The 143,681-nt window shown below is 46.9% G+C and overlaps 1 protein-coding gene and 3 long non-coding RNA genes across 4 annotated transcripts; 2 read left to right on the top strand and 2 right to left on the bottom strand.

Moving 5' to 3' along the window:
• Positions 1 to 24,374: 24,374 nt before the first annotated feature.
• On the top strand, positions 24,375 to 73,877 carry TBX5 (T-box transcription factor 5). Its single transcript, XM_070475326.1, has 8 exons — positions 24,375 to 25,301; positions 27,014 to 27,108; positions 29,222 to 29,341; positions 30,192 to 30,339; positions 34,175 to 34,327; positions 42,544 to 42,635; positions 60,454 to 60,680; positions 71,693 to 73,877. The coding sequence occupies exons 1-8, from the start codon at positions 25,155 to 25,157 to the stop codon at positions 72,268 to 72,270; spliced, it is 1,560 nt and encodes a 519-aa protein (XP_070331427.1). The 5' UTR covers positions 24,375 to 25,154; the 3' UTR covers positions 72,271 to 73,877.
• A 12,189-nt stretch (positions 73,878 to 86,066) lies between these two features.
• LOC110148154 (uncharacterized) lies at positions 86,067 to 94,588 on the bottom strand. The gene is made up of 3 exons (XR_002317075.2): positions 94,328 to 94,588; positions 92,328 to 92,470; positions 86,067 to 86,268 (listed from the first exon to the last, which is right to left on the bottom strand). It is a non-coding gene; the product is annotated as an uncharacterized lncRNA (long non-coding RNA).
• Positions 94,589 to 119,913: 25,325 nt separating this feature from the next.
• Positions 119,914 to 131,277, bottom strand: LOC110148153 (uncharacterized). The gene is made up of 3 exons (XR_002317074.2): positions 131,131 to 131,277; positions 120,736 to 120,828; positions 119,914 to 120,217 (listed from the first exon to the last, which is right to left on the bottom strand). It is a non-coding gene; the product is annotated as an uncharacterized lncRNA (long non-coding RNA).
• A 120-nt stretch (positions 131,278 to 131,397) lies between these two features.
• LOC139037717 (uncharacterized) lies at positions 131,398 to 137,002 on the top strand. The gene is made up of 3 exons (XR_011490556.1): positions 131,398 to 133,172; positions 134,396 to 134,514; positions 136,656 to 137,002. It is a non-coding gene; the product is annotated as an uncharacterized lncRNA (long non-coding RNA).
• Positions 137,003 to 143,681: the final 6,679 nt, after the last annotated feature.

Here is a 143,681-nt window from a genome sequence, read left to right on the forward strand (position 1 = left end):
AGAACCTTAAAATATAGAATTGGGACACTCTGAGCCAGTTGGTGACTGCTGTGTGACCCTAGGCGGATGACTCGACCTTTCTGGGTGTCTAGTTCTCCTTTTTTTTTTTTTTTTTAACCCTTTTTACCCTTGCAACATAAGCCTGCTATGAAGAAACAAAGGTGGGTGAAGGGGATTTCTTTATGAATTATTGAAAATAAAAGATCTGAGGTTTATTTCAAGGTATTGTTTTCTGTACCTTTAGATTTGGCTGGACATCTAGAAACAATTTTTTTTTTTTTTCTGTTGCCTACCTATCCAAAAATTTTTTAGAAAAAAGTGTAACTTAACTTTTGAAATTGGTTTTCTATAGGAGTTAAGGGAACACATTCTAATGGTGTGCTAGGGAATTTTTCTAATTACTGTGCCAACTTCAGGTTCGTGAAAATGCAAAGACATTGTTTTTCTACATGAACTATTTTAGGTAGTAAAAAGATGAGAGGGAGAGGAAAATACAGAGATAGAACTGTATCCAACCATTGTTTTACAAACAATTGGTTACTTGATGGGGAGTTTAATTAGTTGTTTGCAAAACATCTTGCCTGACCAAATTCATTGTCTTGCCTTTGTCTCTCTGCCACTGCTGCCAAGATGTTATAACCCCAACCAGTTGTGTTTGAAATTTCTTCAATCAGTTATCGGCTAAATTCAGCTTCTTTTTATGTCAAAAATAGCTCACTAGTAGCCAACTGGCTTCTCTTCAAACTGGTTTGTCTGAGGCTGGAGCCTACCGGAAATGCTCCAGCCCGCTCCTAGCCGAGACCCTACTGATGTCAGTTGGACTCGGGCCATTTTCATTTGCTAATAAAGCCCCAGAATCCATAGTGAAAGAACTGATGAAAGATGCTGATTGCTGCTGGTTGCCAGGAAACAATGCAACATCTCCTCTGGGAAAGGGAGAAAATCAGAAAGAAGCTGAACCAGGGTCCAAAAGTACCCTTTCAGCCACGTCCTAAAGGTACACTGGCTTCCGTGACGGCTCAGGTGGTAAAGAATCTGCCTGCAATGAGGAGACACAGGTTCGATCCTTGGGTCGGGAGGATCCCCTGGACAAGGAGATGGCAACCCACTCCAGTATTCTGGCCTGGGAAATCCCCTGGATGGAGGAACCCGGCGGGCTACAGCCCATGGGGTGTCAAGAGTTGGACACAGCTTAGCAACTAAACCACCATCACCACTGGCTGGCTTGGTTTTCCAAAGATGGTATGGAAAGAACTGGGTTGGAGAGAGAAAGAGAGAGAGAGGAGGATGAAAGAAAGAGAGAGATTGGAAGCAAGTCAATGAAGAAATAGATGTTTTTTATTTGTGTAAATCAGCTAGGGGAAGAATGGAGACTGGGCATTCCTTAAAGAAAGAAAAGGGGGTTTGTACCCTCAATTAAGATAAGGAAATGGCAATACACTCCGGTGTTCTTACCTAGAGAATGTCATGGACAGAGGAGCCTGGCAGGCTACAGTCCATTGGGTTGCACAGAGTTGAACATGACAGAAGTGACTTAGCACGCACGCACACATGCATGCATCCTTGGATGGGGTAAGAGGGAGCCTGCTATCTGCAGTGCGTAGGGTAGTTGTATCATGTCAGGCAGAAGTACTGCTTTGTTGATGTCATTATTTGGAGATTAAGTGCAGTTTAAGGAGTTGTGTATGGGTGTCAAGCTGACAAGGCATGCTGTGGGGACTTGGTCCTGAGTTTGTGTGCATTTATATCTTATGAAAATCATTCCTTCCTTAGATTTAGTGCTTATCAAACTCACTTCATGATTTTTTCTGTATCTAAGCTCTCTCAATTCTATTTTTTAAAAAATAGTTATTTCTTTACTTATGTATTTGGCGGCACTGGATCTTAGCTGTTGCATGCAAACTCTTAATTATGACATGGGGGTTCTAGTTCCCTGACTAGGGATTGAACCTGAGCCCCCTGCACTGGGAGTGCAGAGTCTTAACCACTGGACCACCAGGGAAGTCCCTATTTTCTTTTTTATTCACTTTTCTAGACCTGAATATCCACTCTGGGCTCATTCTAAGCAACATGAGTTTAGTAGGTTAGTCTTTTTAAAAAATAATGCTCATGAAAATGACTGTAGAAATATTAACCTGTTTTCCTAAAGTTTATCTGCTTACACTTAAAAGCACCACAGGAATGGCCAGAGGGTGATGGTTGAAAACATAGGATTTGGTGTCAGTCAGACCTAAATGAAATCCTGGCTTTAACATTTAGCAGCTGTGTGAGTTTCTCCAAGTTACATTTTGAGCCTCAGTTTTCCCCATCAGTAAAATGGGAATAATTATGTCATCTCTATGGGGTTATTGTGAGAATTAAATAAGACGAGGCATGTTAAGTGTTTGCTGAACAAGTGCCTGGCACATCCTACTGTCCTCAACAGGTAAGTAGAAGTATGTTATAGGCTGAATTGTGTCCTTTAAAACCTCATAAGTTGAATTTCTAACCTCTGGTCCCTCAGCATGTAACTGTATCTGGAGGCAAGTCTTTTAAAGAGGTAATTAAGGCAAAATGAGGTCATACAGGCGAGCTCTAGTCCATTCTGACTGGTGTCCCCATAGAAGCAGAGATTAGGACACACACAGAACACAGAGGAAAGACCATGAGAAGACCCGGGGAGAAAGTGGCAATCTAAAAGCCAAAGAAAGCACTCAGAAGAAACCCAGATCTTGGACTTCCAGCCTCCAGAACTGTGATTTTCATGTCAATTTCTGCTGTTTAAGCACCCCACACCCACACCAGTCTGAGGTACTTTGCTATGGCAAGCTGAGCAGACTAATATAAAGCATATAGACTGTCTGTTCATGGCAGTCTCCATTTTATGGTCCTGGTGATTAGCCATATACAGGCATGGATTTAGGCTTTATTTAGATCCAAGATGATGACACACAAACCACAAAAAATAATAGTGGAAAGTGGGTTGAAGCACTGCCTTCTTGTTGCCTTCTTGGCAAATTCACAGAAGTGTTGTCATCTACACATGTGGTTATCACACAAGAAGGGTGACTAATCCCCAATGAGTGTAACTCATCATAATTTTTAGGTAAAGATTTTAGGATTTGGTGAAATGCAGTCATTTTTAATCAGGCTAAACTGTTCTAAATAGCTTCTGGCTCAGATTCATGCTTCAAGATGCCTTTAATGTTGTCAGATGTTTCTAATGGTTTCTTAGGCCTGAGAAATTCATGGTCATCTGAAAATCTTTTATCAGCTACTCTCTCTTGGCAAATGCCATTAACCCCCTACCCTCATTATCACATGCCCTTCCAATCACCAACTAGACTACTTACATGATTTAATGAATTCCAAAACATTTCTTAATTATGATTACCAATCAGTGTCTATACATTTTACCCACATGAGCTGTGAACGAAGTTGGTAGGATAGGGTGTATGCAGTGTCAAATACCAGGGATGTTTCATGGTTTGATCCTTCTGGAATCAGTGGTCAATGAAGACTCATGAAGGAGTGTGAACTTGGGCTGGCCCCTCTAAGCCAGAATGAGATGAGAATTTGGATAGGTAGGTGGAAAGAAAGAGAGGCTATTTCAAGCAAGGAGGAGAGGTTGAGGAAAAATCAGAAGGCCTTGTATTGTAAATGTTTTATGTCCATCTTCTTATTAGGCTGTGGTGAAACCATTGAGAGTAGGAACTGGATCATATTTATTTTCATACACCTGTTGCTAACCGGAGTGCCTGAACCTAGGGGTCATAGAACATGGCAGTAATTGTCAGGACCCATGCAGTTCTCAACTTAGTCCACTCAGATGACTGAAGCATAACTCAGAGTGGCTTAAGTGAGAAAAAAATTAGAAGGAGAGGACTTTATTGGCTCATTGCATTGGAAGGTCTAAGGGTGTGTCGGCCTCAGGCACATGTGCATCAAGGACCTCAATGATGTCTCTTCGGGTTTTGGCTCTGTTTCCTTCTCTGTTGGACTCATTATTAGACCAGGTCTTTCCAGAGAGTAGTTACTGGATGCTCTGGGTTTATAGCTAACCGGTGCTCACTTTCTCCCTCTCTCTATCTGTATATGTTCCATATATATGTTCTTATCCATAAACAGGAGACCGTAACAGTATCCATTTCATAGGTTGTTGTGAGGATTAAATTTTAGTTAAGTGGCACATTTAGTAAAATGCCTGCTACAATGGCCATACTCAAATCCTTTTCTGTATCTTGAGCTTTGTGTTTATGAGTCGGTATCTCTATTTACCTCTCCATGTGGACAGATTCTATCTGGTGATTCAGACGGTAAAGAATCTGCCTGAAATGCAGGAGACCTGAGTTCAATCCCTGGGTTGGGAAGATCCCCTAGAGAAGGGAAGGGCAACCCACTCCAGTATTCTTGCCTGGAGAATTCCATGGACAGAGGAGCCTGACAGGTTACAGTCCCTAGGGTCGCAAAGAGTTGAACATGACTGAGTGACTAACATGGTCCTGATAATAATGGTAATAAATAGATTCCACCCTTTATTTGCAAGTAAAGACCCACATGATCCTCTCCAGATCAACACTGGAGAGAAAACCAGGGAGGATGCAACTGATACCGAGTTGTCCAAGCCCCTTTTTCATTTGTGGTTGAGCAGCCTAACATTAGAATTTGCGCTTCTTGAGGGCAGAGATGTTTACTGATTTTGGTCACTATTTCAGCTTCAGCATGAAGAATAGTTCTGGGCACACAATAGACACTCTGCCAATATCTATTGAGATCACAAGCCCCTGCTTGATAGCCCTGGAGGTTGGAATAAGATGGGGTTCGAGTATTACATGAATTTCAGGTATAGCTCAAATCTCTTCCAGCTGGTCCAGAGAAGTGGATGGAAAAGATAGTCTCAGCTTTAGACCCACGGGGCATTAACTAAGTGCCAACATTTGAGCTGAAGCGGGGTGTAAAGGGAACAGCAGTGACTAAAGCTTAGCAAATGTCGTCTCATGAGTCCCTCGATCTGATTCGCTACTTAGGCTTGAAATTACACTCAATTTCCTGCCTTTGTGCTTTTCTCCACGTGGTGTGCCAGGCACTCCTCAAGCCTTACTTATAATCTTCGAAATCTCCCTACAAGGTGGGTGTTCAAGTCTCATCACTTAAGAACTAATCTACTGAGGGCTGGCTTTTTTTTGTTTTTGCTTTCCATTAAAAGGCCTGAACGCTTTGTTGTGGGTTAAAGGGAACAAGCTTTCTCAGTTCTACACATGGACCACAGAGAGGAAGAAGGATGATTCTCGACACATCTGCTGGCCCTCTGTCGGTGGTGTGCTAAGTGATAAATATGAATATCTTACTTAATCCTCTCAGCAGTCCTAGAAGGGAGGTAAGAGTTGGTCCATTTCGCAGAAGAGGAAAATGAGGCTCAGAGAAGTTTAGTAACTCACCCACGGTCACCCAAGTCCACTAACGCCTTTCACAGGGCATTCAGCTGCGTCACAGGAGCCACGGTTGGCACAAGAACGAAAGCAAGCGCCCGGGGCTGCTGAGATGTGAGAACTGGACTGTGGCTGGTGTGAGCGACCACTTGCTTGACCCTCTGCCCACCCAGATCCAAACAGATGGTAATGACTTTCGGCCAGAATGTGGCCAGAGAGATGAAAGGGCTTAGTTCAGATTTCCCAACCTGTAAGTCAGCCACCTTGACTTTTGGACCATTTTTACGAATATAATTTTGTTTATTTATTTAGGTTGTGCTGGGTCTTCATTGCTGCGCGGGCTTTTCTCTAGCTGTGGTGCGTGGGGGCCATTCTGTGTTGCGGTCTGCAGGTTTCTCAGAGCAGAGGCTCCAGGGCACCCGTCTTCAGGAGTTGGGGCACGTGGGCTCAGTGCTTGTGGCTCCCGGGCCCTGCAGCAGAGGCTCAGTATGTGGCATGTGGATTCTAGTTTTCCAACCAGAGATCGAACCTGGGCCTCCTGTATTGAGAGTATGGAGTCTTAGCCACTGGACGACCAGGGAAGTTCCTGGACCATTCTTTGAGTCATCTTCAAGATCCAGTGGGAGAGAACCTATGGGTCAACTCTGAGCAAGATCATCCCCTAGCTTAAAAACTTCCTGGGGGCCTCTTGGTATATTACAGCCCCCAAATGGTTTGCTTTTCCTTTTTAGGGGTGTGGAAGGGGGAATAAGGCTTTTGATATAAATAAATGGAGACTAACATTCTTGTGAAAAGAGGATGTTGTCCTCATGATCCATACAGGCTGTGCAAACATCTTCCTTTATTGAAATGCGAGTTGCTCCAGGTCCATTACAGAGATCTAGGAGATGGGTCAACACATTCACTCCATTATGTAAATCGAGACAGGGCTACCTGATGAGCTATGGGGGCGGGGGTGAGTGGGCAGTGGGAAAACTGAACCCTGACAGCCTGCAGCTGTGTTGTCCTAAAAACGATCCCCAGATCTCTCCAGGTGTTTGAACCAACAACACCTTTTCTTTTGGGTGTTGAGCTGCTGGAGACATTTTGCCATCTTAGCTTCATTCACTGCCACGGAGCAGACACTTCCTTGGGAACACAGCACGAGCTGATGTCTCATCTGGAAGCTTCCTCTTTCCAAAGAGACATGCCCCTCCTTTCCCTAGAGGCTTGAGTCGAGTGATCCAAGGCAGAAATTTAGGCTGATGTTTCTTGCTTGACAAGTGACATCTCCTAGACTGGCTCCAGGACTCTGACATAACACATTTCTGTTGTATAAGCCACTCAGTCTAGGGTACTTTGTTATAGCCTCCCTCGAAATAAACACAGCCCTGGAGGAGAGGGAGACACTGAGGATGACCCTGTGAATAAACCTAACCCAAACTCAACTGACCCTCTGCAGACGGTCCTTTCTGCAGTGGCCGCATCTGTGCCTCTGGTGACCAAGGGGAGTTCAGGCTGGCTCATTTCAAACCTCTCCTTCACTAGAGCAAGTCAAAGGACATGCCTGATTAAAAGTTAGGATTCCCTTTGCTTGGAAAGACCAGGTTGGAATTGTACTAGCTCATCTGGAAGTAGATGCCATACAATATGTTTACTGGCATCCATGTACAGATGGAAAGCATCATTATATAGATCTGTTTATTTTTAGTTACAAGTTAAATATCAGATACAGATTTAGGCCAATGGTTACACCAAATTCATCACAATAGCTAACATTTACAGATCACCCTACAGATCACTCGCCCTGTAGCTTTTCATGTATTATCTCATTCAGACTCTCCTAGTAATTCTAAGAGGGGACACGATTATTATCTCTTTTTACATGTGGGAACACTGAGTCTTAGCAATGTCAGAAGCTTGTCATTTTGGGCAGGCTTTCCCCTGGTGAAGCAAGATGGTTATCAGCAGTGCTAGGCATTCCATCCTTAAAATTCTAAGTCCAGTAAACAGAGACCTTCTTTTTTTTAATTGAAGTGTAGTTGATTTGCAGTGTTTTAGGTGTCCAGAATATTGGTTCAGTTTTATACACATATGGGCCCACTCTAGTATTCTTGCCTGGAGCATCCCAGGGACAGAGGAGCCTGGCGGGCTACAGTCCATGGGGTCTCGAAGAGTCAGACATGAGTGAGCAACTAATATATATAAATTATCTTCCATATTCCTTTCCATTATAGGTTATTGCAAGACATTGAATATAGTTCCTTGTGCTATATAGCCAGAGACCTTCTTTTCTCAGTATTTCTGGCCAAAGTTCCACAGTAATCTCTGATTGGATAGAATTTGGACACATGCTCATTGTTGAACCAATCACTGTAGCTGGGGGATGGAATATGCTAATTAGTGATGTCTTGGGTAATTGAAGCAGGGGTGGTTTCCTCTGGGGTATCAGAGGATGCTGTATACAGAGGAGCGAATGAATGCTGTCTACTCTGGCCTGATCATCTGGGCTGTGGAATAACCTGCCTTAGTGTTTCTCAGAAGAAGCTCACTCACCTTGCCTCATTAAATCCAGATCTGTGTGTTCCACATTAACTAGGAAATTGCTTTGATGTAGACCTGACTTAACAAAAGTTCTCCCTTACTCCTTGTCTGCTCTAGTTCCATGGTTTGAAGCCAGAAGCACCAATCTATTTCTCATGCTTTAAATAATCAAACCTTGAAATTAAAGCCCAAGCCTGAGAATTTGTAATTGAAAATTTAAAATGAATGCCATTTCTTTCTAAAAAAATTTTTTTTAAAAAATTTATTTTATTTATTTGACAGTCCCAGGTCTTAGTTTCAGTAAAACACCTTTTCTTAAAAACTGGAATGTGGGAATAGTCAGGGGTGGATTTGGCACAAGACCTTGTATCAGCTACCTACTGCCATGATAGGGCTATGTAACAAAGAACTATTAACACCCGTGGCTTACAACAAGAATGCTTATTGCTTACAAAATTTTAATTAACAAATTAATTTAAATTAATTTAATCTAAAATTGAATTAAAAATTTAAATTTAGTTAATTGATTAAAATTAATTAACTGCTTGATTATTTTGGCTGCACTGGGTCTTAGTTGCAGCATATGGGATGTAGTTCCCTGACCAGGGATTGAACCCAAGCTCCCTGCATTGGGAATGCAACATCTTAGCCACTGAACCACCTGGGAAGTCCCTCCATTTAGTCTTTTAGCCATTCACTCCATGAGCATTTCTTGATGGCCTGGGAGCTGGGGGGACAACAATTATACATTTCCTTTCCCAGAATGGATGTATCATCTTATGGGAATTGGACCTGGAAGTCAATGGTTACAACTTCAGTTCTTAAGCACCAGCAGCCCAGGGAGGACCCCTGTCCGATGCTAACGAAATTGCAAAGGAGAGTCACTCCTTTCTCCTCAAGCAGGAGCTAGGGCCAGTGGTCTCTGGGCCCTTCAGACCGGGTCATGAATAGCTCCTGCCTTGTTCTTCTGTCCTTTCCCTGCCTCCCATGCCCCCCAAACCTTAATCATCAGAGGCCCAGCTCCTCTCTGCAGACATTGTAAGTTAGTACTAATGCTTTCCAGCAGAGTAGCTACACATATGGCTCTTGAGTCTGGTGCGCAGCCTTTTCTCCCTCTTCCTCTTCCCATCCCAGGCTGCACCTTCACTGACGCCTGCCTCGTCTCTTCTAGAAAGGACTGGCCTTCTTCAGAACAGTGCATTCATCAAGCCCTCCTCGAAGCCTCTGCCAGATAATTGACATACACTAAATCATATCTTCTTCTCTCAGAGGGGCTATCTGAGGCTGGTATTCTTATGAGTCCCATTGTACAGATCAAGAAACTAAGGCTGAGCGGGGTGAAGAGACTTGCGTGGTTGGTCCACAACCAGGAAGTGACAAGGTCAGCGTTTGAACCTACGGTGAAGCCTGGGAGCTGAGCTACCCACACACCCAGCTTCCTCTCCAGGCCTTTTCTACCCCAGGTATCTGCACTCTCCTCAGTTCCCGGTCACAGTTTGGGTCTAGATTTGCTCTGAATATAATTGAATACAAGAATAAAAATATAATACAAGTGTCCTTCTCCATGAACCTAAAAGAGAGAAGTGGAGAGACTAGCCTAGAAAATTTGGATTGAAAAAGGCCCAGCAAATGTGCCTTATAAGTTGATTTTTCTCTCAGCTCTCTGAATCTCCCCATCTCACTAGGAGCCCAGTTCTCCTCCTCTGGCTCCTGGGAGCCTCTACCCAGGGCAAAACACGAGGTCAGGTAGTGGGCAATGGGCCAGCAAGATCAGCTAGAAACAGCTCTTTTTTTTTTTTTTCCTGCCAGTGACGGGTCCACACCCAGGGCGCATAAATCCTTTCTTTTATTTTTATTATTATTACAGCTCAGGGTCTAGCATGGGCCATAAACGGATTTAAGAGGCTGCAAGAATATAGAATTTAATATAGTTGGCACCATTAAATAGTGGCACAGCAAACCCACTTGGAGAAGTGTGACCCCCTCCCTCAGCACCACCCCCTCCCCCATGTCTTCTCACCTCCCTCCAGATCCCAAAAGTCCTTCTGGCAAAGGTTTTCCCCTCCCCTCCCCCAGTAGAGGGGGGAAGGGCAGAGGGGGATGGGGCAGAGGCAAGAGAGGAGAGTGCCTGCAGCCCCAATGGAGAGGGCATTGGGCAAATGGCCAATTAGGGACACTTGGGGAGATGGGACAGAGCTTTCTAGATAAGCATGGTTTTTTATCAGCCTATAAAAATACCACTTTCACTTATCTGCTGGCTCCTTGTCCAGGCTCCTGGGAACAGATGGAAGGGGGCACTGAAGAAAGGCCCAGAGGACAAGGCAGGGACAGTCCGGGGTGGGGGCACTGGGAGCAGGGAGAGAGGAAGCGGCCCTGAAAGCCAAAAATATGCTGCGGGGAGGTTGTCTTCCCTCTCGACTTCCCACCCTTCAGACTTCTATTCTTATTTTATTGCAAGGAGCAGGGATCCTATAGTCCTGTGCATCTTGTACATTGTATTGGTTTCTTATATATGCTTTGTCTATGTCTTGGGTCTGAATGCATGTGCTATGATATCTTCAATCGATATTTATCTAGCACTATGTAAAAAGGGATGGATGCTGTGCTGAATAAGGCAATCAGGATCTCTGTCCTTGGTAGTTTAGAGCCTGTGGTGGACATAGATGATAAACAAGTATGTGACAAAGATGATGGGAGGAGACAGTCATGAGGAGAGCTGGGAGCACAGGCAATGGCACATGCAAAGGTCCTGGGGCGGGAACAAAGGCTGGTGAGAATGAAGAACTGAGAAGGAGGTGGATAGAATGTGGTGTCAGAAAGGGGGCAGATGAGGCAGGAGGGGCAGAGAAGGGACTTGCCTTAAACATACAGAAATGAATTTTTTTTTTTTTCTTTTTTGGTTGCACTGAGAGGCTTGTGGGATCTTAGACCCCAGAACAGGGATCGAACCTGGGCCCTTGACAGTGAGAGCATGGAGTCCTAACCACTGGACTGCCAGGGAATTCTCAAAGAACCATTGACTTTTTTTCTTTTAAGCTATGTGGCATGGCTTGCAGGATCTTTGTTCCCTGATCAGGGATGAAACCCATGTCCCCTACAGTGGAAGCACAGAATCTTAATCACTGGACCACGAGGAAAGTCCAGGAGTTGGAATTTTATCACAAACTCTTTGAGCTGCCTTTGTTATTATTTGTTTATTTTTGAGAGTTAGCAGCAGGAATGGGACGTGATCTGATGCCTCATTTTTACCTACGGGCAGGTCGCTCAGGCATCCTTGGGGGCTGGATCAGACCAGTAGGTAGAAGGGTGGTGATGGCATTCATGGTGGTTGGTGGTGGTGGTATGGTGTCCAATAATCTTGCAGTGTGGTTTCTACAAGGAGCAGAAGATGGGGGTCCCAGTCCTAGCTCCACTTCAAAATCTTTAGGGAATTTGTCAGTTTCCTTCCTGATCTTTGTGCCTCTAGACCTCATTTTCCCCATATATAAAATCAGAGAGATGGACTAGTTGTTACTGAGGGCTCCCTTGGGTCCCACCCTCTTGATGTGTCTTATGTCACAGTTCTGGGTTTTCGGAGGGGGGTTGACAGGCAGCTTGGGCGGAAAGGGCTGCAGTGCTGAGGGTGGAACTGGAGGAGGCTCCCCCCCCCCCCCCCCCCCGCATCCTCTTCCTGATCTAGTGATTCCCTGCCTGGGGAGGGATGCTGAATCAAGAGCTTCTTCTGCCAGGCTGGGCAGGGGCAGCCTACCCTGATGGCACCGTGTGCAGGCTACAGGAAAGGAGACGTGGGGTCCAGGGTGGGTATGGACACAGTGATGGAGTGCAAATCATGGGTGAATGGATGTGAAGGTGACAGTGTGAAAGCGTGCGTGTGTGTGTGTGTGTGCATGTATGCACACATATGGACTGGTGTGAGACTCAGGGTGAAAGATTGTAATTGTGTGACTTTCTGTCCACGACAGTGACCGCTTGTGACTGAGTTAAGGTGCACACACGTGCAAGTGTCGACCTGCTGTGTGCACAGCCATGATTGTGTGTCTGTGTGTGTCTGATTCCATGTAAATGTGTGTCTTTGTGTGACAGTGAGCATGAGAGTGGGCGTGTGACTGAACAGATGTGTGTGTGCCTGGGGGAGCTGGTGTGAGACTGAGGATGGGCGTGTGCCTGTGTATTTGTGTGACAGAATCAGTGTGTCTGTGTGTGTGTGTGTGAATGTGTAATGGTGGGTATGGCCACTGTGGTGTGCAGGAAAATAAAAAAGCAAAATGCTGCACCAAGACGTGCAGGGGGTGACTCTGCCTGACGCGAGTGTGTGTGTGTGTGTGTGACATAGCTGCTGCTCATATACATGCAGTGGGTGGTCGCGTGTGGCTGTGTGTGCTCCAAGTGACTCCCAAGTGGCTGGGTCTGGGGCATTTTGTTGCTTGACCCCTCAGGGTCAGAGGGCCAGGACAGTGGCATCAGCCAGGGGCCAGGACACCGGGCACAGGCAGGTCAGCTCCCTCCAGCACCGTGGGGCAGAAGTGGCCAGAACCCTGCTCTCCAGGCAGCGCTGGCAGAAGTGGGCGCTCACTAGCCCTGGGAAGGGCTGTGCCCCCACCTGGACTCCAGGCGGATCAGCTGCGAGTGGCTGTGACCCTGGGCGGACTGGGACCCACCCTGGAGCGAGCCCCCCGGGACCACGGCCTTGGTCGTTGTTCAGCCTCTCAGTCGTGTCTGAGTCTTTGTGGCCCCATGGGCTGCAGCACGCTAGGCTTCTCTGTCCTTCATTCAGTTCAGTTCAGTTGCTCAGTCGTGTCCAACTCTGTTTGAACCCATGGACTGCAGCACACCAGGCTCCCCTGTCCTTCACCATCTCCGGAGTTTGCTCAAACTCAGGTCCACTGAGTCAGTGATGCCATCCAACCAACCATCTCGTCCTCTGTCATCCCCTTCTGCACAGCCTTGGGGGACAAGGTAAAGGCCACTTGGTGCGGGGGGAACACCTGGGAGTTGGCAACCAGATGGAAACACCTGATTTCTTAGAACCAACTTCTGAGAACCAACACTTCCTCTTCCTTCTGGGGCTGGGGCAGAACCCGGAGGTGTGTGCAGGGCGCATGTGCACACGGTGGGGGGCGGGCAGGGTGTGCGTGTGTGTGTGTGTGTGTGTGTGTGTGTGTGTGTGTGTGTGTGTGTGTGCTGTGGGCCAGTGGGTGGGGCATGCTTATGAATCCACTCCCCACCTCCTGAACTCTGCCTGCAGAAGAAGTGACCGCCCCGCCTACCGTCCAGGTGTGCGTCCAGCACATTATTACACTTGACATTTCCAACCTGCCAGGAGTCGGGGGGGTGGGGGGGGGGCTTCCCTGGAGCCCCCGGGTGGGGGTAGGGTTGGGAGGGGACTTCATTTGCCACACTGTTCCCTCCACTCCCCTCCACTTCCGCCCAGTTCCCAGGAAGTGACTGTGGAATTTGTTTCCAAATATAGACTCCGGTGGCCCAGGCTGCCTGGACACGGCCCCTTTGGCCTCCCGGCTGAACGGCCGAGTTGTGACTGCCTTCCAGGCGGCCCAGGCGCACAGACCTCCACTTGGAGCCGTTGGTAAAAATAATAATCATAAAAGTGGCCCATAAAAAAAGGAGGGTAGCTGAACACTGGGTTATGAGCCCAGGACACCAGTTGCCCCACGATGATGTTTGGGTGGTGGCTGCCCTGCAGGCTACACACACACACACACACACACACACACACACACAGGGCATTCTGCAAGGACACACGGACTCACACCAGCCTGCGCCACACACACTCAGGACCCCAGCGCTGGATACTCGAGGGTGTTTTCACATAAGGAGGTGCACAAAAATATGTGTGTGTGTATTCTCAGTGCTTCCTACAGGAAGGCCACACAACGACACACACACACACAAACACAACAGCAGAGAGACACACACAGTCCCTCCTCAAGTAACACACTGCCATTTAGAGAGATTTAAAGATACTGTCCTCTTCAGCCCCACGCAAGGAGACAGACAGCCCACCTCTCCAGGTGGGGAGGGGCAACTCCAGCTTTGTTACAAGATGGAAACTTGGGGAGGAGGTTGGGGGATGAGCTAGGATCAGCCCTTGCCTGTGCACAGATTCAGGTGTTGTGGGATCAGGCACCCACTCCTGGATCCTGGGCATCCCTCAGGTGCACCAGGAGCTGGTAACTCTCCTCCTTGGGGCAGCTGTTGTCGGAGAACTGGCATGGCAGAGGTCTGGGAGAAAACACAAACAACCCAGCTGGTGTCTGGTCCACCACGGTCCTGGAAGTTGGGGGTGCATGGGAGTTATCGGGGATCCTAGAGACAGGGCAACCCAACAGAATGGGCATTTTGCATGGAGGTGGGAGGCATCGGCCAAGGCGGCCGGACATGGCAGCTGGCAGGTCCAGAGAGGAATCTGGAAACTGAAGACCACTTGTGCCTCCCTTGGAGTAGTCGTGGGGCTTGGATCTCATTGGATCTCAGAGTTGCCGCATTTCTAGAGAAGTCCTTCCCTTCCTAACTGGGATTCGTGGCAGCCAGCGCTGCCCCCAGAGCCAGCTTGGGAGAGGTATGCTTTTGGGCAGACAGGCAGCAGGAAGAAGGGTCTAGAAGTGGGAAGGTGACGCAGGCACGACTGGGGTGGCTGTAGGATCAATGCCAGGCGCAGGCTCCTCTGGATCCCAGGTCCGGGGCCCCTAAGACATCCAGGGCTTCCCTGAGACCCACCACTGGCACACTGGCTCCATCCTGAGAGAGCTGGAGCGTCCGGGGCACCCCAGGCTGGCTCCAACTTCAGTCAGCTGAGCCTGTACTTCCAAGCACCACCTCGCTCTTCCCTGGAGAAGTGGCTGAGATCCCTTCTTGGGCTGTACCTAAACGTGGGAAGCCTAGGGATGAGCAGGTAGCTGGGTGAATTTCCAGCACAGGCTGTGTGACTCTCCCTACCCTCTCGGAGCTTCATCATGTGTTTCCAAAAATGGAGCCAGGCATGTCTCCTCTCCTTCTCCATCCCACCCACCCTGTTTCTCTCCCTCCAGGGGACGGAGTGTCCTGGCTTGAAACTGTGAGGAATATGGGCCAGGGAACAGGACGCTGAGGTTTGGAGAGGAGGCGGCAATGGATTCCCATCCTCCTCCCCCCGCTCTCCCCATCCTGCAAAATGCTCGGGGGACCTGGGGCTGTGTGCCCAAAAGCCCTCTTCTGAGTCCCTCTGCCTCCTCCCTGAGAGTGGGGGAGAGGAGAGAGCCACAAAAAGAGATCTAAGCCTTCTCCCACAAGTGAGGGAGCAACCGCCTGACTCTTCCTTTGGATGCTTACAAAGTGCTCTTTGCACCCTGCCTCCCACCATCCTGTTCCTTCCCTTTCCCTGACTTGTCTCGTAAAAGAGGAGCTCCTGGCTTCTGGAGTCTGAATGCCTGGGTTCAGGTCCCCACAGGAGTGCCACTGGCCAGGAGCCACCGTCTCATGGAGCTATTTAGAAGGAGCTGAACTAGTGAGACCATGTTACAAGAGCCCCTGGCCTGCCATGAACGTTAGCTATGATGGCACCTCCGGTACTAATGACTTGAATGGCTATTTGAGCCTCTCTCCTGGTGACTGTGTGGACGTGAGCAGGACTCTTCTGAAAATATGAATGGAAAATGCTGGGGAGGAAAGAAGATGGGGTTTCGGGTGTGCTAAGGGAAACATTGCAGGCTGTATTCCAGACTCAGAGAGGGGAAAAGTGGATAGGGGCCCTGCAAGGCCAGCCAAGAGCTTTTGGGGACAATCGTTGCCCCCCTGGAAATGGAAAGGAGTTTTGGCTTTCCTGGACAGCTAGGAGATGAATGAGGTCCACAGCAGAGTGAAACAAGGGAAGGCCAGACAGACCCAGGGCAGGAACTGATCTCCTCCAGAGGCCAACCCTTTTCTGGCTCCCTCCATCCCACCAAACCTGGCTGCCCAAGCTGGTCAGCACCTCAGTTCTTTCTGAGAGCTTGCTGCCTCAGAAAGGAGAACAGAAAAGCCGCCCTGTTATTGTCCATCATTGTCCATCCGCAGCCCCACCAACAAGGAGGGGCATTTCCCTTGCCAGCAGTTTTGAGAAAGCACTGCCTGCAATCTCCAAATATTATTTAATGCTCTTTATAGTACATCCACAATCGAATATTTTTCTCCTTTAAAAAGGAGTATAGTTTATTTTTTTTCCCTCAAGATCTTGCAAACATTAATGCTGCCCCATGTCTCTCCTCCTTCTTAGGAGACCTTATTCCAGGCAGGAGAAGGGGTTGCCTGGAAAGGACTTGGGGACCCTCCGGTGCTGATGGGGGAGACCAATGAATGTTAAGAGACCCCAGATTCCTCAAAGCCCAGCCACCCCCCCTCCCCCGTTCCACCCCCTCCCCCCAGGTTCAGGATGCGGGCTTGGATGAATGCATCCAACTCCCTGTGTGGGCGTGCATCTCGTGGAAGTCATTGCTCTCAGTTCAAAAATGGGGAGCTTTTGCCGGAGACCCCTGAACCGACCCGGCAGAGATTCTACGAAATCCTAGATTTTCTCCCCCGTTTAAAAAAAGGGAGGACTTTTTCAATCCCTGCCGTGTTGAATCCACAGGAGAGCCTCCGGAAAGCCCAAAGCAAAGGGCGGAAGCGCCTTGCAGGCCTCAGAGCGCGCCCGGCGTTTGTCCTCCGGGCGCCCGGTGGTCGAGAGCGTTGGAGGGGGGACTCCGGGGTTGCCATGGCGACCAGGAAACCCAGGACCCTTGCGGAAACAATTGCCGGGAACTTTTCCACTAAGAACCTGTCAGTCGCACCCCACGGCCAGCCTCTGTCGGTTTCACCCCAGTGTTTTCCGGATGTGACTGTGGGTGTGATGGGGGAGTGAGATGTTCGGGGTCCCTACTTCCGGACCCTTCTGTCGGGGCTGCCCCCAGAAGCCAGATACCCAGCACCAGGAGGCCAGAGGAGACCCGCGGCGGCACTCGCGGCCCTAGCTGAAAGGGAAGAAAAATTAGAGGTCTCGACCAAGCAATCCTTTCGGTGACGGATCCTTCCAGTTTGGGGTTTGGCCGCCCTCGTCACCCGCACCCCCCACCCGCCTCCCTTCACCTCCTCAAGGTCATTACTACAGTTTTCACTCGCAGCTCCAGGCGGGGTGGCCTCCTTCATTCTCCACCCCCTTCTACCCCTGCACAGTTCCCTTTTCCGGAAGTTTCTCCCCGAAAGAGAAGAGGCGGCTTAGCTCCGCAAATGAACTTGGCTATTCCCGCTGCGTAAAACAGCCTTTAAGTTTCTCTTAAAACAGGTAGGCCCAAGGCTTGATAAGAATTTATTGATCTCCCATAGCACTGGCCTAACTCCCTTTGGCCATAGGGTGATGATGACCTGAATCACTGGGTTGATTGGGAGACAGCAAGCTGGGCTTTCTTTAACGAGTTCATTATTCTCACGACCGGCCATCTCTCTTTTTTTCTGCTACATGTCTGCCTCTCTGCCGGTAGACAGACAGAAACCATGTCCCTTCCCCCTTAAATAAAATGCTTTATGAAACATAGGATCGAATTCTTTCTGGTGGGGACGCTGGGCTCCAGGAGGCCGGGGCTGGCTGGAAAGAGGCCCCTCGGGCTGCCCGCACTGGAGGACTCCAGAGTTTTGTCTCTGGTTTTGAATTTGGCCCTTTGAGCAAGCTTAACACGTGTGGATTTAATTTCCCTTTCTTTCTTGCTTTCTTTTCTGCCCCCTCCCTCCTTGTGAGGAAACAAGAAAAATAGTCTGCCGTGTCGACAGCGCGACACCGTTCCTTTTGCCAAAGAAAATTTGTCTTTCCAGAGCCCCGGAGAGCAGCGAGCTCCCAAGTTTCCATTGCACCCTCCAGATGAGGGAGGGGGGTATCCAGACAGCCCCCCTACCCCACTGCCTGCATCCCAGACCTGGAGGTATTACCCTAAATCTCTATCTTTACAGAGCCAGAGCCCTGGAATGTAGTCTGTCCCCCCCCCTTCTTCTGGGGACTGTGGGGACATTCTGACTACAGACCTGGTGGCTAAATGCAGAGGCCTTTCTGCACGTTTTGGGCTGCATATACAGTTGAAGTTTTCAGGCTCAGAGCAGCCTACGGGATAGGGCTGGGGAGTGGGGGTTGTTCCAGGCTTTCTCAGCTCAAGACCTCACCTTTCTCTTCCACTGTGGACTTGCCAAATCAGAAGGGGGCAAGATCTGGGGCTCCTTTGCATCCTAGTAATGCTGCCTTCTCCGATCTTCTGGAGCTTGGGAATCTCCAGCACTGATAGCTTTGCTGAGTCTCTAGAACAATGTTCCCACAGCCATTTCTTATTTCATTAACCTGATGGGGGGTGGTGGTCGTCGTGGGGAGGAGTCTCATCCCCCAAATTTGAGGGAGTGGGGACGGACATTTCCAAAGCACAAGAAACAACATCAACATGCTTAATTGGTAAAGTAAGTAGCAGTGCTAATTCTTGGTGGAAATATTGGAGAATACTGGATATTCTGAAATAATAATAACCGCCAGTATTTGCGAATTCTTCTGGTCAAAAGGCAGGAAACCGAGAACTGAAGAAGACATTGGGAAGGATGATACTAAAGTCCTGGAAAAAAACATAATAAAGCCAGATTTAAGTAGGCAGCAGGCAAAATGACCCCCTGAGAAAGGAGAGATTTTCCCACCCTCAGTCTGACCTTTTTTTTTTTTTTTTTGCAAAACGAGTTGGTTAAAGTTAACTTTTGCCATCATTTCCACTGTTGTTACAATTCTTACTAATTTTCCCAGCCCTATCCGCACTTCTACCTACTTTCTGCTTTCCATGGAGATCTGAGTCAGGCGGGGACACGTCGGGGGAGAAACGGAAACGGAGTGAATTCTTAGGCGAGTTCTCTTCGGGGAGGAAAGAAGTATGGTGGTTTGGGATGCGGCTTTCTTAAAAGTAGAAGGCAAGAGTGAAAGGAAAAGATTCACAGAGGACGCCCTGGTTTTATTGTTTTCGATTTTTAAACTGGGAAGCTCTGTTCTCCTAGGTATGGTAATATTAAAATCTGGGCAGGAATTTTGCAAAATGAGGAAAACACATTTCGGGAGAAAACCGAGCTGGGGGTGGTTCGGGAAAAGCCTCAGTCCTCCGGAAGAAGGGAGGACGGTTGTATCTCCAAGTCTCTCTTTCCCGTTAACTGTCCAGTCATTGGGGAAAGAATGGAGCTTCTCAACACTAGTTGAGGTCTCTGGTTTATTCTATCCGTGGTGCGGCCTCCGGACTCTCTGGGACAGCGGGTTCGGAAGGTGAGCCTGCGGAATCTTTTGTGAGTCGGCCGGGGTGATTGCGGGGCCCGCGCTGGGGATGCGAGAGAAAGGAACTAAACGGAGAAGAGCTCGCTCCGCTCGGAGTTTCGCTTTCCCCTTCGGGGCCCAGGCCTCCGTTTCCGGCTCACCTCGGCTCAGAGGTCAAATGGGAACCCGTCTCCAGGTTTTGGGCGAAGGATTTCGGGTTGCGCTCTTGGGCATCCGCGGGAGCAAAGGCTGCACCCAAAGGGCCTTGCACTGGGTAAAAGATAATTATTAATGATTTGGGAAATGAAAGCGATGCTCAGGAAAGTTTTTGCGGCCTGACGGAGAGAAGGCACGCGGGTTCTGTTTGCTGGAAGCAGCAGAGTCTGCGGCGCGCCCGCGTCCGGCGCTGGAAACCACTGCTCGGTTTCCCTGCGGGCCTGACCTTAGCTCCTGAGGCTGCTCGGTCGACTGCCTTCCTGCACAATTTGCTGCCGCTCCAGCCCCAGATGGACGGGGCCTGGAGCCAGGCCACGCTTCGGAAAGCCCTGGGGGCTGGGCGCGCGCGGAAACCCGGGCTCGAACCCCGAAGGTGGGGGGAGAGTCCAGATTCCGAAGTTCGGGCTCCCTTGGAGCCCCTCGGCGGGGAACTTACCCTTTCCGGAAGGTCGGACGCTCGATCGCTCCGAGTCGGGTAGGCCTACCTCTCCTCTCGGCACCGCCGGGGGCGTCTACGGGGTACGTTTCGCCCCTGAACCCAGTGCATTTCCAGCTGCGCGCAAAGGCTTATGCACATCCGCCATGGGGGTGCTTAGAAGCTATGTCCACTGATGAGACCAATAATAATAATGATCGTTATTACCAAACAAAATAGAGCGCCTCGTACTTCTACAGGATCCGGCTCTGCAATTTTTCTCTGCAGAAATCACCCTTCTCCACCCCTGTCCTCCACCACCCAATCGCACCCCGCCCCCGCCGGGCCACTCTGGGTCTAGCTGCATCCCCAGACCCAGCTAAAGAAGGATTTGCAGAATGCGGCTTTTTCTCAGGCAGAAACACTGGGGACGACTCTTCGTCCTAACGTCTCGGTCTCTTTTCCTCTTTGCGATAACCCAGTAATTGCTTCTATGCACGTCTGCAAAACGGCACTGAGTTATCGCGTCCCAGACTTAACCAGCTATAGAGGCGCCTCAATACGCCAATGCTGAGAGCTCCTCCTGGGAAAATTAGAAAAAAGAAAAAAAAGATTCCCTCAACCTCCTTCAGGAGACCTCGATTCCTGGCCCCCCTCCCCCCCCCAACTCGATTTCTTTCTAATCCTTGGGCTGAGGTGGGATTCTCAACTCCCTTCGCCCAAAGCTCCCCTCCTCCCTCCCTAAGAAAATCGATCTTGGCTCTATTTGGGGATGGTGTCCGCCACCCCCATTTCCCCAGAGAGCATTGGATTTGTTTATTTCTTTATTTTTCCCCTGGCCCAGGCGTCTGGGACTTGTGGTTGCGCAGACCCCTGGCGGGAGTCGTAGGGGAAGTCGGGGATTCGAGAAATCAACATCCCGCCGCTGCCCCCCAATCGAGCGTGACAGCGCGCGGGCCGGTTGCGTGACTCGTGACGTCTCCACGTCCTATAGGTGCAGCGGCTGGTGAGATAGTCCGTATCGCCTGGTCGCCTCTTTATTTTATTGGGGTATGCCTGGTAATAAACAGTAATATTTAATTTGTCGAGGACCACAAACCAACTTCGAGCTGGGAGGTACCTTACTACCCTTGACAGACGCTGGAAGAAGGCTTGGCTTAGAAGGGGTCTCTCTTGGGGGGGGGGTCCTTTCCAAACTCTCCACCTGAACACACCCTTTCCAAAGAGGCGTCACTCCCTGCTTTTGCGCTGGAAAGAAGAGGCAGGATTTTTGAAGGTGAGTGTTGCTCTGGGGGTGAGGGACATAGGATTGCCTTAGCACTGGCCTGCCTACCTTCCCCTGGGCTTACCGCCCCGACTTGGCCTCGCCGAATGTCTCCTCTCCCAGCCTCCCGATTTTTCGCTATCTAGATAAGAATGCACTCATTTTGCCTTCCAGTGTCACCTGGCACAAATGGATTCTCCCTTGAGTTTTCAAATCCCAATTTCGCTCAGTGGCCCGCAGGATCGACACTTCACAAACTAAGCGAATCTGGCCAGGCAATTACTCCGGAGAGTACAGATTCTCCCTCTTGGGAGGGGCCTGCAGATTATTTATGGGAATTTCTTTTATCCGCAAATCTCTAAGAATTTAAAGGGATTGGAGAGCTCTTTCTGGATTTCCCCTTCGTTTCTGCCAGAGATGCTTAGATGCCGGCTCCTCCTAAAACCATGTTTGTTTTCCATCTTTGACCAAGGGTCGCCCCCTGAGAGAGCCCAAAGTTCTCTGAGCTGACATTTTGAAAGGGTGAGGGTGTTTTCACAAATAAATAAACTGTCTCAGGGAAAGGCTGTTTGAAAGCAAACCTGGAAGGTGGAGTGAGAACTCGAGTGACTGCTGGGGTTGGTTTGCTCGCTGGTTGCCCCAGTTTTAGGGTTGGACAGTCCTCCACTCTGGAATTCTGCAGTGATACGTCAGGCCTGCCCTGGGATTGTAGCTCCCAGGGGCCACAGAAGATCACACTTCTGTGGTCTTCTGAGGTGGCCTCCGATCTCCAGGGTGGTTCTCCTCCCTCAATCCTTCTCCCCAGACCTTGGCCTGCAGGCCTGAATCTCTAGATGGAGCCTGAGTTAAGATCAGGGTGATGGAGATACGGAGGAGAAATAAAAACGGGAACCCTGACATTTGTTCCAAGCACTAATTCTTGATTTTCCAAGCTGGGTCTGCTCAGGCTAAGACCTACTGACTGTGTTTACGCTTCTATTGACCTCTTCAACTCGACCCTCCAAATAATACATTTCAGACAAGGGGAGGGCAGAGAGAGGAGCCGAGTGGAGATGAAAACTCCAGCCAGCCCCTAGTGACTGTTTGATTATTTTAATAAAACTGGGCACTTGCCTGTGTACACCTCCAGCCAGGGAGGTCTGGTGGCTCTGGGAGTGGAGGGGGGGGGAGCCCAGGGTAATTTTTGGGCATCTTTGATCTCGGCCCCCATCCGAACGCACCTTCACCCTGCCTTCAACCCGGAGTCGCTGAGAGTCGGGGTGATGAGTGGGGAGGGGGGAGATGTCAGGGCGGCTAGCGAAGGCAGGCTGGGCCAGGCGAGGTCAGGCAGCTCTCCTGTCTTGAGGTCAGCGGCAGAGAGAGAACGTGGGCCAGGCTGCAGAGGAGGCTCTCGGCGGGTGTGTGCACGCCTGGTGCGTTCAGGCTCCTGTTCTCCGCACCGCCCGCGACACCGAGATTATTTCTCCGGGCAGAAGGCGAGCGGGTTTGCGATGATTTGTGCAGGATTTTTCGCAGCCACCGAGCCGCGCTCAGAGAAGCCGAGATGGATGGAGGTTGGGAAGGGGGTGGAGAGGAGGGGGGTGCTCTCGAGGTCTGGGTTTGAGACTCGTGTTGTGATTTGAGTGTTCGGGAAATCTAATGGAAAAGGTGGTTGGGGGAGGGAGTGGGATGGGAGAGGGAGGGGGGAGGAAGAGAGGGAGGGAGGGAGAGAGAGACAGAGGCAGGCGGCGTGCAGTGGAAGCTTGTTGGATAGGCAATTTCAGTACTCTGTAAGCATCGAGGCAGCCCAACGTCACTGAGCTCCGCTGAGTCGGCTTGTATTTCTGAGAGGGAGAGAGAGGGAGAGGGGGAGAGAGAGAGAGACTTACCCCGGATTCCGGAACTTTAACCCTGAAAGCCGAGCTCGGCAAGGACTTCAGCCATTCCCAGGCTCCCTCCTGTCTCCCAGCTTTCCCTCCCTGGGGGTGCAAGGGAGAACCGGGCATCGAGGTGATACTACTGGGGGTGCTCCGGGAGGCTGCTGTTCTGGCTTTCTTGAGAGCCCTGCTGGCGCCCGACAACTTGGAAGCCTGTAGGGAGAGCGAGCGCACGGCGCAGGAGGTGTGTGTTGGATTGTGGGCAGTCGCTGCGGCGAGGCTCCCGCGGTGGGTGCTCCCTTTGTAGGCAGCGGTTGCCGCCGGTCCGGGGAAGCAGTCTCCCCCGTAGACCCCGGAGCCACCATGCCCGCGCCCCCGCCTCGCCGCCGGCTTCCCTGCTAGGAGTCAGAAGGAATGCGGTGAATGCACCGGCTTCACCGAGAGAGGTAACCGTTCCGCCGATGGCCCGGGAGGCCGGGGAGGGAGCCCGCCGGCCGAGGCGGCTCGGGGAGGCGCGCAAGGCGGCTCTCGAGCCTGGCCCCGGGATTCTGCAGGGCCTGGCTCGCAGCGATTTTCCGCGGCCCGGAGCTGCCCGGCGCGTGGAGCCGAGGAGGGAGCCAGGGCTGGGGGAGAGGCGTGGAGGCTTGCAGGACGCGCGGCCTGCTTCTGTCAAACCGCATCTCGTTCGGGCCCGCCAGCCCCCCAGCTCTCCGGGACCTCGGCCAGGGCTCGGGGTGGAATTGTCCCCGCGGCCGGCGGTTGCAGGGGCGCGCACGTGGGGACGCCAGCACTGCTTTCTTTTGTTGTGAGCCGGCTTCGGGGCTCCCATCACTGCCTCCCCCGAACCCCAAGGGCGTGGTGAAGGAGGCGGCTTGGGAATCTTGCTTAGAAGCCGATCTCCTCCGCACCATTTCTGGGTCTCCGGCCACGGCAAATCGGGGGAGTGGGATCCAGCCTTTCGCTGGAGCGGCTGCTAAAATTGGGGGAGGCATTTCTTGAGCCTCCTTCCCAGCGTTCCCGGGTTTTGAGGGAGGAAATCCCTACTTGGGAACGTAGAAGAGATTGGAAGACGATCAGAGCATGGGGCAGGCTCCTCCGGGCTTGAACCGTTCTGCAGCTGTTATTTTGCGTGTTCCGACCTCACATGCCTGTAAAACCCGGGCCATCCGGCGCCTCGCGTCGGATCTCAGTGGCGGGTTCAACGCCGGAAGCTCAGGACTTATTCGGGAGCCGCTTTGGCGTCGCCAGCCCCAAGCTTAGGCCTGCAGTTCCAGCGAACCAGGCCCGGCTGAAGCTCGGAGAAACTCCCCTTAGCCAGGCTGCTCGACAAAACGCCCGGCTGGGGCTGGAGAGCCGAGAAAAACGAGGGGAACGCGCTCCGGAGGCCGGCGGCCCAGCGCTGGCTTCGGGCACCCGGCCTTGCGCGTCCTTCGAACTGCAGCGCGACCGCTTTCTCGACCTTTCTGTTTGACTCCTTTTTTGTTTTTCACATTGCTTACGAATGGGGGAAAAGGGAGGACTCTTAATGTTAAAGGACTTGTAAGTTTAAGGCCCGGAACTGATAAAAGATGAACGTGAATGTTCAGGACCTGGCCTCTCCATCTGCGGATCTTTCCCCTCCTGTGTTTTTGGATTTTTTTTGCCAGAGGCGGGTTATTTCAGGCATTTCGGCTCCTGCAGGGAATATTCCTGTTGCCAATTTTCATCAATAGGTCTCTGCTGACCTCCTGTAATTTGACGAAGAGAAAAAATTCTCAGAAGGGCAGTAGGTTTGTGTTTTGTTTTGTTTTGGGTTCGTACCCAATGGCTTCCAAAAATACCCAGGCCTTATCTTTATTGGCTCTTCCAGGAGTCCAGACAAATTTGACGGGCAGCTCGCTTATCGTGGGGGAGCCTGCGCAGCGGAGATGCGGGCCTCGCCTCCTCCCGCTGTGACGCGGGGGCTTTCGCAAGAGGTTGTGCGTGGTCATAAAGTAATAGTAATGCTAAGAATAACGGGACCTTCTGCAGCCTCCTTCAGCGGGGGAAGGAGGTGCTGGGAGCTGGAAACCTCGAGTAGCAGCCTAGGAACTGGCCCCTCCTGTCACCAGAATTGTGCTTCCAACCTTCTCTGTTTCTCTCTCTGCGCCCCCCTCTCATCTGCCTGTCGCTGGCCTTCCCGTCCTCAGAGCAGGACCCCGAGAGGTCGCAGGGCCCCGGGATCACCATGGCCGACGCAGACGAGGGCTTTGGCCTGGCTCACACACCCCTGGAACCAGACGCCAAGGATCTACCCTGCGACTCCAAACCCGAGAGTGCGCTAGGGGCCCCCAGCAAGTCCCCGTCGTCCCCGCAGGCGGCTTTCACCCAGCAGGTAAGGAGGGCCTGGGGCCCTTGGCAGAAGCCAAAGCCCCTCTATTCAGGGGTTGAGGCGGAGGAGGAAGTGGGGGGGGGGTGCCCATAATTACTCTTTTTCTTTTTATCCCCATTCAATTCCACCCTTCTCTGCCATGCCTCCCCAAATGCCAGTGTATTTCTACCCGCTGTATTGTGACGATTATCTTTATGGCCATAGGATTTTTGAATTCGTGGAAATGGTTAGGGGAGTCATAAAGATCCGGCTCTTTGGGGCCAGCGAACAAGGGTCCAGATCCTTCCTTTCCTGCTGCATGAGGTGTAAACTCGGTCTGAACGCCTCATTAAGGGCCAGGTCAGCGGCCGCTTCAGGCCGGCATGACCGATGGCTTGACCCCTCTTCAGATCTGCCGTAGCCTTCGCCTCCGCCCGCCTTCTCCGCGTCGCCGCCCCAGCCCCGCGCGCCGCATCGTTTGTCTGGCGTCCGGGGCTTGGAGAACTGGCGCGGCCCGGGCCGGCGGCGGGGAGCGCGCAGGGCTGGGCCGGGAGGACGCGGGGAGCCGCGGGCTCGCCTGGCTGAAAGCTGGGTGGCAGCCGATTGTGAAGCCTCTGCGCCCTTCACCCGGGCGCCCTGGGCGCTCAAGGCGTCCTCTGTAGACCCCGATAATTTTTAAACAGGGTGTCAGAGGGCTGGAAGTGGTTGTCTTGACCTGTAGAGATGCTTGCATGTAGCTGAAACCCTTCTTTGGGATTTCGATGGCCTTCCTGGCTTTTCCATCGCCTCTCCCTCTGCCCTTCCCATCTCAGGAATATGCCCCTATATTGTAGCGCAGCAGTGGGCACGCATTTTCAGAAACTTAAGAGGTTTTCTTCCAGGAGAAAACCAATCTACCTATTAGACATTTCCAAGTTATTGCAAAATGAAGACATATACATATATATATATATATATATATATATATCAGTTTTGTAAAACTTGTAGTTGATATCAGGAATGTTAGATTGCTGTGCCCATAATCGAAACAGCTTGAAGTGAATGAAGCTGGATGGAAGGAGGGCCTAGGAGGCATATTCATAGAGATATTTGAGATTTGATAATTAAATTTTGTTTGGGACTGTGGCAACCTATTATATAAACATCTAAAAATTTTAAATTTCACCTATATCTATATATGCACCGCCACGGGGAGATTAAACACGCACATATAGTGTTCACACATCTGTGTGTTTTTATGTGGACACCTGGATGCCTACATTGGAATATCCTGAGTTTTTCGAGATTGAGGCTTTTTTTTTTTGGTCTCTCTCTTTTCTCTTTTAGCTGCCTCTTGCCTAAGTGTGATTGGTCCTTTTTTTTTTTTTTTCCTTAGCCCCTTCCTCCCCATGCACATTCTGGAATATGGTGATGGCTGGGGGGTTTTCCTCTAGCCTTATGTTGGTGGCATTAGAAGGAGACGGATCTGTACCATGGGGTTAAGACCTTCCCAGAAAGAGCGCGCGCGGGCGCGTGCAAACACACACACACACACACACACACACACACACACTCAAATTCCTGGGCAGGGGCTGCTCCAGAGCCCAGACAGTGATAGGGGTTGGGGGCAGTGGTTCAGCCTATGAGCCCACTCTCTTGAGGGGAAAGGAGAAGAAAACTCTGTTTTCAGGGAGTGTGGGGAGCGAAGGCTCATTGTCTCCAGGCCTTCTCTGTGTGACTTTTCTCTCCTCCTATAGGGCATGGAAGGGATCAAGGTGTTTCTCCATGAAAGAGAACTGTGGCTGAAATTCCACGAAGTGGGCACAGAAATGATCATAACCAAGGCTGGCAGGTGAGATGGGTCTCCTCTGTGGAGGAGGCACAGGGAACTTGTGGTAGAGATGAAGGAAGGTGTGGGCTATCAGAAAAAGGAGAGAATAGAAACAGGAGAATAGAGAGATGGGACATGAATATATTTTGTTTAACTCTATTGTGGTTAAAGAGGCAGGCGAATTCCTCCAGGGATTGCCATCAGTGTTAGGGAAATAAAGTACCTAAAAGATTTGATTCTTGAAACTGGGCATTTCTTCTCCGTCCTGTATAAGAAGCTTGGGAGTCCATGCTCTCTAAATGGATCAGTAATGAGAGAACGAGAGATGAGATGGGAGAGCCCACGGGAGAACGGAGAGGTGCTGAGACACACAAAGATGAGAGGGGAGCTTTGGGTTTCATGGGATCTCAGACTTGATTCCTCGCCCAGACCCTCCTTCCCATTCTCCCTGACCTTGGAGCGGTTCCAGGGTCGCACCCGATCGCCAAACCTCGGAATCGTTGAGTGTGTTCGCTACCTCTTTCATTGTTTATAGAAAGGAGGCGAAGCCTTTGAAACTGAACCGGGGCTCGGCCGGGCTCTATATACAGACACCGATAAACACGGCAGTTTCGTCAAGACACTCACCCCCAGAGTTCCTTTTAAAAGCTCGCAGAGTTTTAGCTAGAAATGCGAGACTTCTGGGGGAGGGGGTAGGAGGGTCGTGCTGCTCGGTGTCCCAGCGTCGGGGTGCGCGCTGGCGTGCGCCAGGGCGCGGGGATCACCCCGCCACGGCCTTAGCAACGCTGGGCTGGCCCTCCGCGTCCCTAAGAGGCAGAAAGCCCCGGGCCTGCGCGGAGCAGGCGTGTGAAGCCGAGGAGCCGGTAGGCCCGAGCCACCGAGTGTGTGAAAGGGGCGGACGGAGCCGCCTCTCCAGACGCCCACCGCTTCTCCAGCCCAAGCCCCCCGCAATAAACTGCCAACAGTGACATTTATTATTATTTGAAATTAAACAATGTCTGCTCCCCCGCTCGGCCCCAGTGAACGAGGAGGCGCGTTCTGTTTATACCAAAGAACTCAAGTCCTCTTCCCATTCCGCCGCCGAGGAAGGAGAGCGGCCGGGGCCTCCTTTCCCCCTCCCCAGCCTGAGCCGACGGGATTTAACTATAAAAGGCCTGCGAAGCCTTCTGCGCCTCCGCCTCCAGGCGCGCTCCCTCGGGCAGATAAACACCGCGAGGCGCGGCTCCAAGGCCCGAGCGAGAGGTCTCCCTCACCCCTTCCCGCCATCCCTGGGCGAGCCGGGCTCCAGCCACTGGTTCTTGCGTCCCAATCGGCTTTCGGGGCGGCCTCCATCAGAGGCGGGATGGAGACCAGGGAGTGCGCCTGGGCGCGGAGAGGGAGCGGGCACGGCGCATGCGGGGCTGCGGAACCTCCTTCCAAGCACCCGATCTCGCGCAGGGATCGTCTTCTTCCAAAACCAAATTTTCTTCGCGGAGGGCCAAAACGTTTAGACTCTCCACGTCAGAGTGCCAGCGCCTTGGAGAAGCGGTGAAGCATTTATGAATGAATTCCTGGCCGAGATTCGTGTCAGAGGTCACGCGCCGCGCCATACCCTGAGGGCAGAGGACTGGAGCCAGGACGCACCTTGTGTGGGCACCCACGCGCGGGCAGTCCCAGGGCGCACCCACCTGGGTGCTCACGTGATGCGCAGCTTTGCGCAGAATGGCCGAAACACCTGGCTGGGCGAAGCAGGCCACTTTTTCCCGCCCTTAAACCTAATAAGCATTTTCCTGCCCCCGAATAAAAAAGTAGGTGTCTTGTTCTGAAAGGAGCATTTAGCAAGAATCGAAATGCGGGGTCCCTTTCTGGCCCTCTTTGAAACCAGTCTCTAGAAGCGCTATCCTCCTGGTTTCTGTTTGCTCCGGTAGATAGGTGTAGTCCCTGCCTGCTTGCTCAGCTCTGGACCTTTCTCTTCCCATAACTTGGAGGGAAACCTGGGCTGGATCTTGGCAAGTGCGGAGCAGGGGCCACCGTATCTCCTCCACGTTTCTTAAAAGATACGTATTCTTTTCATAAAAATTTGTAGATGCGATCTTCATAATATTTGCATTAATTCCCTGCCACTGTCTCTCCGCCTCCGCCCCTTCTCTTCTAGGCGGATGTTTCCCAGTTACAAAGTGAAGGTGACCGGCCTGAATCCCAAAACGAAGTACATTCTTCTCATGGACATCGTTCCCGCGGATGACCACAGATACAAGTTCGCAGATAATAAATGGTAGGCAACACAGTGGCCGGGTGGGGAGGGTGGGGTGGACCGTGCAAACCCAACTTCCCTTTCCCCACAGAACCAATAAACATTGTTTTGAGCTCCTACTGTGTGCTAGAGGTTTTTGCTGCCCACTGCTCCGCATCCTCCTGACCTCGCCCTGAGAAAAAGAAAGAGCAGCCAGTAGCTCCCATTTTATAGATGGGAAAACTGAGACTCAGAGGAAGTAAAGTGCCGATGTCTGTTGCTGGACTGGAGGGTTTGTGGATCTTTACACAGGGTATTGTTCTAAGCGTTGGAGCTATTTCTGGGGGGCATAAACCATTAACAGTTATTTTTTTTATGAGTTACCTGCTTTGAACATGCCTGTTTTATGAAATTGCAAAATCCGTCCGGGGTATTTGAGTTAAACAGGCAGGAGAGGAGAGGTTCATTCTCTGGGTACTTTGCTCCCCTGACTGCCAAGAGTGCAGAGGCTTGAGGACGAAGCCCCTTTGGAAAGCCCTCAAGGATTTTTTTTTTCCCCGAGACTTTTTTGCACATCCAAGCTTTCCAGAATGCACCAGTTGTTCGTGGGCAGACGCTGCGAGATGGAGCCCTTGGTGTTGGGGAAGGAATTAGGTGGAATTAGGTGGAAGGCGAAAGAGCAAGTCAGTTGGTCAAGTGTGGGGTGGGGGGAATTCTCACCTGGACACCGGTTCTAGGCTTTCTGGGCACCTGGCATTGTAGGTGCCCGAGCAAGACCTGAGGGTCAGGCCATTTCCAGATCTGTCTCCTATTCCGCCGCCGTCGCTGGTTCCCGAGGCAGCCGGCTGCGCAGTGCGCTAAGTCTAGCGGACGGCGCCTCTCCTTGGTCTAGGTCTGTGACGGGCAAAGCGGAACCCGCCATGCCCGGCCGCCTCTACGTGCACCCGGACTCACCGGCCACGGGGGCGCATTGGATGCGACAGCTTGTCTCCTTCCAGAAACTCAAGCTCACCAACAACCACCTGGACCCGTTTGGGCATGTGAGTACCTCCCGCGGTCCCTTCTTGTATCAGCAGGTCCACACCTCTCTTTCTCACCTTTCCCCTCCCCTTGCTCTTCTCCAGAACTTTCTTTTCCTGGCTCCTTGTGCCCACCCACGCTTCTTTCTTTGCTCCATTTCAGCCGCCTTGGCCTCTTTCTCTGTCTACCTTTTTGACCCGGCCTACTTTCTCTTCCCTTTCCTTGCCTTTTTTTCATCTCTCTTTCCTTTTCTCTTATTTCTCACACCTTCTAATTCTTCCTGGCTTTCTCCACCTCTCTGCTGCTCAGACGTCTGCCCCTGGCGGTCCTTCCTGTTGTCCATTAATCCACGCTCTGGAGTGTGTCTTTCCCGGCTGGCTGGTGATCGAGCCCCCGGTTCTCCTGGCCCAGGGCTCACCCTGCATCTCTGATGCCAGCATCCAACCCATCTGCTTTTGCTGAGGGACGGGGGATGTGGGGGTGACTAAAGCTGTTCATTCCGGGCCTGGAATTCCTGTTTGTTCAGCCCCATCTGTGATCAGGGACTGGGGCGGTCCTGCAGAAAACATGGGCCCTCTAGCTTGGTGAGTACTCGGCACAGATCACAAAGGCTGGACCACAGTGGAAGCCTTATATCTTACCTTTTGTTGTTGTTGTTCAGCTCTTTGCTGTTGTGTCCAGCTCTTTGTGAGCCCACAGACTGTAGCCCGCCAGGCTCCTCTATCCATGGGATTTCCCAGGCAAGAATACTGGAGTGGGTTGCCATTTCCTTCTCCAGGGGATATTCCCAGCCCAGGGATGGAATCAACATCTCCTGAATTGGCTGGTGGATTCTTTACCACTGAGCCACCAGGGAAGCCAATGCCTTACCTACTGCCTTCCAAATCCTCTTATCATCGGGATGTTCTAGCTGAAAGGGAGACCCTAGACTCTCTGCTTCCTCTTTTACAGATGGGGAGACCAACCCCCCAGAGGCAGACTCTGGTACTCAAGCCCCTTTGAGCTTGACACTCTCGGGTTTATCTGTTTGTTCCAGTTTCCAGCTTTTCCCTCTCCTCCCACCATGCCCAGAGTGGGCAAGCCCAGATCAGGCTCTTACACCTGGAGTCTGGATTGACCCTAAGAGACAGGGGCTGGGGGAACCCCCTGAAACTGCAAGATATTGCGGGTGTGGTCTCCTGCCTTCCAAGAGAATGTGTAGCTCCTAGCAAGCAGATTCTCTATAGGGTATCATTCTTTCTTCCCCCAAAGAAAAACCAACAGAACATAGATTTGGGGGGAAACATCCCTAAATCTCTTCATTGGACATGATCACCAGGACAGAACGCAGTCTCTGAATTCAGAGTTCAGAACCTTTAGTTTGCTGATTCCACCAAACAAGTGGGCTGATCCGTCTCAGGGCATTTGACCCTCAGAGCAGCTTAGAGAGGAGGATGGAAATAACAGCATTTGTAACTGGGAGCTCACGGAAGGGAAGATGACCTGCCCGAGGTCACACAGCTTGTATTTAGGAAGGAGGATGTGAGGCTAGGTCTAATTCCAGAAGCGATTGGGGTCCTGCCACTCCATCTGTTTAGAGAGAAGATCAACACATGGTCCCCAGTTTGGGGACATGAGGGACCTGGGTGCAGATGCATTTGGTCAGGAGGGAGGAGGGTTTGTGAAGGTTCACATGAGAAATCAGGTTCCTGAGGCCTTAGGGCTGATGCCCTGAGCCCACGGGGTCCAGTGGTGGAAGGGGACCACAGGTTCTTCACTGATGCCTTCAGTGCCGCTCTACACGTGGTTGGTGTGAGGCCGGACTGGCCGCTAGGGCAGAGCAGAGAAGGAAGAAGGTTCAATACCTTTCTACGCTGTAGGAAGCGGTTGCAAAGGGGCAGAGGCGGGTGTTTTCTGGGCCAAATGCTGGGGCCTCCTTTTCATTTAAACCGGGCATTTTGCCGGCAGGGTCCAGCTAGTGGTGCAGCCAAGCCAGGTGTAATCTCCAGCTTGCGTGCGTGTTGGCGGGCGCCGGCAGTTAGGTTCAGGAAAGCATGCTGAGGGAGGCTTTAGGTTAAGCGACGGAGAGAGAGGGGACCATTTTGTAAAGGACCTGCCTGCATCTTCCTGGGAAGGCATCCTTCTAGAGGCTAGGAGCCCTTGGTGGGGGCCTCCGTGGATCCTTGGTCTGGGCTTCGTAGCTTTCCCTCTGCGGCCCTGCGTGTGCCTTTGGGGTCGCGCTGGGGTAGACCCCTAGGGAGGGCGCGCGCACAGCCCCGCGCCCGAGCCCCGCGCGCCCGTGCGAGTTGCAGGTCTTTCCGAGCCCGCGGAGGAGCTGCCACGCATTCCCATCCTAAACTCTCCGGACTCGGAATCCAAAGCCGCCCTAATGAAATTAAGGGCCATTAGATCGCCCTCGCGCTGATGTCTCCACACTGTCCCTGGCCGTCAAAGCAATTTGGCTAAGCCGGGACGATGGCCGCGCCGGCCGGGGGCTGCGGCGGCCCGTGGGGCCCCGCTGCGTCTCTCTGTCGCCAAGCCGCCCGGGCCGGCGTCGCTATCGGCCGGGGAGGCGGCCGGGCCGCGGCGGCCGGAGATTAGAGCCGCGCGGCCCGGGGGTCGGGGAGCCGCGGGGTCCCGAGTATTTTTTCGCCCCTCCCCCGATCGGGTCGGGCCGCGCTCCCCTCCCCCTCCTCCAGGCGGGTCTCAAGGGTTGGCCCAGGCACCCTGCCCCAGGGTCATCCATGCAAATAATCAAGACACTGAGACTCTCTCTGCCGCTCAGTGTCGCGATCCTGGGGAAAAACCAGGCCAGATTTTTCAGCTCAGGAAACGCGGCGGTTAGCCCATTCGGTGGGTATAGCTCTAGAACGTTTTGACCAACATTAGCGTTACCAGCCTCTCGGCAGCTGCAAAACTGCAAGGTATCAATCAGACAACAAACTCGGTTTTATTAGTAAGGATGCTCTTCTTCTCTTGTTGGTCCTGCTCCAGAGAGAGTGGTGCCTGCAGACCCCTCTTGGTCTTCACTGTGGTGGTTATAATCATAGTACAGCGACAGCAGGGAGACCCCACTGGTCCCCGAGACCCCCTCCCCAAACATGGAGAAGGTAGAAAGGAAGGAGAAAAATATTGCCCACGAAGTAGGATGTCCCAGTTCTGTTTGGGGCCAAGTCTGGAGATAATTCCAGTGGTGGATCCTGAAATGTTGTGAAATTGGAGAAAGGGACTCTTGAGGGCACCCAGGCCCCTGTTTGATGTTAGGGGGGGCTCTTTCTCCCCCCATCTCACACCCCCTCCCACCACTTTCCTCTCTTCTTCATAGACTCCCCTTTGCACATTTTCCAAACAAAAGACCAAACCGGTGATTTTTCTTTCCTCCAGTTCTGCAAATGCTTGGTCTCTTCTTTTGCATCTCTTTGAACTTTCTTTTTGGAGGGGGAGGGCGGCGAAGGGGTGGTTATTTGTATGTATATTTGTTTCTGTGCTCCTTTCATTCCACAATTGCTGCCCAGACTTCCTTGGTGGCACCAATTCCCCAAACTTGCTTCACTCGCATGGAGGGGGGCGGGAAGTGCCCTATGCAGAGAGTTAATTTATTAAGCAAACTTTATTAAGAATTCTGATTTACTACCCCGTGTGCTTTCGGTAGATTCCAGGAATATTACCGTGGCTTTTTCAGATGGAAATTGTCATTTTTGAAATGTTTCTTTTTAATGAAATCACTGGCTTCTTTTCAAAAACAGGAGGGAAAAAAATCAGACCTGTTTTTGAGAGTCTATATAAGGAACGTAATTTTGGGGTGGAGAGTGGGGTTTTATGGAAACAAAGGGGGTTTGATTTTTCTTACCATCTCATTTTCTTTATTATTTTTAGATTATTCTAAATTCCATGCATAAATACCAGCCAAGATTACACATCGTGAAAGCGGACGAAAATAATGGATTTGGCTCAAAAAACACCGCGTTCTGTACCCACGTCTTTCCTGAGACTGCGTTTATTGCGGTGACTTCCTACCAGAACCACAAGGTAAGCTCAGGACCCAGGAACCAGCAGGCCTGGGGTCACCTACTTGTTTGCTTGAATCCGCAGGGGGCTTCTGCTAAAACCTTAAGCCTCTGGGCACCTTTATTCCACCCTACAGTGGGCACCAACTTCTGTCCAGGGGCCTGGGGCAGGAACAGAGCTGCAGCCTAAGGATCACAGCTGTTTGTAGTGTATTCACAGGCGTGGCATGAAAGTCATACTCCCACACACTAGATGGAAATTGTCAAACCGTAGCTGACCACCTGGTATCCGTACTTATCCTCACATGCAACAAGAAGTCATCCCCCTGTAGTGGTGAAAGATCAGTGAAAAGTAAGGTCCCCGCACTGACGCGCTCGGTGCTCTTGGGTGGGGAACCTGGTGCCACCCTGCCTGGGGCCACCTTTTCTGTGGGGGGCCGGTCTCCTTTCCTCCTCTACTTTTGCGTTTTGGATGCATTTCAGCTCCCATCAGGGGAGGTGGCTGAGTTGCTGGAAACCTTGAGTTTGGACCTTCCCAGATGCTTTCTTAATTGTTTCAGTAATGACTGACCCCAAAGTACATACTCAAGCAAGACTGGCATTGCTAAAACAAAAGCAAAAGCTGAGAAACTTGTGTCACCAGCTGCCTGAATCGAAGCTCTGGGGACTTAAATAAGATCCGGCCAAGACACAACCTGGTGAGGGGAGACGTGCACAAGGCCAGCTCATTGTTTGGTGGCTGCAGTGTTGTGTAGAGGTGGGATGTCGCAGATGGGTTGTGTCACCGTCAGACCCCCACGCTGTTTGAAATTCAGGCCCCAGTTTGCCCTTCAAAGCTTGACAGTGATGCTAGAGTAAGATGCCTTCCTAACTGCAGATTGGGGGGTAGATGTCTTCTTGCTCGGGAGAAAGGGCTCATCTTGACGTGTCATGGTTCATGTCTGTTCTTTAGAAACCCAAGTGCCCATGGATTCATTTTATTGGCATGGGGAGGGCAGGACTGAATGATTCCTAAACCTCTTTATGGAAAGAGGGAAAGGCAAGATATAGGGGCTGGGGAGGCATCACTGCCCCCTTCTGGGGTGGTAGACTCTTGGAATATTGTGAAGTGATTTGGGGTTAGGGGCTGTGGGAGGGGAAAGTGGTGGGGGGAGTCCACATGAGATCCATGAGGGTGGGTCATGTGGACGATTTACGGAGGTGGACAGGGGGCTAGGGTGCCCTCCCCCTCTACAGCTCTCATCCCTCCCCCATGGGCAAAAGAAAAGTGGGGTGGGAGGAGGCTGCAGAGGCTGGGGGGCCAGGCTGGAGAGGCCAGGTTAGAGTGAGAGATGGGCTTAGCACCCTAAAGCCTCCAGCCACCCCTTGAAGGTCATTTCGTGCAGACTGTGTGTCGGCTAATCCCCACCCCCAATGAAGCCAGGGCAGTTATGAAATGCTGTGGGTAATCTCCAAATTCAGATTGTCAGTGACCAAGCCAAGCTGTGATGGATGGTCCCTTGCAGGCCACACGGCCTGTTTGGGATCCCAGGCCTTGGGCAAGCTTCCTTTCAGCAGAAAACACACTCCCTCCTGCCCCCTAAATGTGATTACTTTTTAAAGGAAAAGAAGGGCTTTTTATTTTTTTATTTTTTTAAAATTTCTTCCCACTTTAACCAATAAGAGAAAAAAAGGTAGGGTCAAGTGCCCTGAAAGTTGCTACGCTCTTTCAGGCTAATTTGAGTCTGGCTTCTAGAAACCTGTTTCCTCTATGGTTGCTGTAAACCTATGTTTAACTTTGTGGTGACGGCTACAGGGGGGAAAAAATGGAAAAAATAGCCACCGGAATGCTCAGTTCCCCATATGTGTGTGTGTGTGTGTGTGTGTGTGTGTGTGTGTATATGTGCTTAGAGCTTCCTAGTCTTGACACAGGCTCCAAAAATATGTTGAATCTTTTTTTTTTCCTGCCAGGAAAACCCAGGTTCACCCAGAGAGAGAGGACAGGAAGTGATAGACATATGAAAGTGGCCTGGTAAAGAAACACATGAGTGTTCAGTTCCTTTGGGGGAAATCCCCAAGCTTTATATATTAATAATAAAGACCTTAGGGGTTCCTCAGGAGTGGGTAGATTTGGGGGACCACACAGTCTTTCTCTGTTTATAGCTTTGTTGAGGCATAACTGTCATATGATAAACCACACTATTTGAAGTATTCAGTTAGCTGTTTGACATATGTGCATATCCATGAAACTATCACTGTAGTTACTTGTGAACACACTCAACACCCCCTAGATTTTATTTTATTTAAAGGTCTTCTTCAATGCATGTATTTGGTCATCTATGTGTGTGGAGTGCCTGTCCAGTGGGGTGTGTACGTGTAAGTTTTGAACACAGTCTAGGAGATTGTGTATCTAAATGCTCATGGGTTCCAAAACATGAGTTTCCAAAGATGCATTTGAATATGTGTGGTTTTTTATTTTGCTTGTTTTTTCCTTCCAGTTTTATTGGGATATAACTGACACACGCACTGTATGAGTTTCAGATATACAGCATCACACTTTGATGTAACGTCATGAAATAAGGACCATGATCAGCTGAGTGATGAATATAGGTGTATTTGAGGATCACACAGGAATTACTGATTTTCTTAATTGGTTGAACCAAGGAGCCAGGCTGAGCTGTACATGCAGATTTTTTTTTTTTAAGCCAAACTGGCATCCATATGGATTTCAAGCACTCGAGGAGATGACTTTCAAGCATTCTCTCCCGCATGAGGTTTTCCCCACTTTTTAGTTATCAAGTAACCAAAAACACCTATTTTCTTTGTCAGGAGGAAGTCTAAAGCAGTGTATTTTTCCAGTCGCATTCAGGCCCCTGCAGACATTCCCCACGTGGATATATGATGTGTGACTTAAATAAGCAGGGCAGTTGGGTTGACTGTGATTTGTGGACTCTGCTTTGTTACTTTATTGTCCCACCTGGATGGGGTGTTGAGACTCTTGGCTTTGTGGCTAAAAGCCACCTGGGCTGTTCCTTGTCCTTGTGTATGTGTTAGCGTCACAATCTGGCGGTAGATGCTGGGTTCAAATCTATCTGACTTGGGCAAATTATTTAACTCAGTTTTCCCCCTCTGTAAAATGGGACTAAGAAGAGAATTTTTTTTTTTTTTTTTTTTGGTTATTATCATGGTGGGGATTAAAATCAACTAATCCGTGGAACGGGTAATCATGCAGAGCCTGGGTACAGAGTCAGCACAGGTTGTTAGTGATGAGTCATGATGGACTTCATCACTGATCAGTTAACAGGAACGGGGCAACTCCATCCAAAATGCAGGTTCTGGAAAACTCTTTGCCTATCCTATTTTAGAATCTGAAAAGCTGAGATTTTTAAATAAGCTCTTATTACTGTGGTTGAAACACAGCTACCACTACTTTGTGGACTAACTGGTTCATGCCCTGATTGTTCTGTCAGTCCAAGGACAGTTTGCCTGGCATTGTGCTTTGGAAAGAAAAGCAGTCTATGTGATTGAATTGCCAGGACAATTTGGAAAAATGTGGTTGTTCAATTGCAAAGTCCTGTCTGACTCTTTGCGACCCCATGGACCGCAGCACGCCAGGCTCCTCTGTGCTTCACTAGCCCCTGGAGTTTGCTCAAATTCACCCCCATCGAGTCTGTTGGAAATATGCAAGCCACCAAGTTCTGGCCCAGAGGGCTTATGCCTCCAGACCCATCTTTGCCTGTAGGTACCGGGTGGAGGCAGGTACGTGGCCAGGCTTCGTTTCCTACACTGCCATCACACACCTGTCTACCGTGGGGCTCCTAATGATACGACGTATTTCCTGAGCCCAGCTGTGATCCCAAGCTGGATTTGGGGGTTATTTCCCCAGATGGTTGACAGCTTGAGAAAGATATTTAAACACTCGAATCTTCCCCAGCGACGCTCACTCTGTGAAACAGGTTTTTGTAAGGTTTGCGCCGCAGTTGTCAGCAGCTCCCAGGGCAATCCCTAGAAATATTTAGGTGTTAAAAAAAAGGTCACATGGGCATTTCATTTCCCTGCTTAGGCAACAATGGCTTTGTATGCAAGCGTGTCTCTCCCTTCAATATTAACTTACTTTGCCATTAAAAGGCATTTTCCTCCTGTTTAAATCATTGTGTATGGAGCCTGTATTTATGAGGTATGAGCTCTCTGGTTGGGACCAGGAAATGAACCCCTAATAGAAAGACATAATTAAGATTTTTGGCCCTCGCGAGGGTTTTTTTTTTTTTCTTCCCAAAAGCGAGAATTCACAACAATTATTCTCATTAATTTTTACAACCTCTGTCTCAGTGGTTGGAGCTGGCATTTATATTTGTTTTTCTCCCGCTCAGTCCCTCCCCCGGATATCCGGCTTTATGCTGATTTTGGAGGGAGTACATTTGTATGACGCATGGAAGTCAGTTTCAGTGGAGCCTTTAGGTAGAACGCAGACATCCAGGTGTATGGGTTTGTGTGCCCGTGCGTGACTAGCTCCACGTTCAGAAGGGAATTTCATAGAAAGGATTATGGTAAATGAGGGGCCTAGTATGAAATAAGATAGACATTTTCACCGGCCCCTAAGCTTACATGTTAAGATTTCTCAGGGGTAATTCTTACGACCATAGCCATCTATCCTCAAATCTACCGAGCGAGGTAGGTAGGTGAGATCCACACATCTCAGTGTATGTCTCACCAGGTCTGCGCATCCTCTGACATATTTTTGGGAGGTATGGTATAAGAACAAGAATTAGGCAGTAGTTATTCTGTTTGAGGTGCAAGAGATTTCATAGACAGGGTTATGGTAAATGAGAGGACTAGTATGAAATAAGATAGGCATTTTTTTTTCACCTGCATCTAAGCTTACTTCGAGCAGAAGTTTTTTTAAGCAAAAGATTTTTGCTGATAAAGTACCAAAACCCACCCTTTTCTTTTTTGGCTCTGGGTAATTTTGTGTGTGTTTCTGTGGAATAGCGATGTCATGGAATAGGCATTAATTCAGCCCAGTTGCCCCACCCCTATTGTCGTCTTATCCTCAGTATTTTCAGGGGCTGGCTTCTGTCTCTGGATGGGTGGGTGAGGGGCATAGGAATCAGAATAAGGATTCCCTCCACCCTTTTTAAAAATGATCTAATTTTTACTCAACTTTTGAAAATCTCTCCCTCCCACCCCTCACCATTAAAAATGCTTTATGGTTTTATGGTTGCATTTTGCTGTCATAAAACTGGTGTGAGAAAGAAAGCCCCGCTAGGTAATGGGGCTGAGTTGAGGAATGCACATGTTCAAGATTGTTATCCAAAGAGATTTTGTATTAAAAAAAAATTTTTTTTATTGAGGTAAAGTTGATTTACAGTGTTGTGCCAGTCTCTTCTGTTTTCCAGAGAGGTTTTACAGATGTTTTTACATACTCTGAAGAGTCGATTTGAGGTCAGAAAGTTACAGGAATGGGTTACCAGGTTAAAAAAAAAAAAAAGGAAGGAGAAGGGAATGTGTATACATAGACATGCCCATGCGTTGTTTAAAAGTTTTAAAGTTGATTTTATATTTTTGGAACAGTTTCAGGTTCATAGTAAAATTGAGTGGGAAGCAGAGTCTTCTATAACCTCTGTCCGCTTACCCCCACCATGTACAACCTCCCCTACTAACAGCATCACCCCCACCCCCACCCCCAGAGTGGGACATATGATACCACTGATGAACCTGCATTGACATATCATCACCCAGAGTCTGTAGTTTGCCTTAGAGTTCACTCTTGGTGTTGTAGACTGTGTGGTTTTTTGGTTTTTTTTTTTCGGTTGTGCCATGCAGCTCATGGGATCTTACTTCGCTGACCAGGGATCAAACCTGTGTCCCCTGCAGTAGAAGCTCCAAGTCCTAACCACTGGACCACCAAGGAATTCTCTAGATTCTGTGGGTTTAGACAAATGTGAAATGGCACGTCTTCACCATGATGTATCCCACAGAAATTGTTTTATTGCCCTAAAAATCCTCTATGCTTCTCTTGTTCATTTTCCCCTTCCTCCTAACCCCTGGCAACTGATACTCTTTTTGCTGTTTCCCTAGTTTTGCCTTTTCCAAAATGTCATACGGTTGGAATCACATAACATTTAAAAAATGTTAAGTGTATATATATTTTATTGTGAGCACACAGACTCACATATAGTAATTTTATATTCATGACAGAGTCCTGGGGTTAGAAGGAAATGCTATAAGACCATGTCTAGCAGAAAACAGAACGTTCTTGCCCCCAAATGGACAGATCTGTACATTCCTTAATTATGCCTAGTTTCTCAAAGCAACTTCTTGGTTTCTTGAAGTCTGTAAAGATGCTACTGGGGGTAGAAAAGATGGCTCTGTGTGGATCTGAAGATGATGGAACTGTAGGAAAATAATCTGTTCTTGTTCTAACTATCTTTCTATTCATCTACTAGAGAAAGTGGAGACTTACTTTGGTACCAGTTTATGTTAAATATGTCTGTAAAAGTGTCGAATTTTCTCTTGCAACAAAGGGAAGGTTGGCCTTCAAGTTTGGAACTTTCTAGGGGTACCAGTAGAGAGAATTTGATAACACTTGTTATCTTTTTATTGACTTGCAAGTATTTCCAGTTTGACATATAGAAAAGTGATATAGTATATTTATAAAATAGATTTAAATAAAAAGTGGTTTGATTTTGGGCATGTACACACTGGTCTATTTAAAATGGATAGCCAGCAAGGACCTACTGTACAGCGCAGGGAACTCTGCTCAATGTTATATGGCAGCCTGGATGGAAGGGGAGCTTGGGGGAGAGTGAATACATGTATATTGTATGGCTGAGTCCCTTCTCTGGTCACCTGAAGCTATCACAACATTGTTAATTGGCTACACTCAATACAAAATAAAAAGTTTTAAAAGAAGAGAATCATTAAGAAGCCAGTAGAGGAAGAAGAATGAAATAATACAAATACATACAATCAATCCAAGTAAGACCAAAAATATGAAAGAATAAATAAAAAAATAGTAAAAACAGAACATAATTATAACTATCTTAAATTTTAATCAGTAATTATAATTCAGTAGTTAAACTGAAAATAAACAAAATACTGGGCTTCCCTGGTGGCTCAGTGGTAAAGAATCCGCTTGTCAATGCAAGAGATGTGGGTTTGATCTCTGGAGAAGGAAATAACAACCCACTCCAGTATTCTTGCCTGGGAAAATCCCATGGACAGAGGAGCCTGGTGGGCTACAGTCCTTGGGCTTGCAAAAGAGTCGGACACAACTTAGTGACTAAACAACAACAAACAAAATACTAAGAAGTAAAAAAAAAAGTGGTTTGATTTAATAAAAATATTAAACAGATTAGTAGACCAAGGCTATATAGGTATAATGATGATGAAGTGATTTTTGAATGACCTCTGATGAACACTGCCTTGGTGTCTATAAAGTGATCTGATACATAAAAATTCAATTCACACACAGTTTTTGGGACATACTTCTGGCAAACTTCATAGGGATGTACTCTTTTACCTAGATCTGCTCCTGTACATTCAACGCTAACAGAATATGTTGATGGTTTCAAGAATATGTGTTGATGGACCTTGAACTGAAAGACCCCGTTCTGTCACTGAGTTTTATACATTGCAACGAAAATTTCCCAGAAGAGGATTCTTTCTTCCTTATATAATTAAAGAGGTTTGGGGCTGTTAGGTAGCTCTCATGTATATTATAATTCTATATGTTAGTCTTTATTTAATTAGACGCCCTCCTTTTCACTGGAGCTAGCAAACTCTGTGAAAACTATGAAATGAATGTGAAATGAGGCATAGTAGGATTTCGAGAGCAATAATCAAGTCCTTCCCAATGGAGATTGCCACGCTGCAGGAAACTGACATCGTGTCAACATGGTACAATTTTCCAAGGGGGTGGAGGACCAAGTGTTGAGGCCTGCATTGTGTTTGAAACACAAAATGCTATGATTGAGACAAAAACGCCAATCTGGCTGGAATGATGCAGAGTATGACTCCAATTAACGGACAAGCTGAAACCAGGTTTTTTTTCCTCCCCTTTTAAAGACAGTCTGATCTAGGACATTTTTCAGAGCCTCCTTTTGAATGCAGTGGTGGGTCCCGTTGACGTGACAGGCTTAATTTGCTTCTTTGAGTTGCCAGAGACTGTGTTTCCATGACACTTATCATTAACCGGGTCCCCAGGTGGTTTTATAGCAACCAAGTGAACATGGAACTCTCTCTCTCTGCCTCCTACAGATCACCCAATTAAAGATTGAGAATAATCCGTTCGCCAAAGGATTCCGGGGCAGCGATGACATGGAGCTACACAGAATGTCAAGAATGCAAAGGTAAGAAGTGGGATCCTCAGCTCCCCGCTCTCTGCATCCCTTGCCCTTCAATAGCCCAGGTGAGCCAGCAGCCCCGCAAGACCAGGCACAGAGAAATGGGGCCCCGTTGTCATCGAGAAACGAGAAAGATCCTCTGGAATCCCACTTTCTGATAACCCTTCATGTGCACAAGTGCATGCTAAGTCATTTCACTGTCGCCCACCGGGCTTCTCTGTCCATGGCACTCTCCAGGCAAGAGTACTGGAGTGGGTTGCCGTGTCCTCCTCCCAGGGATCTTCCTGACCCAGGGGTTGAACCTGTGTCTCCTGCAGCTTCTGCATTGCAGGTGGGATTTTTACGGCGTAAACCAAACCCTCGATGTGGTTTCCTCTATCAGACACTCTGGAGCGTGTAGATTTGGGGAAGACTGTGTATGAGAGAACTTGACTGTCTCCATCTGCCCAGGGAGCAAAAGCTACAATTTTCTCCTCTTTCTCTGCTGTCTTTCTCTCTAGTGAAGTCTTCTCTCTCTTTCTTCCCATAAGTCACAGCTGATGAATGATTTTCTTTTGGCAACAGCTCTTGGTAAATGAAAGGAGAGTTAATGGCTTGATTTCCGTGGGGTGATATACAAGCTTGATACCACATGGTCTCCCTGGCATGGGGTGGGGGTGGTGGATTAGAAGCTGGTGATAAAAATTGCTTGGTCTTTTTACATATCCTGTGGTCTTGGTCGCTGATATGATGAATAGAAGGGGCTGTGGCAAATGGACATAGTGGGAATTTGGTCTGATTTGAAAGGATTGTACAAGCGTTGCCAATTTTGTCAAATATTCTCTTGGTAGGGATCCAAAATAACTTACCATATGGCAAGAGAATTTGAAATACATCTCGATCATTTTGACCAAGAAATGTTATTTTTTTCTTCCCATTTTGGTGGGTTTAGCATTTCAAAATAAAATGAGGTCATTTAGGAAGCTTATCCTTATCCTTTCTGGAAAACCTGAAAAGGGAGGGTTGGGTGGATGGACACGTGTACTCATTCAAAGGAGGACAAGAGACCCAAGAAGAAGAAGGAGAGAAAGGTCCCACAGCTTTGTGGTTTAAACGTTGGGTTTGGAAATAACATGCTGTAGAAATCTTTTTCAGATAGCAGGTTTAGCAGATCTAATTTTGCATGCTTTTAAAAAATAAATATGCGATTAACTTCAGGTGGAACAGGTACACTAGACTCATGAATTCCTGCATTCATAACTGGTTTCTTTCATGATGGTGGACTTGTAAGATGCTTTATGTGGTGAAAATAACCAAGTCCTTAAATTATTATTTAGAAACATTTTTGGCTTTATGTGTCTTCCCTTGGAAGTTGGAGTTGAATTTAGCCTGTGGTGGGTGGAAAAGTTGATAACAAACATCACTTGAAGGTGAAAGAGGCCAAACTATTTTCAGCTGTAGGCTCAGGGAGCCACGTGTTTGTTTATACAGTGTCTAAACCCCAACCTGTCCTGATGGTCATCTTGTCATCATGGCAGCTTAGCCACTGATGGACAGTCTCATCTTGGTCATCCTGCAGGTGGGGGTCCAGGCTGTGCAGCTGGGGACAGAAGGGCTTTTTCCGTCCACTACTTCTTCCCTCCTTTCCACCAGGTCCAGGGCAGGTGGGATTATGGGTTTAAGGTATTGCAAGTAGCCCTCTCAGTCTTACCCAGTCACCTGGTGTCGGAGATGCTACCACCTTATCATGTCTCACAGTTCACCTCCTTTTTCCATCCAGGCTGCCTTTCCACCAGCAGCCTCACCTGCCCCAGCCTCCTAGCCTCCTTAGGCCTGACATCAGCTCTGTTCCCCTCCCAGACATGTCCCAGGCAGCTGCCAAAGACATCTTGTCCCTGTGCTTAGCCGCTCAGTCGTGTCCAGCTCTTTGTGACCCCATGGACTCTAGCCTGCCAGGCTCCTCTGTCCATGGAATTTTCCAGGCAAGAACACCGGAGTGGGTTGCCATTTCCTTCTCCAAGGGATCTTCCCGACCCAGGAATGGAACTGGGGTCTCCTGCATTGCAGGCGGATTCTTTACCAGCTGAGCTACCCAGGGAAGCCCAGAGACACCTTTGTACAGCACAAACAAAACACATTTCTTCACAGCCTCACACACTCCTATTGCCCTCTGTGTCAGGTGCAGACGCCTTGCTGTGTTTGACCACGCCCTTCCCATCAGCCTGGCCACGCCCCCTAGCTTTGCTCCTCACTGGAGTCCCCTCCCTTTCATTCAAGCTGAAGGGGTGGCTCCAAATCTGTCTTCTATCCATTGTTTTTGGCCCCATGAACACCATGGTTGGTCTAACTAAGCTCCATCTTTTTCCCCTCCCCTTCCATCTCCTGCCCATCATCACTAAAGCCTCCTTGTAACTATTTCCCCTTGTAGCTGTTCCTTGCTCCAGGGAGCTGCTTCTGGCCACAGACTGCCTGGTTGGGTGTGTCTCTTCCTAGGATCCCTCACTGCTTTTCTGTGTCAGGCCGGGGCCCCACACTTTGGAAGCTGGTTGGACAGATGATAGGCCTGGAAGCAGAGACAGTGGGGGACGGACGAGTGTTTGAGAGCCCTCATGTCAGCAATCCTGGAGTCTCTTCCTACAGCTCTGAACCACGTGCCTGGTGAGCTATTTAGGCAGAGGACTCTGCTTAGGTCTGAACTGTCTGCCCTCACTAGTCCCCAGGGTTATTGCACATTGGCTGTGGGCTTCTTCCCACCTAGGCACCTGGAGATGGAAGGAAGGATAGGCAATTGGTCCTCAGTAGGGGTCAGCGATTGACATGTTGGATTGAAACTCTCAGCCTCCCAGCCACGTGTGTCTTTGTGGCCACGTGAGGAGTTGCATTGGGAAACAGAGGGTTGGACTGACCACTCTCCAGGCTGGGAGAGTGGACAGGGTCATCCACCCAGTTCTCTGGAGCTGTCCCCTAGTGGGGAGAAGGAACAAAACAGAGAGGCTCCAATAGGAGCCTGACTTTGGAGTCAGACAAACCTGGGTTTCGTCCGTCCTCTGTGTGTATGCAGGTGACCTCAGGCAAGTGATGTTACTGCAGGGAGTCTCAGTATCCTCATCTGTAAAATGGGCATAAATAAAGATAGCTTCCCCTTTTGGGGGTTCTTGTAAGGACTATGTGAGAGAATGCCTGAAGGGTGCTTGGTTCTTAGTCCATGCTCCAAAATATGATCCGAGCTGGGGAGAACTCCTCATTACTCCTGGTTTTGCCCTTGTTCAGAATTGAGTCTGGGCTGTGGTCCCAACTCCCAGGTCACAGTTGGTAGTGACAAGTGGGGAAGATGGCTCTCCGGAGACGGCTCTGATAACGGCCTGGCTGGAACGGCGGGCTCACTGTTGATCTTGTAATCCTGTTTCCTGTCCCCCACACACCCGGTGACAGCTGGCTCAGGCAGCAAAGCGGGAGGAATGAAATTTCCTCTAATTCCAACAATCGGAACGGAGGGAGGGAGGGCGTGGGGTGATGGAGGGTTGAACCTTAACTCTGCCGTGATCCCACGTAAATAACTTTTGGATTAGCTTGGCAAATGTCTGGGCATGTACCCTCCTCCCCTCTCCTCACCCAGCAATCTGTGTTTGGAACATGCGGAGGGTATCTTAGTTATTTTCCGACGTTTATGTATAGTTTCTAGTTACAGAAGCGATAACTGCTTATTCTGAAAATGGGAGAGTGAAGGGAAAGCAGGAAGAAGAAAATAAAATCATTTTGCAAATCCTGTCTCTAGCTGACTGATTAAAATATGTGCCAAGGTTATTTGGAAAGGTTAATCTGTGGCTTAAAAAACATCTTATCCTAAAAAACCAATATTTCCCAAATTGCAGTGCCCCCTCCCCTGGTGGCGAATGAGATGACTTTAGAGCGTGCCCACAGATACCAGGTACATCAGGCTGATTTCATAGACAGTATTGTTTAGAAGAAGACTAAGTTCTCTTTTATTTACTTATTTCTTTGGCTGCGCTGCACTGCATTTGGGATCTTAGTTTCATGACCAGGGATCGAACTCATGCCCACAAAACACAGAATCATAACCACTGGACTACCTGGGAAGTCCCCAAGACTAAGTTTGAAGGAAAGAAGGGAAGAAGGAAAAGAAAGAAGGAGGTAGGGAGAAGGGAAGGCAAGCTAAGGCTGGTCATTTAGGGAAAATACTCTTTGCGACCCCATGGACTGTAGCCCACCAGGCTTATCTGCCCATGGAACTGTCCAGGCAAGAATACTGGAGTGGGTTGCCATTTCCATCTCCAGGGGATCTTCCCACTAACTAAATAGGAGAAGAGCTAGTATGAAGATTTGGCCAACATCGTCAAGGTGATATGCAAACCACTGAAATTTGGGAGATGCACCTAAATGCTCACCCTAATGAGAAAGCGCTTGCCTGGAGAATCCCAGGGACGGGGGAGCCTGGTGGGCTTCCGTCTGTGGGATTGCACAGAGTCAGACACAACTGAAGTGACTTAGCAGCAGCAGCAGTGAGAAAGCGTGGGCACTTCACTGTCAAGCTGAATGGGAACTTCCTGGAAGCCAAAGGTCCCATGGGGCCAAGGACGGCCACTGAGTGTGGGGAGGTGCTTTTATCGAGAGGATGGGAGTCAGGTTTTGTGGGATGCATGGGATTTTTCCTTTTAACTTACTCTTGTTTTTTAATTTTGTAACTCTATTTTATTTTCAGCTGTGTCAGGTCCTAGTTGCTGCAGGATTTCCACTGAAGCATTCAGGCTTCCCTCTGGTTGAGGTGCTCAGGCTTAGCTGCTCTGAGGTTTGTGGGGATCTTAGTTCCCATCTCAGGAATCGAACCCATGTCTCCTGCATCGGAAGGTGGATTTTTAACCACTGGACCACCAGGGGATTCCCTAAGGTTTTTTTTGTTTTTTTTTTGGCTGAGTTGAGTGGCTTGTGGGATCTTAGTTCCCCTACCAGGGGTTGAACCCCACATCTCCTGCATTGGAAGGTGGATTCTTAACCAGTGGACCACCAGAGAAGTCCTGTGAATGGGATTTGAATCTGTTGAGAGGAAGAGCTTTCTGGGTTGGATCGGAGGAGTGTGCAGGGATTCACCCGTTTTGGGCTCTGGAGAAGGTGTCAGACTCTAAAGATCTCTGAAAGCCAGCTGCCATGGTACTGTGACAGGGAACACTATCCCTAGAAGCACGGGGTTCTAGCGGTAGAAGGGACCCTGGGGGGCGGCATCTGGTATAACCTCCCCGCTTTTGCAGAAAAGAAAACTGCAGCCCGGAGACTCATTTTTATTTTTTAAAATTAGTTTATTTTAATTGGAGGCTAATTGCAATACTGTAGTGGTTTTTGCCATACACTGACATGAATCAGCCACAGGTATACTTCTGTCCCCCGTCCTGAAGCCCCCTCCCAGAGACTCATTTATTTATTCAGTTTTGGATCTGTTGCTTTCTTCTTCAGTGGACACCCATTCTTTCAGGGCTTACTCTGTGCCAGGTCCTGAGGATGCAAAGGTGAATCCATGCACTGAGGGGCAGGGTTCACGGATGCTAAAGCAGGCTCTGGAGCTGGGGTCTTGGCTAGCACACCAGTGAGCCCTGGGGTTTCCCCAGCTCTATCTGCTCATCTGTAAAAGGAAGATAATTATAGCACCTACCTCTGGGGCTGTTGCGTGGATGAGGTGAGGTAATATGGGTGTCCTAATTACTATTGCTATGCAATGAATGACTCCATTCCTAAATTTCCCGTCTACCGGCTGTGAAACCCTGGACTCTGAGCTGGCTCATCATTGCTGCATGCGATTCTGAATCCAGAACAGCCAGAGCCCCAGCCCTTCACTTCTGACACCTCTGCACCCACCCAAGGGGGAGGACGTACAAACAGCCTTGGTTCTCCCATGAGGAGGTCAGAGACCCTCACAGTGCTCCAGATTTTGTCCACTTAACAACCTACTCCCCCTCAGTAATGCTCCCTAGATGCTGCTTAGAGTGGAAAAGCCGGGCATCGCTCGCTGTCACTGTGCACAAGGGGAAGCCAGAAATCCCCAGGGAAGCACTTGGGTTTAGCTCAGGGTCTGGGGGTTGGGAAGGATGCCTCTGGGCAGGTGTTGATTGCCATCAGGTTTTAGTGGGGATGGCTGCAGGTATCTGACAGCCAGACAAGGCTGGGTGTCCAAGATGGCGCACCCGCATGACCGCAGTTGACGCTGGCTTTTGGCTGGGAGCCTGGCTGGGTGGTCCCCTGGAGCGTGTGCATGTGGCCCATCCAGCATGGACTCCCTCCATGGTGACAGGCTGTCCTTGGAGAACCTTGGGAGGGCCTTTGCTCACTAGACCTTGGGAGCCCGTAGCATCTCTTCTGCTACTTTCTGTGGGTTGAACAAGACTCACTAATGGGCTCAGATTCCGGGAGAGCCAGGGGTCCTCCCTCTAGACATAAGGAAGTCGGAAAGTGTGCCTGGGTGATTTAACACTGCTCCAGCTTGTCTAGGAGCAGCTGGCACTGTCCCTGGGCTGGAGTGACCCTGGATCATGTCAGGAGGAGATGGGATCCATTCCCTCTTGAAGTCTGAGGCCAGGTCAACACCCAGTTGAGGTGCAGATGCCTGGCGGTGAGCATCTTCAGGATAGAAGGAATCGCCTGTCTGCCCCGGCAGGTTACCCCTGGTCTTTCTGGAAAGACAAACCCCAGAATAGGGACAGGCAGCAGCAAAGTGCTTCCTTGGGTGCTTCTTGCTTTAATTCACACAGTGCGGCTGTGAGTCATGCCTGGCCTTTCCGGCATACAAGCATTTGTGGCACACGATGGGGAGGCTGGCAGAGCCCAGTGGTAGCGGCTTCAGAGCTCTTCATGGGAGAATTAAGGTTGCCTCTTCTTCCTCAGTCTTCTCGTGGCCTGTCGATGTCTTGGCAGGAAGTGATCTCCAGAGCTGGGGTCCCTGGAGTCTCCGGTTGGCCTGGAAGGACTGATGGCAAAGTTCCAATATTTTGGCCCCTTCACATCAGGTGAAGAGCCAACTCATTGGAAAAGACCATGATACTGGGAAAGATTGAGGGCAGGAGGAGAAGGGGGCGACAAAGGATGAGATTGGATGGCATCATCAACTCAATGGACATGAGTTTGAGCAAACTCTGGGAAATAGTGAAGGACAGGGAAGCCTGGTGTGCTGCAGTCCATGAGACTGTGACGAATTGGACACGACTGAGCGGCTGAAAAAGAACAGCAACCAGAGAGCAGATAGGAGAGCCAGGAGCCCAGGTTGTCCCAGGTGGAGCAAGTAGGTTTTATCAGCCCCAGGCTGGGGACATCTCTGCCCACCCACGTGAGAAACAGATCATTGTCCCCTGCCTCTGTAGGGCAGGTCGCCGCCTCCTCTTCTTCCTCCTTGAGGGTTAGGCTTCTTAATCAGTATATAGGATCCCTTTGGAAAATCCAGTTAAAGCAAGGAACTCTGAAAAACTCACACTATATAAATAGAAGAAAAAAATGTCAAGCAATTTTGAGGAATTTGTAGGGTCTGGGATCCTTAAAAGGTTAAAACCCAGGACTTTCCTGGTGGTCCAGGGGCTAAGATTCTGTGATCCCAGTGCAGGGGGCCTGAGTTTGATCCCTGGCCGGGAAACTAGATCCTGAGTACTGCAACTAAGACCCGGCACAGCCAAATAAATAAATAAGTATTAAAAAAAAAATTTTAGAACCTTTTTAAAAAAAGGTTAAAATCCTTCCACTAGAGCCATCCCTTCTTCTCCAGCAACCCCCCCTGCCCCTGCCTTCCTAATTTTAAATGACTATTCAGCTCCTAACTTCAAATGGTCATTTTTCAAAAAGAAGGCTCAGCGCTCTTGTATTCTCAAGCTGATGTGCTTAGTCGCTCAGTCGTGTCCGACTCTTTGCGACCCCATGGTCTGTAGCCCACCAGGCTCCTCTGTCCATGGGGATTCTCTAGGCAGGAATACTGGAGTGGGTTGCCATGCCCTCCTCCAGGGGATCTTAACGACTCAGGGATCGAACTCGTGTCTCTTATGTCTCCTGCATTGGCAGGCGGGTTCTTTGTTGTCTGAGGCACCAGGGCTGGACATCCCATGGGGATGTTCAGTTAATGAGATGTGATCTCCAGGACAGCGAACATCCTGGAGATGACATTAACTCCCCACTCCTTGCTGTACTTATGGCTGTGCCTGTGGCTTCCCCCAGGAAAGTGTGAATTTATGTAAAACAAGAAGGCTCTTTATGTTTGGGAGGCCAAGCCAGCCTAAGTTGTCAATGGAAGTTTGTCCTGAGAGGTCTCATCTTGGTCCTGATTGTCCATCATTCACCTTCAACACCGTACCCACCCCTCTGCTCCCTCATTGAACCTGCTCTTCAAGGACAGTGTCTGAGGGCAAATCCCCCGTAAGCATTGTTTCTCAAGCTTTTGTCAGACATCACAGTTAGCTGGGGGTGGGGAGGCTGGTGAAAAAAGCAGATTTCTGGGTCTCACCCTTAGAGGTTCTGAATCAGTGGCTCTCGGGATAGGGTCCAAAACTGTGCTTTTTCAAGTTATTTGATGGAGGGGTCCCCTGGTCACCCCTGGATAATTTCTTGGCCCTACAAAATGAGCAAAGACTTGTAGAAAATAATGTGTGACCTTACCTTCTGGAAATGGAGCTCATGGACTGAGCTGTTTTATAAAAAGGAACCCATTTCTGTACTTGGTGGCCAACTTTGGCTGAACATTAGAAGTCCCGAGAATGTGTCCCAGTATTGTATTATGAAAAATGTGAGATATATAGAAAACATGGAAGAATTGCATGGTGATCACCCATATACCCACTGATTAGGTTCTACAATTAATCTGGCTATATATTTGCTCTATCACATATCCATCCACTGATCTATCTATTCACCCATCCACCAACCCATCTGTTTATCTATTCATCCATCAATGCATACATACATTTAACTATCCACCAGTCTACCCATTCACCAATCCACCCATCCATCTACCATCTTATTTTTTTTAATTTACTTTTTAATTGGAATAAAATTGCTTTACATTGTTTGTATTGGTTTCTGCCATATGACAATGCAAATCAGCTATAATTATACATATATCACCTCCCTCTTGGAGCATCCCTCCCCTCCCCCATTTTTTTGGGGGGGTGTATTTCACACTTGGTTGCATTTGTGAGGACTTTCATCCTTGTATTCTTTAGCAGGCGTGCCATTAATGCAGATTCAGTCTCTGTTCATGATTCTCTATTTCAGGTAAAGTCTACATACTGTGAAATGCAAAGACATTAAGTGCACCATTCACTTCTTGACAAATGTATATACCTGTGCAACCCAAGTCCTTTTCATAATATAAAGCATTCCTCCACCCAGAGAGTTCCCTCATGTCCCTTCCCATTTATTCCTCTTCTACCTCCCCACCACAAACAATCAATATTCTGATTAAAAAAAAAAAACTGTCGGTTAGGTTTGTCTGTTACAGAATTTTATATAAAGGAAACCATACACTGTTTACCCTTTTGCATGAGGCTTTTTCCTCCTGGGGAGAACTAGAGATCCTGGGACCCCTTTTGAGTAGCAGATGCGAGTATGGATTTCTCCCTAGAGGAACTGACAAGCTCTAATGATCTGGTATTTGGGATGGCATGGGGAATGAAATTCATAAATCAGGTGAAGCCCTTGCAAGGTAAGAATGTCTGCTTCAAAATCATGTGGTTTCTAAGCTGGGGTTTGTGGAGCAATGTGTCAAAATATATGCCAAGCCTTTCCAAGCATTGTATTGTTTGACCACCAAGAAGGGGATAAGTCTGACTATTCCCATTTTACAGAGAAGAGACGGAGGTTCAGAGAAGGGAAGAACTTAGCCAGCCCCGCAGTGGCCAAATTGGTGGCTGTGTACCATCAAAGACAGGCACATCCACACAACCTGACTTCAGAGTCACAACTGGAAATGAGTACCCTGATATGAAGTTACATAGAGATTTAATGAGGGAACCCCAAGGTCGCCCACCAAAGTTGTCATGAATGCTGGGTGCTCTTGGCCAGTGAGGGCATTGTCTTTGAGTTTCTTCCTCTTTTTTTGGTCACAGCATATAGCATGTGGGATCTTAGTTCCCTGACCAGGGATTGAACCCGTGCCCCCTGCTGTGGAAGAGCAGAGTCTTAACTACTGGACCGCCAGGGAAGCCCCAACATTTGAGATTCTTGGTGCTGCTCACAGCAGACGGCCCTGTTAGAATCAATGGTGGGAATTCATGTCACTTCTTTGTGTCCCCCTGGCCTGACCAGCAAGATGGAGCAGCTGGAATTCAGTGCTTTTCTCCACCTTGTTGGTGGGGTGAGACCTGAGTCATAAAATGGCCGTCAAGCACTTTGTAGATGAGGATGATGGGAGCGATTATTATTTGCTGAGCTAAAATCCCGCTTGGGGTGAACTGCCCGCATCCCTTGAGGGTCCACACATGTTAGATTAGAATCATTTCCCCAAGCTTATCAGAAAGTTAATAAATTGGGAAGGCTCTCGTGGGATGGGGGGAGTGTCCTCTTTTCATTCTGATCGCAGATTAAAGTGCTAGCGAGAGGAGGAACTTGCTTGCGAGAACAGATTTTACAGGCCCCAGCCTTGCCCCAGTGCACTGCCTTAGTCGTTGGAGAAAGGCTGCCAGAAACTGAGTAAGCATCGCCAGGGGAAAACAACAACAGAAACTCACCCCCTCCTCAGCACCCCAGCGCCCCTGCCACCTGCTCCCGTGAAAAGGCCAATTCAGTCGGCTGCAGTGGAAAACATTCTCAGGGCTCTTCGTTAGCTGGCGGCCGGCTGCGATGCCGTTTGGCTGTGGATTTCAATATTCCCTTGTAATGTTTTACAACCCAGACCCGGCGACAATGGCGTCATTCATTGCATCCGCTCACGTGGAATAGAATGTGAGAGAGTGGTGGAGCCGGGGGAAGCTGGTTGGTGGCCCTGATACCCAGGGTAAACTGGGGTACTCGGGTCCCTGGTTGGTGTCCAGACTGGGCAGATTGTGTCTGTGTCAGCCGAGTGCAGTGGGATTTGACTTTTGGTAAAGCAGGAATGATGGACAGTTGGATCGGTAGAGGTTGATGTTACCTGATAAAACCAATACCTAACTCTGGTAGCCTCAAAGATGCTCTGTGCGACAGAAGTGTCATGTTGCCCTAGCAGCGATGGGAAAGCAACAATTGCCTATTATCAAGTGTAAGTTGGGAAAAGCTTTGGAATAGCACTGACCCCGGGTGCAGCTCAGCTTTACCTCTTCTTAGCTGGGTGATCTGGGGCAAGTTGTTCAACCTCTCTGCGTCTCATTTCTTTTTTCTGTCTCTAAAGTAAATGTCATCATATGGATGAAACGGGGTTCTTGCCAGGATCAAATGAGGGAAAGCGTGTAAGTCAACCAGTGCAGTGGCTGGAGAGCTGTCCCTGTGACCCGGTGGTAAAGAATCCACCTGCACAGCAGGAGATGCGGGTTCGATCCCTGGGTTGGGAAGAGCCCCTGGAGAAGAGAATGGCAACCCACTCCAGTGTTCTTGCTTGGAGAATCCCCATGGACAGAGGAGCCTGGTGGGCTACAGTCCATAGGGTTGCAAAAGAGTCGGACGTGACTGAGTGATTAAAAAAGAGCAACAGTGGCTGGAACAATAGGATGCACACACACAAAAAAACAAACAATGTAAATGATAAGGAGCAAGATGAGGATGAGGAACATGGTGATGGTGAGAATGGTCATGCTGATAATGATGATATTGGTGAAAACAATAGCCCCCAGTTGCTGCTGTCTTCCCAGACCCATGAGGGCTTTTCAGCTGTCCCTTTAATTCTCTGCTGCCTGTATTCTTGAATGATGCTGCCTGTATACTTGAATGATGTAGAGGAAAATAGGTCATCTTCTCCTCACGGGGACTTTAGAGGCCTTTGCTGTGTTGCTGCTCACAAGTTCCTTTGACTCGTGCGTTGATGAGCCCAGGAAGAATGATCCTGGGAATTTCCTGGTGGTCCAGTGGTTAGTACTCTGTGCTTTCACTGTTGAGGACCCAGTTCAATCCGTGGTTGGGGAACTAAGATCCCACAAGCCACGTGGCATGGTCAGAAAAAGAGAAATGACCCCAAATGGTGTTTATTGGGACCATTTTCTCCTCTTTGTCTCTGTAACCCCATCCTGACTGAGAGGTCACTCTGCTCTTCCCTGTGTCGATTCTGACACCTGCCAGGTGGATTTGGGGATGTTGTATTGCAGACAGCAGGGGAGACATGCGTGGTTGCTGTTGGGGCTGATGTTTCAAGCTCCTCAGAGAGAAACATACTGAGAGGGACAAGTGGTTATTGACATAATATGCCTTTCCCACTTCTGTGAGTGTTAGTAATCAAAAGCAGGATTTGGCTTTTCCAGAGGGTAGTTTTGCAATCTGGCAGTGCCGAAAGGGAGAATTCCACGGAGTCCATTGATACATTCTCTTGTAAATTCCCTCAGCCAACATTTTTTAAGAGTTATTTTCTTTAATTAAAAAAGTAACCATCCCCATTAAGAATATCAAAATAAAAAGAGACTTCCCCTTCCCTGTTGGATCTCTGACAGCCCAGTACTCGAACTAAGCAAGATCTAAATTGAATTGCCAGTGAGATTTGACATTTTTGTTTTATTATTATAATGATTTTTCTTCTTCTTCTTCTTCTTTTTTTTTTTTTTTTCCATTACGTAGCTTCAGCCGCCAAGCGAGAACTATAAAGCTAATTTCATTCCTTTCAGCCTCCTGGCCCCAGGGGGAGAGTCTGAGCAGTGGAGCTGCTCAGTATGGCTCCAGCTTTGGTTCTGAAATGACACAGTCCACAGGAAAGCTGGGCTAGGAGACCCCAGGGTGTCATGAGGGTGTCTGTAACCTCATGGAAACTTGGCAGACACTCTGTTGTCCCCTGTCTGGTTCCTCTGACATGCTTTGTGATGACAAACAAAGGCAGGGGCCCAGAGTGAGAGACTGTCACACCCCTGAGAGGTGGGTGAAATGAGAGGGGAGTCTGAGGCTCCAAACCCCTGCACCCCTAAAAGCATATTATGTTTTAAAAATGGAAAGAGGTCAGTAGGAAATTGTCTAGAAGTAATTTGGAGACAGTTGGGTTAGAATTCTGATGGTGCCTCTTTCTAGTTCTGGGACCCTGGGCAAGTTATTTCATCTCCCTTGGCCTCGGTTTTCTAATCTGTAAAATGGGGCTAAGAGCAGTCCCCGCTTCAGAGGGTCACAGAGAGGATGAAGGGGGTGAATGCAGCATCCTTCAAAATGTGCTAGGCGTTGTGCTCTTTGTACGTGGGATAATTTCAGGTGTACTTTTAAAAAATTCAATTAGGTAAGTATTTTTATTTTAATTGCAGTAGAGGACCTTGCACCACAAACCCGTTAATGTCATGGCTGTTATTACTCAGAGTAAGGCAAAGCTCGTTTAGGCAAAGAATTTATTTAAAAATGGAGTAAGGTAAAGAATGGTTGGTTCACAGCAAAACAAACATCACAGCTAAGTTCAGGATTTCCTGATTCATATTTCTTCTACAGAGGGCTTCTTATCTTGGTTAGGGCCTTGGGCTCCTCTGGCAGTCTGGGGAAGCTTAGGGATCCCTTCTCAGAAGACTCTGATTAAATGTGTAAAAGAAGATGCACCGATTGCCAAGGAAACCCATTATATTAACACAGAGTGATCAGACTCTTTTCTAAATGGCGACATAGTAACATATGCACTTCATAAATGTCTTAAGTAATGGGGACCCAGTAGCAGATCGAAAATGACTGTAATTTTGAAGTCATCATGAGCATAAGCGGTGTCTGGAGACCTGTGCAGCTGCAGCAAGATGGGGAGTTATTTTGTTTCTGTTGATGACAGTCGCTAGGGCTGCTAACTCAACTGTGGCTTGCTGCCGACACCCATCACAGAAAGAAATACTGAATTCCAATTCGGGATTACTGAAAATAAAGACATCATTTTGAAAATCCAAGTTTACACCCCTAAGTTTTTCCCCAAAGTTGAGACCTCCACGTTCAGGAGACAGGCTTATGGCACGGCTCCCTCCCGAGAAATTTTATGAGCTGGAAGCGCGAGTCATCTTGTAACGGCGGTTATAACAGCTTCTACTATGTGCCAGACATTTTCTAGAGTATGTTGTTGGATAATTTCAACGATCTTGAGAGATAACTGATGCTCAGAGAGATCGAGTGTCTTGTCTAAGATCACACAGCTGTTAAGATGGTAGGTCTGATACAGAATGCACTTTTGCCTGAATCTAATATCTTTCTTCTTCCCACTGTACCCTGATTCTTAGATACTCAAATAAAAATCAGAGTCCAGTGAGTGGGTTATCAGTGAAGGTAAGGTGTCTGGGGGACTCAGGGCTGGCTGCTGTGGTTTCTCCTGATCATCTCTTTACTTGCTCGTTTTGCAGGTGACCTGCTTTATCCTAGCTCACTGAGTTAGCAAGGATATTGGACTAGGGGTGCTACAGGCTGAGTGGGGTGGAGGACCCAATGAAAGATATTGTGTGGAAAATGGACATTTCAAGACTTTCCTGGTGGTCCAGTGGTTAAGATCCTGTGCTCCCACTTCAGGGGGCAAAACTTCCATCCCTGGTTCGGGAACTAAGATCCCACATGCTGCGGGGCCAAAAAAAAAAAAAAGGACAAGGAAGCACTTTCTTAAAATGTTAAAAAAATTAGAATGGAATTTCCCCAGAAGTAGCAGCTTTTCTGGATCCACAGATGACGAGATCAGATTCAAATCCTCTTTTGTCCTCTCACTCCCAGGGACCCCTCTTGGGAGAAATGTGGGGGAAACTTTGAATATCTTCTACTTCATTTTCATTTTGCTTTCCAGCCAAGGAAGGTCTTCCCCTGTGAATTTCACCTCTGTTTCCATTGCCTTTCGTTGCCCAAGGTGGTGTGGAGGGTGGGGGACATGGGGAGGATGAATGGAGAACCTGGAGGGTCGCATGTTGTCGTCCAGGAGACTGCGAGCACTTCCTTTATTTTGTGTGTATCCCTCCTAGACTAGTCCTCCTGCTCTGTTGTAATTAAAATTATGTTAATAATTTATATAATATGCTATTAACAATTGTAATAATTGTTATTTTCAACATGGGAATATTCATCTAAACTTCATAAATGCTGGTGGTGGTTTAGTTACTACGTCATGTCCGACTTTTGTGACCCCATGGACTGTAGCCTGCCACGCTCCTCATCCATGGGATTCTCCAGGCAAGAATACTGGAGTGGGTTGCCATTTCCTTCTCCAGAAACTTCATAAATGCTTACTGTAAAAAGAGTCAAACAGTGCAGATGTGCAAAAAGTAATGTTGTTAGTAGCTCAGTTGTGTCCAACTCTTTTGCAACCCTGTGGACTATAGCCCACCAGTCTTCTCTGTCCATGGGATTTCCTAGGCAAGAATACTGGAGTGGGGTGCCATTTCCTTCTCCAGGGTGTCTTCCCGACCCAGGGGTGGAACCCGAGTCTCCTGCATTGGCAGGTGGGTTCTTTACCACTGAGCCATGAGGAAAGCCTGCAAAAAAGTAATAAGTTGATCTAAAAGTTCTCCCATAACCCCAGCTTCTGGAGGGACCCACTGGGATCTATTTCATAATTTAGATCATGTTATATCCTACCTCTTTAACTTCTTTTATCTTGCAAAGATTTATGAATTTATTCATAAACAGGCAGCTTATTATTTCCAAAGGTTGCATGAATATTCCATCATCTAGCTCTGTCAAAGTTGACTCAGCCATTAATGAGGGGATTTAGATTGTTTCCAGTTTCTTCCCTTTGTTCTGGAGAAGGAAATGGCAACCCAGTCCAGTCTTCTTGCCTGGAGAATACCATGGATAGAGGAGCCAGGACGGGCTTCCATGGGGTCGCAAAGAGTCAGATGTGACCGAGCAACTGAATACTTTCACTTTCATAGACAATGCAGTGGAAAAAAATCCTCATACTTACCTTCTTAGGAAAATCCATAGTAATGGGATTGCTTGGTCCACTTTATTAAAAATTTCAAAAATGAATGATATCAGGAATTCCGTGGTGATCAGGTGGTTAGGACTCAGTGATTTCACTCCCATGGCCCTGGGTTGAATCTGTGGTCTGGAAACTAAGATCTTGCAAGTTGGTGGTGTGGCCAAAAAAAAAAGGTGATATCATATTGCCTTCCAGAAAAGATGGGCAGATCACCTTATCCATGCTGTAATAGTTACTGTCCTGCACAAGATATCTTTTCTGATCCCAAACACTGGCAACCCTTTTCCCTTAGTGGATGTGAGAGTGTTATGGGTTGGACTGTTCTCTTCTTTAACAGCCTGGATATTTCTGTCAGTTCTTCCTTTTACCTTTGAGCTTCTCTGCAAATATCCCTCCTTTACTCACCTGGTTTCCTTTGGGGCTCTTGGTGATCCTCAGCTCCACTTTCCTCCTTTCCAGGACAGGTTTCTGTTGAATTGTCTGAGCTCTTATGAGGACAAAAATAGGAATACCTGAAAGCTAAAGGGAAGGGAATGTGGGGGGACCTATCATAAGAGTGTGAGGGACCAAGAGTTTCCCTGGTGGTCCAGTGGTGAAGAATCCACATACCAATGCAGGAGACATGGGTTCGATGCCTGGTCTGGGAGGATTCCACATGCCGTGGAGCAGCTTAGCCCATGCGCCACAACTACTGAAGCCTATGCACCCAGAGCCCATTCTCTGCAGCAGGAGAAGCCACTGCAATGAGAAGCCCATGCACCACAACCAAAGTAGCCCCCGCTCGCTGCGACTAGAGAAAGCCCATGCAGCAGCGAAGACCCGGCACAGCCAATAAATAAATAAATAAAAATAATAAGAAAAGAGTATGAGGGACCAGATTTTGAGCACTTCGTTAGAGGCTCTCCATGTGGCACTCACTGTATGCTGAGGTTTAGAAAGGCTGTGATCCATATGGCATCTTAAGCTGAGGTTTAGAAAGGCTGTGGTCCACTGGTGGAGAATGAGACCTGACTCTGGATCTGCCTCTCCTTAGATCACATGCTCTGTTCTCTATCTCCTCTGTCCTCTTTCTTTTCCTCTTCCTGCCACCCACCTCCCCCGCACTGTGTTTCCAAAACTGTGACTGTCCTGCTGATGGCTGTCGTTTGTTGTGACAAACGCCGCTGTAAGGCTTTCACATGTATTAACTCATTTCTTCTCTCAACAATCCTTTGAACCTAGATTTTGTTTATTATCCATTTTTGACAGGTGGGAAACCAAGGGACAGAGAAGTTAAGTATTGTCAGAGGCAACAAGTACAGCAACTCAAAAGGAAATTCTAAGGCACAGGCAGTAAACTCTTCAGATTGGGGTGACCTAGATTTTTCTGTGACTGCCCTAGGTGATCAGCTGCCATTCTTGACTAATGTTAGGGAAAAACCACAGCCCCATTTTAAAGATGGAGATCAAGAAGTTAAGTCTCAGTGACTTCTCAGCTCTCTAGCATTTGAATTAGGGAATTCAAAGACATCTAGAATAGGGTGAAATATTTCAACTGACATGTGTTTGTTGATTTTTAGGAGGAATTCTGAACTGGGGGTGCTCATTTACCTTTCGGCATATGTATAGAACTGTTCATGAACCTACTTGCCTGAAGTGTAAGACATGGAAAGATGGTGACTAAATGTATATGTCCCTGACATAGGATGCTCTTGAGTATAACTGTATCTCTCCATTCATCAAAGATCCCTTTGTTTCTTATTCTGTGATTTTTTTCCCCCAGTGGATGCTTTGACCCTGTGGTTCAGACAATGAAGAGATCTCGATCATGCCACTGATCAATGTTATTTTGTATCTTCTCCCTTTTAGTAAAGAATATCCCGTGGTTCCCAGGAGCACAGTGAGACAGAAAGTGGCCTCCAACCACAGTCCTTTCAGCAGTGAGCCTCGAGCTCTGTCCGCCTCATCCAACTTGGGGTCCCAGTACCAGTGTGAGAATGGTGTGTCTGGCCCCTCCCAGGACCTCCTGCCCCCACCGAACCCGTACCCGCTGCCCCAGGAGCACAGTCAAATTTACCATTGCACCAAGAGGAAAGGTGAGTGCGACTGCCCTGCCCACCTGGCCACTTTCTTTTCTTCTTCTTTCCCTTGAAAAAAGGAAATCCACCTAACTACATGTATATGTATTTTTAAAATGTAAGCAAGTGCACTGAGGGACCGAGAGACTGTAAGAGAGTCAGACCATTCTGGTACAGCTAGATTCCTTTGTCACATCTCTGCCAAGTTCTAGCCCCTTCCTTGGGGAAAGCTTATTTGAAATGTCCAGATGCATTTATTTATTTACACTTGCACATACACACAAATACAGAGTTTTGCTTTTACTTTTAATTGTTGATATCATACTGTACCTGTTTTGCAACTTGTATTTCTTAAAATTTTAGAATATATTGTATTTTTTTTAACTTTTTATTTTATATCGGAATATAGTTAATGAAAGGGCTTCCCTGGTGGCTCAGCTGGTAAAGAATCTGCCTGCAATGCGAGAGACCTGGGTTCAGTTCCTCGTTTGGGAAGATCCCCTGGAGAAGGGAAAGGCTACGCACTGCAGTATTCTGGCCTGGAGAGTTCCATGGACTGTATAGTCCGTGGGGTAGCAAAGAGTCAGACAAGACTGAGTGATTTTCACTTTCATAGTTAATGAACAATGTTGTGTTAGTTTAAGGTGTACAGTAGAGTGAATCAGTCATGCATATACATGTTTTGATTCCTTTTCAAATTCTTTTCCTATTTAGGTTGTTACATAATATTGAGTAGAGTTTCCGGTGCTCTACACTAGCATACACTGTAGATGTCTTTTCATGATCCTAGAACAGCCTCATTCTTTTTAGCTGCTGAAAAGGAAATATTACCCCAAAAGGATAAAGCCAAGTTTATGTTGTCAAGGGTAGTCAGGGAGTATGCTTTCAGAGTCTTGGTTGTATTATAAGCCTACAACCTACACTCCAGGGAACTTCCTTGGAATTTGATGTGCTCTTTAGTCCTTGAGCAAGGTTTTTTCCAAGTGGATTCTGAGCTCTTCTTTCTTTTCCAGATCAATACCAAAAAAAAAAAAAAAAAAAAAAAAAAAACCAAGGTGGAGAGGGAGTAAAGAAAATCATGATAGATTTTGTCTCCTGTGCATCCCCTCTTTAAATCTCCTAGGCTGTTGTCTGAGACATCTCATCATTTCCTTTGCCTAATGAGAAATGGATGACTTCCTCCTAAGCTCTCTGAGTCCAGAGGGGAAGTTAAGGCAGGAAATTTCTGGTGGCACATTTTCCAAGGCCGAATCGAAGGTGTGGATGTGGGCAGTGGGGCCAGGGAAACAGATTTGAGTCTCAGCTCTGCCACCAACGTCCTGGATGAGCTCAGGCGGGTGTCCTAGCCTCTCTGGGCATCAGTTTGTCACTTTGCAAATAGTGCTGAGTTTCTGAGAGCAGTTGGTGCTTGGTGAGCACCCCATGGGTGGAAGCTAAGTGAATCCCAGGAGGCAGTAAAGAGAAGGCTGCTCATTTAGGTGAAGGTTCGGGAAGACAGACATAAGGGGAGGAGACTGTGCAACCTCTTGCTTACGCCTGTGATTTTCAGAGTCAGACTAGTGAGATAAATCCGATCTTTGACATTTTCACATGTTTATGATTAGGGGCAAGTTACTTAGTCAATGCCTCTAAACCTCACAACAAACCTCTGTAGATTGGAGCCTGTAGATTGGACCTGTCTCCTCGGCTTGGTGTGAAGAGGCTATGAAATCAGCACTGGGTCGAATTAATACCAGCCCTGTTTTGCTCCAGATGGTCCGTGGCCCTGTCTTCCGAGTGCTCCCTGTTGGATCTCAAAGCCCCATCAGCCAACACGACGCCTTTCAAAGTCCAGTGGTGCCTGGACCTTCTCTTTTGACATGAGAACAGGAACACAGTTTGGCTATTTGACATTTACCAAAGTCACGTTTTGAAAGAGGGAAACGCTGTCATGGGTCCAAACCTGGGGCTGGGGAGCTGACCCGGGGAGACTGGGCTTTCCAGACTTACCTGAAGCCCATCCAAACTCTTTGGATCTGGGAGGCCTGAGCAGCATCAGCTCATCAGGCCCCCTGGCCCGACTCCCAGCACGCCCGCTGCCGGATGGGCTGGAGCCCAGATGCCTGCAATATGCCTTTCAGGCACAAGCAGGGGTTAAGAATGTCCTGTAGCACACAGGTCCCGGTGTAGAGGTGCTGTTTCATATTATATTTCAGGGAGCCCTGCCGAGGTTCCAGGCCACAACCTTTTCAGGAACATTATTAAGTAGGCACTGTTATATAAACCCATTTTACAAATGGGGAACCTAAGGGAAAACTGTGAGCTGATGGTTCTTTTTTTTCTCTTAATTAATTAATTTATTTTAATTGGAGACTAATTACTTTACAATATTGTAGTGGTTTTTGCCATACATTGACATGAATCAGCCACAGGTGTACTTCTGTCCCCCATCCTGAACCCCCCTCCCACCTCCCTCCCCATCCCCTCCTTCAGGGTTGTCCCAGTGCACCGACTTTGAGTGCCCTCTCTCGTGCATCGAGCTTGAACTGGTGATCTATTTCACATATGGTAATATACATGTTTCAATGCTGTTCTCTCAAATCATCCCACCCTCGCCTTCTCCCACAGAGTCCAAAAGTCTGTTCTTTACATCTGTCTCTTTTGCTGTCTCACATATTGGGTCATTGTTACCATCTTTCTAAATTCCATATAAATGCATTAATATACTGGATTGGTATTTTTCTTTCTGACTTACTTCACTGATGGTTCTTTTTTTTAAAGCTACTTTTTAAAATGTTTTATTTATTTTTAGTTACTTATTTATTTTGGCTGCATTGGGACTTCATTGCTGCGTGTGGGCTACTCTCTAGCTGCGGTGCGTGGGGTTTCATTGTGGTGGCTTCTCGCTGTGGAGCACGGGCTCTAGGGCACTCAGGTGCAGTAGTTGCCACACGCAGGCTCAGTAGTTGAGTCTCCCAGGCTCTAGCGCACAGGCTCAGTAGCTGTGGCATGTGGAATCTTCCCAGACCAGGGATCGAACCTATGACCCCTGCATTGGCAGTCGGACTCTCAACCACTGGACCACCAGGGAAGTCCAAACTGATGGTTCTTAAAGGCAGAGTTTGAACCCACGCCTGGCCTGCAGACTCTGCCTCGACTATGAACCACCACCCTTCCTGTCTTCATGACCTTTACCTATGAGCTGCAGTCTCCAAATTTCATCATCCACTAGAGATTCTACTCTTGGGATTGGGTCCTGTTCGTTGCTGAAGAGCTCACAGGTTTGGATTAAAGAGTTCTTTCGATTAAATTGATGCCAGACCAAGAAGAAGAGGGGGTAGTTACAAAGAATCAGCGTGCTGTTTTAGGTTCGATATTGATAGCAGCATCCTTGGAAATGCACTCCTGGAGGATACAGGAGGAAGGCTTTGAATGCAAGGCTGATGAACCCCTTTGGGTGATGGGAGTGGTCGTCCTGCACATGGTACTTTGCTGAGATCCTCGCATGAACTTGGGTTTGACTTGAGGTGGCCCCTGGGGAAGCTGGAGTCAGTGGCTGGTCCACTGCAGTCTCTCCCAGCAGCTGATACTCCCCAGCAGCGTGATGGTGGGTAACTTGCTTCAGCTTTCTGAGCCTCAGCCAGCTTTTCTGCAGAATGGGGAGGACAATGGTGCTTTTGCTGCAGGGTTGTTATGAGATGAAATGAGATCATCCCTGTGAACCCGGGATTGTGAGATAGGTACGGGCGTGTGAGAGCCTGGTACCTATAAGTCCCCTACTGAAAGTGAGCTCACTGCTGTCCTGACTTTGGGAAATGCACACCACTGCAAGCAGTGCAGACATTAATGTGACTCGTTATTGACTTGTTTGATGGCAGTGGCGATCGAATGCTATGAAGGAGATGCACAAAGTGCTAACAGAAAGCAAAGTGGGGGACTTCCCTGGTGGCCCAGCGGTTGAGAATCCACACTTCCAATGCAGGGGACGTGAGTTCAATACCTGGTTGGGAAACTGAGATCCTGTGTGCCACGAGGCAGCTGAGTCTGGGCACCATGCTATAACTAAGATCAGACACAGCCAAATAAATAAATGTTTTTTGAAAGTTATTAAAAATAAAAACAACAAAGTGGGTAATTGGATCTAGAGTAGGGCATCAGGGAAGAATTTCAGTTGAGGTCTGTGGAGAGTGGGTGTCAGATATGAGACTGGGGAGTCAAGTGGGTGTCTAGGCATAGAGAAGAGCATGTGTGCAGACCCTCGAAAAATGGGGAGCCCCCTCTTACTGGGACAGTGGACATAAGACCAGCATGGTTTGCGCACAGAGCAGGGAAGAGTGATGGAAGAGAAGGCTGCTGAGGAAGGCAGGGACCAGCACAACACCAGCCCTTGTGAGCCACTTTGAAGGGTTTGGATTTTATCTTAACACTGACGGGTGGCCTTTGCAGGAGTTTGAACCCATGAGGGATGTGATTCTGGCTTTGTTTTGAGGCAGTCCCTTTGCTGGGATCGAATTGATGCCAGGGATGGTTCATAGGCTATTGTAGGCTCCAAGGTGTGTGAGATGGTGATGGCTCAGACCAAGGAGTGTGGAGAAGAGCTGGAGATGTTGGAGGAGTCAAGACGTCATGACTGGTTGCAGATAACAAGGTGAAGGATTGCCCCCTCTTTGACAGATGTGGACCCTGAGGCTCAGAGAGATGGAGTAACTGGTACAGAGTCACCCAGTGAGTAGGCAGCTCCACCCCCTGATTCATTCTGAGGTCTGTGCACTTGGGGTGCAAGGCTCATTTTAGCTTTGCAGAAACCTCTGCCCCTCTTGCCTCCCTCCACCTCCAAAAGACAGCTCCCGGGGACAGAGAACATTCCAGCCAAGCTCCATCTGTCCTGCCTGCCTGCCTTGGAGACGACAAAAAGCAATTCATCATCAGCCTCCATTGTAAAGCGATAAGGAATCAGCCGAGGTTTCCTTCCAGTTTGGGACTCCCGTTAAGTGATAACTCCATGGGTGGCTTGTCCCCCACCCCGGCCCCTGCCTGCCCCACTATCTGACTTCCCCTCATTGTCTGTCTCCTTTCCAACCGGCCCAGGAGGCAGCCCCAGAGAAATGTCAAAGGACCAGGCTGGCCAGGGGGCCCCTTGTGTTTGGACCCAGCTGTCTCCAAACTATCTCTCCTGATGGGAGGGGCTAAAAAGCTGGGAAAGTGTTTTATCAACGCCACTCCATCACATCCAGTCCACCCGGGCCTGGGAGACCACTTGTCTGTCTTTCTCTCTCCTTCCCACCCTGACAGCCCTCCCCAACCACTGGAAACCAGAGGCGACCCAAATAAAGGTTTTAGCAAAGCCAGTTACTGCACTGGATACTGCACTGGATACAAAGGGGAGAGGAACTGGGTACCGTCAAGGGCTTTGCATTTCCTCAGCCTCCTTGGTTTTTAGAGCAATCCCACACCCTTTCCTTCACTGGAGTCTCCCTGTAGTCTTTGAGTCACAGGAGATGCCTTCCACCCCCTTGGCAAATAGGAGGCAAATAGAGGCATAAGAGCTTGGGGTAGATTCCCAAGGTTCTGTGGCTGGTGAGTGGCCGATCCAGGCTGCAGTCATCAAGTAAATATTAACGGCACACTTACTTTGTACTGGGCACTGTGCTGTATGCTGAAGATAAGGGGAGAGAGATGGCAAAGGTCTCTATTCCCAGGAAGCTTGTATTCTCACTGGGGGAGACTGATAGCAAGCAAGTCAGTACATCCCATGGTTTTGGATAGTGGCTCACTGAGATTTGAACTGGAGTCTTTTGATTCCCAATCTTCCCACAGTACCATCCAAGTTCTTTTTACTTTAAGGTTAAGAGCTAACAACATGGGGACAAACACATACACACCAGTCCACCCATTCATCCAACCATCTATCCATCTGTCTGTCCATCCATCCATCTATTCCTCCACCCACCCATCCATTCATCCATCTGTCCTTCCATATATCTATCTGTCCATCCATTCATCCACCCATCCATCTATTCATCCATCCACCCATCCATCTGTTTATCCACCCACCCATCCATTCATCCATCTGTCCTTCTATGTATCTGTCCATCCATCTATCCATTCGTCTGTCCACCCATCCATCAACCCATCCATCTATTCATCCATCCACCCATCTATTTATCCATCTGTCCTTGCATCTATCTATCTGTCCATCAATCCATCCACCCATCCATCCAAAGATCAAGGTTACAACCTTTTCATAGTCTCGGAACACAGTGGGTTTCCTGAAGGCTGAAGGGCTGGGGCCATCTATCAGAAAGAGCACTGTTCAGAGGCATAAGGCCTGAATTAGAGTTCTACTTCTGACTTGGAAAAGGTCACTCAGTTAAGGAGTGGCATTTTATCTCTCTGCCTCCAGTGTCTTTATCTGTGAAGACTCCCCCACAATCTTTCATCTGAATGAACTCCATCAGCAAGGGAAGTGACCCGTTTGGCAGTGATGATAATGTTTGCTCAATGGGATCAGAGATTTGAAATTAGTTCTGTGAGTTTCCTAGCTCTGGAGTTCACCCAAGTACCTTCCAGTATTGGACGACCTTCACAGAGCCATCTATCCAGTCTTCCAAGAGGGGAAAGAGAGTAGAATTGTATTACTTGGGCAGATAAGATTTGAATACTTAGCTTAAGTACAAGGAAAATAGAAACTAGACTGCTCTATTATTATCTCAATTCCTTCACATAAAATTTATGTATCATCCCCATGTATAATGGGTTTCCTCGACCACTCAGTGGTAAAGAATCTGCCTTTGATGCAGGAGCCACCGGAGACTCAGGTTTGATCCCTGGGTTGGGAAGATCCCCTAGAGAAGGGAATAGCAACCCACTCCAGTATTCTTGCCTGGAGAATCCCATGGACAGAGGAGCCTGGTGGGCTACAGTCCATGAGGTCTTAAAGAGTTGGACACGACTGAAGTGACTTAGAACATTAGCAGCCCATGTATAATACAAACAAGAATTGAGATTGGAATGGTATAGGGGTTTGCCCAAGGTCATGTAGACAGTGAGTCAAGAGACGTAACTCAGTGCCCTAAAATCTGTATCCTGGATTCATCATTAAAGCCATTTTATCCAGAATCAACAACATCCGGAAACACGCCAGGCACTAGGGTTTTTCACAGTGTGGTGTGGTGATTGGTGGTCAGAATCAGGAAGAGCTTTACTGTTATCCAAGGGACTCAGCTGGGTTTCAGACATTTGAAGTATAATTGACCACCCGTATGCAGCTTTCTAAAATCGAGCCGTGGACTCATCTCATCAAGGACTTGACCTTTGACTGCAGCCCATTCCCCCAACTGTGGAAGATAAGCAGGACTCGGCTGGGACAGATGTGTTTGCTGTTGATCAGTTATCAGGCTCCCAATAAAAAGATAGAAACCAAACCATCACGAAAATAAACACAGAGATTAAATCCGAAGCATTTATCATGACCAGCATGAAGTTTTGATCCTGGCTTTGGAATTTCTTTACAGTGTGATGAGGACCAAGAGAAGCTGGAGATGCTTAAGTCCTGTTTGCATCAATAACCCAGCATCGAGGTTTTCTTAGGACTCTGCATCAGATCTTTGGAGTATTAAACCTTGGAATGTGTAATTTTACGATTTTCCAAAATGTGGCTCTGGCCTTTTTCATATTATCCTTTTTTTTTTTACTTGTAACCAATCTGGAAGGGGATCATAAACTTGGGACTGGTTAGTTTGCCTTTTTTTTTTTCTCTTGCCAAGGGTACCCTGCAGCTGTACTTTCTATTATTGAAAAGGGGAACGCCCTGGTTAAATGGAAAACCCAAAGGTTATGATTCCAGCAACAATGGAAACATTCAGATTTATGGATCTGAGGGGTGGAGGGAAGGAAGAATGGAGGGAAGGAATCGAAGGAGGAGGTGGCCAGGACAAAAAAATAAATAAGTGGAGTGTAGCAGTGTCCTTAAGATGCCCCCAAAATGTTAGGTTGAAAAGTGAAAAATATGGACCCTTGCTCATCTGGATGTCTTCAAACATCTGGATTGTTGGCATCATGTAGCTAGAACACCTGGAAGAATGATGATTGCATTTTTCAATTTTTGGGGACCAATGTTTAAGTATCCTATGGGTCCCAGATGTGTCCCAGAAAAAATTTAGCTGAAAATAAGTGCTTGCTATTAGATGGGTGCAACATAGATGTGAAGATACATGTTTAGGGGGAGATTTTGGACATATGTGGGGTATCATCTGGAGAATGATGAGAGTGGAGGTGTTGGGTGGAACCCACATCCAAGCTACCCTACTTGGCATGGACTGTTGGTTTATAGTCCAGTGCTAAGCCGTAGGACTTACTGTGAGGAGAAGACGGACTTGAACCTTTACCTCTAAGGACTGCCTGCTCATCACAGTGTCAGCCTCTTGCTCTCACAGGTCCTGCCCTCATTCCCCTGCCCCTGGACAGGGGAGGATGGAGAAGGGCCAAGGATGTGCTCTGAGCAGGACCATAGCAGTTGACCAGCACCCGGTAGGGGCTTGATCGGGGCTCAGTCAGTATTTGTTAGGTGGCTGAGTGAGTGGCATTGGCTAGTAGAAATCCAGAGAGCTGGAGGCAAGGTGAATTAGTCATGTCTTTGATCCCAGCCTCCACTCTTTCCCAGCTGTAATAGCCTTGAGCAGGTCACTCCTCTGAGCTTCAGTTTCTGCCTCTAAGAGATGAAATGAGAACAGCCGCCTTGAGGAATGATTGTGAGATTAGAGTTAGGTCACTTAGTAGGTGCTCAATAAATTCTAGCTCTTATTTCCTTCCTTATTTGGTCCTGTGTCCTGCTATCAACCATCACTGTGGTCACAGATGTGGGAGTGTCCCAGGGTTTCATTTTTCTTCACACCCCAAACATGGCATAGTTCCTTTTTTTATATAGACTTTGTTTTTTTTTTTTAAAAGAGACCAGTATGTCCTTTTATTATAAAGAAGTTTAGGTATGAAAGATAGAGTGGTTTACCCACACCATACCACCATTTGACAGCACAGCTGGGAAAAGACTCTGTTTTCTAAGTCTAGTTCTCAATTATTATCAGCATATTTCTTAGTGTTGTTCATTAGAAAGAGATCGGAAGTGAGGAAAGAAAAATCTCCAGCTTGGGGAGTAAAATCCCAGCCAAGGAATGAATCCGTGTGAGGTTTACGCCTGGGTAGAAACTCCCTAGGACTGCTTCCCCTGAAGGAAACACCTGGAGGTGTGTTATTATGGATGAGGTCTGCCGGGACACAGGTGGTGTTACCCTGGCAACACGAGCTGCCCTGGGTGATGGATGCAGGAGATTTCCATGCTTGATATTATTACGCCTGAGCTGCCCAGTGAGGTAAGTATTGCTGACTCTGATTCAAAGGTGATAAAAAGGAATTCAGAGATGGCAGATACCTTGCTAGTGTCCCACCGATACTAAGTAAAAGGGCCAGAGTCAGGCATGTCTAGGTTTCTTAACTGAGGTCTGCATCTTAGGGGGTCTTTGAGCCCCTTGAAGTTGTCTGCATCGCTTTTGTCTATACCTACAGTTCTCAAAATGTTGTGTTTCAGTGTTTTTTCCTAGGAGAGAGCCCCGCACTTTTGTTAGAACCCAAAGGGGTCAGTGACCCCAAAGTGGTTAAGGAAGACCCTCTTTCAGCACAGAACTCTCTCTCCATTGCTCTGTATTAGGGATTAATTAGTGCCCACAGGATGGAAGTGACTTGCTCAGTGAGGAAATGGTGACATAGTAGTTGGTACCAACTCCACAGCTCCTCACTGGGTCCTTGTTCACACGAAGTGTCAGGAAGGGATTTGGAGATTCATTTCAGTTTCCATCCATGTATCCGTCTGTCCACACACTGTTCCATCCGTTGCAGAAGTATTTGCTGCATGTCTTACAGTCTCGCATGGATTGAAGAGCAGGGATTTTATCACGCGATTCCTCAGATTCTAATCCCAGCTGCACTGTTTATCAGCCACAGAGGACCACGGGCAAGTTTCTTTTGTCGTTGTCGTCATTGAGTTGCTCAGTCATGTCTGACTCTTTGCGACTCCGTGGACTGCAGCACGCCAGGTTCCCCTGTCCTTTGCTATCTACCGGAGTTTGCGCAGGTTCATGTGCATTGAGTCGGTGATGCCGTCCGACCATCTCATCTCCTGTCGTCCCCTTCTCCTTCTAGTTACTTTATGACGTCATGTTAGTTTCTACCGTGCAGCGGGATGAATCGGCGGTACAGACACACATACCCCTCCTTGCTGGGCTTCCCGTACAGGTCACGTGGTGTAGCAGGCAGGATTCTTGGCCTCTGTGTGTCTCCTTCGTCTTATCTGTAAGTTGAGGATACTAAGAGAACCCACCTCGTGAGGTTGTTGAGATTAAATGGGTGACCTCATGAAGAGTACTCAGAACAGTGACAGGCAGTAAGCACTGTATGTGTTTTTATTGTTATGGTTGATGCTGTTGTTATTGTTGTTACCAGGTATACGTCCCAGGCTCTGGGAAGATAGTGATGGGTATTCCAGACCATGTGTTGCCTTCATAAAATTTACATGGTGGGGAGGAGGGAAGAATATAATAATAATTGTCATTTATTGAGCATTTCCTTGTACCAAGCTCTGGACTAAGTACTTAACCCATATTTTCCCATTTCATTTAGCGCTTCCCTTTCTAGAAAGTGCCATTATGACTCTTTCCATTTTACAGGTGAAGAAGCTGAGCTCAATTTCCCCACCTTCTAGAATTTATACAAAGCATCTTCTCTAACAATTGCATTAATGTTCTACTGAGGGAATACACTAAAATTGATTTTTTAAAAAAGAAACTGGGCTCTGAAAGGTCAAACTGTTTGCTTAGGGCTCTGTGGCCCAAAGTCTTCGCTGTGACAGGCCACCCCCTTTATGATTGGAACGGAGGTTGGAGCTAACCATCTTTCAGACTTAATCCTTCCATCCTGGGGCCAAATGGCTATCTCAGCCTTGAGCTGTGGGATGGCTGGTCCCTGGCCTCATGGGTGTCTGTCCTCCTGTCTTCCCGCAGATGAAGAATGTTCCAGCACAGACCATCCCTATAAGAAGCCCTACATGGAGACATCACCTAGCGAGGAGGACCCCTTCTACCGCTCCGGCTACCCCCAGCAGCAGGGCCTGGGTGCCTCCTACCGGACAGAGTCAGCCCAGCGGCAGGCCTGCATGTACGCCAGCTCCGCGCCCCCCAGCGAGCCCGTGCCCAGCCTGGAGGACATTAGCTGCAACGCCTGGCCCAGCATGTCCTCGTATAGCAGCTGCACGGTCACCACCGTTCAACCCATGGACAGGCTGCCCTATCAGCACTTCTCCGCCCACTTCACCTCGGGGCCCCTGGTCCCCCGGCTGGCCGGCATGGCCAACCACGGCTCCCCGCAGCTTGGAGAGGGAATGTTCCAACACCAGACCTCCGTGGCCCACCAGCCTGTGGTCAGGCAGTGCGGGCCTCAGACTGGCCTCCAGTCCCCGGGCAGCCTCCAGGCGTCGGAGTTTCTGTACGCTCACGGTGTACCAAGGACCCTGTCCCCGCATCAGTATCACTCGGCCGTGCACGGAGTCGGCATGGTTCCAGAGTGGAATGACAACAGCTAAGGCCAGGCCTGCTCCTTTGCTGCCGTTTTCCAGAGGGAGGGGAGAGAGAGACGGCCACAGGGAGAACCCCACGGACGGAATGTCTCATTTCACCGCGCGTTCACGCCTGCACTTGAGAACTGCCCCTGCCCCCACACCCCCCCCTCGACACTGATGTAATCAGTCGCTTGAAACCACAATTCAAAAAATGTGACTTTGTTTTGTCTCAAGACTAAAAAACGACAAGAAGAGATGAGTCCCCGCCCCGCCCCCCTGCACTCCTCCACAACCACCGCCTTCCTCAACCGGCCACAATCACACCACCTCCAGGACGCCCTCCCTGATTTCTTCTTTTGGTCTCCAGAAAGTCCTGCCTCCTGGAGTGTTTGATCCTCATGCGTAGTTGGAGTCCTTCCCTGTCTTGGTGTTAATGTTGACGTTGTTATATAATAAATAATAATATATTTTTTCTTTCAATTTTCTTAATGGGACCCAGTCCCTTATTCTGGGGGAGGTCTGAGACAAGTATGTTTCAAGATATGTACTTGTAGGGTTTCCCTCAAATACTCCTCCAACCCCCCAAACCTAAATTGGCCACCCTCCCTCTTGACTTAAGAAATTACCTACCTCTGCCAGGGATGTTTCTGTCAAGCTTCCCTGCCTCCCAGCTTCTCTCCAATCTTGGCCTCCCTTCCCCATCCTCATGGAGCCCAGGTTCGCCTCCTGCCCACCAGTGGGGTCAGGATAACACCGGACTCCATCTGGCGTCCTATCTCACTCGGCCCTCCCGTCTCCCCGGCTCCGTGTCCTTCCCGACCACTGAAACGTGGCCTATACCTTCCCAACCGGAAATCTCGCTTTGAAAAACTTAAAAAGCCCCGGTTTACATGCGGGCAGAACTGTGATAAGCAAGGCGCAAGCTCTGTGCTGACAAGCGTTGTGAAAAAGCCAAAATAAATATTCGTCCTGATAACCAAAAAAAAAAAAAAAAAAAAAAGCCAGCCCCCAGCTTCCAAACCTCCATCACCGCCGCCGATGACCCAAACTGGATGCAAAACCAACACCACCATCCCTAAAGAAGCAGCCAGACTTACTCACCGAGGAGCATTCTCCAAAGGCATCATACCAGCACCAAATGCAGACCCCAAACTGTGGTTATTGAAAGCAGAAAATGGTTATTAAAAAAAAGTGTGTAAGTAAAACATTATTGCAGGGTTCTTCAGATGTAATATTTTACTGGTACTATTTATTTATAAAGAGGAGTTCTAATTAAGTAATAACCTGAAATGGAATCCAGCATGGGAGCTGGCCAAAAGCTTTTAATTTTATTGATACTCAAAACGAAGTTTGCATTTTTTCTTCCCTTTCAAATGTGCTTTGCTTTCATGATTAAAAAAAGTTATTATTTTTTTTTAAACTGACCCTAATAAAGAGAACAGGGTAATATGTGAGACTGCGTATGTTCAAGTACGTAAGAGTGTGTGAGTCTGTTTGTCATGTGAGTGTCTTTCTGCGATTATGTCTTTTTATGTTGCTAAGGGCGGGGTGGGGTGAGAATTAAGTACTTGTTTCGTATATTTGTGTGCCAGTTAATGCCTAATAAATACCATGTGCTTTAAAAAGTACAAGGGACTTGAACACCCATTTTTTCCCCCCTGTGTTCTTTCAATGGACTGAATTGAGAGGAAATTCAGTGGAGGAAATAGAAGGAGAAGTTGTCTGGCAGGTGAATTTTTCGCCCCATCTGCTTTCTCCAGCTGTTCTCAGGGGTGTTTGGAATCCTGTATTCAAGCGTGATGGAGCTAAGTGTGTTTATCCACTGACTTAGACTTCTGGAATGGAGATATTTGTTTTAATTGAATTTGAGTCAGCACTGGAAAAGAAAAATCAGGAATCCCAACTAACCAAAAAAAAAAAAAAGATATTTACCATACCTAATACTTAATACTTGATTTTCTGAAAGATTTCTTTGAGTTAATTTACTGCAGTGAATTGTTTTGGAGGTCCCCAATACAGGTAAGTTTCTGTGGATATTTACTCAAAGCCCACAAATTTAGGATGTACGAGTTTGTCCTGACACTTATAGGGCAAAACAGAGCAGCAAACCAGTAACGAGATTAGTGCCGCCATTTTTTTTTTCTATTTTTATAATTTTGGTGCACATACCTTTTAAATGATCTAGAACCATCAAATATGTCACATTGCCTTAAAACAGGAGCAACTGGCTTGTTGATTCCAAATTATTCATTTAATCGAGTCTCCCTGGACCTTTCCTAGCAGAGAACTCCCAAGAAGTGTGAATTAATTATACAGAGATGACAATTCAGCTTCTTTCAAGTATGATGGAGAAACTAGGTCAATGGCCTTCCTGTCCCCACAGAGAATGAATGAGTTAAGTTTCACTGGAAAAGTTCTGACTGTACTCTAAGTAGATATTTACTCTCATGAGTTAATAAAGGGGGCTTGAAAAACTTACCTTCCCAACTAATTAACCACCTACACAAGATAAGCAGTCTTAGTCCTTCTCAAGGGCATCACAAGAATACTGAGTAAACGCTCCTATGTCCAGCACCCAAACAGTCACTTCTTTGGAGAATCATTAAAAATATGTCCAAGCTTCATAAATCAAAAAAGGGACACTGTCCTTCCATAACAGAAGCCACCTGACTTCTTTGGGTTCCAAACAGTGGTAATAAAGGATCTTTATACTAAATTGGTAGGTTTAAGGATGTCATATCCAAAGATTCATGTAGTCTTATCATTGTTTAGATGTCAAAAGACACAACACTGGGGACGTCCCTTGTGGTCCAGGGGTTAAGACTTTGCCTTCCAAGGCAGGGGATGTGGGTTTGATTCTTCGTAGAGGCACTAAGATCCCACATACCTCATGGCCAAAAAACCAAAGCATAAAGCAGAAGCAGTACTGTAACAAATTCAATAAAGACTTTTTAAATGGTCCACATCAAGAAAAATCTTTAAAAATTAAAAAATACACAACACAAATTATTATGTTTCTGTAATATCTTTATTGGATGCTTGCTCTGGACTGGATCAGGGATAAGTACTGAGGACATGGTGATGAACAAGGTGATAGAGGTTGTGTCATCCTGGAGTTTATGGTTTACTGAGAGAAACAGCCCTTAGGTAATTGTCTTCTTAATTAGTAATTGCAAAAGCAGGGAAAACTGTGAAAGCAGTGTGCATAATATCATAAAGAAATAAAACATGGAGTCCTAACCTGGTTTTTGAGCCTTGAATGATGAGTTGAATTAGCCAAGTGAAAAGTTGGGAAGGAAACCCTTCAGGCAGTGGGAACAGCTTGTGTAAAGGTCCTGAGGCAGAAATGGGGATAGAGGAATGAGCTACAGGTCCATGAATGGATAGTAATCACTGAGTCTACATTTATTCATTTGTTCAACAAGCATGTGTTGGAGTCCCAGCCTGTGTGATAGATACTCTGTTGAGGACCTACTGATGGTGTTAAGGTCTTTTCCAGTTTCTCACCACAGCTGCAGAGGACAGACAGGTTTCATGAGCTGGTGGGCCTCTCTGTACTTGGGAGAGGAACATTACAGCATCCTTCTGGCTTCCTTGTCTGACACGAGCGCTCAAGTGTGGGACAAAATTATGAGGCAGAGGAGCATCAGAGGCATCAGAGACCATTAGCATGACCACTAGTATGAGCCCGGAGAGGTTGGGAACACGCACAACAACACACAGCTGGTGTGTGTGGCAGAGCTCAGCATGGAACCTAAGTCTGTCCAAGCCTTGGCTTCCTTGGTCACGAAAAGGACTTCTTTTACCTGCTTCAAAGGACCGTTGTGAGGTTTGAGATAATTATCTCTGGACATGTCCATTAAGTCCCTATCTCAGTACATGCTTAATAAAGACTTTGATGCGTGAAATGCAGGTTACATGTAACTTTTTATTCATTGACTTAGCAAATGCATATTTTAATTATAACAATACAGGAAATTCCCTGATGGTCCAGCAGTTAGGACATGGAGCTTTCACTGCTGAGGGGCTGTGTTCAACCCCTGGTCAAGGAACTAAGATCCCACAAATCACCTGCCATGGCCAAATAATAATAAAAATGTTGCTAATGAGGAAATAAGAAATTTCATAAATTCCTGGCTGGAATGAAGATAGATAAACCATTTGGGAGGAGAGTTTAGCAAAATAGATCAAAAGCCTTAAAAATGTGCTAATCATTTAACTGGACAACTCTGCTTTAAGGAATTGGTCCTGAGGTCATAATCTGGGGTGTGCTCAAATATTTGTTTTCTGGGATGTTCATTATGATTTTTTTAATCATACAAAACTGGAGACAACTGGAGTTGGGGTAAATAAATTAATGTCCGAGCAGACAGTGCAATACCAGTTTGCCATTAAGAAATACATCTATGAAGACAATTTGAAGAAGATGCTCAAGATCCATTGTGAGTGAAAGAGTGGTTCACAAGTAGCATGCCTACCAACATCTCAATTTTATTAAATACATCTGCATTCATTCATGCTCAGAGGAGAAAAACCAGGACATAAAATGCAATAACAGTGGTGAGAATCGTGGGTGTTTAAAGTTTCTCTGTGTATTTGGATATTTTCTATTTTTTGAGATGAAGATGAATTCTCTTTATAATTAGGAATAGAATTAGTGAAACAAAATCACATTTATTTTTTGGTCATTGACCAAATGGAATTTGTGAGGAAGGTGAGGCACCAGTGTCTGATTCAAAGGATAAAGAGATGGAGATTCTGCAAGGGGTGACAGTGGATAGTGGCAGAGCTGGGTGCCAGTCCAAGGCAGCTGCCTGCTGAGTGTGGAATGTTCTCCTTGGCAGAAACAAGGAGGCATCTGGATATTTCTCTGGCTCTGATTTTTGGGATTGATTTTTGGAGGCTTGGTGCTCTTATTGGCTCAAACTATTGTCCCGAGAGAAGAACTGTTCTCTTGCTAACAAATACATACAAACACATACACACACAGACACAAGCACACACATGTGTACACACATATACAGACAGACACAAGCACAAGTATACATGTACACACACATGCACACACAATATACACATATACAGAGACACAAGCACACGCACATAAGACAAAAACATATACACAAGCATACACATACATACACACATGTGCGCACACACATCCATATACACATAAGCACACAAACTAAACCACTAAAGAAGTCCCTTATCTACTTATTTTTAATTGAATTTGATTTACAATGTTGTGCTGGTTTCAGGTATATAGCAACGTGATTCAGTTTATGTATATTTATTCTTTCAGATTCTTTTCCAGGGAAGCCCCATTTCTAATCCTGAGGTTTAGGTCCTGGAAATATCAGATGTTCATACTCCACTGATCTTTAGAGAAGAGGAAACCAAGGTCTGGTATCTCCAGGGTGGAGGCAGTGACTTGCTCAAGGTCAAGAGGCTACTTAATGGAAGGGACGGGGCCAACACCCAGACAAATTGCATTTGTCTTAGATTCCTTGTGTGATGGGTATTTGGTATTTTGTGACCTCCCTGCATCCGTTCTTCCTTCTTTTGGAGATTGCACCTTGAATCTTTGGGAGCGTTTATATCATTTGCATTGTGTGTAGTCTTGGTGGGCACAGCAAATGGCTGGGTCAGTGCCCAGCCCTGCCTCCTGGGTCCATCCTCTGGGTCACTTGCAGACTGGGTGGATGGTCTAGCTTCCTGCATCTGAGTCTCTCTGCTTTTGACATCTTTCTCTAGCCTTAGGCACATTCTTGGCCAGGGAATCAGGTAATGAGGGACAAGAGGACTACCCTATAAATAGCTTAGCTTTCTGTCCCTTTGATGGGACCACTTTGAGTTTGTTTTACAGTCTCTCACGGGATCCCTCGGGGGACTGAGTCCCACCTGCTCATGGTGGTGACCTGCTTGCTGTTGTTTAGTTGCTCAGCCGTGTCTGACTCTGTGTGACCCCATCGACTGTGGCCCACCAGGCTCTTCTGTCCCTGGGATTTTCTAGGCAAGAATACTGGAGTGGGTTGCCATTTCCTTCTGCAGGTGATCTTCCCAACCCAGGAATTAAGTCCAGGTCCCCTCCATCTCTTGCAGTAGCAGGCAAATTCTTTACCACTCTACCACCCAGGAAGCTCGACCTGCTTGTTACCACATCCTTCACTGGTTTCTTGCCCTTCCTTATTTCGAGTCTCACTCCACTCACGTAGACCACTGCACCCAAATCCTTGTTTTAGGGTCTTCTTGGAGGGAACCTGCACTAGGAGAGAAATACTGTTAATCTAGAGCTTTCCTCTTCTTAGACAAGAGGTGGGGAGCACGGGACCCAAAAAAAAGCTTATTGCATCTCTTTCTTTCTCTTTTCGATAGAGAATCTTGAGTGGAGAAATAAACAGACCAAAACTACTAGTGCACATTCAGTTTAGTCCCTCACAAAACTCTTTTTAGTTCCTTCCACATACATCCCCCAGATTGTCCCTTTATTATAATTACAACTCTCCAGTCTTCCCTTCGGTTATGTGAATTCCTTTTCAAAGCTGCTACCCCCACTTACAAAGACTGAGCAGAGCATCGTCTCATAGCAGGTCATTCACATTGATAGTCTGGCCAAATGGGGCCAACTTGAAGTTGTGCAGTGCACAGCCTGCCCAACTGTTCATGGCGGCTCTGTACCACTGATATTTTCAACACTTTCTTTCTTTTTTTTTTAAGATTGTACCATAGTGGATAAAAACCTTGATATCGAAATAGCCTTCTGCTGTCAGGTAAGTGAATGTCTAAGCCATGAGAATGTGATAATTGAAACACAATTCAGGTATTCTTAAGGTTGAAGTTTGTCCCTAAAACAGGAGTCCAGAGGAGAAAAAACAAACAAACAAAAAACAGGTACCAGAAGGGAAACTGGGAGCAGAAGATTTGACTTTGCTTTTTTAATACCAATTGTATTCAGGGAGTCAGCCTCATTTCTGTTACTTTTATGCAATTGAAATAACTAGCCAAAAGCTTAGCTATTGCCAGTGGCACTTCCCAAATCTATTTGGTATCTGCCTTCTTCTCCTGGGGGGAAAAAATACATTCTCAGAAAAAGAAGGGGAGAGAGAGAAAGAGAGGCAGAGAGAGATATATAAAGGAACTTAAGAAAAGCTTTTACATTGCTCTAATTTCTGAAACATAAAAGCTATTCTTTTTGAGTAAATCCATTTTTTCCCCCTGTGGCATTAAGGATAGAGAAATTCCTAGGAAAATAATTTGTCAAGTCCCAACTGATCAAAGATATGTATGAAAAGACCTCACTTTTCTTTTTTGCTTCCCGAGGAAAAAACCAGCCCCCATCTCCGTTCAGAATGAATTGGCAATTCATTTACTGACTGTCAGATGAAGTAGCACGATCCCCATCACATCTTTAACTGGGACAGGACCAGAAGGAAGCAATTCTGTGCCCACCGAATGTACAAGCTGGGGGTATGTTAGTGATTAAGGGCTCCTGGCCTGGGGGAGGCAGGGAGATATGACTCAGATTCGAAAATGCACCATAAATCTCCCTCTTTTATTCAAAATGTGTGTTTTATAGTCGTTTCCTGGCCAATTGCTGCCTTGAATAAATATATAACATATCTGGACTGAGCTTTTAGGCCCAGAGCTGGGGTTTGTCTTGAGGGCCAAGTATTCTTGATATTTCCAAGAACTTAGCAAAGGGCAAATAACGAAAGCTCTCCTTTCTTCCTGACTCACCAGCCACATCCTACATGGAAAAATCAAAATAAGCGATCAAGGCTAAATGGGCAGAGAGGGGTAAAGCAACAGCTAGTCAGTTGAGCTAATTGCTTGTGTCCTTCAAACAGGCTTCCACTTTAACCTCTCCTCTGATACCCTCAACCAGATACACCCCAATGAAATTGCCAGCTCCGAGCCATGGATAGGGTTTTGTTTAATCAATGCAGACTAACTCAGATGTGTGGCCCAAAACTTTGGTTTGGTGGATTAAGACTTTATAAAAAGAGTTTTAGATTTCCATTTGTTTTTTAAACATCAGGCCATCTCCCCAGCCACCGACCCCTTCCAACTTTCATTGCATTATATTGAGGCTGTCACTTCCAGAGGTGGGAAAGAGAGGAGACTCATTTCACCCAATCTCTTTTTCCCTCTCCGTATCAACTTCAGTTAAGCTTCAGTTTAGGCTCCAGAGTGCTTCACAGCTCTGATTATCGAGGATTTGTTACATGCTAAGCACTCTGGTGGCTCAAAAGGTAAAGAACCTGCCTGCAATGTGGGAGACCCGGGTTTGATCCCTGAGTTGGGAAGATCCCCTGGAGAAGGGGATGGCCACCACTCCAGTATTCTTGCCTGAAGAATTCCAGGGCCCGAGAAGCCTGGGGTCTCAAAGAGTTGGACACAGCTGAGTGACTGTCACTTCCACTTTTTCCCAAGCATTTTATGTGATTATTACTATTAGGTTCCACACTTTCTATTGAGTACTTTTTGTTTTTGTTTTTTAATTTCTTTACATTTTGGCTGAATCGTGCATACAGCATTCAGAACCTTAGTTCCCTGATCAGGGATCGAATCTGCACCCCTCCTGCATTGGAAGCACCAAAGAATCTTAACCACTGGACCAGCAGGGAAGTCCCTACTCTTGAGTGTTTTAGAAATCAAAGCTAAATGGGAGATCTACAGAGTCAAAAGATTCCCAAAATGGACCTGGGAGGTGTGCAGGGATCATTCTAGTCCCCATTTTACAGGTGAGCAAATAGATTCAGAGGGTCTGTCACTCGCCCAAGTTTTCATAGCTGAAGTAGACAAACACTTCTACTTCCTCCATCCCCAATGTTGGACACTTATAGTGGACTCTCTGCAAAGCCAAAATAGCATAGTCCCCGCCCTCCAGTGGATCTCAGTCCAGTGTGACATTACATGTGTGTCCTGTGCCTGGATTCCTGAGGGTCAGCTCAGGGCCTGGCAAGAAGTGGGTGCTCAGAAACTTCCTGTCGAATCCCCCAGTTTGCGACAGGCTGGCTGATCTGACTTGGAGAGAATGTTAATCTTGATATATACACGGAAGTCAATGAATACTCTTTATTTCTCAGAGAAAGTTGCACTTAAGAACACCTGGGGGGACTTCCCAGGGGTCTAGGGGTTAAGACTCTACACTCCCAATACATGGGCTTGGGTTTGATCCCTCCCTTCTCAGGGAACTAGATGGGCTTCCCAGGTGGCACTCGTGGTAAAGAACCCGCCTACTAGTGCAGGAGACATAAAAGACAAGGGTTTGATCCCTCGGTCGGGAAGATGTCCTGGAGGAGGGCATGGGAACCCACTCCAGTATTCTTGTCTGGAGAATCCCATGGACAGAGGAGACTGGGGGGCTACAGACCACAGGGTCGCACAGAGACGGACGCGACTGAAGCCACTTAGCTGGCACACACACAGGGAACTAGATCCTGAATGCCACAACTAAGACCTCGTGCAGCCAAACAAATTTAAAAAAAAAAGACCATATTTTAAAAAAAGAACACTTGGTGACTTGGTGGTCAGAGGAGACATTTCAGGAAGGAGACAGCTGAATCCTGCAGAACCTTCGTGTCTCAGTCTTATCTCAGGATCTTGCTTGGAATGAGCTTCAAGGATAAAGAGTGGAGACATGTGGGGTGGGGTGACTCAGTGGGACCACCGAGTCAAGCTGCCCAGAAGGGAACCCCACCTCTGGCCCTTTTCCACAATGCCAAATCTGGTAAACATCTTCCATTTCCTGTGCTCTGGTTTCTCTACTTGTAAAATATTTTTAAAATATTTATTTGGCCGCACTGGGTCTTAGTTGCAGCACTCGAGATCTTTCATGGCTGTGCGGGGGGTCCAGTTACCCTATGGATTAGTGGGATCCTAGTCTCCCACTCAGGGATCAAACTAGTTCCCTCACTGCAAGGCAGACTCCCAACCACCAGACCAGCAGGGAAGTCCCTCTGCTTATGAAATGTTGATAAGAGAATTGTTTGTGAATAAAAGCAGTGAAGGCATAATGAAGGACCTATTTGCATGGCTCTCAGCATACAACGAATACTCAGAAACTGGCACTGGTGACAGACACTGTCTGTCTCCTGCCTGGTTCCATCAAGAATCTTGGACTGGCCTTCCCTGCTGGCTCAGTGGTAAAGAATCCGCCTGTCAGTGTAAGAGACATAGGTTCGATCCCTGATCTGGGAAGATCCCACGTGGCTCAGAGCAGCTAAGGTTGTGTACCACGATTACTGAGCCTGCGCTCTAGAGCCTGTGCTCTGCAACGAGAGCAAGCCACCGCAATGAGGGGACCACGCGCTGCAAGAAGCGTAGCCCACTAGAGAAAGCCCGCGCAGCAACAAAGACCCAGCACAGCCAAATAAATAAATAAATGAAATTATATATAAGAAAGAGTCTTTGACTGTGTATGCATATGTTCCTTCTATTTTGGGATTTCCTTCTCATTCAGGTCACTGCAGAATCACTGGGTAGAGTTTCCTGTGTCATGGGGCTTCCCAGGTGGTGGGAGTGGCAAAGAATCCGCCTGCCGACGCAGGAGACTTAAGAGGTATGGGTTTGATCACTGGGTCAGGAAGATCCCCTGAAGGAGGAAATGGCAACCAATAAAATAATAAAACCAAGAATGATCTGCACACATCAGTGAATTCCATTTGGATGTGTGTGGCAGACTGTATTTTCCAAAGGTGGCCACAGTGATATTTTTTGTCCCACACTATCTTCCAGGGCCATGATGCATCTCTCCCATCAAGGGATGGAATCTGATCCTCCCCTTGATTACAGGCTGGACTTACTTCTGGCAAATAGAATATGGTGATGGTAGTGGAAAAATGCTCCCCAGCACCCAGGCTGAGCTACACACAGGCCAGGCCCCAGGTAGGGGGACAAGTGATGACCTCTTGAGCCGGAAGACCTCCCAAGGGTTATAAAAGGTGATACGGTTTTTGCCTAACTTGCCCTTGCACTGGGACACTCTCTCTTGAAACCCAGCTGCCATGCTGTGAGGAAGCCCAAACGACCTCAGTGGGAGACAGCCTGTGAGTAGCCGCCCATGTGGAGCAGAGCTGAAGCCCCCAGCCCACAGCCAGCATCCAGCCCCAGACATGGGACTAAAGAGCCTTCAGGTCATTCGACCAATTGCCCCATGCTCAATCACTGACCCACAGCATCCAGGAGCCTGGGTAAGGGTTCTTTTACATGACTGAGTTTTAGGATATTTTGCTTCTCAGCTTTCAGAACTGGAACATCCCGTGCAGTTAATAGAAATAGATTTGGCTCTGGGCTTCCAAATGCCAAAACAAGGAGAGAACTGTAGTTCTTTGCAGTTTTATGCAGAGTTCATAGAAGACGAACAAATCGAGGTGTTTGCTAAAAACCAGGAGGGAGTTTTCCCCTGGGTTCTTATAAAGATGACGTAACGCTGTGTAATTTGTTTTGGTGATTTTGAGGATGCATTAAGGTTAATGAAGCCCAATAGCAAATATTATGTTGGTTGGTTTAGTTGTCAAGTTGTGTCTTGCAACTCTTGCGACCCCATGGACTTTAGCCCACCAGGCTCCTCTGTCCATGGGATTCTTCGGGCAAAAGTACTGGAGTGGGTTGCCATTTCCTTCTCCAGGGGATCTTCCTGACCCAGGGATCAAACCCGGGTCTCCTGCATTGCAGGCAGATTATTTACCAAATGAGCTATAAGAGAATATTATAGGACTGTCTCTCTCAGGTTCCCTGGATGAGCCACAGAACCTACAAATCACAATTTGACAAAATTAAATAGCAGAGAGGCTGAAATGATAAAATCTGTTTCCTAAGGTCTCTGTGGGTGTAGCTTAATTTTGAGGGATATATTGTAGAAATCAGTAAGTTGGGGTCAAGTCCTTTTTTTTTTTTTTTAGTTGGAGTATAGTGGCTTTACAACGTGTTAATTTCTGTGGTATAGCAAAGTGAATCAGCTCTATGTATACATATATCCTTTTATCTTTGGATTTCCTTCTCCTTTAGGTCACCACAGAGCATTGGGTAGAGTCTCCTGTGTTATGGGGCTTCCCAGGTGGTGGTAGTGGCAAAGAATCTGCCTGCCAATGCAGGAGACATACGAGATGTGGGTTCGATCACTGGGTCAGAAAGATCCCCTGAAGGAGGAAATGGCAACCCACTCCAGTACTCTTGCCTGGAGAATCCCATGGACAGAGGAGCCTGGCGGGCTACAGTTCATGACGTCACCAAGAGTAGGACACGACTGAGCACACACGTAATGCCCTGTGTTATACAGTCATTTCTCATTAGTTACCGATTTTAGACATGGTTCATGCATTCCTCTGTCCATAGAATTTTCCAGATACTGGAGCAGGCTGTCATCTCCTCCTCCAGGGAATCTTCCTAACCCATGGACTGAACCCGAGTCTCCTGCATCTCCTGCATTGGCAGGTGGATTCTTTACTACTGAACCACTTGGGGAGCCATTTCATACATAGTAGTGTATATAGGTCAATCCCAATCTCCTGATTCCTCCCCCCACCCCCAGGGTCAAGTCTTTATCGCCAGCACACAGCAGAACCTGACACGAGGCAATGAAAGTATTTGTTGTGTGACTAGAGAACAAATCCTTCACGGTTCTGATTTCTCCTAACAGAGGAGCTGCAAGAAATACCCTGGTTAGCGAAGTAAGAAGTCAACTTCGGAATGGGGAGAAATCCAGGTTCAAATTCCCCCGACACTTCTGATTAGCTGTGTGACCCTCGAGGAGTTACTTAACCTCTCTGAGCCTGACTTCCTTATCTCTGAGATGGGGAGGATCTTAGGTAGGCCCCCACCTCCTAGAGTAGTAAGAGCCATGGCGAGTTGTCAGAGGATCCTGGGGCAGGGTGGCTGAGGTTCCTTTGAACAGCTGCACAAGGCCTTTCTCTTTTGCTCACTCTCTCTTTCCTGGGTTTCACACTCTCCCCCAGCCACTTGAGAAAGACAAGTTTCAGTTTCAAGTGGTTCCCTTGGGAACGGGCCCCAGGTAGAGAGCCAGGGCGGGACCATCTCCCTAGCACTCAGGGCTGAGCTAAAAACAGGCCTGGCCCGGGGTGGGGGGTGGGGTGGGGTGACCTCTCCCCCACCTTGCAAACTGTGTGGTACTCTTTGGGGAAGTTGGGCCCCCAGGGTGCCTCGCTCACTTGCTCCCCTCCCCCAGCATCGCCCAGTTAGGACTCCTCTCAAGGAGCGAGCTGTAAGTACTTTAGACAACAGGCTGATAGTGTCAAAGAGATGGATGGGGCCGGCCGCTTATCTTGCTCAAAGAGACACGACTGGCTGGGTCTGTTGCATCTCCCCCTCCTCTTCCTTCCCAGCCTGTGAATTTAATTTTTGCTCACACGCGCATGCGTGCACACACACACACACACACACGCAAGCATACACGCACTCAGACTCTGGGAAGCTTCTTTGTTCCTTAGGACCGCTCACCATGTCTTCTCCCTCTTGTCCACTCTTTTCATCACCTAGAAAACTCAGAGAGCCACCAGGACACAGACCATGATCTTCAGAAGCCTGAACCGACACGCTGGAAATTTGAGCTGGGGGGAGGAATGAGTGGACTGTCTTCCCCTCCCCTCGGCAGAATGACCTTAAAAGAGAAAAGGAGAAAAGAAAGGAAGGAAGGAAGGGAGAGAAAGAAATGGAAAGAAAGAAAGACAGAGGAGGAAGGAGGAAAGAAGGAAGGAAGAGACAGAGAAAGAGAGAGAAAGAAAGGCAAGAGGGGTGGGAAGGAGAAAGAGAGAAAGAGAGAAAGAAAGGAAGGAAGGAAGAAAAGAAAAGCAAAGAAATCAGTTCTTTCTCACTTTTATTTGATGGTCTCCAGACCTCTGGGCTCATATGCTAGATTTTGGAATTGTCTTTCAGACATGATAGGATCCCTGGGCTTCAGCAGAAGGCAGTGTGAAGTGAGAGATGCTCAGGGTTCAAGCCCAAATTCTAAGCCCAGACTCGAAGAGACAAGGGGACAGGATGTTGGCTGGCAGAATATTCCTGGAAAATAAGAAATGATGAATTAGTGCAGGAATTTTAGAGCCACGTGGACTCTAAGAAGTGTACATGTCCTATAAAATCCAGCCATGTCCCTTCTGGGCCCCCACCCCAGAGAAGTTGTTCTCAGCCAGGGGCGATCTGGCTCCTTGAGGGATATTTAGCAATGTCTGTAGACATGTTTGATTGGTGTGATGTGTGTGGCGGGGGTGCCCTCGGCGTATAGTGGGTGGGACCTAAGGATGCAGCTCAACATCCTACAGTGCCTAGGACAGGCGCCCTTGCTCCCCAGCCAAGAACTGCCCACCCCCAAATGTCAATCATGTGGTGAAACCCTGCCCTAGAGAAATACCAGCACCAATGCATAAGGGGGAATGTACAAAGTGCCCAGCCGGCTTAAAAAAAGAAAAAAATCAGCAACTACTTGGAAATAGCTTAAATATGCATGAATAGGGGACTAGACAAATGAATCAGTCTTAACTCTGACTACAAGTTAAAATCGCTGGTGTTGTAATATTCTGATACGTAGATCCTGTCTTTAGACCTCTCATTCCATTTGTCCAGGATGGGCCTGTGCACTCATATTAGAATGGACCCCCCCCACCCCGGCCACCAACACACACACACACACACCTTGGTATTTTAACATGCAGTTAGTGTTTAATAAACTGGGTTCTCTCTACATTTAGAAGTGCTATGTGACGGTGAAAAAAGAATGAGGTTGACATGTATGCACCTCTATGGCAAGATTCCCAGACACATCACTGAATGAAAAAAAAAAAAACAAAACAGTTGGAGAATCATAGGTTCAAGGTGGTGCCATTCAGAAAACAGAACAAAACAAATCAACCCATCCCACCAGAAAAGTCGACATATCAATAATACATACACAGGCAAAATAAGGGATTTCCTGGTGGCTCAGTCAGTAAAGAATTCACCTGCAGTGAAGGAGACCCAAGTTTGATTCCTGGGTTGGGAAGATCCCCTGGAGAAGAAAATGCAATCCACTCCAGTATTCTTGCCTGGAAAATCCCATGGACAGAGGAGCCAGGCTACAGTCCTTGGGGTCGCGAGAGTCAGACACGACTTCGGGACTAAACCACCACCACCACCAGTGTGTGGGTATGTAAAGCATCACATGGGTTCTAGAAAGATACAGACATCACGAGATGCAGCCCCAGGATTGCTCCTGGGACATGCCGAATGGACTAAGATGAGGGTAGGGTCCACGTGAACTGACCTACCAGGTTAATTTTTTTAAAGAAGGAGAACGTATTCATGATTGTAGGAGTAAAACTTCATTACAATAAGAAATAAGAGGAGAAACTTGGGTTTATGGTCACTTAAAACCATCAAAATCCAGTGAGATTTGATATTTCTATGGCCTGAGCTTATTTATGCATTTATATCTGGAGGCAGCAGCTTCTCCCTGGCTCTCTTTCCTATACTCCCAGCTTTGCGGCTGCCCAGAGCCTCCTGAGAATGGACAGCAGATTGGAGCAGAGGCTGACAGCCACTCATTTTATTAATAAGTGTCATGTCCAGAGAGCTGAAATTGCCAGATTTCTCTCTTTCTCTCTCTCTCTTCCTAGAAGGCTCCTGTCAGTGATCAAAGCTGTTCTGCATCTCTGGGTAAAGTGGGGAGGTAAGAGGGGGCTGGGGAGGCTGTCCCACCACAAGGAGCTAAAGATCCCCCCCTGGATTTGAGAAGGGAGACAGGAAAGACTTGAACCGTCAGCCAGAGGCAGTGGGGACAACTTGCACACTTAATATGTGCTCGGTCCAGCGCCAAGTGATGAAGATAAAGAAATGAAAAGGCAAATAATTATGTCTGCCTTTAGGGAGATGAGGGCTTCCTGGTGGCTGAGACAGTTAAGAATCCACCTGTAGGGCAAGAGACCTGGGTTCCATCCCTGGGTTGGGAAGATCCCCTGGAGAAGGGCATGGCAACCCACTCCAGTATTCTTGCCTGGAGAATTCCCTGGACAGAGGAGACTGGCAGGCTCACTTCACTTCACTTAGGAAGATGAAGCAGCATTCATTTCTCTCCTTAACAAGTATTTGTTGTGTACTTACTATGTACCAGCCTTTGCTAGGTACTGGGGATTCATGTTTCCAGAAACGCTAATAACAACACTTATATTATACAATACTTAATACATAATATGCCAGATGCCATGCTCAACTTCTAATATACATTAACTCATTTAGTCTTTAAGATAAACTTATGAAGCAGAGTTTATTTTTATCCTTATAAATGTGAAGAGATGGAAGCACAGAGAGGTTAAGGAAATTGTTCAAGGTCACACAGCTGATAAGTGGAATAGCTGAGATTTAAACCCATGTAGTTTAGCTCTTCACTCCATTATGCTTTTGGAATACTTCTTTAAGTAATGTGGATACCATATCTGCCTTCTTGGAGCTAAAAGACAAGTATGTGTGTGCTGGGAAGTGGAAAAGTTAGACAGACTCAGATTAACCACATGGGGAAGAGGTTGATTTATGTCACGGTGTGGGGACTGGAGCAAAGGCTGCACTGAGGAAGTATTTGTTCAATCTGAAAGCTAAGTAGGAGTTGTCGATGTTGTTTAGTTGCTCAGTCAAGTCCAACTCTTGCCACCCCATGGACTATAGACAACCAGACTCCTCTGTCCATGGGATTCTCCAGGCAAGAATACTGGAGGGTGTTGCCATTTCCTTCTCCAGAAGTAAGAGTTAGCTAACAAAAGTGAGGGAAATGATTCTCTAGGCAGAGGGAACAACAGCGTGTGCAAAGGTCCTGAGGTGGGACTGAACTTAATTCATGGAACAGGAAGAAAAATTCAGTGTGGCTGGAGTAAGGGGGCCTGCAGGCAAGAGAGGTGGAGAATTTCAGGGAATTATCAGGGGCCAAGTCACAGGGGGCCTTGGAGATGGCAGTAACAAATTTGGTCTTTACTCTTTAGAACGTGGAGTAACATGGCCGGGTTTCCAGCCAGGGAGGTTTGTGACAAGTTTGCTCTGGTTGTAGTGAGGAGGGGCGTGGGCCATTTCAGTACAGTAAATGCAAAGGTGGTTACAGAAGGAGGGTACCCTTCACCCATCCTTTCTCCTCCTGCTCCTTCCCTTCCAACAGCCACCCCTGACTCCCCCTGCCAACCGCCCCCACACCCCACCATTCTCCAACGGCTGCCAGAATATCCATACACATTCAGCCACTCAGGTGTTCTGTTTTTGCCCGTTTTCTGATATGTGCCCACATGTGGCCTCAAATTGTTTCATGCCTGGCTGCCTTGTCTCTCTGAGTAGATTGGGGTATGGATGACCGGATACCCACCTTTGAGGCCTCTCAAGCAGACACTGTCAGTTCCTTGCTTTTTTTTCTTACCCTGATCAAGGCAGCAAAATGCCCATGGCAATCCCATTTTTTTTTTTTTTTTTCGCTCAAGTACTAGTTTCCCCAGCTTCCTTTGCAGCAAGAAGTGGCCACGTGATTCAGTCCTGGCCAAAGGATCAAGGAGGGATCCTGTTGGGGGTGATTCCAGGAAAAATTTTCCTTCTCTTTAAAACACCTTGTGGTTGACCCATTCTTCTCTGATTGGGACACTGGAGTGAAGGGTGATATTTTGTGCACTGGCAGCTATCACGTGACCATGAGACAAAAGGGATGAGACTGAAAGCCAGCACATCAAATATGGTGAAGAGAAAGAACTGAAATAATTTGATAAAGTTACTGAGCAGCTGCAACAGCTCTGGAAACTTTTAGTTTCAGATTTCCTGTTATGTGACATCCTAGTATACAATATATGTTAATATCATTATGGTTTATTTGTCTGTTGCATGCATACATGCTCAGTCGCTTCCATTGTGTCTGACTCTTTGCAACTCTATGGACTGTGGCCCGTCAGGCTCCTCTACCCATGGGATTTTCCAGGAAAGAATACCAGAATGGGTTGCCATGCCTTCCCTCCAGGGGATCTTCCTGACCCAGGGATTGAACCCGTATCTCCTGTGTCTCCTGCATTGCGGGCAGATTCTTTACCCACTGAGCCACCTGGGAAGCTCTATTTGTCTGTTATTTGCAGCTAAACGTGGTGAATGACAGAGCATGACAGGAAAGGTAAGAGCCTCAGAGATAATCTCATTCAATTCTCATCGTGGACAGAGCAGAAAACAATGCTCAGAGGTGGGGAGGGGGTGGTGCAGGTCACAAAGAAAACTGCTTAGCAGAGCTGAAGGCCAAAACTTCTGCCTCACTGGTCTAAATGGAAACCTAAGAAATCCCAGCCTGGCACTCTTGTTTGTTCACATTCCTTCCATGAGACGGTCTCAGTGGATAATAAGAACATTCAGAAAATGTACATTCTCACTCCATTTCCCATGTACAGAGACGTCAGGTACATCAGCAAAGAAGTCAGAAATGTCTCAAGTTTCTTGTTGCCATTGACATTGGAAAAATAAAGTCTTTAAAACAACCACGCGTGTTAGCTTAAGCCAATGGCCCGGGATTTCAGAGACGTTAGACCTGGGTGTAAAGACATCAGGCAGTAAGGAAGGAAGTTGTCAGTCATCCACCTAGATATACATTCATCCATGCATCCAATGAGGTTCCACAAGGTCAATGAGGAGTCTGTGAATGAAGGTCATCCATCGGAGGAATCCCCCGTCTCCTGGGAACACACCTGCCTTAGTATCTCTATTGTGCTAAGTCCTTGGTGAAGCAGCCCAAGGACAAGGGGACTTTGGTGCACACCTGGTGATGGGTTTCAAAGCACGGCAGCGAGAACCCTTGGCGTTTTATTCTCCTTGTAGTTGGGACTCTGCGAGGTATATTCTCATGGCTATCACACCATCAATTTAATTCAATTCTCTAATCCACCCTATGAAGTGGCAACCTAAACTGATTTACTTAGAACACATTGGAAAGGAAAAGGAAAGGGAAGTCACTCAGTCGGGCCCGACTCTTTGCGACCCCATGGACAGTAGCCTGCACCAAGCTCCTCCATCCATGGGATTTTCTAGGCAAGAATACTGGAGTGGGTTGCCGTTTCCTTCTCCAGGGAATCTTCCCGACCCAGGGACCGAACCCAGGTCTCCCGCATTGTAGACAGACACTTTACCGTCTGAGCCACCAGGAAAGTCCTGGAATGCATTAGGCGGTCCTAAAGAAAACTTGTACTGTTTCATAGCAGTCTCAAGTCAGGTAGGCACCAGGGCTGATTAACTCGGTGATGTCAATCCAAGCAAGGATCTAGCTTCTTCCATTGTCTTGCTCTGCTGTCCTGAGTTTTTGTTTTTGTTTTTTAATTTTGGCTACACTCCGTGGCATGTGAGATCTTAGTTCCCCCTGAACCCACACACCCTGCATTGGCAGATGGAGTCTTAACCACTAGACTGCCAGAGGAGTTCCTGTCCTAAGCCTTCTGATCAGCTCTTTGCGTGGCTGCCAGCTGGCTGCAAGATTTACAGTTTCTACAATGACTTAACAATGTCCAGGGTAAGCAGAAGAGGGTCTATCCTTCTCAAGTCTATCTCCTAGAAGCCCTGGCCCACACCTCAAACCTCATTGGTCAGAATTGGCTCAAGGATCTCTTCCTAAAAGCAAGAAGAATGGGATTTTCATAATAGGCTTAGTCTAACCAGGATGTAGCCCAGGGGCTGAGGTCTGCCTCCCCTTCTAATGCAGGGGATGCATTGGAAGTGTAGGATCCCTTGGATGGAGATCAGGTCAACAAAATCAGGGCTTGTCAATAAAGTAGAAAAGGAAACATGTGGATATTGAATAGATGTCACAAGTAGGATTCTCAGAAGTGGACCTGAGATGAGGTTTAGTGTGCAAGAGTTTTATGAGGGAGAGCTCTTGGGATTGACAGTTGAGGAAAGGAAGGGGAGGAAGCAAGATGGGTAGAAAGGGGAGTTGTGCTGTGATGCTATCTTAATGAAGGTTTTAGCTGACCCCTCAGGGAACCTTGTATTCATACAAACTTAGCAGCTTAAGGTAACACACATTTAGTATCTCACCATTTCTGTGGATCAGGAGTCCATGCACAACTTCACTTGTCCTGTGATTCAAGGTCTCTTACCTGATTGCAATCAAGATGCTAGACAGGGTTAGGTCTCATCTCAAGGCTCAACTGGGGAAGGATCTCTTTCTAAGGTCTCGTGGCTGCTGGCAGAATTTGGTTTCTTCCAGGTCGTAGGACTGAGGGCTTCAGTTTCTTGTTGGCTGTTGGCAGGAGGACACTTTTGGTTCTTGGCTGTGTGAACCCCACCATCTCCACCCCTGCCACCATGGCCACTTGCTTCATTCAAGCCAGCAAGGGAGTGAGTCTGCTAGTGAGACAGACATTGCGATCTTATGTAATGTAATTGCACAAGTGACATTATGTCAAATATGTCAATATTGTCAAAGGACAATAGAACCTTTGCTATGTTCTATTGTTAGAAGCAAGTTATAGGTTCTACCCATGCTCACGGAGAGAGGATTATACAAGAAAGTGAGGATCCAGGGGTCAGAAATGATGAGAAAACCAACTTATAATTTGTCCACCACAAACTCTGAAGCTGAGATGGCTCTTCAGAGTTGTCCTGAGTTGGGTCAAGGGGGTCGGGTCTTTCTGTTTCTCCATGAACTTGCCATTTGATGTGGGCTGTCCCAGGAAGGGGTTGTGACCTTGGATGAGATAACTTTCTGCTGATGAAGCGATTTTTAAAAAATATGGACCATTTTCGCAGTCTTTATTGAATTTGTTACAATATTGCTTCTGTTGTTTATGTTTTGATTTTTTTGGCTGCAAGGCATGAGTCCCCCAACCAGGAATCGAACCCACATCCTCCTCATTGGAAGACAAAGTCTTAACCACTGGCCCACCAGGGAAGTCCCAGGACAAGGTAATTTCTGACAGCTGAGGGCTATCAGCTTGCAATCTCTCCAGTAGAGAGTCTTGAAGAGGGGGGCATAGACACAGCAACCGTAACAGCACACAGCCAACAAGATGTGCTACAAACATCCCTATTTACAAATGAGGAGGTGAAAACTAAGCCTTGACTAGATCCACACATTAGTATGTAACTAAATCACATTCTAACTCAGTTTAGGAAGTCCATATACTGAAGCAGTTTTATAGTTTATTCCTTGATGGAATTTAAAGTCTTATTGTGGAACAAACAGATAGTCTGATTTGCAATTTGCTGGGTGTAATCCCAGTAATTCATGTTCTTTACCACCAGCTGTACTGCTAGTCACAGCATCGGTGGCATTTACAAGTAAAGATGAGTTAGGGAAGGTGGTACGTAAGTGGGTTGTACTCATATTTTGAAAGCTAATAGACCTTTCTAAATCTAATTCTATTAGTCAGGGTAGGCTAAGTAATGCTGCAGTAACAAACCCTCCAAACTCAGTGGCTTAATACTCTCACTTTCATCAGAGTCTAATATGAGCTGGGCATCTTTGGTTATTCTCCTCTGAGTGGTGATTCAGGGATCCAGGCTCTTTTTTTTTTTTTTTATCGTTTACTTATTTATTTGGCTGTGCTGGGTCTTAGTTGCCACCCACAGGCTTCTCATTGCGATTCAAGGGCTTCTCTCTAGTGGTGACGGATGGGCTTCATTGCCCCCAGGCTTGTGGGATCTTAGTTCCCAGACCAGGGCTCAAACCGGCATCCTCTGCATTGGAAGGCGGATTCTTAACCACTGGACCACCAGGGAAGCCCTCCTTCCATCTTAAATATATACTCTCCGGGGTGATCACAGGAACAGCAGAAGATTATAGAAGCACAGGAAGTGTCATGGCTGACCCTGGCAGCCGAACCTCCCTCCCATTGGCTGGGACTAGTCACATGTCTTCAACCTAACAAGGGATCCTGGGAAATAAAAGACTGAAATGGCATCTTCTGAACACACAGCATTATCTCTGCCACACCCATCTGTGTGTTCCCAAAGGAAGCAGACCTCTCTCAAACTAGCTAATATTGACAGTTGTGTTTGGAAGGCCCATCCCTTTATCCTTCAAGCTCTGAACTTTAGATTCCCCATGTAGAATATTTGCTGGTGGAAAAAAAGATATCAAATGGCCCATATTTACCAAGCCTTTGGGCATTGATAAAGACCTCTGTCTCAGGCCTTCTGAATCAATTTGACCCTCTCCCGGGTTTCTTGAGGCTCTCTGCAGTGTCTGTGGATCCTGAAAGCCTCAGGTCTGAACCAAGAGACCCCGGGAAGGAAGGAAAGCGATCTGGCTTTAAACTATTCCCAGACGAAGGGGCTCTTAGCGCCTAAGCCTCGAGGGGAGAGACACTCGCCTTGAGAGACTGTCTGAGCCCACACCTGGAAGAGATTGATTGAGAGACAGTTAATACGGCTGCGTGATTTATGAGGAGGGGATATTGCAGCCAAGGTGCGCGGGCAGGGGGTGGGCAGGGTGAGCACAGGCGATGTTCGGTGCTTACTGCTGGCTCAGGAAACACTTGATAACGTTCCACGGTGAAGCTCGCGGTGGAGGCGGGGTGGGGGGGGGGGGGTGGGGGCAGACCGTCGCTGTGGGGAGAGCCGGCTCCCAAGCATAGTGCGGAGCGGGCTGTGGGATGCAGAGCGCTTCTCCCAGGGCTGCTGGTTTTGGTGGGATCCAGGGCTCAGCCTGGCTGCCTCACATTCATCATGTGGATGAATGGTCCCGGTGAAATATCACATCTGTCAGGAGCCCTCCGCACTTGCGGGCGTCCATCGCTTCAGTTCATGTCCATCCAGTGTCTACCCGGTGCCAAGTGCTTAATTCACACACGTGTCTGAAGCCAGGCATCTCTGGGAGAGTGCGTGTTCTGCCCTTGCTGAGCACCTGCTGCCCTCCGAACCTCGTTCTCTTTTTCTGAATTAATAAGAATATTCTCTTCCAGGAGCTTAGTTGATCCTTGTGCCCTTTCGGGCAAATCAGTGACTTCTTGTGAATTTCCTGGTGATTGTCTATACCTCAAGTACCCATCTGGGGAGGAGTAGGTTTTCTTTGCTTGTCTCACTTGCAAGAATATAAGCACAATACTAGTTTAATGCTTAAGGTCAAGGGTCTTAGACATAAGTAGAGCCCTGGCTCCATTCGAGCTATATAAACTTGAGAAAGTTACTTGACCTCTCTGAGAGAGTCTAGGCTCACTTACCTATGAAATAAGTAATAACTACCTCTTAATATCATATGGAATTATGATGCTGATCTAGGTAAGGTGCTCATCTCTGGAGCTGGTACACAGCATGAACTCAGCAAATGAGACATAAAATAATGATTATTGATAACATTAACATCAAGTGTGGCTATGGTGGCTCAGAGGGAATGTATCCACCTGTAAAGCAGGAGACCTGGGTTCGATCCCTGGGTCGGGAAGATCCCCCTGGAAAGGAAATGGCAACCCACTCTAGGATTCTTGCCTGGGAAATCCCATGGACAGAGGAGCCTGGTGACTTAGTCACAACTTAGTGACTAAACAACAACAACAACAAAGGGCACACATAAGAAAGTGTTTACAAACACGTCGTTACCATTGAAAGAGATAAGCTCTTGCATCTCCACAAGAGATATACGGCTTCCTCTAACAGACTTTGCATGACTTGGCCAAGCTCCTATCAGCCAGTGGGAGAAGTGAGCCTGGATAAATCCATATTTAATTCCTATTGTCTAGAGGATACTGATACTGATAAGTCACTTCAGTTGTGTCTGACTCTGTGTGACCCCATAGATGGCAGCCCACCAGGCTCCCCTGTCCCTGGGATTCTCCAGGCAAGAACACTGGAGTGGGTTGCCATTTCCTTCTCCAATGCATGAAAGTGAAAAGTGAAAGTCAAGTCACTCAGTCGTGTCCGACCCTCAGCAACCCCATGAACCGCAGCCTTCCAGGCTCCTCTGTCCATGGGACTTTCCAGGCCAGAGTACTGGAGTGGGGTGCCATTGCCTTCTCCAAAGCTGCATTGTATATATCTTTATAGATCAGTAGAGGAGAGGATTAAATAAACAAATGGATGAAACTATAATCTGATAAGGGCTTTTCATGGAGTCAGTACAATGGGGACTGGAGGTGGCTCTGGAAAGAATGATTAGTGAATCACTTTCTGGAATGATCCAGGAAAAAATTCCAGAGGGTTGTGACTAGAGCTGAGCTTTAGAGAGCATGAATAGATAGTCAAATATCTTACTTGTTTATTCCAGGCTAGAAAGTCAGGGCCTCCAGGGCATGAGGAAATAGGATTTAAACCTAGAAAGTCTGTTGTGCCAGCCCTGCTCTCACCCCACGAGGTGCCCAGCCTTGTGATGGCATTAGGAACTGAAGCCAAAAGGATGACCATATATGCTCTACTATATATAAAATCGACTTCTCTGGTGGCTCAGCAGGAGTCCATGGGGTCTCAAAGAGTCGGACACGACTTAGTGACTAAACACCACCACCACCATATATAAAATGGATAGCCAACAAGAACCTACTGTATAGCACAGGGAACTACACTCAATACTTTGTAATAACTATAAAGGAAAAGAATCTGAAAAAAAATATGTATGTATGCTTCACTGAATCACGAGGGCTCCCCGGTGGCTCAGCAGTGAAGAATCCACTTGTCAGTGCAGGAGACCCGGGTTTGATCCCTGAGTTGGGAAGATCCCCTGGAGAAAGAAATGCCAACCCACTCCAACATTCTTGCCTGGGAAATCCGATGGACAGAGGTGCCTGGCGGGCTACAGTCCACGTGGTTGCAAGGGCTGGACACAACTTAGCGACTAAACCACCATCACCATCAACCAACTGAATCACTTTGCCGTCCACCTGAAACTAACAACATTGTAAATCTACTATACTTCTATATATATATTCACTAAAAAAAAAGTCAAGGGAAACAATGGCCCTTGTTCCCGAAAGCTCCGAGTCTGCAGGACTGACCGTCTCAGAGAGATAGAGAAAAGGGCCAGGGATGGGCTGTAAGGAAGCAAGGAAGGTTCTGGAAACTCAGAGGACAGCTGGTCTGTCCATTTTTCTTTGCCTTTACCAGCTTAATGGCAACAAGTGCTCATCTCCCATCTCTCATTTAGGCAGTTTTTCATTTGTTGAGTTCATTCATTCAACAAAGCTTGTTTACAAGCCAAGTGTTGTTCTAGATTCTGGAAACATGGAAGTCAATGAGACAGAAAAGACACCTGCCCTCTTGTGTCTTTTGCTCTATTGGACACTGGCAATAAGCCATCAAACAACTAAACAAAGAAGGTAATTTCTCATGGTGAAATGGAAATAAACTGGGTGATGTAATAGAGCACACTTGGGGGAGTCTCCTTTAGGTCAGGTGATCAGGGAAGGCTTCTCAGAGGAGGTGGCAACCGGGTTCATATTTGACGGCTGAGAACAAGGCAACCATGTGAAGGTCGTCTCCTTGTAGGAGAGAAAGACGAAGGAATCAGGCTTCTAGTTTCAAGCTGGGCACACTAAGGGCAGAAATTTTATTGACTTAGCCCAAGAGCACTTGGCAATTTGCTTCATTCACCTCCAACTCTCCGACTTGCAGAGCATTCCCATTAGCATCCCCATGTCTCTGATGAGGAAACTTGAGTTTCAGATAGGTTGTAAAAACCCTCATCAAGATTATGTAGTAGTAGTAAAAGCTGGAACCAGGATTTGAACCTAAGTCAGTGGGAATCAAAAGCATTGGATCTGCCTAATCTGGGCCCCAGGGAGCTCTTTCCAGCTGTGTATTTGAACCTCTGTCTGCAGGTTCTTCCAGAGGTCAGCCTGTAGCTGCTCAGTGGACCTTGGGGGACATGCCAGTCATGAAACCAAGGCTGGAGTCGGCCTGTGTCTGCCTTCCACTGGGCTCAAGAGAATTCACTCAACAGTTACCCACCCTGGGGTCGTTCACAGAGGAACAGACAAACTGGGCCAGATGCCGAGGGGGCTACTGTAAGCTTTTCCTTGCCTCCAGATAATGAAGACAGCTGCTTTAAAACCAATTTGGCTTCTCTCTTTTTATAGAGGAATGAGCTTGCTCATAGCTCCAAGGGACTGGAAGGTCATGGAAAGGCGAAGATGTTGTATTATTATTTCTTGGGTGAGGCTGATGATAACACACAGTGAGCCTTGGTTACCGCCTGTTTGGGCTGCAGGCGCTGGTAGTTACTAGGGTAAGCTGATCTTATAATAAAAATAATAGAAGGAAAGGACAAACCCCATCCCACCCAATGGTGCTGTTGATGTTCTATGGGTTTTCTTATTGGATCCTTGGTCACTATGGCAACAGTGCTGAGTGGTGGCTTGTTGGGGGTGATTAAGAGTTTGAGTCTCATTGACTTAGGTTAAAGTCCTGGCTCCAGCTCTTTGTTTGTTGTTCAGTCGCTAAGTTGTGTCCCACTCTTTGCGACCCCATGAACTGCAGCACGCCGGGGTCCCCTGTCCTTCACTATCTCCCAGAGTTTGCCTCAGATACATGTCCACTGAATAGGTGATGCTATCTAAACCATTTCATCCTCAGCTGTCCCCTTCTCATTTTGCCTTCAATCTTTCCCAGCATCAGCATCTTTCCCAATGAGTTGGTTGTTCTCATCAGGTGGCGAAAGTATCGGAGTTTCAACTTTAGTATCAGTCCTTCCAATGAATATTCAGGACTGATTTTCTTCAGGATTGATGGGTTTGATCTACTTGCAGTCCAAGGGACATCAGCTCTTACTACCACATAACTTTGATTAGGTTTATGTGACCTGTCTGAACCTGTTTCCTCATCTTAGAAATGGGGATGCTAATGATATCCTCCAAATTAGAGGGTGGTTGGATGTGAATGAAGCAAAATACTTAGCACAGTTCCCTGGAACACAGAAAATCCTCCGTAACTGAGAACTGTTACTCTTACTATAATTATTAATGGTTTTTAATTGTCTTCTGATTAATGCTCAGAATTAGTAACAGTAGATCATGCCAGATTTTCAGATGGGGAAACTGAGGCACTGAGTGATAAGGTAACTTAGTTGAACTTTCCTATCTTCCATGTCAGTAATAGGCTTTACAGACCCAAAGAGTGAGGTTTTAAAAGTCTTCCCCATAAATAAATGGGAAAAAAAAAAAAGCAATCTCTTGGCCCTGGAGACGACTTTCTAGTCGAGGATAAGCAAGTAAGATATTTACGACACAGTCTCAATAGAGGGGATATTGTTCTGGGCTGACTGAGGGGCCCATCTAGAATGCTTCCACTGTTTTTTTTTTTTTTTCTTGGGCTGTCTTTTTCATAAAGAGAGATCTTATTGCCTCACATAAGGGCCACTGGGATAATTCCAGGTGGTAGCTCTAAGAAAACCCCAGGAGAATATTCAAGCGAGGAAGGATTTGGGAGGGGAGCAAGATGAATGACTTATTCTGGTTTGCTAGGAAAGAAGAGGAAAACATAAAAATGGAATTAAGCTTAGTAAGGGAAATCAGCCAAGGGCCTTTTGGGGAGGTAGTAAAAACAGGAGCAGCAATGCAGTTTGGCAATTAGGAAGCACCTACTATGTGCTAGGCTGTCATCAACACTGGATGGTTTTCACTTTCTCATCCGGCCCTTCAAAACATCAGGCAAGAAAGAGAGTCATTTCCCAGGTTTTTAAAGAAAATATTTATTTACTTATTTATGGCCGCGCTGGGTCTTTGTTGCTGTGCGTGGATGTTCTCTAGCTGCGGAGAGCTGAGGCTACTCTCTAGTTGCTGTGCGTGGGCTTCTCATTTGTGAAACACAGACTCAGGGCCTGCGGGCTTCCGTAGCTGCTGCACGTGGGCGCAGTAGTTGTGGCTCGTGGGCTCCAGAGCGCAGGCCCAGTAATTGCGGTGTACGGAGCCTAGTTGCTCCGCCACATGTGGGATCTTCCTGGCCTAGGGATCAAGTCAATGTCCCCTGCATTACAAGGAGGATTCTTAGCCCCTGGATCACCACGGAAGCCCATACAGTCATTTCCTATTTTACAGATGATCCCAATGAGTCCTAGAGAAGTTATTCTCTATTGAGCCCTAGATTCTAATTCGAGCCTGGCTGGCTGTTTTCAAAGCCCACTTTCCCCTCCAGTTATCGAATTGCCAGGTCAGGATGAAGAATTCAGAGTGTCAAGATCTACTCGAAGGAAAGGGAGGCCTGGTCTCGTGGCGGGGGTGGGGGATAGGTGGTGCTTGCTTCACTGACCCTGACGTCTTGGCCCCCTTGCGGGATGGAGCAGTTCTGGCCTCTGCAATAGCCTTCCTCTCTTGCCAAGCCGCCAGCGGCTGCAGTCTTGCTTCCTCTCTCTCTGCCCGCCACCCACGCACCCGAGAGTCACTTCCAAGGGTGGAGAAGCCTTTGAAGTCGGTGGTGACGCCGTGGAAGGCAAGGGCGTCGGGGGAACCATGGAGGAGGTGAACACGGGGCCAGCAGATAAGCAACCTAAACAAGCACCAGCGCCCTCCCAGTCACAGAACCAGGAATTTCCTGACAGCGGGTCCTCGCCTGGGTTGTGCTTAGTATCGTTTTTAGAGCCCTGGAGGATGATGTTCCCAAAGCCAGCTGACCCAGGAACAGAAGGGAGCAGAGCCCAGCAGTTGTTCGGGAGCGTTCCCTGTGGCTAGAGTTCTGGGCTCACTCTTCCCCGTGGCTTCCTCTCTCTGTTGTTTCCATATTGAATAAATCAACCTGGTATCCTGGAACAGAGTCCTGGAAGGTGCAGTTTTCTCTTGACAGTATCAAGAGCTTGCAACAGAGCCTCAGTAATCCCTTTCTGGGAAAGGTAATAATATTTTGCAATAAACAAATGAAAAAATGCAAGCTGTTAGCAAGTAGATGGAGAATGCCAAATACATTTTTTGTTGCTGTTGTTCAGTTGCTCAGTTGTGTCCCACTTTTTGCGACCTGGTGGACTGCAGCATGCCAGGCTTCTCAGTCCTTCACTATCTCCTGGGTTTGCTCAAACTCGTGCCTATTGAGTCACTGATGCCATCCAACCATTCATCTGTTGACTTAGGTGGAGATGCCCCGAAGTAGACCTTCAGATAAGTATCTGAGTGCCAGTAATTTGTATTTTGTTTTGTTTTGCTTTGGGGGTGATTCCAGAAAGCACCAGTAAGGGTGTAGAAAAATTTGAAAGAAAGCTGTCAATATAAATGCATTCATGAACAGATTGCTGCTGGGGAAAACTGCTGGGGAAAACTCAGTCCTGGGGATCTCTGAGACGTGATAGAGAACTTGCCTTGGAGTCATCTCTCCAGATGGACAAGAAGCTGGCACATGTACCTTCCAACTCCAGCCTGTCATTATCTTATGGATACTCCTGGACTTCTGGTCTACCCTGTGAGCTAAGACAGGGAAAGCTATTGGGTGGAGAGTTGCAAATGCTTGCTCTAGGAAGTCATCAGCTTGCAGAAAAAGGGTGTGGGCTGAGAGCAGACTTCCCATGGTATCTACTACATACATAAATTCATATTTACTTGTTTCATTGCTGAGTGGAATTTTCTACTCATGGGAGACACAGCTCTGAAGATGACAAGCTTGGATTTTGTAGTAAATTAGGAAAAGGACTCATGTAATATTAATCATGTAAGTATTTACATAAATGCTGTGGGCTTATAGGTGAGCTACTGGGAGGAAGCATCATAAAACATTTCTTTGCATGAAAAATAAATATGTGCAAACATGGCAGGAGGACTAAAGGAAATGTGAAATTAAGGAACAATGAAGTCCAGTGAAATTTCTTTAGTCAACAGCCTAAAAGTCAAGAGCCTGGGTTCAGGATTCAGATGGTTCAAGTTCTAGGTCTGACATGTAGGACTGGGTGACTTCCAATAAACTGCAAAACCTCTGAGCTTCACTTTTTGTCTTTTTTCTTTTTAACCTATCAAATGATAAATCACATGCAGCTATCCTGAGAATTAAGGGAGGTAGTACCTATAGACAATGGTTATAGGTTATTTGTTTAGTAGCCTTTCTTTTATCCCCCACCCTTGCCACCCACCCTTTCCCCAACCAGGGCTCTCCTGGTGGCTCAGACAGTAAAGAATCTGCCTGCAATGCAGGAGACCTGGGTTCGGTCCCTGGGTTGGGAAGATCTCCTGGAGAAGGGCATGGCAACCCACTCCAGTACTTCTGCCTGGAGAATCCCCATGGACAGAGGAACCTGGCGGGCTACAGTCCATGGGGTCACAAGGAGTCGGACATGACTGAGCGACAGAGCACAGCACCCCTGCCATGGTTTACTGTGTCAGGGGTATACTTCCTGTCCCATTGACTTGAGACGTGGCCACGGGGTTAACTCTGGCAAGTGGCTCCTGAGCCCTTCCTCTTCCTTCCCTTACTATTCTAGCACCTCTCCTACTTTTACCTGTGCCCAGGTTTACTATTGTTATTTTAAGAATCTTCATGCAAGGAGCATGTACTACATGCCAGGCACCCCACAGGGCACTTTGTGCGTATGACCTTATGTAATCTCCACAACAAGCAGTGAAGTAGGTCTTATGTCCATTCAACACCCAGGGGAAGGGTGCTACCAAGAGTTTGAATGCTATAACTAAAAGATTTCACATGCCACAACTGAGCCCTGGCACACCAAATAAATAAATATTTTTTAAAAAGTCATCTAAAAAATATAACTATGACCATAGTTGTCATTTCTAGCTCTGCATACATTAGGATATTCTTAGGTGTTCCAATGCCCATTGGAGACCAACAGCATCTCTGAAGTGTTCACAAGCATTCTGGCATCTCTTCTGCCCCAAACTGTGAACAGTAACCCTTCAACACGCTCACATTTAAACCTGAACAAGCACACACACTCCATATATTCTCACACTCACACACACACACACCTCATATATACCCTAAAACATGTTCACACAATGTCACAAACACCCTCACACACACTTATATTCACACGTACTCACCCACACCCCACCTCACATATACCCTCAAACATGTTCACACACTGTCACATATACCCTCACACACACATCTATTCACACGCACTCACAAACACACACTTCACATATACCCTCAAACATGTTCACACACTGTCACATATACACTCACACACACTTATATTCACACACACTCACACACACACACGTACCTCTCCACGTCTGGAGAGGTCCCAGATGGCTTCCGGGTATCTTTGGCAGGGGAAGGCAAGCAAACTCAGTTCTCTGGCAGGTGAGAATGTTTCTGCTCAAGGCTCTTTTTGACTTATGACTTAAAAAGAACCGCACCAGCTTTAGGCACCTTGGCTCCACTGGTTTCCCCAAACTTCACACTCTGATGGGTTCCAAAGAAAACTTTACCGGGGCCTGGGGAAGCCAGAACACTTGTTTCGTCACCTGTGGAGATGCTGGGAAAGATTGAGGGCAAGAGGGGAAGGGGGCAATAGAGGATGAGATGGTTGGATGGCATCATTGACTCAAGTTTGAGCAAACTTTGGGTGATGGTGAAGGACAGGAAAGCCTGGCATGCTGCAGTTCATGGGGTCACAAAGAATCGGACACAACTTAAGTGACTAATCAACAACAATAACATAAAAACTTGAGCTCGGTGTCTGTCCCAGAGTTAGCTCTTAGGGGAAGGAGGGAGTTTATTTCTAAAAGAAAATAGGCAAGAAGAAGAACTGGAGGCTGAGCACAGATTGCATATGACTTTAGTTTCTCCCAAGCCTCGAGACACAGATGAGAAAGTACATAAAGCTTACTGTGTGGCTGCTTTTTTTCTCCCCACCTCCTCCCCGCTGCCGCCGTACAGCATATGAGATCTTAGTTCTCTGACCAGGTATTGAACCCATGTCCCCTGCAGTGGAAGCACAGAGCTCTAACCACTGGACTACCAAGAGATTCCCAGCATGACTGCATTTTGCATTCTGGGAATTTGCCTCTGAGAAGTTGCCATCCATGTGTAAAAGACAGGGCATGCCAGCTGTTTAACTGGAATGAGACAGGAAAGCAGGGAAAAGCTAAGACAGGGCAATTTCAGACATCCTAGCAGCCTTTCTTAGCAATGACTGATTGGGGACCACGGCATTATTTCCTTAGCTCATGTTTTCTCTGTTTGAACCCAACGTTTAAGTCAGGTGCTCTACCAGATGAGGAAACTTAAGTAAGTTTCTTTCCCTATCTGTACCTCAGTCTCTTCATCTGTTAAGTGGGTGTCCATGATTTACTTCACAGAGTAAAGGAGCAAAACACTCAGCGCAATGTCTGATACATAATAGGTGCTCACTGATTAGTTCCCTTTCATATAAAGGTGGTCTGGGATTAGAGGAAAAACTAATGGTCAGTTTAGAGAAGGTGTTCTTACATTATAAAGATTTCCTCCAAATGTTCAAAGAAGTATACTCTTTGTGGACCTGACCAGGCATCTCCAAACTTTTAAAATTGTGCATTCCTACCAGTCTAAAATAATGGGGATGGGTTATAGTCATACTTATCTGTATACAATAGATTCATGTAATATTAGCATATTATAAATATTCTAAGTATATGCAAAAATTAGAAATAAGAAGGATGAGCTAAACAATGAATATAAATAGAAGTTCTGATATTTCCCCTAAGTTCCAAAGAATTATTCTAAACATCCTACTTTGTATACTGCAGTCTGCGTGCTAAGTCACTTTAGTTGTGTCCAACTCTTTGCAACCCCATGGACTGTACCTAGCCAGGCTCCTCTGTCCATGGGATTTCCCAGACAAGAATACTGGAGTGGGTTGCCATTCCCTTCTCCAAATGAACTTCCTGACCCAGAGATCAAACCCAGGTCTCCCACATTGCAGGCAGATTCTTTACCATCTGAGCCACCAGGGAAGCCCATACCAGTCTAGGCCTTTGCTATTCAAAGTGGGGTTCCTGGACCACCAGCCGCAGCATCACCTCGGAGCTGGTTAGAGACACAGTGTCAGACATCACTCCAGACCAGCCGCATCTAAATCTGCATTTTAACAGGATCCCCAGGGGACTGAGTGCATACTGAAGTCAGGGAACCACTGCTTTCCTCCGTCTCAGTTTCCTTATCAGTGTTGAACCTTCTTCTTATTACCTGAGGTTGAATGAGTTCTTCGCAGTGTCTTCAGTTCACCCGGCATCTAGGGGATTCTAGGGAATTCACTGGCTCCCTGTGCAATGGCATCTAGTTTGGTAAACTGCCTTAGAATAGACTGTCCGGAGCCAAGCCTACTGAGTGTTTCTCATTTAGCCTATATTTAGTGATGCCAGCCAATTTGGAGACATCTCCGAAGAAAGGGCTGCTGGTCTCCATAGTTCGAAACGTGATTGCCCAGCGATTCCATAAATCTGCTTGGGAAAAGGCCTGGCAAGATTTTTGGAGGTAAAAAAGCTAACAAAACTAATCCCTCGCTGTTCCTTGAAGTGGACTCAGATGGAAATAAAATCTTTCCACAAAGTGAGCTTTGGCCCCACTTCCTCACTTTGGGTCCAAAAATTACTTTCAGAGAGCATGTTAGCAAGAGCTCTGGCTGGAACTCAGAAAGGGAGGCCCTGCGGCAGAGAGGCGGAGGGGCGCCGTCACGAGGGAAGCACGCGCTAATGGGCCGGGCTGCACAAACATTATTTTTTCATTCTGCGGGTAGAAGCAACTGTTGGAGAATTCATCAAAATCTAGACAGGGAAGGGCTTGGTTTCTGCTGCGCTGGCACTGCCCTGAGCTCAGAGTGGAGTTGAGTCACCTTCAGTCGTTGGGGACACAGCCAAAGCCGGGTCTTTTGATTATCAGCCGGCCCAGTGAACTTTAAGGGAGCGGAAGGGGGGGCGATGGCCAGGCCAATGGCTCAGAATGAAAGGGGCTACAGGGCGACTTTCTGGTGGAGGGCAGGGTTGGGCAGTCCAGTGGCAGAATGTACTTATTTCTTTCTCCATCTGAGCGTGTCCCTTCAACTGCCATGTTGGAAGTCAAGAGGGTGGTAAGATGGCCAGCCGGTGGCTTCGAACTACAATTCCCAGTGTCCTTTGCTTCTGGTTAGGTTCAGCCAATGGGAATGAGCCTCCAGTGGGGGGGGGCGTGGCCGGGTTGGAGGATGGGACCATGGGAGATGCTAAGATGTTCCTACACTCGGTGCTTTCTCTGATATGAGGGACTTTTCTGTGCCTAATGGTGACTCCAGCAGTGATTGTGTTTCCTACGTGGTTTCAGCTTTCTCTATGTCCCTCCATGGTCCCAGCTCCCTGCACGGCCAGCCCCAGCTCCCAGGTTCTGGTAACGCCCCTTCCTTCCTTGGTCCCTCCCGTCTCAGATGTTAGTGGCTCTCTACTTTTTCTCGCTAAGCTGAGTTGTCTCCTAGGCTGTGTTTGCCCTTTTAGTTCTTCCAGTATTTCTGTCGCTAGTGACCTATATTAAGTCCTTTCTCCTGAACTGTCTGAGGGGGTCACTTTGTCTTCCAGACTAGTGACTGACCAGTAAACGTTGAGACTCAGCAACAGGAACTTGAATGCTGTCAAATGAGTGAGTATTCAGAGACCACTCCAGGACTCAATGACTCAGGCTAACTTGAACAGTGTATGACAAAGACACAGGTTATCCCCGTGATTTGAAAGTGAAATGGAACAAGAGTGTAAACCCATCTAACATTGTTCAAAATAATGTAGCACCTGTCAAGGGTCACTATCAAGTCTCTTTCTGACACCCAAGGCCTGGAAAATTACTGAAGACAAGAAGTTACAGATTCTCAGAAAAACCACATCTTATAGAGACGTGCAGCCAGCCCAGCTACTGCTGGGAACCAGTATAGATATGAACGCACCCCCTTTTCCCTGCACCTTCCCCTTTTAACTCAATACAAGACCCACTGTATGTATTTGGCTCCTTTCCTTCCTTAGAAAATGAATAAAAATTCTTCTCTTCCCTTGTTAATACTTCTGTGAATTCTTTCACAACCCACATTGGCTCACCTAACAAGTGTGTTAGTTGCTCAGTCATGTCCTACCCTTTGTGATCCCACAGACTATAGCCTGCCAGGCTCTTCTGTCCATGGAATTCTCCAGCCGAGAGTACTGGAGTGTGTAAACCATTCCTTTCAACAGAGGATCTTTCCAACTCAGGGATCGAACCTAGGTCTCCTGCATTGCAGGCAGATTTCTTATCATCTGAGCCACCAGGAGCCACACAAAGAGAAAGCACAAAGTTTCTGATCTCTGGGGAGCAGAAACTACCAGGAGAGTCTCCTTAGGATACAACCTTTGAGATACATCAGCTCCAAATGCTTTCCTGGCCCTCATGAAGAGATTCTCATGGCCTTAGCTTGGGCCACTGGTTGACCAGAAAGCCCAGGGCACCTTGACTGACAGTCCCACCAAAATCTGAACAAGTGGGAGAGGAACTTGTATTCATTGGGGATCCCTATGATCTTGTGGGGGACACAAACCTTCTGTCTGCAGCAGTTTCCTTCCTTCCTTAATTTAATACCAAAGGTGACCCACATGAAACTACAAGCTCGGTGTACCTTGAACATGTACTCTGTCCATGGGATTCTCCAGGCAAGAATACTGGAGTGGATTGCCATTTCCTTCTCCAGGGGGATCTTCCCAACCCAGGGATTGAACCCAGTCTCCTGCACTGCAGGCAGAGTCTTCACCAGCTGAGCTATGAGGGAAGCCCACCTTGAAAATAGTAGGTGTTTTTAGTGAACTGTGTTGATCTAGATGCCCACCATCTCCTTTAGGTAGCAGCACCTCCGTTTCCTTTGAATAATATCTGTGGTTAAACTACTAGTTTTCTCCCAGTGTTTGTTCTCTTTCTCTTCCACAGCAAGGAAACAAATACGTCCGTAAGAACTCTGTAGTTATCGGGAACAGAGAGTAGAGCAGAGTAAGGAAATAGAATGAAGAGTGCAGTCCAGGTCAATTTGTCTGGGAAGGTAGATTCAGCAAAGACCTGAATGATTTAAGTGGATGAGCCATGCGGATATCCCAGGTAGAGCATTCTAGGCCAAGCATACAGCAAGTGCAAAGGCCCTGGGGTAGGAGCATGATTTTCCTGCTGGAGGAAGGGCAGAGGTCAATGGTCTTAGAGTGAGTGGAGTGAATGGTGGGAGCCAAGGTAGAAAGATCAGTCTGTAGTAGGTGCTGTAGAGGCTGAGAATCACTGTTAGGACTCTGGATTTGACTCTGAGTGAGAGGACTGCCACTGAAGGTTTCTTGTAGAAGAGAGGTGGGATGGGATATATTGTAGATCAGATTGCTGACCACTGTATGGAGAACAGACTGTGGTGAGGAGTGAGACAAAAACATTATTCTGTACAGTTTATCATCCACCTCTCAGGCAGAGGATGAGCGAATGTGAGAAGGTAAAAGAAAGCGCGGATATTGAAAAGTTAAACAGAAAGAAATTTAAGTAAGAGTTCCAGACAAGACTGGAAGGGTCATTCCAGGCCTGTGCATGAGTCATTGCCAAATGCTGGGAGTAGACAGGATTAACTCTGGGAAATCTGAGGTGGGAGCAAACACTTCATCCTGGGGAGAGAAGGAAAGGTGTTATAAAGGAGGTGGGGTTTGAGCGAGGCTTGAAGGATGAGGTGGACAAACCCCAGTCCGTGCCACCGCAGGAATTCATAAGCAGGGGAAAAGCTTGGGGCCATATGGGTCTACCAGTTGTTTTCTGGCCAACCAGGATTATTAATCCATCCAGTTGTCACAGGTGGGAGAGTGATGGATGGCTCTTGACTCTATTAGCACTGCCTGGGTCTCTGTCTCTTCCTCTGAAGGCTTGGGATTCCAGCCTCTGGCTGGCAGAGTCTGGGCTTGTAAATGGAAGATGAGTGGATGGGTAGAGGGGGGTCTACAAGGATGAATAACACATACAAGCCCCTTCCCCAAGGAGCTTATAGACAGAGAAGTGCAATGTTAAATAAGCAAAACAGGGGGACTATTTCTTTTTTATTGGAATATAATTGCTTTACAATGTTGTTAGTTTCTGCTGTACAACAACATGAATTAGCTATAAATATACACATATCTCCTCCCTCTTCAGCCTCCCTCCCACCCCCCACCCCCGCCTCTAGGTCATCACCTGGCGCTGAGTTGAGCTTTCTGCGCTGTATAGCAGCTTCCCGCTAGCTGTCTGTTTTCCACATGGTAGTGTATGTATATCAATGCCACTCTCTCAACTTGTCCCACCCTCGCCTTCCTCTGCTGTGTCCACAAGTCCAAAAGGAGAACTGTTTCATTACAAACATTGGTGAATGTGATGAGGGAATACATCAGAGTGGGGTCTTCTCTGGGAAAAGGGACATGTGGGTTGAATCTGAAGAAGTCTCAGCTTTTGTGCAAAATTGGAAGAAAGGGCACTGGCGGCAGAGAGAACAGTGGGTGCTAAGAGTTCAGGGTAAGAGCAAGCTTCCTGGATTCAAGGAAATGAAAGAAAGCAAGAATGGTAGGAAGACAGTATATTAGAGGAGTCTCAGAGGATGAAAATTCTACAGCTATTCTTTTTCTATTGATTTGGAGGAAAAGCAGAAACAGATGCACAGGTAAGAGTATGGGGTTCCTGGGGATATTTTATTACACAAAAGAGTGATTGTAATTTCTTGCAAGCAAAAAATGGTTCCTTATAGCTGGACTGATGCAGAATGAGGGTGTGAGTGGTTGACCATTGATGACAATGGTCACTGTACTGATTTTCAGTACTCCCATGGCAACCTACTTCAGTACTCTTGCTGGGAAAACCCATGGAAAGAGGAGCCTGGCAGGCTTCAGTCCATGGGGTCGCAAAGAGTCAGACACGAATGAGCCACTGACCACAGCACAACATCAAGAAGTAAGCACTTCTCAGACTGAGAAAGTCATAAAAACCTATTCTAAGGCTTTATTTGGCCAAGCAGAGGGTTTTTGTCTTCCTGGCTTGCTGGTTTGACTTGCTTCTTTGGAGGGTGTTTTATCCCCAAGGCTTCACTGGTGATCTAATTGCTACTGAAAGTTAGCTAAGGAAGAGCCTTTTTCAGATGCAAAAGGACTACCCTGTGGCTTACTCCAGGTTGCAAAAAACAAAAACAAATAAAACCAATCCCAACTACTTACCAGAAAGTGCCTGAGGTCAGTTCTGGAATGAACCTTAAAGTTTAAAAATCCATTTGTTTCCAGGACCCAGACATTGCAGTCCTTTCTCATTCCCAAGCCATTTTGTGTTCCAAGGGATTTTAGTTCCTGTGATTTCGACTCATTTGCACCCATCTCATCAAAACAGATTTGTTTGGTTTCAAAAGCCACACAGCATCCTTTGATACCCAGGAGACCTCACCATCTTTGTGGCCTCACCAGGCAGTTCTCTCCAGAATGAATTTGGAGCCTGCGAGAGAGGCGCCTCATCAGTTGTTGGCAGCTGTCTTCCTTGTTTTTCATTCTGTTTCCAATTTGAGAAAAGGATGGGTCCCTGAACAGTATTTTAAAGAGGTTTTTCCAAACCTCTCCATTTTCTGTGACAAGGATGATCTCTCATTCATTCAACAAGCATTTAGCCAGTGCTTACTATGTTCCAGACTCTGAGCTAGAACTGGAGAAACAATATACAGCTTGACGATGACTCATGCCCTGCACTAAATGGAATTCCAAAACGGAATTTGCAGTCAAGTGAGAGAGACAGACATTAAACCATAATGACTCGTAAAGTAGTTTAATTGCAAACGCAATTTTTCAACCATCAACAAATGTCTATAGAGCATCTCTTCATGCCAGATGTCATTTGGCATTGGAGATTCAGTAGTGAACAAAACAGATGTAGCCAAAATGTGGATATAAGTAGTACTGAAGTTGAAATGAGATCAGGCACTGTTATTATGAGTTTACCTACCTGGTTTTAAGTCTTCAATGGCTCCCCAAGGCTTAGAGGGTAATAATGTTCCATCTCTTTTGGTTGCTAATAGCCGGGCTCTTCGTTTTTACCAAATTGGTCCAGTCCTGGTTTCACGACTGAGCAGCTGTGTGGAAGTCACATGTACTTCTCTGAGCCTCAGTTTTCTTTTCTGTAGAATGGGGATACTGGAATCTATCTCAAAAGGTGGTTGTAAAGATTCAAAGACCAGAGTGAACACTCAGTGAATGTAAGTTATTATTATTATTAAAATTGCTGTTTTTAAAATGATTGCTACTTCTGGCAGAGAGTTTGATTTCTCCGCTTCATGATGGGGCTTCCCCTCTGGCTCAGCGGTGAGGACTCCCCCATCAATGAAGGAGACACAGTTTTGATCCCTGAGTCGGGAAGATCCCCTGGAGGAGGAAGCAGCAACCCACTGCATATTCTTGCCTGGAAAATCCCATGTGCAGAGGAGCCAGGCTGGCTATAGTCCAAAGGGCTGCAAAGAGTCAGTCACGACGGAGTGGCTGAGCATGAACACATTTCGTGATGGTGATAGAATCTTTAGCTGGACACACAACTTCTCAGCATAAAAATACATTTGCCAGATTCCTTTGCAGTCACTTGTGGCTATGTGACTTAAGCCCTGGCGCATAGGGTACGAGCAGAAGTGATCTGTGTAACTTTACTCTGTGTTCTTAAAGGGACGGATGTACCCTAAGTTGGCTCCTACTGGACTCTAGGCTCTGTTTTGGGTTTTTTGGACCTGAAGGAGATGAGTAGATGGTCTCTGTTTTCAAGGAGCTCCCAATCCTCCATCCATTATTTCATTCAACAAATACTTTATGGTCTTACTGTAGGCCAGGGACAGGACTAGGCTTTGGGGATTCAGTGGCGAACAGAACAGAAAGTCTCCTGCCCTCATAGAACTTAGGTTCCAAAACATTCACTTATGTTCTGGTTGAGGGGCAGGGAAGAGAACAAACACATCAATAAAAGGGCAAGGTAAGGACACAATAGAGTAATATGATACAAAGTGAAGATGGGGATGCCAGACTCGAAATGATCATCAGACAAGGTCTCTCTGAGGAGCTGACCCTTGAGCTAAGACATAAAGATAAGGAGGTCTGGGTAGATGCATGTCCCAGGCAGAGGAACAGCAAGTGCAAAGGCCCTGAGGTAGCAATGAACTTGTTAAGCTTTGAGTCATGGCATAAAAGGCAGAAGGTTGGACTTCCCTGGTGGTCCAGTGGTTGGAGCCCACCTGCCAGTGCAGGAGACATGGGTCTGATCCCTGGTCTGGAAAGATCTCCCATGCCGTGGAACACCTAAGCCCATGTGCCACAACTACTGAAGCCTGTGTGCCTAGAGCCCATGTTCTGCCATAAGAGACACCACTGCAATGAGAAACTGGTGTACTGCAACAAAGAGTGGCCCCTGCTCACCGCAACTAGAGAAGGCGTGCTCATAACAACGGAGACCCAATGCAACCAAAAATAAAGAGGTTCTTTAACAAAAAAAATAGCAGCAGGTTGGAACAGGGCTGAGAGGTCAGGAGATGATGTTGGAGAAATGGGGAGAGACCTGACCATGTGGGGGTCCTATGGCCAGAGTAAGGAGACTAGATTATCTTCTTAATGCAAAGGGAAGCCACTGGGATCTAAATAGAGAAGTAAAAGAATGAAATTTGTACATTTAACATGATTCTGGGCTTTCTTGGGGGCTCAGACGGTAAAGAATCTGCCTGCAGTGCAGATCTGTGTTCAATCCCTGGGTTGGGAAGATGCCCTGGAGAAGGGCATGACAACCTACTCTAATATTCTTTCCTGGAGAATTCCATGGACAGAGGAGCGTGGGAGGGCTACAGTCCATGAGGTGGCAAAAAGTCAGATATGATTGAATGACTAACACACACTGGATCATAGTAGGGAACAGGGGAGTCTCCGGGAGACCACTTAGAAGCCTATTGTCATCCAGGCAAGAGAGGAGAGAGTGGCTCAGGTCATAGAAAGGCAGAGAAATAGATGGTTAAGGGGGTATATTACAGAGAGAGAACTGACAGCATATTGCAGAGCAGTGCCAGGCTCAAAAGCTGTCCTCACACAGCTCATAAAGCTATATATATAGAACACAGATCCCTAAACACATAAGTAGAATACGGGAGGCTACCTGTGATGAGAAAACTTCACTTTCAGACCTATTTCATAACTGAAATTGCCCTTGACCTTGTCACAGACCAAGCTCTTGTTTCCCGAATCAAGTTCCTTTGAGAGCTGATTCTCCTTTGCATCACTGACAGTCCCCTGCATTGCATGTGGGGACTGTACCACAAACATTTGTTGGATGTCTTGAGGGTTAAATCAACCTATAACATTTATTATCTGTATTAATACAATGATAGCTAATATTTTGCTGTTGTTGTTCAGTTGATAAGTTGTGTCTGACTCTTCATGACCACATGGACTACAGCACACCAGGCTTCCCTGTCCTTCACTCTCTCCTTGAATCTGCTCAAACTCATGTCCATTGAGTCAGTGATGCCATCCAACCATCTTGTCCTCTGTTATCCCCTTCTCCTCCCACCTTCAATCTTTCCCAGCATCAGGTTCTTTTCCAATGAGTTGGCTCTTCGCATCAGGTGGCCAAAGTTTCAGAGCTTCAGCTTCAGCACCAGTCCTAATGAATATTCAGGGTTGATTTCCTTTAGAATTGACAGGTTTGATCTCCTTGTTGTCCTAAGGACTTAGATCATGGACCAGGCTTTGTGCTTCATCTTTATTATCTCAAATCATCTCTACAGTGACCCTTTAGGGTAGATTTTATTGTTACTCCATTGTACAGCGGGGACAACTGAGGCTCAGAGAGGGGAGGGAATGTCTTCCTGATCACACAGCTTGTCTGTAAAGGGTAGCATCAGGATTCAAACTCAGCTCCGCATGACTCCCCAGGGTCTTAGCTACAAAACAGTATTCGCTCTTCCGTTATGGATAATCGAGCCTCAAATCCACATTTCGTAGGAGTCGATGGGTGTGCCACAGACCCCCTGGCCTGTTTCTCCATGAGGTCTCACATATTCCCACCTAAGTTAGAGAATCTGTAAAATATGGTGGGTTAGGGTGAAGAGATGGTCCCAGATCACAGGGGCCTGATCATTTATGTTTCTCTGTAGGCCTGGAGTATGATGGATAGAGATTCTACCTGTGGTCAGATGGGTCAGCTTTGCCACTTATTGACTGTGTGGCCCTGGGAAAGTTACTTTACCTCTCTGAGCTTCATCTGCAAAATGGGGGCAATAGTGACAGATCTATTTTAGTGAGTTTCTAGAAAGATTCAATGTGCCTATAGCAAGCACCCAAAGCATGCTGGTTGTTATCATTGCTATCCTAGAAGTGGCAGGTTCAAGGTTAACGAGACGGAGGAGTTACTTCAAGGACCTCTTTCTAAAGTTGCAGAAGGAGGAAACTGTGTGGTGGTGCAGTGGTTAGGACTCTGTCCTCTTATTGCTGGGGCCAGGGTTCAATCTGGGTGTACAGTGGGCCCCCTAAAGTTAAAAAAAAAAAACAAACAAGTTACAGAAGGAGGTAACCGAATTCCTCAAAGCATGAATTATTTGTAAGTCCATGTCCTCTTGACCTGCCCCTCCCTTCCAGGGCTCCCGTCCCTTCCCCTCTTGGGATTTGAGGGACTATGAACTCAAGAATTTTGGCTTGGAACCAGCACCTAGCAGCACTTTGGAATTATAAGAGTTAAGCATCTGTCTAGCTCCCAAACACAGAAAAACTCTGCCAAGACACAGGAGGGAAGTATTTCCATCTCTGATAAGGAGTAAAAACGGAGCAACTCATTCCATATGGGCTGGCGAGAGAGGCGGGCAGAAGCGGGCGGGGTCCGCAGAGTGCAGGGCTGAATGTGGCTGGTGAACGAGCCGCCACCGGCTGGGCCAGGCAGACCGGCCTCCACTTCGTAGGGATCAGGAGAGAACAGGGACAGAGGAAGAAAATCTGAGTCGTGCACGAGGAAGGGGTGGGCGTCGCAGGAGCCACCCCCACTTTTCTTGTTGGTGGCAGCAAGAATATGTGTCACCGTCTGTTGTTTGGAAAGAAATGGCAGCTTTAACTAGAGAGGGATGTGGTGAGAGCAGCATTCATTGTGCTTCAGCTTTGAGTTCATCTCGGTTAAGATCTGGATGAATTTTAGAGAAAAATCACCTGGTAGGCAGGATACCCCGGTTTGATTCCTGGGTTGGGCAGATCCCCTGGAGAAGGGATAGCTGGCTCAGCTGGTAAAGAATCTGCCTGCAATGAGGGAGACCTGGGTTCGATCGCTGGGTTGGGAAGATTCCCCTGGAGGAGGGCATGGCAACCCACTCCAGTGTTCTTGCCTGGAGAATCCCCATGGACAGAGGAGCCTGGCGGGCTACAGTTCATGAGGTTGCAAAGATTCGGATAGAACTGAGCGACTAAGCACAGCACAGCACCCGGTATGTTCTGGTGGGCTGTTTGGCAAGACCAAAGAATGTCATTTTCCTTCAAATGGATGCCTAAAAAATAAATACTGCTTGGACTGAGTTTTGGTTAACGGGATACTTGGCTGAATACAGCCCGTGGATGTGGGTTACAGTCTGTGCTGTTCTGTTTTTGTCTTTTGGATAATTATTCAAGCTGTGTCCTTTGCCTGAGGTGCTGTTTCTCCTCATTTTTTTTTTTCACCTGGAAATTTACTAACACTTACCTAATACTGTTTTCTGGCCAGGCATTTTCTAAGTGCTTTTTGAAATATTAACATCCCTCTAACATCAACTTTTTTAATCCTTGCAGTATAGCTATCCGGTTGGTACTATGATTATTCCAGTTACGCTAAAGGGGAAGCTGAAATAACCCACCACACTCAGATCATAGGTGGCAGATCCAGGATTTGAGCTAGGCCAGTGGAGCGCCAAATGCTATGCTCTCAACCGCTAAGCTACATAATTCTTATACTTTTGTTGTGCCTTCAGGTCTCTGCTTAGATTTTCCTGGCCAGAGATGCTATCAGCCTTAAACCTCGGATGATTTGATCCATTTCAGATCTCTTTAGTACCACTTAATTGCCCTCCTTAGGGTGTGGGAATCACAGAGTGCTGGGTTCCGATTTCCTTTTCCAGAGTTGTTCCCTGTTCTGCGGCACGGAGCTTGGTAGCCCACAGCCTCCGGCTGCAGCACCTTCAGGATGGGCCTTGGCTCTCAGCTGAGGCCACCTCTGAAGCCCCAGCAGAGGCCTGTGACAGATGCCCTGAGGCCTGGCCTTTTTGTCCAGCTGTGTCTGCTCTGAAGCGCCCCCCTGTGCTGACTGGGGCTGTCAAATTTGCGTCACTGTTGGAACCCTCTTCTACCCCACCTCCCACCCAACCCGCGACAGCTTCTTTGATCTGCTTCCTTCTTCATCCTTTTTCCCTGAACTCATGAAAGGGCAGAGCCTGGTCCTTGTAGCTGCGGTGTTTCTAGTCCGGAGCTCTGTGCTTTGTAAGATGCCCTCTACTTGTGGTAGGGTAATATTTTTAAAACAAAAGCAAAGTGAGGAAACTCCCTGGTGGTCCAGTGGCCAAGACTTGGCCTTCCAACGCAGAGGGTGCAGGTTTGATCCCTGGTTAGGGAGCTAAGATCGCATATGCCTCTCAGCCCCCCAAAACCAAAACATAAAATGGAAACATTGTAAAAAGTTCAATAAAGATTTTATAAATGGTCCACATCAAAAAAACAAAAGAAGTCTTTAAAAAAACGTGAAGTGAAATTTTTTTTTGGTATTTTGCTACTTACTGTCATATTTCAGATTGCGCCTGCTCACCCTTTTGGTCACTCCCTACCCCCAATTTGAGCATGGTACTGGATGCCCATTGCCTCAGCTAAAAGTTGAGACAACAGAAAACACAATTGAGCCTCAATTTGGTTTTTGAAATTCAAAACCCTACATCCTGTGACTCAGGTCATGGACTGTATATTTGGTATTTATTGTGAATAATAGTATGCTTTCATCCCCTTGAGTTAGAAAAAGGGTGTCCAGGCTGGGAGGGAGGGGAAAGATGGAGATATGAAAAGAGAAAGAGAGAAGCAGGCTAAAGGGAGTTTGCACGATGAAGAAGTTGAACAGATACAAGGGGCTGGATCAACCTCCTCCTGAAGTTGCATCTACAAGCCAGGTAGGATCTGAGTGCACACACTGTCCATCTCTACCTCATTGAGCGCTGGGGACCACATGGGCTATTCTTCCTGGCAAAGTCTGGCTCGGACCTCCTCTCAAACACAGCCAGCATACCTTGCGTTGAACATCTGTCCATGGGGCCCTGAGATTTGCTGGGTCACAGAATGACTTTCTCCTCTGAACAACCTCTCCCTCCATTATCCCAGGCAATGGAGGGTAATGGAAGTGGAGGTTGGGGCTCTGAATGTCACTGAGATGGGCGGTCATCAAGAGGATCAGAAAGCTACCCACAGGCTGTTCCTGGGTGGGGCTTAACAGGATCACTCCAAGTTGGCCACTGAGCTATGGTAGTTGTGAAAGATTCTCCTGGTCCCTGAGTTTCTAGGTTTATTTAGATCTTGACTCAAATGTCACTCCTCAGAAAAGACTTCCCTGACTTGGATTGAAGGCTCAGTTATTCTCCAACTTGTAAGTCTATTTCCTCTCACTTATTCTATTTCCTCCCATCAGAATTTGTCTTCCTGGGACTTGTTTGGTGTTCCAGTGGTTAAGACTCTACACTGACAATGCAGAGGTCATAAGTTCAATCCCTAGTCAGGGAACTAAGATCCCTCATGTCATGCAATGTGACCAAAAGATTTTTTTTTTTAAAGATAAATAAAAAGAAATTGTCTTCCTTATTTACTTATTTGTTAAGTATCTTTGCCCTGCCTGGAAGGTGAATCTCACAACTGTAGAACCAGGTGCACTTGTTCATGGTTCCATACCCAGTGCTTGGTTCAGGGTCAGCCCCACCCTCATCCTGTATGAAGCACCCAGTATTCTGGAAAGAACAGATGAACACCTGCTTGTCCTCAGAATAACGTCCAGGATGCAGTGTGTTACTGTAGACGTCTTGTTGGCAAATGTATGAATGGAATCAAGAGGAACGTGAAATGGAAGGGTGGGGAAAACCTCTGAAATGTTGGCTGGGGTCATACCAGTCATAGGAATGGGGAAAAGACCCTCTGAGCTGGATTGTGAACTTGAGAGATGGAAATGATCCACGTGGACGTCTCTTGCTTGAGGTACCAGAGGGTGCCAACCTACAGCGAGGTGGACCTGGGCCAAGTTTGAAGGTAGAGGGTCCTTCCCTCCGGCTTTTGTTTCAATCAGATAAAATTCCTGATCTCTTAATTCGGTTTATGGTCTTTGAATAGCTTCTTTGCTGGAGCCACAAATCCTTCAAGGGCCATCCCGAATGGGGAACGCCATTGGCCTGCTTCCTGTGTGGTCAGTAAATCATTCTCCTGGGCTCCCTCTGGGCTTGGAGCCACAGATGAGAGCTGCTCGCCAGAGTTAACCCACAAGTCAGGGGCACTCTGGGGAGATGGGTCTTCTCTGTGGGAAGTGGTCAGGATGGCTTAGGGCAGCCTGAGGGAAATCTGTGTTCTCTATTTGGTTTAAGGGTGTAGGACTCTCTCCCATCCCCAGACCTTGGTCAAGGCAAAGAGGAGAACCCAGTTAGAACCTGGGGGCTGGTTTGTCATAGAGAGTCAGAACAAGATCAACAGCCTAAGAAGTAAAGTTGAGCAGCATTAATGAGAATTCAAGGGGCCTTAATGAAAGTATATTTGGAACCCTATATAGTCCTGAAGTAATCTGTGTTTTTAAAATAAAAATAAAAGGGCACAGACAAGCCAAAAGAAACAAAAAAATACATGTGTGGATAATCCCTCTACCTAGACATAACATCATTAATGAGTTGTGGTTTAGCTTTCCAATAATTTCATGCATAAGTGTATATGTGTTTTATTAAAATGGACTTATATAATATATACTGTTGTGTAACCTGTCTCTCTTACTCAGCATTAAGTCGGGATATATTTCCTTGAAAATAAATCGAGAGCTACCTCATTGATTTTGATTGTTACATAAGATTTTAACATATGGATGGCCTGTGATGAAGTAGTAGTTTAACCAAATTGCTATTGTTGACATTCAAGCTATTTGTAATTTTTTGCGCCTTGAATAACACTGCAGCAAGCATCCTTTCATATCATTCTTTTCATACGTTTCTGCATATTTCTTTGTAATAAATGAATTTAACGGGAATTCCTGCATCAAGGATATGCACATTTTAAATGATTTTTTGATATATGCTGCCAAGAGGCCCTTCTTAAAAAAAGTATATCAATTAAATTCTCATGAGAAGTATATATGAGAAAATGCCTTGATAGAAATAACTTTAAAAACAATGTGAAGCGAAGTGAAAGTCACTCAGTTGTGTCCGACTCTTTGTGACCCCACTGACTGTAGCCTGCCATGCTCCTCCGTCCATTCTCCAGGCAAGAATACTGAAATGGGTTGCCATTTCCTTCTCCAGGGTTAAAAGCAATATATACTTGTTAAAAAATACAAAAACATGAACTGAAAGTTACTTGCTCAATTTTCCTTCCTAGAAAAGATCATATTTTTACTGAATTGATATCAGATCCCAATTTCCATTCAATCTTGATCCTGCCAGACTAACTCCACCCTTTTCACAAGATTTACTTCTGAACTCTAAGTTCTGGGAAGGGCGAGGCTATATTTCTTTTGTTCATTTTTGCATTCTAGTATCTATTTCAGGGGCCTGGCACATAATGGATATTTGTTGTATTAGTTATCAATTGCTATGAAACAAATTACCCCCCAATTTAGCACTTTAAAGCAATAAACATTTATTATCTCACACGGCCTCCACTGAGTCAGAAATCTGGGAGGTGCTTAGCCAGAGGGGTCTGGCTCAGGGTCAGGGAGTCACCTGGGGCTGTAGACTCATCTGAAGACTTGTCTGGAGCTGGAGGATCCAGTTCCAGGGCCTTTCATTTGCACGGCTGGCAAGGTGTGCTTGCTGTCAGCAGGAGGCCTCAGTTCCTTGCTGTGTGGATTTTCCAGGCAGCTGCTTGCGCATCCTTACAACATGGTGGCTGGCTTCCCCCGGAGAATCAATCGAAAAGAGGGAGCGAGGTGAAAGTCCTAGTATCTTCTATGACCTTCCCTGAGAAGTCATACCTTTTTATTTCTCAGCAAATTTTATTTCTGCTATTAATTCAGCAATACAGACAGACCTCAGAGATATTGTGGGTTGGGTTCCTGATCACCATGATAAACAGGTCACATGAGTTTTATTTCCCAGTGCATGTAAAAGTTATGTTTACATGATACTGAAGTCTATTAAGTATGCAATAGCACGCAATCTAAAAAAAAAAAAAAAGCACACACCTTAATTAAAAAGTACTCTAGGAATTTCCCTGGCAGTCCAGTGGTTAAGACTCCATGTTTCCAAGGCAGGGGGCATAGGCTCAACCCCTGGTCAGGGAACTAAGATCCCACATGCCGTGTGGCAAGGTCAAATATTTTTTAAAAAAGAAAGAAGTAAAAATTCCATTACTAAAAATTGCTTATCATCATCTGAACCTTCACTGAGTCTTAGTAGTAACATCAAAGATCAGTGATCACAGATAACTATAATAAATATGTGAATGATGAAAGCATTTAAAAGAGTGCAAGATTTACCAAACTGACACGGAGACAGAAAACAAGCAGACGCTGTTGGAAAAAATGGCACCAATAGACTTGCTTGACTTTGGGTTGTCACAGGCCTTCAATCTGTTAAAAAAAAAGAAATATCTACAAAGTATAAGAAAACAAGATCTGCCTGCATTTTACTGGTTACTAAGATCAGCTCTATTTCATGGGGGAGGGTCCTACAGAAGGGCATTCATTTCAGAAAGCAAGGCTCACTGGGGACTGTCTTGGGTGCTGGCCATCATGTTTATTAAAATAAGCTGAAAACATGATTAAGAAAATGAATTATTGCCTTGGATTAGAAGAGACTAATGGCCTTTCCCTTGGTTTCCAGACTGTTCTATGTTCGCGAAGGGATAATTATCAAAGAACCCCGTTTGAACTGAGCTCTCTAGTTGCTGCGGAAGCTGCTGGTCTGAACTATTTTTGTCTTGAGTCAGGACAGGCAAGTGAGGGCCCACAACTCCCAAAGCCCTCTGGGAAATTCCCAGAGGGTTGAGGTCTTGAGGTTCAGACCACAGGCCCAGAGGAAGGCTGGTTCTTACATCTCTAAGGAATGCCAGGCCCGCTTGTCAATCAAGGCAGCGTGGGTCGTTTGGCCAAAGGGAGGTCACGCTCATCATTGAAATACTCAGTAGTTTACGACCTCCATAAAGCTATTAGCCCCGGGAGATGAGGGGAAAGTGGTTACCAGCACCCTTTGCCTCTCTTGGGTCCATTAACATCAGGGTTGTAAACTCGGTCTTAGGCCATGGGTGACTGGTTTTATTATCAATCAATTACTGTGCTTGTCAGCAAGTCCAAGCATCCTGCCAGCATAGAATCTGGCCCAGATACTGCTGGGAAACTCTGGTCAACTCACCTCTACCCTCTGGACCTCAGTTTCCCCATCTGTAAGGAGTTGGACCAGATCAGAGGATCCTGCACTTCTCACTACCAAAGTCTACCTCCTTTATTTTACTTTGAATGTGTTTAGTTCATGTTTTGAAATGATTTCCCTAGCCATCAGCATCCCTGAAATGCCCATTTATCTTCCCCATTTAATATTGTAAAAGACAATTATCTTTATATAAAAAGGAATAAACAGGGAATTCCCTGAAGGCCCAGTGGTTAGGACCTGGCGGTTTCACTGCTGTGGCCTGATTCAGACCCTGGTCAGGGAACTAAGATCCTTCCAGCCGCATGGCACGAATAATAAAAAATAAAATAAAAAGGAATACACAATTAGCGATCAAAAATTCTAACCCCAGATAGGGCTGCACCCAGAGTGTATGGAGTCCTGGGTAAATATGTTTTGCAGGGCCCTGCCTATATAAATAATTTGAGCTACACAAAATCAACATGTCAGGACCATTCTGGTGGCATGATTCCATGGAAGAAATACCACACAGGTCTGGGGGGTGGTCTGTATGCTAGGTTGCCCTCCTGGACCTGGGACCAGCCATGGGGTCCTGTGATAACCCTAGAAGTGCAAGTTCTGGGGTTCCTCAAAGCATCTTCTTGACCTCACACATGGGTTCAAGGGTCAGAGAGAGCCAAAAAGGGAATATCAGAGACTAGGACCCAAGTGGGTCCCGTCCAGACTCAGCACCATTTGCTCAGACAGCAGAACCAGTCCTGGCTGGTCCCTGGCATCAGGGGGCACTTAGGATATTTCAAGGAAGGGGGTCCAATGCTGGGGGCATCTGGGTCAGGGTCTCCTCTTGGTCAGCTCTAGGGACCATCCTGACCATGGGATTGCCAACGTTCCCATGATAAGTTGTAAACGTTCTGCCCCAAAGTGAAATAGACACATTTTTTGTTCACCTGTGAAGCCAAATCACTGGTAAATGAACAATTCTGTTCTTCTGTTGGAAATACAGAACAAAGTTGAGGCTCAGCCTTGGTACCTTCAGGCTTTCCAGGTGGCGCAGTGGTAAAAAAAAATCTAACTGCCAGTGCAGGAGATGCAAGAGAGGTGAGTTTGATCCCTGGGTTGGAAAGGTCCCCTGCAGAAGAAAATGATAGCCCACTCCAGCATCCTTGCCTGGAAAATTCCATGGACAGGAGCCGTGGAATTCCTGCCAGGAGCCTGGCAGGCTACAGTTGATGGGGTTGCAAAGAGTCAGACACAACTGAGTGCGCAAGCATGCATGCACTTGGTACCTTCGTAGATTTACAGAGGATAAAAACTCCAGTCATTATACTCACTTATTGTATTCATTTATTGAGCAGCAAATTTGCCCAAGACCCTTTACACATACTATTTTCTTAACCTTTATAAGAATTCTGTAAGGAGTCCCTCTATACAGATGCATAAACTGAGATTGACAACACTTTCTTCCGGCTGAGAACTGTAGGAGTAATTCATCTCCAGCAATTATTCTGTAATAATTTAATCCAGTGTTTATTGAAGCTTTTCTGGGTACCAGGCATTGCTTCAGCATTTCAGTCCTTAGGGATACACTCGGAAGTAGGAACTGGCCTCACTCTCCCATTTTACAGATAAGTAGACTGTAGAGAGGTTACATCACAGGGCTAATGTCACAGAGCTGATATGTGATGGACATGGGATTGAAGCTCAGGTTGTCTAGCACCACGACTGAGTTCTTAGCCATTAAGCCACACTACCTTTCTCTGACCTCACTTTCCCAAGATTCTACCCCGAGGAATATCTGTTGAGCAGGTCTTCTGGAAGACGTGCTCGGACAGCCATGTTTGGAAGTAGAAAACTAACCTTTGAGTTCCTGGAGATAACTCACTCTGCTTCTCTGAGCCTTGGTTTCCTCCTTGGTAGAATGGGGATAGTCTTACCTTGCTGGAGGCTACTGTGGAGATAAAATGAGATTGGGTGTGCAAGGTTCTGGGTTTAGTAGGGCCTTGCTATGGGACTTCCCTGGTGGTTCAGTGGTTAAGACTCAGCCTTCCAATGCAGGGGATGCAGGTTCGATCCCTAATCTGGTAGCTAATATCCCACATGCCTAGTGGCCAAAAAACCAAAACATAAAATAGAAGCAATATTGTAACAAAGTCAAGGAATGCTTTGAATATGGTCCACATTTTTAAAAAATCTTAAAAAAAAAAAAAAGAATAGGGCCCTGCTAGCCTTCCTATTCTTAGCCCAAACTACCCAAGAAAGTAATGCCTGTCTTACGACAGTTTCAATCTTTCTGGCACATTCAAGATGGAATTGGCTCCTGGGTAAACAGCTAGGGGATACATGCTTATGTCAAAGTATGCCAAAGGAGATACTGGTACATCACTTGGCAAGGGCTGGCATACGGAGAAGTAGGATTGATTGGAGATTAGAAGAATTTAAGCATCTGTGTCGCAGGTTGGGTGTTCTGGAAGCAGGCATTGAGTGGCCTGTATCAGGCCATACTGGCCAGGCTTATATAAGTTTCCATCCTGCTCAGTTGCCACTGGAGGCTGTCCCTAGAAGGGCATGACCTTGGGCGAGGTGGCAGCTGAGAGAGACCTGGGGACTCACTGCTGGGGGTCGTTTTTTGACCCCATTCCTACAGCTGGACAGCAAGTCCTTCCTTGAAGAAGGATCTGGAAGGCACATCTCCTTGTCTACCAAACCTGCCAGGCTGGTGGTGCCAAGGGCGTTGGGAAGGAGGTGGTGAGGTCATTGGGCTGAGCAGACAAACCACATGTTTAGACTACTCTGGGTCCCCTCTGACTCCCCCTGCCCGAGGCTGGATACATTATGTCTCGTTGTCTGAGTCCTGCCAAGCCATCAACGGTGTCCCCATAACTCCTCCCTATGTGGCTGCCAACATGCCCTCATCTCGACAGAAACCAGGGTGCTGGTAAGACAGTCATCACGGAGCCAAACTGGGAATTCCAGGAGTCCTTGACTAGTTTCCCCATGGTCCAAAGACTTGAAATGAAAGTTTCTGAGGCTGTTTGTCCTTCAATATCCAACATGCAAGGATGTAAGAGGTCAACCCGCGGCCGCATAAGGGTTGCAAAAGCAGGCTGCTTCTGGGGAGCCATAGAGCTGTTGTTAAATCACTGAGTCGCGTCCGACTCTGCAACCCCATGGACTGTAGCCCACCAGGCTCCTCTGTCCATGCCATTTCCCAGGCAAGGGTACTGGAGTGGGCTGCCATTTCCTACTCCAGGGGATTTTCCCCGACCCAGGGATTGAGCCCACACCTACCGCATTGTCAGGTGGATCCTTTATCACTGAACCACCAGGGAAGCCCAACCATAGAGTGGGAAGAGCTGAACCCAAGGCCTTCAGGGATCCTTTGGCGTTCACCTTTATCTGTCGTCTTTTGTGAAACAAAGCTCTTGCTCATTTTGTGTGCGCGTGTGTGCTGTCATGTCTGACTCTTTTTGACCTCATGGACTGTAGCCTGCCGGGCTCCTCTGTCCATGGAATTTTCCAGGTAAGAATACTGGAGTGGGTTGCCATTTCTTATCCCAGGGGATCTTCCCAACCCAGGGATTGAACCTGTGTCTCCTGCATCGGCAGGCTTTATTTACCACTGGCCCCCCTGGGAAACCCTTGAGACGTAAATCACAGCTAGAAATTTAGAACTGTCTGTGGAGCATTTAACTGGCAATTTGGGAGTCTGAGACCTGGATTCAAATCCAAGATCTGCCAGATATTTGCTGTGTGACCATGGGCAAGCCACTTCCCCTCTCTGAGCCTCCACTGTCTCTTCTGTAAGACAGGGCTCATAACCCCATCTTTCCAGGTCACAGGGCTATTGTAAGGATGAAGGGAGACAGCAGGTGTGTCAGCTGGCCTCCTGAGTGCTGGCTTCCTTAACTAACACTCTTCTTATTCCCCTACTATGACAATAGAAACTCTTTTATTTTTTTCCCTTCCCCGCTCTGCAAGGGAGTGAGAGTGATGCATTGCAACCCTGTAATCCATGCATGAGCCATAAACAGCCATTTCAAATCCCATTTCCTCCTGTTGGGAGGATAAACGAAGACACTTACCTTCTCAAAACCAGAGACACAAGACAAAATAAATAATAACCAAGTGCAATATTTAACCTCATGATGCCCCTGAGAGGGGAGACCGGTAAGAAGGATTAGAAAGCGATTCAGAAATACGAGTATACTGTCTGCAACCACTTCTTTGGCCAGCTTTTTTTCCCTCTCTTTCTCCTTCCCCCACGCAGACCTCAAGAGTGAGCGAGCCAGACCAGAACTTCTTAAAGTACCACAAGCAACATTTGAGGGTTTGCTCAGGATTAAAGAAAGGCTGATCTGGCCAGAGAAGCTTGTGCCTGGAGGCCTTCCAGCCCGGCTCTGTGGCTCTGGCACAGGGGGGTATGGTTCTGATCAACACTTCAGCTTGGAACCATGTAGCCCAGCTCTGCATTGGGATGTGTGGATCACGGGGTCTGATGGTGCCCGGGCTGGGGGGAGACGGGGACGCTTGTTTCCACCGGCCCAGACTCATTAGCGCAGTTTGGAAAATGTGCCAGCTCTGAAGATCCTTCCTGAAATTCCTGACTTTTCCCAACTTACTCTCTGCTGTCTGGGAAGCTGGGGTTCAGCACAAACCTCCCTTCTTGGACAGGATCAAGTCCACTACCTTTGGGGCAGGGAAGTGGATGGAAAGAATTTGGCCTCTGTGGCTGGCTGATTGTGAGTTCTGGACCCCATCTGATCCTTTCCATGCAGACAGGTGGATGGAATAAGCTTTATTCTTCTCCTTTTGCCAGATGGGAAGACTGACATCATGATGACGGCGCGGATGATAACGAATGTCGGCTGAGCCTTTTCTCTGTGCTGGGCGACATGCTAAGTGTTTCAGATGCTTTGTCTCCTTCAAGCTCATTCATTTTTTCCATTTTACTAACGAGCTCACTGAATCCCAGAAAAGTAAAGCCACATGCTCTAGCTGGTAAACAGCGCAATGAATGTGCTATGCTATTATTCATAATCGCAGGCATTCTTTTTAAACCTTAGGCACTAGAGGTTCTGATTACCCAAGGAGAACACGACTCCTTCCTCCAATGACATATCCATGTGGCTTAGACTAGCAAGATGTCCAAACACTTTTTTTCTTTTAAATAATCTGTGCCAGTGACTCGATGCTGTTCTTAAAACACTACCCCCAAGCTTTTGTGTGTGTGTGTGTGTGTGTGTGTGTGTGCGCGCGCGCGCGCTCAGTAGCTCAATCATTTCCAACTCTTTTCGACCCTGTGGGCTGTACCCAAAAGGCTCCTCCCTCCATGGAATTTTCCATGCAAGAATACTGGAGTGGGTTGTCATTTCCTACTCCAGGGAATCTTCTGAGGGTGTGTCAAGAGTGTGTCCCACCAGTGACAGTGTGGTGGGGGTTCTAGGGCTTGGCCATTTCCAGGCAAATCCAGACTGCTCTGATGGGTGATATTGCTCTGGAACTCCACATTGAGTCACCCAAACATGATCATATCAGGTCCAAGGGATGAGGGATAAGAGCTTATCATTCAGTGGGGAAAGTAACAAGCCTGTGCGGGTCTCTTCTATGATGGACACATTGACATTTTTTTTTATCAATGCACAGCAATACATATATATAAAAAGTTCATATGGCACAAGTGCATACCTCCATGAACTATCACAAAGTTAAGCTCACCCAACTATTTACCATCCAGATGAAGAAATAAAACTTTACCACATTTCAGATGCTCCCCCTGCATCCCTCTTCCCAGTTTCCACCCACCTTCCTGCTCAAAGTTAACTGTGATTCCAACTTCTAATGCTAGAATTGTGTTTGGCCTGTTTTTGTACATTATATAAACGGTATCATAAAGATGCACTATTTTGCATCTGGTTGTTTTTTACTTTATATTATGTTTGAGATTCATCCATGTTGTTGAGTGTGGCAGTATTTATTAGCTTGCATAGCATTCCATTATATAATTTAACAATTTAATTGCCCAGCCTATTATTGATAATATCTATACTTTTTGATTATGCACCTTATCATTAAGAAATCTTTGAACATATCCAATATAGAATATGTATGATATATAATAGTATATGCATATGCATTGTTGTAGCAGTAAACTTTGTACATTCTAAAACATAAGAAGAGATAGGTAGAAATTTTGAAAAATGAGCTAATCTAAAAGTTTTATGATTTTCTTTTTGCATTCAGTAGATCGTGCATTCCTCACCCCTTACTTTTTGGCTCCTGGCTTGAGGGACAGAACTCTCAACATATACATACTTAAATGGGCTTCACAGGTGTCTCAGACAGTGAAGAATCTGCCTGAGACTCAGGAGACATGGGTTTGATCTCCGAGTTGGGATGATCCCCTGGAGAAGGGCATGGCAATCCACTCCAGTATTCTTGCCTGGAGAATCCCATGGACAGAGGAGCCTGCTGGGCTACAGTCCACGGGGTATCGAAGAGTCAGACATGACTGAGCAACTAACACTTTCACTTTTCACACTTTCACATTCTTAAATAGGAGGTCGTGGGATAGGGAGACTATCATAGGCTTTGAAATGAGTTGGATCTGGACTGGTATCTATGTGAATCTAAATCAGTAACGGCAAGTCCTCGTTTATGGAAGGCAGAGTCTCTGCCTTGCTTTCATCCAGTAAATATTTCCCATGCATGTATTATGTGGCAGGCACAATTTTAGGCACCAGGAAGCCAGCAGAAACCTGCAATATCACATAGCAAAGAGCATCACTGTATGATTCTGATTCTGGCAGAAAGTGGAGAATTGGATGCAAAGATCCTCTTGACTTGACCGGCCCCAGGGACTGGCACCGGCATGCATTTGTAGGTGCTAAGTTGCATTCAGTCGTGTCTGACTCTTTGCGATCTTATGGACTGTAGCCCATCAGGCTCTCCTGTCCATGGGATTCTCTAGGCAAGAATACTGGAGTGGGCTGCCATGCCCTCCTCCAGGGTATCTTTGCAGGCCAGGGATCGAACCCACGTCTCTTGGGAAACGGACCTGTGTGTTTCGGTAATATTTGAAAAAGCCTTGTATTGGAAGCAGACCGCAGAGCCTGCCCTTCTCTGGTTTTCCCTGCATTGGTCCCTCCAGTGCAGCACTCCTACTCCAGGGCTCTCCCGCACCCACCCTACCGCCCTCCCCCAGCCTCCTCTCCACTGTGTGGTGGGAGCGGGCTGTCTCTGGTGGCAGTGGGAGGGAGTCAGAGGAGATGAGGGAGGCATGGATGGAAGGGCAAAGGGCAGAGCGGTGGAGATTTCAGAGACCCCGTGTTTCCATCAACCCTCACCCCCCAGCACCGCATGCCCACCTAATACTGCACCGCCTCTCCCTCCCCCTCTCTGGGTTATCTGGACGGGGTTTCTAATTGAAATTGAAGACCTGTTTAGCTCTGTGCCTACATGGTCTGCTCTTAAATGTGGGCTGCCACAAAGTATGTGCTGGTGCTTCATATTCTCAGGAATCTGACAAAGTGATGGATGCCCAGCAAAGCTATTTCTTCAGAGGTCTGGAGCCCGTCTCTTGTTTAAGTTGAGGAATTGAAGACGATTCATCCGATGCAGTCTTGTGCTAACAAACCCAAGATGACTGAAGCAAAACGGGTGCCCAGATAGCCCTGAGAAACACCCAAGGCTTGCGCGAAATCCTGGATCTGAGCTTTAAGGTGCCCTTGCAAAGAAATCCTGAGGTTTCATTTTAGGTTTTGGGTTTTTTTTGAGTATAATTGCTTTACAATGTTGTGTTAGTTTCTGCTGTAAAATAGCAGTGAATCAGCTATCAGTTCAGTTCAGTAGCTCAATCGTGTCTGACTCTTTGTGACCCCATGGACTGCAGCACACCAGGCTTCCCTGTCCATCACCAACTCCTGGAATCCACCCAAACCCATGTCCATCAAGTCGGTGATGCCATCCAAGCATTTCATCCTCTGTCATCCCCTTCTCCTGCCCTCAATCTTTCCCAGCATCAGGGCCTTTTCAAATGAGTCAGCTCTTCGCATCAGGTAGCCAAAGTATTGGAGTTTCAGCTTCAACATTAGTCCTTCCAATGAACATTCAGGACTGATTTCCTTTAGTATGGACTGGTTGGATCTCCCTGCAGTCCAAGGGACTCTCAAGAGTCTTCTCCAACACCACAGTTCAAAAACATCGATTCTTCGGTGCTCAGCTTTCTTTTTAGTCCAACTCTCACATCCATACATGACCACTGGAAAAACCATAGCCTTGACTAGACAGACCTTTGTTGGCAAAGTAATGTCTCTGCTTTAAAATATGCTGTCTAGGTTGGTCATAACTTTCCTTCCAAGGAGCAAGCATCTTTTAATTTCATGGCTGCAATCACCATCTGCAGTGATTTTGGAGCCCAGAAAAATAAATTCAGCCACTGTTTCCACTGTTTCCCCATCTATTTGCCATGAAGTGATGGGACCGGATGCCATGATCTTAGTTTTCTGAAGTTGAGCTTTAAGCCAACTTTTTCACTCTCCTCTTTCACTTTCATCAAGAGGCTCTTTAGTTCTTCTTCACTTTCTGTCAGCTGCAACCATCTCCCGGATGGGAAGATGTGTGTCTTGGACTTGGCTAATGAGAGCCAGCATTCCCCTGGCTATGGAGATTGGTTTCAGAGGTTAGTCCATGGATTTTTGATGACGCTACTAGGAAAGAGAAAGTCTCTTTTCTGCTAAAGTATCTGAGACATAAGTGTTAACATTTTGGAGCAATTACAGGAATGAGTTGCTTAAAAAGGAAACTAAAACAAAGGAACACAGAGGCTAGAGATGAAGAGAGTTCTCGACAGATGAATGGATACAGAATGTGCAGTGTATGGTGGAATCCTGCGGCTGCTGCTAAGTCGCCTCAGTCGTGTCCGACTCTGTGCGACCCCATAGACGGCAGCCCACCGGGCTCCTCCAGCCCTGGGATTCTCCAGGCATGAATACTGGAGTGGGTTGCCATTTCCTTCTCCAAGTGGAATACTACTCAACCATAAAAAAGAATGAAATAACGCCATTTGCAGCAATGTGGATAAACCTAGAGATTATCATACTAAGTGAAGTAAGTCAAAGACAAGTATCATAAAATATAACTTATGTATGGAATCTTAAAAAATGATACATATGAACTTATATACAAAACAGAAATAGACTCACAGACAGAAAACAAACTTACAGTTACCAATAGGGAGGGGGCAAGGGGTAAATTAGGGATAAACACACACACAACTGTGTTTAAAATCAATAACCAGCAAGAACCTACTGTACCACAGGGAATTATACTCAGTGTTTTGTGATAACCTATTAAGGGAAAATAATCTGAAAAAGAATAGGTACATATGTATAACTGAATCACTTTGCTGTCTACCTGAAATGGACGTAACATTGTAAATCAACTATACTTCAATTAAGAAAAAAAGAGAATTAGAATCTGGATGATCACTTTTCAGCAGTCAGATGATCACCTAGATCCATCCATACCTGATTTCCTCTTGTATGGAAATGTATTATTTTTGAGGGGAGGGGTGGTGGATTTCTATGATGTGCAGTTGAAAAGGCCACGATAAATATACAGACATTTCATCATTTCTCCCTCTGTCTATCTCCAAACACAGTCTGTCTCCATGATGCAGATGACAACATAGTACAGCATTGTGGTTTAGTGATGACCACATAGCTTCATAGTGTGCTCATTGGCTATGAAGACTGGAGACACTTTGCCCCCTCAGTTATATTTCAGACCCTTGGAGTAGGTGCGAAGTCTCAAATATCTCTTCTCTACATGCTCAGCACGCACAGATTCTTGAACAGTAGGTGTCCAATAATTGCTCACCAGTGTAATGGGATTATAAAAAAGGACTTCTCTATCTTGGAATTTGACCCAAAGTTCAAAGCTGAAGATAGTAAAGGCTGTTGAGTACTCACACACGCTAAAGAAATGAGTTGAGCCTACTGACAGCATTTGCTACAGGAGGCCTAAAACTAGTTCTTATCATCTCTAACAGAAGGTAATGAACATGGAGGAAAAATGAGTACGAGAATTTCCTTAAAGAAAGTTGTCAACAGTTGTATCTTTATCCTTATGTTATTCTCTCTTCTGGGATTACCCTTCCCACTTTATATAAGAGGTGAATTTCAGTTATCCTTTAAAATTCAGCTTAAGTGTTGCCTCCTCTAGGAAGTTCTCCATGGTTTCTATAGCTAGAACTGTTGTTCTTGTCCTCTGACCTTCATCCCAGAGCGCTCAATAGTTACAGTACTTGAAAATACACACTAATACTGTAATAATGTGACAGGTGTCATTTCTGTTAGCCTGGCCCAGACATGTACTATTATTCATCCCTTCACCTTTGAAGGATAAAGAGATTAAAAAGGATGAGATGTTTGGATGGTATCACGGATTCAATGGACATGAGCCTTGGGCAAATTCTGGGACATGACGAGGAGCAGGGAAGCCTGAAAAGCTGCAGCCCATGGGGTCGTAAAGAGTCGAACATGCCTGGCAACTGAACAACAGCAACAACCCTTGAAGGAGGGGAACAGGGTGGACTGTAAGTGACTCCAGCAACCTTCCTGCCAAAAGTAAAGTCTTTTGTCTTGCTTAGAACTTACCCAACTTTGGATATGCAGAAATGGAGCTGGATCTGAGTATGGAAGTAAAGCTAGAGAGAAGGGCATCTGCAGGGAAATGGAGTATGGAGGATTTGGAATTCCAAGAGGTGGAGCCTAGAGAGGAGAGTGGGGCAGGGATGAGAAGAAGAGATGGAGGGGGTAGAAACAGAAGGAGGAGCTGGGGAAAATCTGCCACACACAGCAAAGGGCTAGGGAAGGGCTAGGGATGCAATCCTCCAGTGGTGGGAGGTGATCAGAGATTTTGGACATCAGGGATGTCTAACTATTAATTTGAACTGTTTTGCACGTCTGCAATGTAAGCCCTGCTAGTATCTTTTAGTTCTAAATGAAAGCTTTAACATAACCAGAAACCTTATGAGATTATTTTTGTTTTTATTTTACTTGATCTGAAATAAGGAAAAGGGCAAAATTTGTACAAGGGTGGACTGTATTAAAAAAAACAAAAAAAGAAAACACAGTGATTAACAAACAGTAGAAGTTAACCCCTGACATTCAAGGTGACAATGAGATCATAAGTTCCCTGGAGGCGACAGACATCCTGGGTGGGGTTTTGGTTTCTCTAAGGCATGGAATGGGGGCTTTGAGCCTGTCTTGTATAGAACTTATGGGGCAAGGAGATTCCCGGCGACACTGTTTTCCATGCTCCCGGCCGAGTGGTTCTCAAAGTATGGTTTGTGGCCACACATGGAAACTTGTAAGAAATGCAAATTCTTGGGTTCTGCCCCAAACCCACTGAGTCAGAAGCTGACAGTGGAACCCAGCAACCTGAAATTTACAAGCCCTACCTGTGATTCTGCTGCGTGCTAAATTTGTGAATGGCCTGGCAAGCCCTCAGTAGCTTTGTCTGAAATTAATGAACAAAAAACTTGTGGAAACACAGCGCCCTCATGGTAAGCCTCTATTTTTATATCTTTAATTTTTTTAAAAAACTCTATGCTGAATCATAATTCATCAACAGCTAGGCTTTGAACTGTGCTTGACTGGCTTCCTCTCTAACAACCTCCAGTTGGACCACTCACATCCCAGGGTATAGGTTGAGTGTGGCTGCCTTTGGGTAATGCAATGAAAGTGGATATTCTGAGGCCTCCCTGGGCCCACAGCCCAATGGCAGACTGCCCACTGGACCCCAAAACTGTTTTTCTGTTCTTTGCTGGGTATAGTGAGGATAAACATGTCCAGGGACTTAGGGGAAAAAAAATCATTCACCCTGGCAGATTCTCCCAGAGAGGTACAGTTCTTTGCCTGTCAAGCTAGGATATTAAATGAAGCAATTTTCATCAGATAACACATCTTCTGGTTCATGTAAACGTCCCACAAATCGCTGAGCTCGTAACTCAGCCTGATTGAAAGTGAGCCGCTAATCCATTTCCCTTTGTAGATGGGTTGTAGACTAGCTGGGGGCTTGTCCCTTGACCAAGAGTCTTGTGACAACCATGCTAGTCACCCCCTCCTTGCCCCCCCGCTGGACTCTGTCTGGCTCCACATCCAGTCCCCCTGGCCTCAGACTATGTGGGCACAGGAGACCTGGCTCCCTGACATCATAGAGGAGAAAGTGTCCAGTGCCCACTGCAGGACACGCTCGAAGGAAAGTTGGGATGTGGATGGCATTTGCTATGATGGCTTCCACCTCCCTTTTGACAGTTTTCCTCAGGTCAAGTCCAGGGCCCTGATCCTTCCTCCTATTCCACCCCCTCAAATGTAAGCATGATGGTGAAATGAATATGGTGTGTGTGTGTGTGTGTGTGTGTGTGTGTGTCTGGAGAAGAGATGCATTCCCTAGTATTATGGCTCCTTCTTCCTGAGTGTACGGGGAAATCTATGGCCATGCCATCCTGAACATGCCCGATCTCGTCTGAGTGTTCAGGGAAGAAGGGGGAGTGGGAGCCCCCCCTTAATATGATTGAGCACAATCATATCCTGAAAGATTGACTAGACCCCCAAGGTGGTCAAATTCAGCTCAGCACACCAACTGCCCTATTTGTCACTTCCATACTCTCACCTCAGTATCCATCACTGTGCCCAGTACAAAATAGTTGGTCCACAAGGTTTGTTGATTGAATGAATGGACTAGATGTTAAGAGCCCTAATTGCAAAAGGAATCCTACTTTCCCAGGTGGAGCTACACACCCAACTGTAAAAAAATGGAAAAGTATCGAAATCAATCTGAGCACTCACCTGGGATGTCATCTTCCCAGATTGCTTGGCATGTGCCCACCCACCTAGGGTTACCAGGTAAGAAATAGGATGTACAGTTGAATTTGAATTTGAAATAACAAATATTTTTATTAATATAAGCATATTCCAAATATTGCATGGGATATACTCTTCTAAAAATATGTTTTTGAAAGCCAAATATATATAATATATATATTTTGGATACTAAATAAACTTTTACAATGACATAAAAGCATGATGCAAGGGTATTTATTCTGTTAAGATCACTCCATATTATATATAGTGTCACTAAGACATTTGTAATCACATAGGCAATTTCTGTGGGTTTTATTATTCTCCTTGTTGCTCCAATGCAATATTAATAATTTTCTTTTACAAATGCAAAAAATTCAATGATATAATATTCAATTAACTGAGGGTCTTATATTTTTATTTGCCAAAACTGGCAAGCCTATCCTCTAATAATCTGAAAAATTATGAGCTGACTTTTGAGGAATCCCTAACTCCCTCATCTCCCTCTTCTCAAACCACAATTAGTATTTGTTGATAGTGTAATTCTATAGCATAATTAATTTAATCTGGCATGCAAATATATTTTCCCCTCCCTGTTAGAGGAAATTGTATGCTGTAAACAGCAAAATCAATTTTCTTCCAAACTTATGCTTACTATAAAAATCTAAATGCGTGAAGAAAAATGTGAAGTAAATCATAATTCAACTATCCAGGGATACTCTCAGTTAATCCATATTGCTTTCTTTTTTTTTGTCTGTGGACACAAGTATTTTTTCATAGTTAAGAAAAAATACGTAGTTCTGTGTCATGATTTTTACTTAGCATTTATACCTTATATTTATAGGTATGTTCTGTGTCATTAAGAACTCTGACATTGCCTTTTTAAATGATTAAATAATATTTCATTGTATGGATATACATGGGGTTTTAAATTTTTTGGTAATATAAGTGACACAGAGATGATCATATGCATTAAGCTGCTTTCAGACTTCCAAATAGGTTCAGAGGTGTTAATCCTGAACAATAAAACAGAAGTTATTTTTAACCAGAGACATGGATTGATTTAGGAGTAGAAAAAAAATTGAAGAAGAACTAAAGAGACTCTTGATGAAAGTGAAAGAGGAGAGTGAGAAACTTGGCTTAAATCTCAACATTCAGAAAACAAAGATCATGGAATCCAGTCCCATCAATTCATGGCAAATAGATGGGGAAACACTGGAAAAAATGGCAGATTTTATTTTTTAGGGCTCCAAAATCACTGCAGATGGTGACAGAAGCCATGAAATTAAAAGACGCTTTCTTCTTGGAAGAAAAGTTATGATCAACATAGACAGCATGTTAAAGAGCAGAGACATTACTTTGCCAACAAAGGTCTATCTAATCAAGGCTATGGTTTTTCCAGTAGTCATGTAGGGATATGAGAGTTGGACCATAAAGAAGGTTGAGGGTTGAAGAATTGATGCTTTTGAACTGTGGTGTTAGAGAAGATTCTTGAGAGTCCCTTGGACTGCAAGGAGATCCAACCAGTCCATCCTAAAGGAGATCAGTCCTGGGTGTTCACTGAAGGACTGATGTTGAAGCTGAAACTTCAATATTTTGGCTACCTGATGCAAAGAGCTGACTCATTTGAAAAGACCCTGATGCTGGGAAAGATTGAGGGCAGGAGGAGAAGGGGACGACAGAGGATGAGATGGTTGGATCCCATCACCGACTCAATGGACATGAGCTTGAGTAAACTCTGGGAGTTGGTAATGGACAGGGAGGCCTGATGTGCTGCAGTGCATGGGGTCACAAAGAGTCGGACACAACTGAGGGACTGAACTGAACTGAAACAACTGCAATTTAGGACAGGGAACTATGGAGAACCACATGCAAGCTCAGTTCTCAAAGGCAAGGAAACTCTTATAGAGGAGAAGGGGAAACTGGGAGGAGCTCTTAATAAACAAAGATTTCATTGGAGGAAACTGGGAGTTTGAAGTATAATGACTTTCCATTGGCTGAGCTGTTGCCAGGCAAGGAGAAGATTTTTTTCCCCTTTCTGCTGGAGAGAGAAAAGTACAGTAGTGTCACTTCCTGCTGGATTCCTGTTGGGATCTGTCTTGACCTGAGTGGTAAGTATGTGAGAGCTCCCCCTCCTGGCTTCTTGACTTCATTTTAGTCAGATTTCCCTTTATTTGTTTTTACAGAGCTGAATAGCAACTATCCACCTATCTACACTTTGGCCACCTGATGCAAAGAAACGACTCATTGGAAAAGACCCTGATGCTGGGCAAGATTGAAGGTCAAAGGAGAAGGGAATGACAGAGGATGAGGTGGTTGGGTGGCATCACAGACTCGGTGGACATGAGTTTGAGCAAGTTCCAGGAGTTGGGAAGCTCCATCAGGACAGGGAAGCCTAGCGTGCTGTAGTCCAAGGAGTCTCAAAGAGTTGAATAGGACTGAGCAACTGAACTGAGCCTATCTACACATTTATTTTTTCTCCTGCTGGTTGTGAAAGAAATTCATGTTCCATGGGTAAATTTTGGTGTATACAGCGAAAGTGTAAAGTTGACAATAAAACTTCATTCAATAAAACTTCACCTCAGTTGGTGATCTGGTCTTGCAATAAGCATTACTCTAAAATGAGATTTCCTAAAATGTGTTCCACTGAATTAGTTTGGTGGGATGCTAATATTTGCCATGTACTCCTTTTGTAGAAAGTGCTAGGTTAAACAAAGGGCCATCACTTTCTTTTTTTGCAGTACTTCTCAGAGCCTTTATTATGCTAATATACTTTGTGAGTTTCCGAAAGGGTGAGGACAATGCAGCATTTCTCAAACTCAGTGGACCACAACACATTCTTTTTACTGTTGTTTTTTTTTTTTTTTTTGGCAAAACATTACATCAAGTTGGGAACATACTTTGGGTCTCCGTGTTTTACATTCCTTTTAACCCATAGACTGGTGCATAATGAGTTTGTGTAGATATTTTGATATTAACACACAATGAAATTAACGATGTTCACCAATCTCTAAACTTGAAAGTGAGAGGGGGAGAAAAAAACAGAACAGGAATTCCTGAATAGATGCTCGGCCTAAAGATTTGCCTAATTGAGTAGCTATAAGACTGAAGGTTAGACTTAATGTTTTGTGATTAGTTTCCTTGTCGAGAGAGGGTTTAATTTTGACATTTACACTTTATGCTCACTGCCTGTCATCAATTGGATGAACAGACTAGAGAGAAACAGCCATCCTACAGTGCCTCTTGCTTTTCCGGGATTAAAAAAAAAAACCCATCAGATGTTGCATTTTGGAAAAATGTAAGCAAAGGGTGCCACCTGACCCTCCCTCGGAACTTTGAAACTCTCAGCTGGCTTTTGTGCATAAGATCGTCTCCGAAGCTCTAACCCTGCCTCTTTGGGCAATAAATTAAGAGAAGGTGTGGGGACTTTCTCCCGTTTGGCTGCAGAGAACGGCTCAGAGGCTGCTGGTGAGAATGAAAAGTGCGTGTGTGAGTTGGGGTCGCTGCGAGTTCCTACTGGATGTGAATGAGTCTTTCTGGAAGTTCTCCACCGGGCCCCCAGGGGCTGTGCTTCTAACTTTGATCTCTGAGACCAGAGCTTCACAGAAAAGCACAAAATCTTGACATCATGGGGTCTGGGGCAGGATCATTTTTGGAATTTATTGCTGGAGTGGATAAGGAAGGGACTGGAAACAGGGTTTGCAATCTCCGCCAGCTGGGCTCCCAGAGGCACTTCCTGTGTTGTGCAGTTTAACCTGGAAGCAAGAAACCAGAGGGTTTGCCCATCACTGCTGCTGTCCATATAAACCAAGACTTCGCAGTTTGTCCCAGGGTGTTGAAGAATGGAAGATGAGAGTCAATTTGGAGAAAAGGATTCAAGAGGTTGGGAGCAGAATTAAGAAGGGATTAGGCTTCCGTGGTGGCTCAGATGGTAAAGAATCTGTCTGCAATGCAGGAGACCCGGGTTCAATCCCTGGGTTGAGAAGATCCCCTAGAGAAGGGAAAACCCACTCCAATATTCTTGCCTGGAGAATTCCATGGACAGAGGAGCCTGGCAGGCTACAGTTCATGGGGTTGCAAAGAGTCAGACATGACTGAACAACTAACACTTTCACTTTTAGGCAAGATGAACAGGCAGTTGGCAAGAAGTGAGGGTGAGCTCTTTCCTAGCCATGTATCTGCTTTATAACCCTGTATGGTTTTCCCATCTGCAAAATGGGTTTAATACTCAGGTCTACCCCACTAGAGTTGTTGGGAGAATAAAATCAGATTATTCAGAAGATTCTCTTAGAATAGGGTCTGCCATTCAGTACACTGGGATTGGCAAACTATGGCTCCCTGGCCAAATTTGCCCGCCACCTATTCTTGTAAACAACACTTTATGGGAACACAGTCACAGCCATTTGCTTATATTTGTCTGTGGCCACTTTTCTCTGGCAAGGGATGAATTGAGTAGTCAGGACAGAGACCATAAGACCTGCGAAGCCAAAAATATTTACCATCTGGTCCTTTATAGAAAATGTTTGCTAATCCTTACTGTAGAAGATTAGCCATTATCGTCTGCATTCCTAATACCAATTCCACAGGGATATTATAAGAATAAAATGAGGATAAATATGCCAAAGAATTGTAAACATGTTTTAAAATGAGCCTGTGTTTGACAGAAAGGGATGGTTTATTAAACCAGTGATCTATACAATAGAACTTTGTGTAGGATTTTTTTAAATGATGTGGAAATTATATGGAAACATGAACACAGCACCTATACAGGATTCACTACATACTGGGCGTTTGCCAGCTATTATGTAGTGCCTAACATGGAGGATGCTATTTTTATCGCCATTTTTGGAGAGGAGAAAATGGAAGTTCAGAGTGTTTAAAGTAAGTCAGGGCTCCCCAACCCCCGGGATCTAATGTCTGATGATATGAGGTGGAGCTGATGTAATAACAATAGAAATAAAGTTCACAATAAATGTCATGCGCTTGAATCATCCTGAAACCATCCCCCTGTCCCCCAATCCATAGAAAAACTGTCTTCCATGAAACCAGCCCCTGGTGCCCAAGAGGCTGGGGACAGCTAAATGAAGTGACGTCTCCCAATTAACACAAGTGTTAGACGGCAAGACATCCACCTGTCACTGGTGTTTAAAAAAGAAAAAAAATAAAATGAACAAGTCAGTTGGCGAAATGGTACCTGTGATAAATATCTGATTTTTGTAAGAATGAGTGTGTGTGTCCAAGCACCCTTGAATATGACAGGGAAGACATATGTTAAAATGTTAAAAGTTCTTCTGGGGTTGCAAGGTAATAGGCAATATATTAAAAACTTACTTCTTTATAGCTAATCATATAGTCCCTTGAACATGTGTAACACAGAAGGAAAAGAGATTTAGAAGAAGAAAATGGTTTAGGTATTAAGTGTCAGGGATCCTTGGCCAGTCTTCACACTCCAGACCCCATCACCAGCCAGGTGACTATGGTTTAAAAGCATGGTTAACTCTGGTAGCACGTGGTTTCCAAGGAAAAGTTGGTGGTACCAGGAGTCAGTGCATCCGAGCTTCCCAATTTCCCTCCGTGCCTCAGACCTGATTCTCTTTCCCATCTGCTCCTTGACAGAGGTTTCAGAGCCACCTTCCTCTTCCTCCCTTTCTTGGAGGTCTGTGATTGCCTCCCAACTCTGAAGAGCTCTGCTGCTTTTTATAAATCTGTTGGAAGCATCTCGAACCTTTTCTTTTTTTTCGTTAAAGTCACTTAGAAGAGATACATCTTGACAAATTGAGCAGTCCATGAGCTCATCGTCCAGGTTTTTATTGTATTTCCCTTTACTCCAGAAAGTGGGAAGACATCCAAACCAGAATGTGGACTGCCCTGTTATATTTCTGGGAGAATAAAAGGAATCTGGCCGTGTCCTGCGAAACATCCGACATTCACATATTTTTCTGGCTGAGACTTTTTTTTTTTGCCAAATGTCAGCGTTAACTTGCAGAATGTGGCTGTTTTTATTTTAATCTGCAAATATCACTCCTGTGAATTATGACCTTTCCCCGCTTTGGGTATTAGAGCAAGAATTGGGAAAGCAGTGAAAGGTGATCCAGGCAAGGGAACGAGGTTTTGGAAAATGCAAACTTAAGAGGTACCTGTCAAAACATTCTTTGTGAAAACTGTTTTCCCCCCCTTCGCTCATTTTTAGAAACTTTGTTTTTAGAGGCTTGGAACCAGCAAGCCTCTTCCCCTTGGGGTTTTGTTTTTACGACAATAAATTCATACAGGTGGGACTAGAAATGGATGTTAATTGAGCAACACTTTAGGACAAAGCTTGCTGTGTTCCGGAGATACGTAAATACAGAGGCAGACAGGGTTCCTGTTGTTATGGATATTATAAGTGAGTGAGGAATACAGACTATTAAAGATGCTAAGGGTCCTCGAAGCCCCCTTTGGAGGATGTACTGGTTGATAGCGCTTCCCAGGTGGCCCAGTGGTAAAGAATCTGCCTGCCAGTGCAGGAGATGTGGATTTGAATTCCTGGGATTCGATCCCGAGAGGAGGAAATGTCAACCCATTCCAGTATTCCTGCCTGGAAAATTCCATGGACAGAGGAGCCTGGCGGGCCACAGTCCATGGGGTTGCAAAGAGTCAGACACGACTGAGCAATTGAGCACGCACATTGCACGCACAAAGGTTGATATGGAGCACATAAGGTTTTTAATGTGGACCGAGGGGTTAGGGGAGTCTTCTAAGAAATGATGATGATCTGGCTAAGTTACCTGAAGGCTAAGGGGATGGAGATGGTGTTTGGGGGTGGACAAGTTATCTTAGCTAGAGGGCACAGCCTATGTGTGTGCCTGGGGGTGGGCAAGCGTGTGGCCCCTCTGAGAAGCCAGGCTTGTAGGTGAGGAAAGGGCAGTGATGAATAATGAATCCGTGATGAATCTTTTAGAAGTGCTGTGCCATTTCAGTACCTACATTGTGGAAAACTGTGCCTGTGACTATAGAAGTCATAGCCTGGAATATATTCGGTTTAAAATCCAAGCAGAAGAACTGAGCATCTTCATGAATTTTGATTCATTTGTATTTCTGTTCTCAATGCTAATGAAATAACAAGACATTGGAAAAATCAAAGCCATAAGGTTTTTTCTTTTTTTCTGGTTTTCCAAGAGGAAGTGTGTACTGCATACACATCCAATGTGTTTCTTCTATTATTTCAGGAGCCGAGGGGACCCCTGTGAATGGCAGAAAAAGGCACACAGATTGGTGGTATTGCCTGGGGAAGTCCAACCCTCCATCTTCCTCCCACCTCCATAAATCCTAAAAGATCTGACTCCCTGTACTCAGACTTTGGCCTCAAGGTATTTGGGATTGAAATCAAAAATGCCTTTAATGAATTTCTTCCCTGAAAATCTGATCACAGCTCTCCTCCCATTGGAGGACGGGAGCATACAGAAATAAGCATTTATGGAGTGCCTCCTGCACACTGAAGATTTGTATACAATCCTCCCTTTATCCTCACTCTGCCATTACCATTTCCATCATACAGATGAGAAAACCGAGCTCAGAACTCTAAAGTTTGCATTTTGTCCCCTCAACCCTTTAGCCTTTCTCTCTTTTCTCCCACTAATGGCTGCTCTTTGACTTAGCTCTAGTCTTATTTTATTTAAAAAAATTTTTGGGGGGCACACCACACAGCATGTGGGAAATCTCAGTTCCCCGACCAGGGATCGAGCCTGTGCCCCCTTGCATTGGAAGGGCAGCATCTTAACCACTGGACTGCCAGGGAAGTCCTCTTTGGCTTCTCTCTGAAGTGGATTATCCACTGCCTCTCTTGAGAAAGGCTGAGCTTACTTGTAGGCATGTTCGAATGACATCTTCTTTAATCTCCTAATCATCTTGGCTCCTCCACACACACACACACACTAAATTCTTTCTCAGAGGAAGTCAGAGGAAGAAGCAGATGGATGTTTTGAAACCCACAAGATCTAAGTGGGACCCAAGGTGGGAGGCATCATAAAGCAGCTTTACTTTTGGCTTCTCTTTCTTTCCTTCCTTCTTTCACTCTGCTGGGTCTCAGTTGCAGCGTGCAGGATCTTTTTAGTTGCCGCATTTGGAATCTTTTAGTTTCTGCCTTCGAACTCTTAATTGCAACATGTGGAGTCTAGTTCCCTGACCAGGGATCAAACCTGGGCCCCCTGCATGGGGGAGCGTGGAGTCTTAACCACTGGACCACCAGGGAAGTCCCTTGTCTTCCACTTTGTCAAATGTACTCGTTGGAAGTTTCTCCCACTGTCCCCAGGTGAAAGCCAGTGCTGTCTTAGGCTTTTTCTACCTACTCTTTAGTGATGCTGCCAGTGCTAAGTCACTTCAGTCATGTCCAACTCTTTGTGACCCCATGGACTGTAGCCCGCTAGGCTCCTCTGTCCATGGGATTCTCCAGGCAAAGATATTGGAGTGGGTTGCCAAGTGATAAAAGACCCTGTTGTCCCTTTATATCACCATGTCTCATCCCACGAGTCACAATGCCCTGTCCAACTGCAAACTGAATTTAAAATTAACTCATCTTCCGTCTTCCTGGTGAAAGTGAAAGTCACTCAGTCGTGTCCAACTCTTTGTGACCCCATGGACTATACAGTCTATGGAATTCTCCAGGCCAGAATACTGGAGTGGGTAGCCTTTCCCTTCTCCAGGCAATCTTCCCAACCCAGGGATCGAACCTGGGTCTCCCACATTGCAGGTGGATTCTTTACGAGCTGAACCACAAGGGAAGCCCAAGAATACTGGAGTGGGTAGCCTATCCCTTCTCCAGGGGATCTTCCCATCCCAGGAATCGAACTGGGGTCTCTTGCAGATTCTTTACTGAGATATGAGGGAAGAACCATCCAGGTAGGACCTGCTAATTGGTCTCTTTTTCATTTGTCATTTTTCTGCCCCCACTGGCCAACTTTGACTTTTGGGTTTGAACAGGTGAGGGTAGAGAAGGGAGAGCAATGTATGGGAGTTCTTGCTTGACTGACTCTATTGATGGTTCTAGCTTCTCTAGATGGACCGGTCCCCACCTGGGCACTGGAGCAGTGGAGATGCCCCATCACTGAGACCCTTTCACCTGCCTGTCCTTGACCTGGCCTAAGAGAGCACTGCTTTGCTCATTGCTTAACCTTCCTGTAGCTTCCTGGAATCTTGCAGTGGCATTGGTGCCTCTCTGCTGGGGTCCCCACACCTCT

The sequence above is a fragment of the Odocoileus virginianus genome, chromosome 12, assembly GCF_023699985.2.
Source record: "Odocoileus virginianus isolate 20LAN1187 ecotype Illinois chromosome 12, Ovbor_1.2, whole genome shotgun sequence".
In the NCBI taxonomy this organism is placed as follows: domain Eukaryota; kingdom Metazoa; phylum Chordata; class Mammalia; order Artiodactyla; family Cervidae; genus Odocoileus; species Odocoileus virginianus.

Bases quoted from the DNA above. Each gene is read 5' to 3' on its own strand.
- TBX5 (XM_070475326.1), top strand. From the start codon at position 25,155: ATGGCCGACGCAGACGAGGGCTTTGGCCTGGCTCACACACCCCTGGAA. The intron at 29,342-30,191 runs GTAGGCAACACA...TCCTTGGTCTAG, and splicing joins AAGTTCGCAGATAATAAATG to GTCTGTGACGGGCAAAGCGG. The intron at 30,340-34,174 runs GTGAGTACCTCC...TATTATTTTTAG, and splicing joins ACCTGGACCCGTTTGGGCAT to ATTATTCTAAATTCCATGCA.